At 36.2% G+C, this 144,179-nt stretch overlaps 1 long non-coding RNA gene across 1 annotated transcript; it reads left to right on the top strand.

Annotated features, from left to right (window-relative positions):
• The first annotated feature begins 26,085 nt into the window (after positions 1–26,085).
• Positions 26,086–123,697, top strand: LOC141580621 (uncharacterized). The gene is made up of 4 exons (XR_012512895.1): positions 26,086–26,172; positions 26,275–26,362; positions 108,958–109,047; positions 123,590–123,697. It is a non-coding gene; the product is annotated as an uncharacterized LOC141580621 (long non-coding RNA).
• The last annotated feature ends 20,482 nt before the right edge of the window (positions 123,698–144,179 follow it).

The following is a 144,179-nucleotide window of genomic DNA, read 5'->3' as shown; positions in this document are numbered from 1 at the left end:
ATGAGTTTTGCAGTTTGATACAGCCTCATTTGTCTTTTTTTGTTTTGTTTGCCTTTGCTTTTGAAATCAGATCTATAGAAAATTTTTTTCAAACCAATGTCTTTAAATGATTCCCCTATCTTTTCTTCCAGTAGTTTTATAGTTTTGAGCCTTACATGTAAGTCTTTCATGCATTGGGAGTTGATTTTTGTATATGGTAAGAGATAGGGGTTTAACTTTGCTCTTCTGCATTTGAAAATCCAGTTTTCCCAGCACCATTATTTAAAGAGCCTGTCCTTTCCACAATGTATGCTCTTGGCATCTTCGTTTAAAATTATTTTGCTATAAATATGTGGATTTATTTCTAGGTTCTCTATTCTGTTCCATTGGTCTCTGTCTGTTTTTATAATATTTCCATACTGTTTTACTTACTATAGGTTTGTAGAATGTTTTACTCCTTAAGTCACCTTCCAGACTTTGTCTGTATGTGATGTGAAAGTATGGATTGCAGATTTGGTGTGCAGTAAAGTATGTAATGATCAGAAGCTTAAATGGTAGCATTCTATAAAATGAATTGATAAAGTTTAGCTTCTATATAATTTTTTCAGCTGACAAGTCCCACATGTAAATTTACCCATTAAAATATTTATATTAGTCTGGAAGATATATCTACTATATGAGAACGTTTCATAGAATTTTTTTTGAGCAATACAAGTCACTAAAGTATGTGTTCTTTGGTGTGCTATAATTATAACTGCTCAGTGAAGTTACACTAGTCATTACCTATTGGTAGGACAACCCTAATATGGTTAATCATTGATCATTAATTATAGGTTGTTGCTGGCCAGGTGCAGTGGCTCATGCCTGTGATCCTAGCACTTTGGGAGGCTGCGTTGGGTGGATCACCTTAGGTCAGGAGTTCTAGAGCAGCCTGCACCAACATGGTGAAACCTTATCTCTACTAAAAATACAAAAATTAGCCAGGCATGGTGGTGGACGCCTGTAGTCCCAGGTACTCAGGAGGCTGATGCAGGAGAATCACTTGAACCCAGGAGGCAGAGGTTGTAGTAAGCTGAGGTCATGCCATTGCACTACATCCTGGGCAACAGAGCAAAAACTCTGTTTCAAAAAACAAAAAATCATGGATTGTATTTTTAATTAAATTACATATTTTTATATACCCAATCATTGTAGAATAAAATAAATGAGCCTAGATGGCAACACACATTGGCAACATGTGTACTAGATATTTTCTAGAACAAAGTCACCTCCATGTCTTTTAGGGTACTGTGTAATGGTAGGGGCCTGGACTGAGTTCCTTGGTAGCTTTTCAATTGCCTTAATCAGAATTTATTTAGTCCATTTTTAAAATATTTATTATATGCATGAAGATTGTACTGTACCAAGCTAATTTACCATCACCAGAGATAGAAATAAATCTTTCTCTTTTTCTGTCCTGGACTGTAAAAACAGGCTGGAGGGAGTAATTTTCTCAGTCTGATTAATTGGCTCTGTTCCATGGCCACAGTCATCCAGTCTAACCCGGCCAACTCATACGTATGCCAAAATGGGGAGCATAGGAGATAATGTAATTATACACAGCATGACTGTGCTAAAATACTATACATGTTTTTGGTAAATATTTCTGTGTTTGAACATTGAATCTGTAAAAGGGAAAGAACTTGAATTTTTTATTTTGCTAGCTTCCAATGAAATCACACGTTTAAAAGGTGCTTTCAAAAATAATACATTGTAATGGTAGAAAACATGAAAAATAAATTTCAAGGAAAAGATTACAATCCCCCATCAAGAAGATATGATCACCGTTAGACTGCTGGCATAATTCCCTCACGTCCTGTAACCCTGAGGGTATCATGTAAGTTAAAATGAGTATCTTTTATTCAACAAATATTTCTTGAGTGCAAATTCTTGATCAGGCACTGTTCTACATACTGAAGATACAATAAGCAAAACATTCTGCACATGCCCGGCTTACATTGCAATGAGGGAGACAGAAAAGCCACATGAAAACTAAAATTCCTAATGAGTTACAGATAAGGACTAAATAGAAAAATAAAGAGTTAAAAGAAAATTTCGGAGGGAGGGTACCATTTTAGATAATGTTGTTATCGAATCCTCAATGAGACTATGCACTTATAAAGTGTGTTTTAACAATTTATAACTAAATTTGATTTAAAGTAAGTCAAATAATTAATTTCAAGTCCTTCATGATGTTTCCCTGGTAAAAAATGAATTGACTTCAGCTTCCGTTATCTAGATAGTATAGGGACACATTGCCTCAATACATTCCACGACCTGATACGTAGATGGGCTTTAGTTTTTCCTAAGGTTTCTCAAGTCAGGTTTGCCCTACACCTCGTTGTCATTTGTTTTAGTATATTCAGGTTGCTGTGACAAATTACTTTAGACTAGATAATTTATAAACAATCACTCAAGGAATGTATTGCTCATGGTTCCGTAGGCTGGGAAGTCCAACATCAAGGCTCCCTAGTGAGGGCATTACAGGTAATGCCCTATTTCTGAGTCCTCACACGGTAGAAGAAGCAGACATATAGTCTTCAGTCTCTTTTATAATTCTATCTCTGCTATCTAACAGTTTTTATCTCTTTTATAATTCACTGGTCACATTAATGACAGCAGAGCCTTCATGCCTTAATCACTTCCTCAAAGGCCTCACCTCTTAATACACCCATAGTGAATGTTAGGTTTCAGTGTGAATTATGGAGGGACCCAATCAGACTATAGCATTGTCTTCAGAGATTCTTGGTGGATCCTGCTCTCTAAAGCTTGTGCCTTTAACCAATGAGCCTGTAAAACACCTGCTCATCCTCTCAGTCTGTCAATCATAGTATGTGTATCAGCCAATGTTCAAGAGAAAGAAAAGTGCTGAAGATTAGGCTCACTTTTCTTTACATCTCTTTTTTTTTAAGCTAGAAGTTGTTACTTTTATTTATTTATTTTCAAATTTTGTATCTCCATAGGTTTTTGAGGAACAGTGGCATTTCATTAAATGAGTAAGTTGTTTGGTGATGATATGTAAGATTTCTTTGCCTCTCTTTTTAGGATAACTCAGCCCCATATGTTCTAAGTGTCTTGGGAGCTTTTCAGTTCCTTCAATCAGATTTCATTTGGTCCATTTTTTTTTCTATTTATTATTTGCATGAATATTTTACTGTGCCAAACTAATCTATCATCACGGAGATAGAAATAAATTATTCTCTTTTCAGTCTGTAACTTTATCCAAGTCTGTGACTGTGCATGTTTTTCCTTCTTCTCAAGCCAGGCATGTCCAGTCTTCTCAAAAATTTAAATCTCTGTGAGGTTGCAAGACATAATAAGTCTTACTGAATGAGGTGGGAGTAACAATTTAGATTTCAATGTTTTGTATTCGACTCTACGCTTCATCTCACTGCTTGCAGCCCCTGATAGTCTCTAGCTAAGTCTTTGCAGACATATATGGCTTGAAAGGAAATACTTATTATCATTTTCTTCAGAAAAGTTTTGTTTTCTTTTCATCCTTCAGAGTTGTTATGTCAGGTTCTACTCTCCCTCACCTTTCAATCTTCATAATTTGTAATTCATTATATTTCCCAGTCTTATCCAAAGTAAAATATTTTTTCTGTTTTTCTGCTATGATTAGTTCTGTTTTTACATTTACTAAAAAAGGGATTTATTCTACTAGTTTAACAATTAGCCAGAAAATGTTTTGCTTATCCATATATGTAAATGAAAGAAGTAGACAGCTTTTCTTATTGTGTGAGAAGTCTTATTTTCTTTACTAAATCTCTTACCTGAATGGGAGACTTAACTGCGAACTTTGTCCTACATGGGTTGAGTCTACCAACTGTCAGGTTTCACATTAGGTTGTGTGAGTATAAAAAACATAGTTTTGGCCTCTTCATTTCTCCCGCTATTCTAAAGACAAAATAAAGAAAGCTTCCTTTTGGGACCAGATTTTCTCTAGGCAATTTTTCATTTTCTGCAATGAGTGTCTTTGCTGTAATATCCACCAATTTGGAGACAACCTTTTGAGACAGGCACTTCTTTAATTGTTCATTACATTTGCCATTATTTGTTCTTAATCTCTTAATTTGTGACTCTGCAACTGAAGTCACAGAACATGGCTCCTTGTGGCTTTGTTAGTTCTTACATGTATAGCAGCCTTCAGGATCTGGAATGGGCTGTGGAGCTCATTTTAATTTGTTTATCGTGTTCCAATGTACTTTCTATTTTCCAGAAACTTGTTAAATCTCTAATCTACTGATGTTGTCTCTTCCCATTCTTAGCACAATTATGAATGTATTATCTTTAATTTCTTTCACTTTACTTTCAGACGAACTTTCAGAGGACAAAATGGTAAAGATGTTATCTTGAACTAGAAGTTTTGCCAGAAAACACTGCACACAATACCTTAGGTTAATTAATTAATGACTTTATTAATACTTTTAAATTCCTTCTATATTGGTGGTTCAAGTATTTATGCTGTATTTTAGTTTCTTTTAATATTTATTAGCTACATATTTGAAATTTACGTTAGTGTACTCTAAGAGTAGTCTCAATTTTGATTTATAAATAGGTAATAAATCTGTCCAAGACCTACATAGAATAACTAAGACTTTCTCATATCAAGTGGATAATTATCTTTTAAATAGAATTCTGTTAATTTTAGGGGATCATACACCATATTTGTCTTATTTCACATTGTTTCAATTACTTTAGATTTACAACATATATAAATATTTGGTACAACTACAATTCAAACTTCTTGTCAATTCGCAAGTGTCTTTCTTCTAGGTGTTTCTTTCCTAAATTGCTCACATATTCTCTTCCATTGTTTGACATAGTGATTTGGGCACTTAAAAAATTGTTTAAAGAAGCAGACCAAAAGAAGGGATGTTAGTATTCAAATACAACTGAAGCCTTTCAGTGTGGAAAAGACTACATTTCAGAGGGAAATGTGACTTATTAAATATTCAAATCAGGTACCACAGGGTCCAGTGCTAAATCCACAAACTCCTGACACCACTTCAGGTACTCTGCTCATCACCCCTTGAATGTGACCCATTCACTGCTCTCCACTAAGCATGTAGTAAAACTTAGGGATTATCTGGCAAGTGTGTCCCGTTTTTTTTTTGTTTGTTTTTTTTTTTTTTTTTTTTTTTTCTGGCACTTCAGGAATATACACAGAAAATGAAAACCCATTATTTGAACAGATTTCATTAAACAAGAGCTCTACTTTAAGAAGAATAAAAAAATTATAGACTACCAGATGTTATTAGAGCCACAGGTTGGATTCTTTGTGTAATGATTAAGCAAAGATCATTAAAGATCATTAAACACATAACATATTTCACCCAGTGCTCTGAAGATAATTGACATATCTTATTAACAACATCATTTAGAAGCCCTTGGGCCTTTTCTCTTTTTGTACAAACAGCATTTTTATGAGTTAAAAACCTGGGAGTGAGTGGTGGGCAGGGGACAGTGTTCATTTAGAAGCAATGAGAATACAGTCTTAAAAGTGAAGCCACTTAATTATCATTTCCTATAAAACACAGCAATCTTGGCTGGACTGTGAAACTCATTTCCAAGTGTGGCCAAGCTCCAAGTGAATTCTTGCCATCACACAGAAGTTGTATGTTTTATTAACCCCAGGACATGGCATTGCTGATGACAAAAATTTGCACTACCTGACTCCTACTTTATTTCTAAACCAATCATGATTATATTTTATTTTATTAGATCGAAGACTCTATCAACTATTATTTATTGCTAAAAAAGAAAATGTCTCTAATAAAACTTTTGCATGTCATCAATTTCAACATACATCTCAATGTCTGATAAATTCTTTAAATTAACAACAACAAAAAATTGTAAGACAAGGAAATAAAGCACACAGGGCAGAGGCAAAATAATTTCTCTGTTATTGACCAAACTGTTATTAGAAGAAGTGTGTTATATTTGGGATGATGACATCTGAATACTGAGCCTCAGAAATAGCAGAATTGTACACAGCACAGCTTGACTGGTAGGATTCCACACATGGCAGTTGTTCATTATGATGGGTGCAAAAGAATATACACTTCTTGCAGACAGTTCACTTGCAAAAGTAAGGAGAAAGAAATGTTTTTTCACACCTAATATCTTCTCTTACACTCATATGGATAAGACATTCTACCTCAACCAGGACACAGTAGATAGAGGGACAGATGGTTTTCACTAAGTTTCTTTTTTTAATTATTATTATACTTTAAGTTCTGGGTACATGTGTAGATCTTGCAGGATTGTTACATAGGTACACAAACGTCATGGTGGTTTGCTGCCTGCATCCCCCCATCACCTACATTAGGTATTTCTCCTAATGTTATCCCTCCCCAATCTCCCCACTCCCTACTCTCCTTCCCCTACCCCTCCCACCCCTCAACAGACCCTCTGTGTGATGTTCCCCTCCCTGTGTCCAAGTGTTCTCATTGTTCAACACCCACTTATGAGTGAGAACATGAGGTGTTTGGTTTTCTGTTCTTGTATCAGTTTGCTGAGAATGATGGTTTCCAGCTTCATCCATGTCCCTGTAAATGATCTGAACTCATCCTTTTTTATGGCTGCATAGTATCCCATGGTATACATGTGCCACATTTTCTTTATCCAGTCTATCATTGATGGGCATTTGGGTTGGTTCCAAGACTTTGCTATTGTGAACAGTGCTGCAATGAACATATGTGTACATGTGTCTTTATAACAGAATGATTTATAATCCTTTGGATATATACCAAGTAATGGGATTGCTGGATCAAATGGTATTTTTATTTCTAGGTCTGTGAGGAATCGCCACACTGTCTTCCACAATGGTTGAACTAATTTACACTCCCACCACGGGGTTTTCACTAAGTTTCTCTTCAAGAAAGGTCTTACAAAACATGATGTGGCAGGAAGGAAACCTCCTCCTTTTAACAAATGTGTACATCAAGTAGTAGAAAGTTGTAGAAAACATGTTTTTCTTATTTTATCCCTGTCAAGTGATAACAGTCTTAATTCACTTCTAGAAATTTGCTTAGAAAGTCAGACATTTAAGACCTGAGATAGACACCCAGTGTCCTCTCCTACAAAACTTACAGCACTTATGGTCCCAGTAGTTTTAAAAACAACAAAAGTCAAAACAAACCTCCTCTCCTGCATATTTTACACTTTCCAGATATTGTTGATTACAGTTCATAAGAAAATGGGTGCTTCACAGGCACCATAAAGAACCCTGGCAATAGCAGAAAACTGATTCTGTTCACATGTCTCATTTGCATTATTTTGCATGATTCCTCTCCTGTTTGCACTGGTCCATCACCTTGTGCCTTAGATCCCAGGTTGTTCTTACATCCTATTGGAATTTCACGCTTCTTTGGGGCACCCAGTTGCTTATTTACTCTGTGTCTGGTTGCTATGTCACTTTGAGTCCTAAAAAGTAGTATAAATAAATAATACATTACATGGATTAGTAACTATTTTAGCTTAGGTGTCAATAGATGAGGATTTTGTCCCGCACCCCAGTCCTAACTGTAAAACAAAGATATCAGCTACTAGAGACTTCTGAGATTTCTTCTTACTCATTTCTTTATTTTGTTTTATTCTGTGTTGAAAATTATTTCAGAACTTCATGCCCAACACTATATAGGACACAAATAAACAATTATCCCAATTATTTTCATTAAGCTCATACTATAGGGACTTAAAATCAATTTGCAAAATTAAAGTCAAAAATGAAAGCTCATAAAAAATTTATTTAAAATGCTTATAAATAATATGAGATGTTACATAATAAGGTGTAATTGTTCATTAAATAAAAATCAACAGAATAATCATACTTCCAATGGGATTTTTGAAATGTGGTCTACTGTGGCTGGAAAGGGAAGGAAATTTTTTAGACAGGAGAAAATTTGAGGCAGCATTGAAATAAGAGTAAGAATTAGAAAGCCAGAGTAGATGAAGAAGGCTGCTGGAAAAATTTTGTAGACTGAAGACAAAGGGTTTTGTCCTTCTCTTTGTCTATGGTCAGCAACCACCTAATGATCTGCTTTTCTGTCCCATTTTTCCCATTTGGTATGTGAGAGAACAGGAGCAACTTACCTGGTTTCGGTGAACTTCAGTTTTCTCATCTGTAATAAGCAATAATTCTATAGTCTTTATAATTTTATTATAATGATTAATGAGTTCATTTAAGCCAAATGCTGAAAATGGTGCTTCTTAGCATGGCAACACTCAATAAGTGTATTATTAAACTTGCATTCTTTAGCTAGTTAATATCTACTTGTTTTCTATGTCTGAGGACAAATGATAATTCTTAAAATAAATAAGTCTAATCCATTTAATACGCTCCATTTAGTATGTTTGGTTTTGCATTTATTTTTACATTTACTTATATGATTACTTGATCAGCGTGTATCTCCTTCACTTCGCTTTAGGACAACCACAAGAATTGGGTCTGCTGTTTTCTTAAACAAATCTTCCCAACTGATTCACAGAGAAACACAAAATACCAACAATGCCAATGAAGCCATATAAATGTGTTTGCCTCCTCCTGCCCACCTGTAACACCTCTTTTATTTCCTTTCAACTGTGTGCTATCTAGCTTCCTTCACTCTAGCACAAAGGACCTTCTTGCCTGTCCTTGAACATACCAGACATACTTGAACACAGGACATTTCCACTGGATCCTCCCTTAGCCTACAAATCCTCTTTCCCTTGATCTCCAAATTGCTTACTCCTTCACCTCTCGGGAATTTATTCAAATGTCACCTTCTTAGTGAGGTCTACAACTAGCCAACTTAATTTAAAAATGCAACCTACAAAACTTCCTATCTTCATTCCATGCTTACTTTCTTTTTATATGTATATGATTTATTTCTAGTGAATTAAATATACATCTAATTAATTATTATATATCTGTTTAGTCTTCCTCATTAGATTGCATACTGCATGACAGCAGGAAATTTTGTCTGCTTACTGTATCCCCAGGTCCTAAACCTGTGCCTGACATATAGTAGGTGTTTAATGCATATTTAGATAACTATGTAAGATAACTGTGTAAAATACTGTTGCTTGAGTGAGATGGCTAAGAAGTTCTATATGTTTTGTGTGTGTGTGTGTGTGTGATCATCATGGATTTGCATTGAATCTTCAAAAAAACATGAAGAATTTGGATATGTGAAAATATGGGAAGTGGTTTTCTAGGGTGAAAGGAGATTGGAATTGGAGACAAAGGGCTATTTCTGATTGTAATGTATTTTTAGTGTGACACTAGGTTAACATCTCCAAGCTTAATATTCTCATTTTTAGAAATCAAGCAGCAAATATCTAAGGACTCTATGTTTTACTAATACTTATTATTTACCCTATCTGTCTCTTTTCCTTAGGGGTTTTAGCACAACATAGAACAAATATCGATGTGTAAAATTTTAAGTGATTTATTTTTTCAAGCCTTTCAACCTTGCAAGAACTAGCTTTGCAAGCAAGGCATGCCAGCTATCTAACTGAAGTGAAAGTTTTGATTGCTTTTTTTTTTTTTTTTTTTTTTTTTTTTTTTTTTTATTGTTCTAATCTTTTTATTTTATTTTATTTTATTTTATTGCATTTTAGGTTTCGGGGTACATGTGATGAACATGCAAGATTGTTGCATAGGTACACACATGGCAGTGTGGTTTGCTGCCTTCTGTCCCCTCACCTGTATCTGTCATTTCTCCCCATGCTATCTCTTCCCACTTCCCCACCCCCCGCCCCTCCCCCATTTCCCCCCAACGGACCCCAGTGTGTAGTGCTCCCCTCCCTGTGTCCATGTGTTCTCATTGTTCAACACCTGCCTATGAGTGAGAATATACGGTATTTGATTTTCTGCTCTTGTGTCAGTTTGCTGAGAATGATGGTTTCCAGGTTCATCCATGTTCCTACAAAGGACGTGAACTCATCGTTTTTGATGGCTGCGTAATATTCCATGGTGTATATGTACCACATTTTCCCTATCCAGTCTATCATCGTTGGGCATTTGGGTTGGTTCCAGGTCTTTGCTATTGTAAACAGTGCTGCAATGAACATTCGTGTGCACGTGTCCTTGTAGTAGAATGATTTATAATCCTTTGGATATATACCCAGTAATGGGATTGCTGGGTCAAATGGGATTTCTATTTTTAGGTCCTTGAGGAATCGCCACACTGTCTTCCACAATGGTTGAATTAATTTACATTCCCACCAACAGTGTAGAAGTGTTCCTATTTCTCCACATCCTCTCCAGCATCTGTTGTTTCCCGATTTTTTAATGATCGCCATTCTAACTGGTGTGAGATGGTATCTCAGTGTGGTTTTGATTTGCATTTCTCTGATGACCAGTGATGATGAGCATTTTTTCATATGTTTGTTGGCCTCCTGTATGTCTTCTTTTGTAAAGTATCTGTTCATGTCCTTTGCCCATTTTTGAATGGGCTTGTTTGTTTTTTTCTTGTAGATCTGCTTTAGTTCTTTGTAGATTCTGGATATCAGCCCCTTCTCAGATGGGTAGGCTGCAAAAATTTTTTCCCATTCTGTTGGTTGCCGATTCACTCTACTGACTGTTTCTTTTGCCGTGCAGAAGCTGTGGAGTTTGATTAGGTCCCATTTGTCTATTTTGGCTTTTGTTGCCATTGCTTTTGGCGTTTTGGTCATGAAGTCCTTGCCTACACCTATGTCCTGAATGGTTTTGCCTAGATTTTCCTCTAAGGTTTTTATGGTGTTAAGTCTGATGTTTAAGTCTTTAATCCATCTGGAGTTAATTTTGGTGTAAGGTGTCAGGAAGGGGTCCTGTTTCTGCTTTCTGCACATGGCTAGACAGTTTTGCCAACACCATTTATTAAACAGGGAGTCCTTTCCCCATTGCTTGTTTTTGTCAGGTTTGTCGAAGATCAGATGGTTGTGGGTATGTTGTATTTCCTGTGAGGCCTCTGTTCTGTTCCATTGGTCTATATCTCTGTTTTGGTACCAGTACCATGCTGTTTTGATTACTGTAGCCTTGTAGTATAGTTTGAAGTCCGGTAGTGTGATGCCTCCTGCTTTGTTCTTTTTGCTTAGAATTGACTTGGCTATGCGGGCTCTCTTTTGGTTCCATATGAAGTTTAAGGTGTTTTTTTCCAGTTCTGTGAAGAAGGTCATTGGTAGCTTGATGGGAATAGCGTTGAATCTGTAAATTACTTTGGGCAGTATGGCCATTTTCACAATGTTGATTCTTCCTAACCATGAACATGGAATGTTTCTCCATCTGTTTGTATCCTCTCTTATTTCATTGAGCAATGGCTTGTAGTTCTCCTTGAAGAGGTCCTTTGCGTTCCTTGTTAGTTGTATTCCTAGGTACTTTATTCTCTTTGTAGCAATTGTGAATGGCAGTTCGTTCTTGATTTGGCTCTCTTGAAGTCTATTACTGGTGTACAGGAATGCTTGTGATTTTTGCACGTTGATTTTGTATCCTGAGACTTTGCTGAAGTTGTTTATCAGTTTCAGGAGATTTTGGGCTGAGATGATGGGGTCTTCCAGATATACAATCATGTCATCTGCAAATAGAGACAATTTGATTTCCTCCTTTCCAATTTGAATACCCTTTATTTCTTTTTCTTGCCTGATTGCTCTGGCTAGAACTTCCAGTACTATATTGAATAGGAGTGGTGAGAGAGGGCATCCTTGTCTAGTGCCAGATTTCAAAGGGAATGCTTCCAGTTTTTGCCCATTCAGTAAAATATTGGCTGTTGGTTTGTCGTAAATAGCTTTTATTGTTTTGAGATACGTTCCATCAATACCTAGTTTATTGAGGGTTTTTAGCATAAAGGGTTGTTGAATTTTGTCACAAGCCTTCTCTGCATCAATTGAGATAATCATGTGGTTTTTGTCTTTGGTTCTGTTTATGCGGTGAATTACGTTTATGGACTTGCGTATGTTGAACCAGCCTTGCATCCCCGGGATGAATCCTACTTGATCATGGTGGATGAGCTTTTTGATATGCTGTTGCAATCGGTTTGCCAGTATTTTATTGAAGATTTTTGCATCTATGTTCATCATGGATATTGGCCTGAAATTTTCTTTTCTTGTTGAGTCTCTGCCGGGTTTTGGTATCAGGATGATGTTTGTCTCGTAAAATGATGTGGGAAGGATTCCCTCTTTTTGGATTGTCTGGAATAGTTTTAGAAGGAATGGTATCAGCTCCTCTTTGTATGTCTGGTAGAATTCAGCTGTGAACCCATCTGGACCTGGGCTTTTTTTGGGTGGTAGGCTCTTTATTGCTGCCTCGACTTCAGACCATGTTATTGGTCTATTCAGGGTTTCGGCTTCTTCCAGGTTTAGGCTTGGGAGGATGCAGGTGTCCAGGAATTTATCCATTTCTTCCAGGTTTACTAATTTATGTGCATAGAGTTGTTTGTAATAATCTCTGATGATGGTTTGGATTTCTGTGGAATCTGTGGTGATATCCCCTTTATCGTTTTTTATTGCATCAATTTGGTTATTCTCTCTTTTCTTTTTTATTAATCTGGCTAGTGGTCTGTCTATTTTGTTGATCTTTTCAAAAAACCAGCTTCTGGATTTATTGATTTTTTGAAGAGTTTTTTGTGTCTCTATTTCCTTCAGTTCTGCTCTGATCTTAGATATTTCCTGTCTTCTGCTAGGTTTTGAGTTTTTTTGATCTTGCTCCTCTAGCTCTTTCAATTTTGATGATAGGGTGTCAATTTTCGACCTCTCCTTTCTTCTCATGTGGGCACTCATTGCTATATATTTTCCTCTAGAGACTGCTTTAAATGTGTCCCACAGATTCTGGTATGTTGTGTCTTCATTCTCATTGGTTTCTAAGAACATCTTTATTTCTGCCTTCATTTCATTGTTTATCCAGTCAACATTCAAGAGCAAGTTGTTCAGTTTCCATGAAGCTGTGTGATTCTGAGTTAGTTTCTGCATTCTGAGTTCTAACTCGATTGCACTGTGGTCTGATAGACTGTTTGTTATGATTTCTGTTCTTTTGCATTTGCTGAGGAGTGATTTATTGCCAATTATGTGGTCAATTTTAGAGTAGGTGTGATGTGGTGCTGAGAAGAATGTATATTCTGTGGATTTGGGGTGGAGAGTTCTGTAAATGTCTATTAGGTTTGCTTGTTCCAGGTCTGTATTCAGGTCCTGGATATCCTTGTTGATTTTCTGTCTGGATGATCTGTCTAATATTGACAGTGGGGTGTTAAAGTCTCCCACTATTATTGTGTGGGAGTCTAAGTCTCTTTCTAGGTCATTAAGAACTTGCCTTATGTATCTGGGTGCTCCTGTATTGGGTGCGTATATATTTAGGATCGTTAGCTCTTCTTGTTGCAGTGATCCTTTTACCATTATGTAATGTCCTTCTTTGTCTCTCTTGATCTTTGTTGCTTTAAAGTCTATTTTATCAGCGATGAGAATTGCAACTCCTGCCTTTTTTTGCTCTCCATTTGCTTGGTAGATCTTCCTCCATCCCTTTATTTTGAGCCTTTGTGTATCCTTGCATGTAAGATGGGTTTCCTGTATACAGCACACTGATGGGTTTTGGCTTTTTATCCAGTTTGCCAGTCTGTGTCTTTTGATTGGGGCATTTAGTCCATTGACATTTAGGGATAGTATTGTTATGTGTGATTTTGATACTGTCATTTTGATGCTACCTGGCTGTTTTGTTGGTTAGTTGATGCAGATTCTTGATTGTGATGATGCTCTTTTACCATTTGGTGTGTTTTTGGAGTGGCTGGTACTGGTTGTTCCTTTATAAGTGTAGAGCCTCTTTCAGGAGTTCTTGTAGAGCAGGTTTGGTGGTGATGAAATCTCTGAGTGCTTGCTTGTTCACAAAGGATTTTATTTTTCCTTCGCTTATAAAGCTTAGTTTGGCTGGATAGGAGATTCTGGGTTGAAAGTTCTTTTCTTTAAGGATGTTGAATATTGGCCCCCAATCTCTTCTGGCTTGTAGGGTTTCTGCTGAGAGATCTGCTGTGAGTCTAATGGGCTTCCCTTTGTGGGTAACCCGACCTTTCTCTCTGGCTGCCCTTAGCATTTTCTCTTTCATTTCAACCTTGGTGAATCTGACGATTATGTGCCTTGGGGTTGCTCTTCTTGCGGAATATCTTTGCGGTGTTCTCTGTATTTCCTGGATTTGAATATTGGTCTGTCTTGCTAGGTTGGGGAAGTTTTCCTGGATAATATCCTGAAGAGTATTTTCCAGCTTGGGTTCATTCTCTTCATCACATTCAGGTACACCTATCAGACGTAGATTAGGTCTTTTCACATAGTCCCACATTTCTTGAAGATTTTGTTCATTCCTTTTCGTGCTTTTTTCTCTGTTCTTGCCTTCTCTTTTTATTTCATTGAGTTGATCTTCGACCTCTGATATCCTTTCTTCTGCTTGGTCTATTCGGCTGTTGAAGCTTGTGCATGCTTCACGAAGTTCTCGCGTTGCGTTTTTCAGCTCCATCAATTCACTTATACTCCTCTCTATGCTGTCCATTCTCGTCAGCAGTTCGTCCAATCTTTTTTCAAGGTTCCTATTTTCTTTGCGTGCGGTTAGAACATGTTCTTTTAGCTCGCTGTAGTTTCTTACTACCCACCTTCTGAAGTCTGATTCTGTCATTTCATCACTCTCCTTCTCCATCCAGTCTGGTTCCCTTGCTGGTGAGGAGTTGTGATCCCTTTTAGGAGGAGAGGTGTTCTGGTTTCGGGAGTTTTCATCCTTTTTACGCTGGTTTCTTCCCATTTTTGTGGGTTTATCCACCTGTTGTCTGTCTCTGTCCCAGGGAGTTGGAGCTTTATGAGTTTCCGTTGCACTACTGCCTTTTTTGAGTTTTCTTTCAGGTCTGACCCGCCCAGCTAGCAGCACGCCTAGCCACTGCCTGCCCGCAGGGGCTTTGCTGAGCTGCTGTGGGCTCCGCCCAGCTGCCCTGAGCTCTTCCCTGTAGTCCTTTTTATATGGGCGTAGTTAGAACTGTCTCGGCAATGGTGGCCCCACCTCTGTTATGGCGGACTCTCTCTGTTGTGGGAGGTTGCCTCGGCAACGGCGGGTTGCCTCGGCAACGGGGGCCTGCCTCTGTAGCGGTGGAGAGTTTCAGTAATGGCGGAAGCCCCTCCCCCACCGAGCTTGGCCGTCCAGGTTCAGCTGTGCTTGGTTTGAAGGGCTCAACCCAGAGGGTTTCCAATTACTGTTTTTGTTTTCGTTGTTGTTGGTGGTGGAAGGCTGGGACCAACCGAGCCTGATCACCTGGCTCACTGACTCAGAGTCTTTTCTTTTAAGTTGAATGACCCCGAGTTCCGGTCGCTTGTTGAAAAGGCGCCGGGATCTCCCGTACTGCGACTCACGGAGTTGGCTCGAACTGCGGTGCCAGCTCCTGGCGGATTTTTTGCCTAGGAATCTCCTGGCCTGACTCGCTATTTCAGATGAATGGCCCACTCTGCCGTCTCAGGGCTCTGCTCGCCAGCTAAGAGGGCTCCCAGACCAGTGGCTTTTGTACGGAGAACCGCAGCAACAGGGAGTGGTCACAGCAGCCACGCAGGCGGAATCAGCCCCACAGGGGCCAAAACAGCCACACCGGCTGGGACTGCGACACTGGCGACCCCTCTGCCTGGGTATCTCCTGGTCTGTGGGCAATAAGAGTTCGTCTGGAAATGCGGCGTCCACTCACCCTCTGCACTTTCACTGGGAGCTGAAGTCCTGAGCTGTTCTTAGGTGGCCATCTTCCCAGCATTCCTGCTTTTTTTTTTTTTTTTTTTTTGAGACGGAGTTTCGCTCTTGTTACCCAGGCTGGAGTGCAATGGCGCGATCTCGGCTCACCGCAACCTCCGCCTCCTGGGTTCAGGCAATTCTCCTGCCTCAGCCTCCTGAGTAGCTGGGATTACAGGCACGCGCCACCATGCCCAGCTAATTTTTTGTATTTGTAGTAGAGACGGGGTTTCACCATGTTGACCAGGTTGGTCTTGATCTCTCGACCTTGTGATCCACCCACCTCCGCCTCCCAAAGTGCTGGGATTACAGGCTTGAGCCACCGCGCCCGGCGCTTTTTTTTTTTTAACCAAAAGATAAGACTTCATTGACATTACAAAATACCTTCTTGTTTTATTATTCTCACTATCACTTATCACCATCATAAAAACCTACAATCTATGAGAAGCAGTTAGAGGAGTAAAGCTGTAAATGTACTATACATGCCAATGAGAAAATACTGGCCCTTAGAGGTTCATCTGGTCCTTAACTCTTATTCCACTTTTGTTATTTGTGACATGTAGTTCCCACCTATGCAATACTGAATGTAATAAACAAGCAATAATGTCCAAGATCTGTAGACATCTTAAATAATATTTTTGAGTGTATCCCCAGAGTAAACTTCAACTGAGAAGACAAAAAACCCTTCCACAAATAAATAAATAAATAAATAAAAATTAAAAATGCAACATAACATGCAGGTGTAATGGAAAACAAAATGCAATAAGAAAAGAAAGAATGCAGATTATTACTAGGTAAACAAGAACAAAAACCCATGCTGAATTGGTTCTAAGCAATGATCCGCTCAGATGAAAGAATAAAAAAGAAATATAAATAATTGGCAACATAATATATACTATTGTTATGAGTAGGAAGACTCGATACTGTTAAACATTAATTCCCACAAATTATACATAAATTAAACACATTCCCTGTCAAAATCCGAGAAGGATGTTTTCAAGATTTTGAGAAGCAGATTATAACATTTATATATAAAGGCAAAGAAGTTAAAATAGCTGTAACATTTTGAAATAAAAAGCATAAAGCTGTAGGACTCACACAATGCCTTTAGTATTCACCATAAAACTGCAATAATCAAGAAAGTATGGCAATATAGATGAAAAGGAAGACACATCAATCAGTTGAACAGAATAGAAAATTCTGAAATAAACACCCCCAAATATGGCTGGCTAGTTAATTTTTAAAGTTTAATTGCAAGTCAACGGAGAAAAAAAATTTTATTAAATAAATGATGATGAAATGATTGAACATCCACATGTAAAAAAAATGAACTTTGACCTATACATTATATCACATAAAATCAAAAAATATATAGTCAAGTATATACCTAGGTATAAAATGAAATAAATTTAGAAAATCATTCAGAAAAACTGGAGAAAATATTCATAATGTTGAGCAGTTAATGAGTTCTTAGAACATCAGTGGCACAATCAATTAAAAAAATGATACATCAAAATTCATCGGAAGTGAAAACATTTACTCTCTGAAAGATGCTATCAGGAAAAAGTAGCACTTTTAAAACTCAAAAATAAAACCAAAACAAGCAATTTAAAAATGTGCAAAAATATAGGACTGGGCAGGGGAGGGAGGAAGGGAGACAGTATAAATAACTGAAGGGTAAGTGAAGCACCGGAAACTTGGATACATTGCTAGTGAGAAAGCAAAATGGCACAGCCACTGTGACTATTTGGTCGTTTTCTATGAATTATAATATGATTGAACAATTAATCCTAATGATTGATCTGGAAGAAATAAACCTCATGTTTATATAAAAACCTTCTGTGAGTGTTTATAAGATCTCTGTACATAATTGATAAAAATTGGAACAATCCAAATGCCCTTCAAATGGTGATGGGTAAAGAAATCATGATATGGCATTACAAAGAAATACTGCTCAACAGTAAAAGGAAGAAAGTATTAACACACACAATCAACCTGGGTGAATCTTATGCATTATTCTAACTGTAATAAGACATACTCAGAGGCTGTATACTGTGGGGAGAAAGACTAGCCACAAAGGGGCAACACAAGATAATTTTAAGGAAGGGTGATGGAATAGTTCTGTATCTAGATTGTGCTGGCAGATGTACATTTCTGTGAATTGATCAAAACTTATAGGACTATATACCAAGAAGAGTGATATTTATATTACATAAATTAAAAACTATAAAACAAAGAGAAAAAACACTGGGGTTTGCCAGTCATACAAAGTTTCTATTCATGCTGCTTAAAAACAAGCACAATTTCAAAATAGAACGACCCTGGTGTGAATAAATCAACAAGGCTCTGAGCATCATATTTATTCTGCTATTCTTCTGTGAATGTATTATGAACCCATAGCGTGGCATATCTAATTAATTTTCCCCTATTTTTGTATACCTGGACTGTACCTGGACTTTTGAAAATTTATAGAATAGCCACATTTTATTACTATTTCTATTTTTAGGCAAATTCAAACAACTAAGTGAAAGAAATTCCATGAATGTTCTATTTATTTCCTGCCTTATAGAAGCATAAATACACTCTACGCTGACACTACTGGATCTTTGCCCCACTGAAATATATGTTAAAGTTAATGCTGCTTTGCACAAAATTTGCTCATTCTTATTTCTTCTATGGATATTTATCCCTAAGCTGATGTAGAAATATTTAAAGACTTTCCCTTTCAGAAAAAAATAGTATCTATTGGTTATCCCAACCCTACATAGTTCAGCATTGACATCTTCCCTGAATTTCAATCCCTTTCCATATGCAAAACCCTGAAAATCCAATTAGAACTAGAAATGATGCTACATTGATCTCAATTATGAGAGGTAAAGCTTTAATCAGACTTTTAAATTAACCAGAAAATGAGGCCTAGTGAACTCAGAAATCACTCAGTTTATCAAGGAAGACATAGATTTATTACTGATCTATCTATTTCTAATTGTTGTGAGATGATCAGAATGGGTAACAAGAGCCTTAATTTGTTCTTAGATTCTTTACTTTGTCTTGGAGAGCTTTTCCCTTCCACCTGCCTGCCCAGATTCTACAATTTTCAGGGAAACTGTGGATAAATCTAGGGGATATGCCAGTTCCTCTGGTGGATACTGTCTCTGTACCAGAGCTCTTGAATCCAATTTTTAGATGACTAACTAGCCACCTGGAATAAAGACTACATTTCCCTGAGTCTTTTGCGGCTAGTTATGGCTGTGGGACTAATTTAGGAGAATGGAAAGTGATTGAGATTCTACAGGGAAGTGTGTTTTTAAAGACAGTGGTATGATCTTCTTTTGCTCTTCTTTCTTGCTGATGGTTGGATTGAGAATATGATGATGAGAGTTTAAATAGCCATCTAGGACTATGAGTAGAAAGCCCAAGCTATGGATGACAGATCAGAAAAATAAATGTAGAATTTAACAAACATTTTCTCTAAAAGGCCAGACAGTAAATATTTTTGGCTTTGCAGGCCATATTGTCTTCATGCCAACTACTCAATGCTACCATGTTGTGCCTAACCTGTCTTAAAAAGTAAGTAAATGAAGGGAACGGGTCTATAAAACTTAATGTACACATACAGGCAGCTGTGCACAATAGTTTGTTGACCTTTGAAGTAGAAGAAGGTAGGCTTACTAAAACAGAGAAATGTCCTGTAATCCTCAATTTACATCTGTACTTTTTAATAAGAGAAAAAAATAATTTCTCTATGACACTTAAAAAGTTTCTTATTTGCTCACTATGAATCTTAACTGTAAGTGTAAATGATTCAGCTGCTGTGAAAAACAATTTAGTGTTTCCTGAAAAGTAAAACATAGAATGAGCTGGAAGTTTCACTCCTAGGTATATATCCAAAAGTATGGAAAACTGGTACTAAAACTCACACTTGTATACAATGTACACATTAATGTTCATCAGTGGATAAACAAATTGTGGTATAGCTGCACAATGGAATATTATTCAACCATAAAATATGAAGTACTGATACATGCTAAAATGTGGGTTAACCTTGAAAACTTTATGCTGAGTCAAAAGAATGAAACACACAAAAAAATCACATATTGTTTTATTCCATTTATATAAATGTCCAAAAAAGTTAATCCACAGAAATAGAAAGCAGATTGGTGGCTACCAGGGTCTAGGGAGAGCGTGGAATGTGGAATAACTGCTTATTGGGTTCAAGGTTTTCTTTTGGAGTGTGATGGACAGGTTTTAGAACTAGAGACAGGTGGTAGTTGCACAATAATGAGACTGCACTAAATGCCACTGATTTGTTCATCTTAAAATGGTTAATTTAGTGAGATTCTTAAAAAATAAAAATAATAAAATTAAAATCATTATGTTACATGAATCTTATCTCAACAAGAAATAAATAAATAACAGCAAAAACAATGAATTCAAACATATGTCTCTCTATTTACATGTCCTGTAAATGTTTTGGCATCAGAGTTGCTTCGTTTATGTTTGATTCATTATCACCAGGCTGTTTCATGTAACCATCCTTTGTTATATATTGTTTCCTTTCTCTGCAATCTCTTACTTACCAGGTATGCCTGGGACATATGTATCCTTTACTCTCCAGCTCAACAATGTCATATCCTCCTAAACATCCTTTTAATAACCATAACTTCATTTCATCAGGTAAAGTTATATTGTTCCTCCTTGTCACATTGTGCTATCATTGCTTTTTTACATGGTATTTCTCAAGTAACTGGGGACCCACAACATCAAGGATGATAAATTTATAAGTCCATATATTGCTGACATCTGTGGTTGCTAGATTATAGTAGAGGGTGGATAATATTTAGTTAACTGATGTATGAAGCCATGTACTCACCCATGCAGACTTTTTTTTTTTTTTTGTCATTGTTTTGCTAAAGACTAAACTAAATAGAAGGAAATCAGAGTGCTGTCACCAATGTTGATATTATCTTGTTTGATGATCTTGGAACCAGTTAAGTACAAACTTTAATGATATAATTCCTTAAAATGAACTGGGTAGGAAATTAGACATGTCAAATTTCAAAGCACAGAAGAATTTGAAATATGTATATTTTGCAAGCATAAATAACACTTTTCTTTCATCTGTATTACCTGTGGCTATATTTGAGGCTGAACCATTTAATTTGAAATATTAAGGAAAAATAAAACATATCAGGATTTATATATATTTTCTGGATGCCTGACTTCAGGAAAATTACTTAGCACATCTGTTCCTCAGAATTTTCACCTGCAAAATATGTAACTACATATTCAAGATATGAGAGTGATAAATAAAATAATTACTATCAGACCTTATGGTATTTTTTGCTTTTGTTGCCTGTTTTATGGGGTGTCGCTCAATAAAATTTGCCCAGACCAATATCCTGGAGATATTACCCTAATGTTTTCTTGTAGTATTTTGAGAGGTTGAGGTCTTAGATTTACTTTTTTTTAACACTTTTTGTTTGATTTTGTATATGGCAAGAGATAGGGGTCTAGTTTAATTCTTCTGCACATAGAAATCCAGTTTTCCCAGCACCATTTATTGAAGAGACTATCTTTTCCTCAGTGTATGTTCTGGGCATCTTTGTCAAAAATGAGTTCACTGCAGGTGTGTGGATTTGTTTCTCTTTTCTGTTCCATTGGTCTATGTGTCTGATTTATGTCACTATTATGCTGTTCCGATTATTATAGCTCTGTCATATAATTTGAAGACAGGTAATATAATCCTACAGCTTTGTTCTTCTTGCTTAGCATAGCTTTGGACATTCTGGGTCTGTTGTAGTTACCTATTAATTTTTGAATTTTTTTTCTATTTCTGTGAAGAATGTTATTGTTATTTTGATAGGGATTTTGTTGAATCTGTAGATTACTTTTGGTAGTATTGACACTTGAACAATATTCATTCTTACAATCCATGAACACAAAGTTTTTTCCATTTTTTAGTGTCCTTTTCAATTTCTTTTATCTGCATTTTATAGTTTTCATTGTAGATATCTCTTACTTCTTTGGTTAAAATAATTCCTAGGTATATCATTTTATGTGTGGCTACTGTAAATGAGATTACATTTTTATTTTTTCTTCACATTGTTCACCATTGGCATATAGAAATGCTATTGATTTTTGTATGTTTACTTTGTATCCTGTAGCTTTACCAGATTTTTTTAAATCAGTTTGAACAGTTTTCTGCTGGAGTCTTTAGTTTTTTCCAAATATAAGATCATATCACCTGAAAACAAGGATAATTTGACTTCTTCCTTTCCAGTTAGGATGTTGTTTTCATGTGCCTTGTCTCATTTTGGTATTGGTAATAATGCCCTCATAGAAGTAGTTTGGAAGTATTTCTTCCTCCTCTGTTTTTTGGAATAATTTGAATAGGCTTGGTATTAGTTTATTCTTTCAATGTTCAGTAGAACTCTGCAGTAAATCCATAAGGTCCCAGATTTTCTTTACTGAGAGACTTTTTATTACAACTTCAATCTCATTACTTTTTATTGTTCTGTTTAATTTTCAGATTTCTTTTTGGTTCAATTTTGGTAGGTTTTATATATTTAGGAATTTATTCATTTTTTCCATGTTTTCCAATTTATTGGCAAATAGTTGCTCATAGTAGTTACTAACGATCCTTCGTATTTCTGCAGGATCAGTTGTGATGTCTCCTTTTTATTTCTGATTTTATTTGTATTTTCTCTCTTTTTTCTTAATCTGGCAAAAGGTTTGTCAATTTTTTTTTCTTAACTTTCAAAACATCATTTTTTGTTTCATTGGTCTTTTGTATTTTTTTATTTCAATTCCATTTCTTTATGCTCAGATCTTTATTATTTATTTTCTTCTAATTTTAGATTTGGTTTCATCTTGCTTTTCTAGTTCTTTAAGGTTTATTATTGAATTGTTCACTTGAATATCTTTCTTGTTTTTGATGTAGGCACTTAGAACTATACACTTCCTCTGAGTACTACTTTTGCTGTATCCTATAGGTTTTGGGTATGTTGTGTTTCCATTATAACTTTTTTTCAAGAGATTTTTTGGTTTTCTTCTAAATTTCTTTATTGACTCACTGATTATTTATGAGCATATTGTTCAATTTTCATGTATTTGTAAAGTTTTCAAAATTCATTTTGTAATTAATTTCTACTAATATTTTGTTGTGGTGAGAAAAGGTGCTTTATATTATTTCAACTTTTTGAATATTTTAATACTTGCTTTGTAACCTAACATATTGTCTATTCTTGAGAATAATCCATGTGCTGAGGAAAAGAATGTGTATTCCACAGCTCTTGGATGAAATGTTCTGTAAATATCCATCAGAACCATTGGGTCTATAGAACAGATTAAGTCTGATTTTTCTGTATTTATTTTCCAACTGGAAGAATTATCCAATGCTGAAAGTAACATATTAAAGTCTCCAGTTATAATTGTATTATTATAATACTTTATGTGAGAAGAAAAGCTCATGGTGAAACAGCTTAAAAAAGAGCAGAGAAAACTCACCCTAGCCCTCAAAAGGAATCAACTCTTTTTATTCCTTCTTTTCTTTCTTTTTTTCTTTTCTTGAGATGGTGTCTCGCTCTGTCGCCCAGGCTGGAATGCATGCAATGGTGCAACCTTGGCTCACTGCAACCTCCACCTCCCGGGTTCAAGCTGATTCTTCTGCCTCAGCCTCTTGAGTAGCTGGGATTACAGGCATGTGCCACCACACCTGGCTGATTTTGTATTTTTAGTAGAAACAAGGTTTTACCATGTTGCCCAGGCTGGTCCTGAACTCCTGAGCTTAGGTGATCTGCCCCTCTAAGCCTCCCAAAGTGCTGGGATTACAGATGTGAGCCACTGCACCCAGCCTCATTTATTCCTTCTTTTATAAAATAGCCAATAAAGGATATCTTGATATGAGAGAGAAGCCAGCAGTAAGAAAAATAAAGCACCAAATAAAAAAAAAGAAAGAAAAGAAAGAAAGCTGATGAAAGAATAAAAATGAAGACACTTTAAGGAAAAAAAAGAAAAGAAAAAAAGAAAGTTGATAAAAGAACACAATGAAGATATTACAAAAAATAAGAAAAAAAAAGATAAAGGAAAAAGAAAGAGAAAAGAGGAAATAAAGCCAAACATTTAATTAACAGTAGGTCAAATTACCCTGAGAGGTAAAACAAAACAAGAGTCTAAGCTGGGGACTTTGGGGCAGGTGATTCTTTGATGAAAGCTTAAATTGGGTACTCTGGTGTGCCACCTAGATACATGTTCAGGACCCAGGCACTAATTTTCCAGTTGCCCAAAGCATTGCCTGTAGGCAGCTCAAAGCGAAATCCTTCTCCAAGAATTTTTCATGACCAAAGAATTTTGCCTTTTAAAAATATATACTCGCCAGGCACAGTGGCTCAAGCCTGTAATCCCAGCACTTTGGGAGGCCGAGGCGGGTGGATCACGAGATCAAGAGATCGAGACCATCCTGGTCAACATGGTGAAATCCCTTCTCTACTAAAAATACAAAAATTAGCTGGGCATGGTGGCACGTGCCTGTAATCCCAGCTACTCAGGAGGCTGAGACAGGAGAATTACCTGAACCCAGGAGGCAGAGGTTGTGGTGAGCCGAGATTGCACCATTGCACTCCAGCCTGGGTAACAAGAGCGAAACTCCGTTTCAAAAAAAAAAAAAAATATATATATATATATATATATATATTCTATCTTTGGGAACAGCCCTATCTATGCAGGGCCATAAATGCATGCCCCACTCTTGCCTAAATTCAGGCCATCTCTAAGCTTTGGCATTCTCTAGGAAGTAAGCTATGGCCTCTATTGCAATTGTACCATAGCTCAAATTGGGCATGTTTTCTCTCTGTCCAATACTTTTTCCTTCATTCCCCGACAAGTATTCCTAAGACCATTCCCTTATGGGGGTCTTGTATGTAAATCTCCATCACTGAGTCTACCCATTGGTGTTAGGAGAGGTCTGAGAAAACAGACCTAAAAGAGGACTTTAGAACTGGATTCCCAGCTGTTCAGTGGGAGAACCTTATCACTAAATGGTAAGTTCACCACATGTAGTCTATGGCTAGTGAGAGTTTGTGTAATTTCACAGGTGATTGGAAGGTTCAGGGGAAGTAGTCTATCGAAGCATGCAAAGAGTGCATTGGAGAAAGACAATTAAAAGCTGAAAGGGTGATTCATCACAGATAAGGCTAGGTGTGGAAGCCGGAAGAACTCTTAAGCAGCACACAAGGAACCTCATTTTCTGACAACATAAACCAGAAAAATCCCAAGTCCTTGAACTGAATTACAAGAGTTATAGAATACCACAGAGGATTGAATTATTTAACCTGCCAAGTCAGTTATGCCAAGATCAGGACCATTATGGGTTAGAACTAGAACACTGGGATGTATGGGTTGATGCCCTCAAGACCATGAGACTCTTCAGAACCCTCTGGGGTACGTCCCTTATATCTCATATTTCCCTGTCAAAAACTAATGTCACTTTTGCTTGAAAACAAAAAGTGTTACCTACCACTCTAGATAAAACCCTACCACTTCTTCTAGCCTCCAGGCTTGTAACGTAGGACTTAGGTACCAAGACTCAGAGAAGTCCTGGGCCTGTTAAGGGAGAAAAAAGACTGTATCCTGAAGGTGGAAGGTGCTGCAAGACCTAGTCAGCATTTTCTGATGGGGGACACAAAAGAACATATGGGACTGCATCCAGAAAGAGATAAACCAGGAGTAAAACATAAAGTTGGTTAAGTGGGAGATTGTTGATATGGGAGCATTTATCTCAGTACATAAATTTAGCATCCAGATAAGCTTCTGAGGGTTGGTACTCATAATCCTGGAATTACCACCTCATTGGGAGTGAGCTTTCAAGACCTGCTAGTACATTGACATGCCTGTGTTGCAACAGAGTATTGACATGCCTGTGTTGCAACACAATGCATGTCCGGAAAAATGCACCAACTCAGGAAGACATAGAGGACACTGCATTTACCAAGGTGGCAGGAACACACAGTTGAGTGGCACCAGCATCACTAAGAAGCTTAGTAGTAGCTGTGCTCCATAAGCCAGAGATGTCATTAGAAGATGCAGTTATAGAAACTGGCTTGTTAATGGCAGCGAATGAGAGATTTCTATGATAACAGAAGCCAGATGGCAGTCTTAATTATCACTACAAAATATCTGGCAATTAAGGTAATTGCATTTTGAGAGAAGTCCAAGCTTGGCTCAAAGCGGCTATTGATTTCTCAATCCCCAAGCTGCCAAATTGACACCAACAAATAGTGGACTACCAAATATTTCAGTCTTTTAAATAGCAATAGCAATTCCCCTTGATGCGCATGTCACATGTGATCAGGGAGAGCAGCAGATTTGGAGATCCCCCCTGCAAACTGACTTGGATGCTTACCATAGGTTTTGCTTCCCCACCAAGCAGATAATCTTTATTATAGCTTTTTGAGAATACGGTATATGTCATAGATTGTTAAACCAATCAACTCTTCACATCTTTTCTAGATGATTTTTTTTCCTTTTTAATTATGGGTTTTTTTGTTTCCCATCTGTTCTAGATGTAGGAAAATGAACAAGGCACATTGATTCAAAAGATCCTGGACTTATATCTGCACATAACTGATGTTTTCTCCTTGAGAAGATAAGGTAAGTACATTTTCAGTGGCATGTAAAGTAAGTTTATGACATTAAATGAGTTTATTTTTAATGTGTCAAGGACATATGATCTCTGAGCTACCAAGTCATGAAATATGATAGACCCCTCTTATCTTCTGCCTTGTATGCTTTCTACCTTCTTTAAAAGTACACTGATTTTCAACTGTGGAATGAACCATTGCTTCACTTTCATTTCTTGTATTTTGCTTGAGGCTGATTCTAACCCCACAAGCAGAGCTAGATGTGATAAAGACCTGACTATCTATTCCATGTATTATGTGTAGGTGACCCAAATGGAAATATAGGACCGCAGGCAAGGACTGTTTACTGGAATAATTAGGAAAATATTTTCTAACTGTGGTTGCAGAGGAGCATCATTTGGGGAACATCTGGATAAAAGAATAAAGACAGCAAGGCAAACCATAGAGAAGGAGAGATGAAGAAAGGTGCTCTATCCCTAGGGCATAATTTGAACTTCTAGGCTTAGCTAGGACTGAAGTTAGTTTTCTCGAGACTTAAAAGTAAGGCTAGTCAATACATTTTCTATTTGGCTTAAGCTGTTTTGTGATGAATTACAATAAATTGCAGACAAAGATTCTTGACTACGATGCTACCTATTGTTTCTTATATTATAGACTCCATATTTATTTTTAAATCATCCTGAATACACACAGACGGTTCTAATTGTACTTCTTCTTTCAGAAAATTTTTAAAAATAGATAAGCATTTTTATTCATTTTGAAAATCAAAACTCTGTTCCTTTTGCCTGCAGAAATGCAGGTTTGTTTTCTTGTGTGTATGTGCGTGTTTTCTGGTATACTGCTTCCCCTTACCTCTTGCCCTCCTGCTCTTCTACTCTCTCTTAACTGTCTCAAATTATCCTTAATTGGAGTAAACCTTTCTTCAGAAAATAAGGTGGCTTCATTCTCCTGGGATGTCCTCCCTTTCCATTTGGTTTTCAAACCAATGGTTCATTTGGAAACATTGTGGAAATAGTGGGCTGGCTGATAGAAATTTAAATAAGCAGTTCACAATCACCTAGTAGCCTAAGGGAAGTGAAGAAAGAGCCAAGTGTTTGACAATGCCAGAAATAACCTCTTTCCTTTATAGGGTTTTTTTTTTCTGTCTTTTGTTTTAAAAAGAAGAAAAAACTGCACCAGACGCCAACTAACTGTATCCAACTTTTAATTTGGCCGGTGTATCACATCAGGTACACGTTTTGGCAGTGTCATGAGATTCCCACCGTACTGGCCCACCTCCACCTATTCAGTGACTATTTCTAGGCACACTGGCTAATCTCTCCTTTCACATACCGTGGGAAGCCTCTGTTCTTCTATTGCTACCACTTTTTCTTTTCTTTTCTTTTTTGAGACAAAGTCTCACTCATTCAGCCAGGCTGGATTGCCGTGGCACTATCTCAGCTCACTGCAACTTCCACCTCCCAGGCTCAAGCAATTCTCATGCCTCGGCCTCCCAATTAGCTATGATTACAGGCACCTACCACCATGCCTAGCTTATTTTTGTATTTTTACTAGAGACGAGTTTTCACCATTTCACCATGTTTTCACCAGTTTGGCTAGGGTGATCTCAAACTCCTGACCTCAGGTCGTCCACCCACCTCGGCCTCCCAAAGTGCTGGGATTAGAGGCATGAGCCACTATGCCTGGCCTATTGCTACCTGTTTCTAATGTTGCTAAGCTGTTTTTGCTTAGATGCCTTCAAGTACTGTGATCTTACTTCACTATATCTAGCCTGTGTCTTCATTTCTCTCTTCCACTTTTAAAGAATGTACCAACGTGGGATCTCTAACTTCAGTTCTTTGTAATCTTGTGTTGTATGTCCATGTCAACACTAGGCATCTTCTTTCAATAGTGTTTCAGTAACATTATATTTATTAAGAAATGCTTTAAATATGTTATATGTGTAAGTAAGATAACTTTCCCTAATTTCCAAAACAGTTTTAGGACACCCCTTCCCCATGGATAAATTTTATTTTTCAATTTGGTAGGTGAGGCCACTGAAGAGATATATTTTAAAGTTTTATTCATGTTCACATCATACCTAGAAGTTCCAATTTACAAACAAAACATTATTAAGCACCAGGGAATAATGCCAGCATTCTAAACTGATTCATATTTAAAACCTCTGAATCATTAATGTATTTAATTGTTGCTCTGATCTGTTATTTAAATTGACTCTCTGATTTAGGCTTTGACATTTAAGTCTGTTGAAATTATGTTAGTCTTGGTTTTTCTCACCTTCAAATGATTATTACTTTCTCCAAATTGTTTCTGTTTTAAGATTTTATCCTAATATCTGCCAGAATAATTCCATTAAATACACCTTTCATCACTATAAGTGACTTTCTTAAATATCGCCAGTAATGCTTTTTATCTGCAAAACGAAAGCCAGTTACAGACATTGTATTGACTTCTCTAACCTTTTCTAAGTCTTTATATCAAATATTAAAAAGTTATTATTCTCCAATAATATTAAAAGAGAAGAAAAGTAATTGAAATACAAAGTAGAATTTTGGTGCTTAAAAATTCCACAAAATATATCCAACTTTCTTTGAGTGAGCTGTGTATTTTCTCTGTAATCTATCTCTTATAATCTTGACAATGTGCTTTTGAGAATGACACTGTTTTATTTACTCTTCAATTCCCCAAGCTGAAAAATGGCATAACATTCCCTAATCATCACTTTTCCATCAATACTCAACACTCAGCTAAAACATCTATTACTTTGTGAAGGCTTTCATTTTCCCACCTCCAGACAGATTCAAGGATCTGTTAATACTCTTCTGTTTCACTATAACTTTCTGTCTTTAATTCCATCATACCATATATCACATTGAAGAGTTATTGTTGATTTATTTGTCTGTCTCTGACTTAAGACTTGAATGCAGGAAATATGACTTTTATCTCTGTCCATCATAAATATCACATTTTTAATAATTGCTATATGTTGAATAAAGACCAAAAGGAAGGACTGAAGTGATTGCATAGTATTTGCAGTTTGATAGGTGAGACATGAAGCAAATGAAGAGAAAGTAAAGAGAGAATATCATACTGAAGTATCTTGGAAAAAATAAAACAGTTTACATCTTGACATATGTCTCTATTATATCCTTTACTATTGAACAGTACTGAACAACAGACTCAGGTGAACTAAAAGAAAGAACAGATGATCATGGCAAGGTTACTGAGTGTGCATGTGGCAGACATTCCTAGGGACAGAAATAAATATGGATCAATACTACAACAGGTAGCTGAGTCAGAAATGGAAATGTGTACAGTGAATTTTTTATGCTGAAACAATGTCCAATGAAGCAGCAACAGATGTAGAAATAATTTATAAGCACAGAGAATGGAGAAGTTTCAAAGACTGCATAATTAAGGGAGACCAATGTAAGGTAATCAATTATTATCTAATGTATGTTCTCACTTTTGACAAAAAAAAAAACAAAACAAAACAAACAACAAAAAAAAACTAGGCAGCATTATCTGCAAAATGAATCTAATCAGGTAGAGGTAGGGGTAAACACAGTGATCAAGCAAATGAACCCACAGGAAACTGAGGACTCAGATAAGGAAGAAACAGGGTTCAAGGGATTCACTAGGAACATGAACGCCATGAAAGGAGATGAGTTAATATGTGCTTTAAAATTTGGTGTTCAAAGAGCACTGGCCCAGGTATTGGTCAATTACACTTTTCATTTTAGTCCTCCCATTAAGTTCTCACGTGATTTTGACAAGTCAGGGGTCTTTGATCCTCCCTCTTTGGATGTGTAAAAGGAACATGTTGATCAGATGGCAGCTGAATCTTAACCATATGATAGTTTTCCTTTTTTGGCTGTTCTTCAAGAACATAATACCATGGTTTTCCTGATTTATATGGATGCCAGACCCTACTGCCAATTCCTGGTCCATAGTAAAAGTTGAATAGGGGTTTTCAAGTAGGGAATAAGACAATTACTTATTGTTCAATTTTTATGTTTTAAAGTTAATAGCCACAAGTTTACAAGTATGACTTGTCCTCTATTTAATATGATTTAAAGGAAAATGGGAAATTCCTTCCTTTTTCCTAGAATTCCTAGAATTTCACAAAATTCTAAATATTACCAACTACAGTATGCTGGTACTGTAAACATAATGAGAAACTTATGTTTACAGCACCAGCATACTGTAGTTGGTAAATAAATGTCACTCTGGTTTGTACCATGTTGGATTACAGGTTAAAATTCAAAGAAAATACTGACTCTTGTTGGGCGTGTCTATATAAGTTCAGGAAAGCATTGGAGAAGAGAAAAAAAAGTCCCTCTATGGGTTTTGAGCCTAAGGAGTTTCCTAATCTGCTTATTAAAGAGCACCAAATTAGTTTTGTACTAAGGACTCTAAAACTAGTTCTTTATCTTTTGTGCAACTATTAATAAAATGGCATTCTGAATCCTACTTTGCAATTGTTTTATAATTCCCTCAAGGCCATGTCAAAAAAGTTTTGTGGTAATATATCCAGATTTTAGCTTAACCTCATGTGAACCTTAAACTTTATTGCCATTTTGAAGTTTGAATGAAATAATAAATACTAGGTATCAGCATAATGCCTAGTGCTTAGTAGGCACACAATATAAGATAACTGTAATCATGAAGAAATATATGATTATATTTTATTTTACAAAAGGAAATGGAATCTCATAGAGACTTCGAGGTATATTTTGTATAGTTAATGTTCTTCTCAATTCCCTATACATTTTTCATATTTACATATATAATTTTCTTACAAAATATTATGCAAAATTAGAAATGTTCTTTAAGTGCTTTAATAAACTTGATCAGTGTTTTTTATTACACCAATATTTTGTGACAGGGAAAAGTAATATCAGCCACAAATCCTATATTAATACTCAACTCTTCACTAGCAGACCACATGTTAAGTTCCAGACTGGATTTCTCTGAAGTCCAAGTAAATGAACTCAAGCCCATCCTTCATCCCAGTTCTATGATGAAAGCCTGCTCTTCCTTGGGAAGGCAAGAGGAGGAATCTGAGTATCATCTTTGTTGGTGGAAGAGAGGCGATGATGAGAGTGCTTGTACATGATTTTTGCAAATGGTCTCCTTGCTACCCTTCTTTTTCTAAAACATCCTATATGAAATTACAAGGTTAATCTCTCCAAACACAGTTCAGAGCATATATTTTTTTTTTTTCTGTTCAAAATCTTCACCAGCAAGTCAGAGCTGGCAAAATAAACTAGCTCACAGAATTAAGACAGACTTTGAGTTGATTATCATTAGGAATCTATTCATCTCACCAATAATTTGGCATGGAAATCTGTATGTGTGTTTATCCCATTGTCTGGCATCCTCTGGAATACTTAGAGGGTCAGGAAACCTACTACCTATTCTGTTTATACCTTGGATATCATAGATCTTCTAAACCTCATCTTGCCTTTGAATTTTGACATGTCTCCAACCAATTTTTCTGCTGCAGTCCAAGCTTCAAGTCTCTCTCTAATAAGGTGCTTCTTGTAATCCTTGCCCCAGACTCTTCTCTTAGAGGGAAGTAATTTCTTCCCTGTCCTCACCTTGTGAGTGTAGTACTCCATTTTGCGGACCTTTTCCTATGTTTATTATTTTCTACCTTTATTTATAGACATTTTACAAAATGTTTCCATGCAACAATATTCTCACAAGTTGTCAATAGCAGTTAGTTGTGGGGAGTGGGGGTGAAAGATAGCACACAAAACAATTTTCATCTATTTCCTTACCATAAAATGGATATTGGTTACACAGAATCTTCAGAATACTGAGAGGATTTTCAATTTTTGAATTTGCTAGGGTGGATGAAGAGTGTGTTGTGTAATTTTTTCTAAAATAACTCGGTCATAGAATACTTTTTCATATGATTGAATTTCTTGTGGTAGTCTTCTTTTGGCTTTGTTGACTAATAGTTACGCTAACAATGTCTCATCTCTACTATTTAAATAGAACGTCATTAAAGGCCTCAGCGCATGTTTTATATAGCTTTGCAACTGCCACAGTGACTTCCTACTGCCAAGTACTTGGTAAATATTAAAAATGTTTGAATAATCAAGTGATTAATGAATTATTGGGCAACAGATAAGGTTTCCATCCTTGCTGAGTTTTCACAGAGGTGAGTTTTTTAATTGTTATAAATATATTTATGAATATAAAACGAATCCTTCTCTTTTAACCTTCTCTTGCTGTTTTCTTCTTGCTCATTCTCATTGTACTACCCTTTTAGACACAACAAATATCTTAGTACCTACTATATGCCAGAAGATGCAGTCAATATTTTGCATATATTGTGTCCCTTACTACTTTTGATTGTTCTATGACATAGGGATTATTATCCTAATTTACAGATGAGCAAAATTAGATTAAGAGAAGTGAAGTGAATTTTCTAAGGTACAACTACTAAATATGACCAGAATTCAAACCACAGGATATCTAAGTCCAAATCTCAGGCACCTGCTTGACAAATCATTCCACTAAAATATGTAACTGTTCTCTTTTTTTGTTTGTGAGAATTTAACATGCAGAAAACATGGTCCCTAATATAATGTGAGATGAACTCCTTCACCTACACAAATGATGGAATTCTTGGCTGTCAAACAGTGATACATGAAATCAAACATTCAACTAACATAATTCATTCCACTTCTTCCTAAATTTATTTTTCAATTCCAAGTTTCTCCAGGGAGTAGATTAAAGGTCATGTGGAATCATATGGATGAAGAAATTTTCCTGCCAAATTAACTCCTCAAGTTGTCAGATACTCTTGGGTAAATGGTAAGCTTATTAGGAAGTTGCATGACATTGGTCATTGTAGGGCTTTTCAATTAGTTGAAAATTTCTTTTTTTTTTTTAATTGCATTTTAGGTTTTGGGGTACATATGAAGAACATGCAAGATTGTTGCATAGGTACACACATGGCTTTGTACAAATCAAATCATGTGTGATTTGCTGTCTTCCTCCCCCTCACCTATATCTGGCATTTCTCCCCATGCCATTCCCCCCACAACTCCCCACCCCCTGCTGTCTCTCCCCTGTTTCCGTCCAACAGACCCCAGTGTGTAGTCTTCCCCTCCCTGTGTCCATGTGTTCTCATTGTTCAACACCTGCCTATGAGTGAGAACATGTGGTGTTTAATTTTCTGCTCCTGTGTCAGTTTGCTGAGAATGATGGTATCCAGGTTCATCCATGTCCCTACAAAGGACACGAACTCATCATTTTTGATGGCTGTGTAATATTCCATGGTGTATATGTGCCACATTTTCCCTGTCGAGTCTATCATCGATGGGCATTTGGGTTGGTTCCAGGTCTTTGCTATTGTAAACAGTGCTGCAATGAACATTTGTGTGCATGTGTCCTTATAGTAGAACGATTTATAATCCTTTGATATATACCCAGTAATGGGATTGCTGGGTCAAATGGAATTTATATTTCTAGGTCCTTGAGGAATCGCCACACTGTCTTCCACAATAGTTGAACTAATTTACACTCCCATCAACTGTGTAAAAGTGTTCCTATTTCTCCACATCCTCTCCAGCATCTGTTGTCTCCAGATTTTTTAATGATCGCCATTCTAACTGGCTTGAGATGGTATCTCAATGTAGTTTTGATTTGCATTTCTCTAATGACCAGTGATGATGAACATTTTTTCTTATGTTTGTTGGCCTCATGTATGTCTTCTTTTGTAAAGTATCTGTTCATATCCTTTGCCCACTTTTGAATGGGCTTGTTTGGTTTTTTTCTTGTAAATCTGTTTTAGTTCTTTGTAAATTCTGGATATCAGCCCTTTGTCAGATGGGTAAACTGCAAAATTTTTTTCCCATTCTGCTGGTTTCCGATTCACTCTCATGACTGTTTCTTTTGCTGTGCAGAAGCTGTGGAGTTTGATTAGGTCCCATTTGTCTATTTTGGCTTTTGTTGCCAACGCTTTTGGTGTTTTGGTCATGGAAGTCCTTGCCTACGGCTATGTCCTGAATGGTTTTGCCTAGATTTTCTTATTCTAGGATGAAGTCTCTGGTTTATGAAATTCTTAAAAAACATTAAACCTGTGAGTAACATACAAATAATAATTATGAATAGCTAAGGAGGCCAGGTGCAGTGACTCATGTCTGTAATCCCAGAACTTTGGGAGGCCAAGGAAGGAGGATCATTTGAGTTCAGGAGTTCAAGGTAAGCCTGGGCAACACAGTGAGACCTGGTCTACTAAAAATCAAAACATACGTTAACTGGGTATTGCATGCACCTGTAGCCCTAGCTACTTGGGAGACTGAGGCAAAAGGATTGATTGAGCCAGAGAATTTGAAGTTTTGAAGTTTCTGTGATCTTGCCACTGTACTCTAGCCTGGGTGACAGAATGAAACCCTGTCTTAAATTTATATATACATATAATTAGGTAATGGAACTATTAAAAATAAGTGAAACCCTTAAAATTTTTTATTAAATATTATGAATAACCTACTAACCCATATTTAGGAATATCAAACATATATATGTTGTTTTTACAAAGGCTTTTAATACCAATTGATATTAGCTCTGTTGGAAAACTGCAGCCCATAGTGTCATGTCAGCATGTCAACAATACCAGAACTAAGAATAGATGAAATATGGTCAGAGTTTTCAACTCTATAGACTTTCTCTACCTAACACCATGGAAAAAATAGGAGTTAGAGAGATGGAAAGAAAGTGATTGGTTTATGCCATTGGTTGAAGGAAATTTAATTATTATCATTTCTGCTTTTTGTGAATAAAATGTTCTATGATTATTTTAGACTTATTGATATTTGATTTATTAGAACATTACATCAATACCTCAAAATTCAAATCACATATGATAGAAATGGTGTTTGAGGTTTGAGAGAAGAAATGGGCATGAAAATGTTATTATACGAGCTATTTTTTCTGAGAAAAGTGGTTTTAGGCTATTTCTTCAGCATAAAAGACTATGTTTTTCTGTTAACACCTGGTGACACCATTCCTTTGTCCACACAGAATAGCTTCAGAAATAGCACTTGACCTGTATTGGCCCATTCTCATGCTGTTAATAAAAACATACCTGAGACTAGGTAATTTATAAAGGAATGAGGTTTAATTGCCTAACAGTTAGACATGGGTGGGGAGGCCTCAAGGAACTTAAAATCCTGGCAAAAGGGGAAGCAAACACATCCTTCTTCACATAGCAGCAGAAAAAAAGAAGGGCTGAGCAAAAGGGGGAAAAGACCCTTATAAAACCATCACATCTCACAAAAACTCACTCACCTTTATGAGAATAGCACTATGGGGTTACCTGTCTCCATGATTCAATTACCTCCCATTGGGTCATTCCCATGACATGTGGGGATTATGGAAACTAAAATTCAAGATGAGATTTGGGTGGGGATACAACCAAACTATATTATTCCACCTACTGTCCCTCCCAAATCTCATGACCTCACATTTTAAAACATAATCATGACTTTCAAACAGTTCTCCAACGTTTTATCTCATTCCAGTATTAACCCAAAAGTCCAAGTCAAATGTCTCATCTGAAACAAGGCAACTCCTTTCCACCTATGAGCTTGTGAAATCATAATCAAGTTAGTTACTTTCTAAATACAATGGGGTACAGGCATTGGGTAAATACACCCATTCCAAATGGGAGAAATTGGTCAAAATGAAGGGGTTACAGGCCCCAGGGAAATCCAAAATCCAATAGAGCAATCATTAAACCTTAAAGTTACAAAATGATCTCCTTTGCCTCCATAACTCACATGCAGGTTACACTGATGCAAGAACTGGGCTCCCATGACCTTGAACAGGTCCACCCCTGTGGGTTTGCAGGGAACAGCCCCCTTCCAGGCTGCTTTCATGAGCTGATGTTGAGTGTCTGCAGTTTTCCAGGTGCACAATGCAAGCTTTTTGTTGGTCTACCATTCTGGGGCCTGAAGGGTGGTGGTCTTCTTTTCACAGTTGCACTAGGCAGTGCCTCAGTGGGGACTCTATTTGGGGGCTCCAAACCCACGTTTCCCTTTCACGATGCTCTAGCAGAGATTTCTTATGAGGGCTCCTCTCCTGCAGCAAACTTCTGCCTGGACATACAGGTGTTTACATACATCTTTTGAAATCTAGGCAGAACTTCTCAAACCTCAATTCTTGTTTTCTGTGTACCTGAAGTCCTGCACCTGTAATTCACCAAGGGGTTTGCATCCTCTGAGGAAATGACCTGAGCTATACATTGGCTCCTTTTAGCTACAGCTGGAGCTGCAGCAGCTAGGATGCAAGGCACCATCTTCTGAGGCTGCATAGAACAGGAGGTCCCTGGGGCCAGCCCAGGAAACCATTTTTCTCTCCTAGGCCTTCAGGCCTGCAATGAGAGGAGCTGCTTTGAAGGTCTCTGACATGCTCTGGAGACATTTTTCTTATTGTCTTGGTGATTAATATTTGGCTCCTCATTACTTATGCAAATTTCTGCAGTGAGTTTGAATTTCTCCTCAGAAAGTACGATTTTCTTTTCTATCACATTGTCAGGCTGCAAATTTTCCAAACTTTTTTTTTTTTTTTTTTTTTTTTTTTTCCCAAGACGGAGTTTTGCTCGTTACCCAGGCTGAAGTGCAATGGCGTGATCTCGGCTCACCGCAAACTCCGCCTCCTGGGCTCAGGCAATTCTCCTGCCTCAGCCTCCTGAGTAGCTGGGATTACAGGCATGCGCCACCATGCCCAGCTAATTTTTTGTATTTTTAGTAGAGACGGGGTTTCACCATGTTGACCAGGATGGTCTTGATTTCTTGACCTTGTGATCCACCTGCCTCAGCCTCCCAAAGTGCTGGGATTACAGGCTTGAGCCACTGCGCCCGGCAAATTTTCCGAACTTTTATGTTCTGCTTCCTCTTGAACACTTTGCTGCTTAGAAATTTATTTCACCAGATATCCTAAATCATCTCCCTTAAGTTCAAAGTTCCACAGATCTCTAGGGAACAGGTAAAATGCTACCAATCCCTTTAAATAGCAAAAATGACCTTTACTTTAGTTCACAAAAAGTTTCTCATCTCAATCTGATACCACCTCAGTCTGGACCTTATTGTCCATATCACTAACCGCATTTTGGTAAAAGCCATTGAACAAGTCTCTATGAAGTACCAAGCTTTCCCACATGTTTCTAGCTTTAGAACCCTTGAAGTCATTGGGAAGTTCCAAACTTCCCCACATTTTCCTGTCTTCTTCTGAGCCTTTCCAAATTGTTCCAACCTCTGCCTGTTACTCAGTTCCAAAGTCACTACCCCATTTTCAGATATCTTTATAGCAGTTCTCCACTACTCAGTACCAATTTACTGTATTAGTTTGTTTTCATGCTGATGAAGACATACCCGAGACTAGGTAATTTATAAAAGAAAGAGATTTAATTGACTCAGTTCAGCATGGCTGGGTCGGCCTTATGACACTTACAATCATGGTGGAAGGGGAAGCAAACACGTCCTTCTTCACATGATGGCAGGAACGAGAAGTACTGAGGAAAAGGTGGAAAAGCCCCTATGAAACCATCATAGTTTGTGAAAACTCACTCAGTATCATGAGAACAGCATCATGAGGGTAACCACCCCCATAATTCAATTGCCTCCCACCAGGTCCATCCTAGGACACTTGGGGATTATGAGAGCTACAATTCAAGATGAGATTTGGGAGGGGACACAGTCAAATCATATCATGACTCAAAAATTACCAGCTGATAGGATGACCTTTAAAATATAAGGTTGTTTGAATTGAGAGTTTTCCCTAATAGGCATTTCTCTTCAAGTGTTTAAATGTGGGTTGTCATATCAGGTATATATCACCTCAATAATATTTCATAACACCAATTTGTAAGATTTAAGAATGTATTTGATGGTATGACACTGAACGCTGATACTCAGATGCAGTTAGCTAGGTTCTCAATCTCCTTGTAGGTTGTCTAATCTGAGTTATTTCTATGGACTCTGTTTGTTGCCTGCTGCCTGTCCCCAGGGTGACATGGTGGGTGCATGTGAGCATCAAATACTTAATTAGCTGTTCAAGATAGGAAACTAACCTTCCCCTTAGACAGGACCTTGCAACTGGGTCGACAGTTTCAGGTCAGCTAGACTTTTGTCATTTATTTCTGTACTTCCTGTCAGTCAACTCTGTTAGACTTCCTCAGTTTTACTTTCTGTCAATGACTTTTTCTTTCCTCTCATCCCTTGTCACTCCCTCTTATGTTTTCTATCTTTCTGCTCTTTCCAGGTTATTTTTACCTCTATTCCTATTTTTTTATACCTTTGTCCCTTCACGCACTCCATTGTAGCTTACTTGCTACCATTTCTCCAACTCCATTTATTTTATCTTACCTTTTTCACTTCTTTCTTCTAAAAGAGCCCCCTAAAACATTTAAGTTGATTAAATAAAATTATTAGAGTTACTTTTAACGTTGCCTTTTGTTATCATTATAAATGTTTTAAGGGTTTCTTGTGGTGGGGGGATAGTTCCTTGTTCCCCCAAAGTATAGATGGACTATTAGGTCTTTGCTTAACTCTGGCCACTTATCATTAAGAGAAACAAATGTCCCTGGAGTTGCTGCTTAACCAGATTGCAGTTCTGCTGGGCTGTAGCTACTAGAGGGAACATTTTAAATCACAGCAAACTTTGAAGTATGAGGTTGTGGAGACAGGGTCAAAACAATTCTAATTTCCCAGGTGAGTGTTGGCATCACACACACAAAAATCAAACAAAAGTGATTATGACCTGAATTGGTCTTCAGGGCTAGATTACAGAGAATCACCATAACTTCAGAAAAATTTTAACCCTCACCACCCCCGTGTATTTTCCAGGAGAAAGTGTCTTCCTGTTACTGGCTGTCCTTGCAGAAAAACAAGCTTTTATTATTCCCTTGGACCAGGGACCTTTCATATTCAATCTCACAGGCAAGATACAGCTCTTTCTGCTATAATAGAGCTCCGTAATGACAGTTATTAATCTTAAAATCATGGGCTCTAATTTCAAAGGTTTCTTATAACCTGAAAGTCTTTCAGAATATAATGGTGCAAAAAATAAATCACTCTCTGCAAGTGGTGTCTATGCTTGGTAAATGCCAGCAGTAAGAAGGATATAAACATATTCCCCAAACAGGTACCATAAACTGGGAAATGACACAGTGTCTACCATAAACACGTCTTTGCCATAGCCTTGCCTAAAAATCTTCTTACTCATGAACCTGAGAGAAGCCTTTCAAATGCTATTTCAAAAAGAAAATCGATAAACCTGCAGAAAGTCTCGCTGGCCTGAAAAGTTTCCGCCATATTGGCTGCATTTTCCAGCATCATTCCCTCTCCTCCTTTATCACTCCCTTTACAGTCACTGCTCCATCACTGGGATGAGACAAGCACCCCTCAGTACCAATCGATATAGTGCAGGTCTTCTCTGAAGAAAAGCAAACCCTTTTTCCTGAAGTATTTCACAAACTACCTGTCTGCCTACTGTACTCTATGTAATAAAGGTATTTAGTTATATATTTATATATGTGTATATATGTGTATATATATATGTATATGTAGCATATGTGTATGTGCCTATCTGTATGTGTTACAAATGCACTCCAGAGGGGAGAGCTGTTGAGTTAGTATCACTCACTAATGTCACTTAATAAATGAACTTATTTAATTAATAGTTTCAAAGAACAGGATTGCTAAAGGAATAGGATCAATGGCAAACAAATTTTCATGTAAGGAGAAGCAAGGAAAAAAGTCTGTGGCCCTAATACATACAGAAAGAGTAGAATGGGGACTCCATGGGGGACGAGTGCAAAGTGACTTGCTCTCATATGCTTTTCTGTCATCTTGGCTCCTTGACTAGTCATCCTGCTTGCCTAGTCAGTCCTGTAATTTTACTAAGTGCCGATCTGCTTTAGCTGAGTGTCTTGAATGTGATTCCTTGCTGGCATACATTCCATACCAAACTGGGCACATTATTTTTCAGAATCTTCTCCTTTCTATATTTTGGGTATGCTCATTCTTCAACTCTTATCCCGCAACAATATTCAGCCTTCTCCTATAGCTAATAGTTGTTCACACTGTGTTGTGACAGTATGCATTCGCATCTTGATTAGACAATTCATGATGAGGAGGCAGTGGAACATTGTCATTATAAATGACAGAGTAGAGCTTTCCGAATCTTCAAAGCCAACATGCTGTGCACATACTGACTTTGTTACACTGCCTACCTCCTAACACTTGATGAGGAATGATAAAATGTAGAAATACTGAATTCACTGTATGGATATTTGGAGGTGGCAGGGAGAAGAGGAAAATCAGTAAGATCAGCTGTTTTGGAATTGCGTGGCTATAAGATCTTAAAATCTTTGTCTAAAATAGCTGAGAAACGAGACTCATGAGTTTATATTTGTAATGAGTCAATATTCATGAAGACTTATATCACTGCCTGGCCTGTATGTGAGAGTTTGCTAAATAAATTAGTGTATCTTTTCCTGGAGCAGATAGAAACACAGGCACTAACATAAAGGAGAGACTGTGCCATGAATCAAGAAAGGAGTTTTAAATTTGATAATATGTAATAGCTAATATCAATGCTAAAGTTTAATTTTGGTGTATTTCAGTGGATAATAGATTGACAGTAAAAAACGGAATGATTATGGTGTTTCATTGGGGAGCATTTTTCTCATAGAATGAATAAAAACAAAATATGATAAACAGTTTTGCAGATGGAGAAAGTTTAATGATATTTTGGAGTCATTTTGTTTGTACCCTAGATAATAAGCATGAGATTTCGTATGGATTTGTTTGATTTCCTTTCCCATCTGCAACAAACCTTAGCTAACTAGATGTGTTGATTTTAGTCTTTTCATTTATATTGTAATTCAGGTTAATATTAAAGTTCTCACTTATAATTTCATGCATCGAATATATCTGCCTCATTTTAATTCATTTTTCTTTCGTCTCATTTTCTGCACTCAATTTTCTTTGAGACTCTTTTTTCAACCCCTTAGCTGAGAGTTACATTTTTTTGACATTTATTTGTTCTAATGAACAAAGCAATATTTCCTCAACACTAGCAATTTGACATCATATTTATTTCTCTTATAATTTAACCACCTTTCCTTTTTGATAAAGATTTCATCTAGATTTGTCAAGGACTTAAATAATAATATTTGTTCAAAATATATACGTATTTTTAGTTATTCCCTCAAAAGAGTAAGCATAGTGTCACAGACAAAGCACAAGGTTTAACTTCTCATTAACTCTGAATCTTAGTTCTGCTGCTTACCAAATGCATGGTCTTAGATATTTCAACATGATTTTTTTTTACTTATCTACCAAACTGAACAGATGTAATGGTTGTCCTTCTAATCTTACAAGATTTGTGACAAAGCAATAAATTGAAGATGTTAAAATTACATTCCAGTTACAAACTAGTATGTGCCTGTCCATTATAAACTTGTTATAGGACATAAACTTATTAAATACCAGCTCTTTCAATTAATATCTGTGTATACATCAGTGACTTTTTACTGACTCAGAAGGCATTCATGGATATCACTTTTTATTGCCATTATTATGATCATTAACTATCAACATGTTGAATATGTTCAAAATCCAAACTTTTCCAACAGTAGAGTTTTTTTTTCATACAATGGGATATATAGTCAATAAATTCATAGAACCTCAGGATACTGACAGAGGTAAGAACATGTGGACACTAATAACTCACCTTTTTAGGTGAGGAAAAAATAAACCCACTGAAGTCAAAAATTTACCAAAGGTCATTGTTACAGGCCTGAACTGTGCCTTCCTCAAATTTATATGTTGAAGTCCTAACCCTCAGTACCTTTTAATATGACTGTATTTGGAGGCTTGCTATTTATAAATTTATTTAGAGACAGAAGTCTCACTTGTTACTTAGGCTAATCTTGAACTCCTGGCCTCAAGCAATCTCCCTGCAGTTGCCTCCCAATGTACTGGGACTACAGGCGTGAGCCAGCACACCTTGCTGAGATAAGCTCTTTAAAGATGAAATAGAGTTAATATAAGAATATTAGGGTGGTGACTACCCAACTGTGACTGTTATCCTTACAGGAAGAAGAAATTAGGATAACATAATGACCATGTAAAATCAGATGAAGATGAAAGTCATCTACAAACCAAGGCAAAAGCCCTCAGAAGAAACTAAACCTGCTGACACCTTCAACTCAACAGCTAGCCTCTAGAATTTCAAGAGACATTTCTGTTGTTTAAACTACTCATTCTCTGTGGTACTTCATCATGGCAAACTTAGCAAACTGGTACACTAATTTGGAGCAGATGCAAACTAAATCTCAGGTATCTCCAATCCTTGCTCAAATATTATTTTTACCACATTATAATGTTCCCAAATTTTGTTTTTAAAAATATCCTCTAATTAAGGAGATAATAAGTAACAAAACAAATAGAAAAATAGTTAACAATTAGAGGGAAGAAAATACCCTGAAGGAAATATTTTAGAATAACATCAAGTCAGATGCTACAGTTCAGCTAATGTAGACATTGACTAATAACTGCAAATGTTCATAGTTGACTCAGGTCATGAAACTTTCCTAAAAAACAAAATATTATTTGAATTCTAGACTGTCTGAGTAGAACTACATGACAAACATGGAATAAATCTTCTAGAGTTATATAATAAAAAAATCATTAACAGAAATATAAGTATAGAAAGAAGTTTATAAATTATATAAGACCAACAGTAAAAGTATGAGCCTTACGTTAGTTATTCAGGATAGTTGTGAAGCCCTTAGCCCGGAGATGGCCTTCATAGTGATGATCACATTATCGACTCTCCTTGCTTAATCTCCTGCAATACTTTCCTGTTCCTGTATGCTACAGTGGCTTGTGCCTTAAGCTGTTCTGCATCATACTGATCATCTTGAATCCCAGAAAAGAGATGCTACATAAACACTTTTTCAGTGGAGAACAAATGGGTAAGAAAATACCATTAGTTTTCATCTATAATCAAGTTGATGAAGGGTACCACCATCAGAGCCTACCCCTCCACCACCACCAAAAAAAAGGAAAGAAAAATTGTATGCTGTCAATAGGGACAGAAGTGTGAAAGTGAAACCATGAAGTTATTAGAGAACCAATCATGACTCCTGCGGGGCAGCTAATCCTGAACAGTCAAATCAGAATCATGAGGTTAGTGTTCAGAGGGATTTTGATAAAATTGTAACGATAAAACTCAAGCCAATGTGTGCTTCTGCACAAAGCTACAAGTGGAGTTCTACTCTCTAAATGCATTTCTGCAAAAAACCTCTCATTCACATGCCTTCCATGACCTTTATCTTTGAAATTAAGTCTTTTTACAGCATTTTTCTTGCTTAAGGTGCCATTCAGCTTAAATGAAGTCAAACATTTATAGTCACTTATCAATTCACTTACTAATTCAATGAGCATTCTGTTCTTATAAAAATAATTTATTTTGATATTTCAATGTGTATAAAAACTGCAGCTGACTAATGCCTACTAAAAAACACAATTTCTGGGATACAAAAAATATATATCATTATTCTAGACCTTAAAATAAACAGCATATAAATGACACAAATAAATGGTTTTATTTAAATACATACATTGACATAGTTACAAAAGACAGTTTGAACTTTTGCATAACCTATGTAATTTATGCAGTATTAATTCCTAAAAGTCAGCTGTAGAACTTGGTACTATACTTAGATTTGCTTTCTGTATTGATAAATACTGAAATTGCAATTCTTAGCATTTGAAATAAAAATGATCCTAAAGGTTCTATAATGACTGTTTGAGCTCCTCCTTCTCAAATCTGTGTGCACTCTGCTGGAAATTCACACTTAGATATTATAGAGAATCAATTTGTAAGGGAGTAGTCTTTATTTCACTTGGATGAACTAATTTTGTTTTAAATGAATGTATTAGAAAATTTGCTTGGAAAGTACTCATATATATTATATTATAAAAGAGAATGTATTAAATCTTTCCATTTGGTAATACAGGAAAACAAAAATCTGCTGAATTTATGAACATATTTTAAGAATAATACTATTTGAAAAATAGTTTGATTATAATCAAATTATATAGCAGACTGGTGGTGGACCTTTCTGGACCCTATAGGGCTTTTCATTATCATGGCTACTTTTGCCTCAGTAATTCAACTAAAGCAATTATATTATAAAATACAAACATTTTTTCATTGTTTTGCTTGTTTGTTTTTTTAAAAACTAGTAACATAAAATGAATGAGATAAATGACACAGTCAAAATTATGTAATATTTATAAAAATAGCAGCCTGAAAAAATTTTAACAACCACGAAAACACAAATAAGCAACCAGAGAAATCAAGTAGTTGCTTGCTTAAAGTTCAGTGTTTTTAATTAGACTAACACATTTTATTGTAGGCATAAACATTACTTTCCTTCAAGCAAAATTACAACTTAAAAAAAATGCTTCCATCAGAGGAACACAAAGACCATTAGCTTGTGGATACGAGCTGAGTTTGCTTCCGTTAAATTTTGAAAATTCATTTTCTGTTTTTGAGCAAGAGACTATAAACTCCTAGAAAAACAGAAGCTTTTGAAAGTACTTTCTCATAGACTCCGCAGTACTTAATAAAGACTTGAATGGCCAGAGGACTAACTAGGCACAGTTTTTTTTTTTTTTTTTTAACATAATTTGTTTTATTTATTTATTTTTTTATTGCATTTTAGGTTTGGGGGTACATGTGAAGAACATGCAAGATTGTTGCATAGGTACACACATGGCAGTGTGGTTTGCTGCCTTCCTTCCCCTCACCTGTATCTGTCATTTCTCCCCATGCTATCTCTTCCCACCTCCCCACCCCCCCCATCCCTCCCCCATTTTCCCCCAACGGACCCCAGTGTGTAGTGCTCCCCTCCCTGTGTCCATGTGTTCTCATTGTTCAACACCCGCCTATGAGTGAGAACATGCGGCGTTTGATTTTCTGCTCTTGTGTCACAGTTTAATGTTGTTTCTTATGAGAAACACTATCTGTGAAGTATTTCCTGATATGTTTGTTTACATTTATTCACTGACCCTGGCACCTTTTGATAGCCCTGTGTTATCCTAGGAAATTACAGTAGCCCAAAACTCTGGTTTGGATTCATACAAAGTTAGGTTCAGATTGCAGCCTTTACTCCTTCTCTGACCACATGATTTTGAGTAAATTACTTACCTCCACAGTTCAAACTACATTGAGACTCCTCAGCAAACTCAGAGGAATACTGCAGGATATTTTTATTTTCCAAGAAAAGCACAGGGATACTCAACATCTGTCAGAATCAGGAAAGTTGCTAACTTATTTCACAGTTTCAACATTAGATCACACTTGTTCTTTTCCATGATGTATCTTTTCTGCGTCTGTGTATGATATAATTTAAAAGCAAAAGCAAACATAAAACCTATGTAATTCATGAAGACCAATAAAGAATAGAAAATGAGATTAATGAATCCAATGTGATTCCGAGCTTTGGGAAGTTGGGAAGTGCCCAATAGGCACACACATCCCATTAGTACCTAGCTGTTGTTATCTAAGAAACTGAAATTATTTTCCTTTGAATTTATGTGGATTTTTTAATCAGCTACTTTTTAATCAGCTACTAGTTTTTTAAAACATAAACACTTAAATTGTTTAGAATTATAACTACTTAATATACCAAACTATTAAGCATTTAGTTTGACTTCACAGCCATGAAAATGTTAATGAGTCACTAAGAATACTGTGATAAGAACATTTAAAAATCAGTGACTTCAAACGTATTTCTTCGTCTCCAAGATGTTGAGCTATTGTATCAGTACCAATATATTAAGAGTATGTGTTCACTTAATGTTTTTGTGTCACATCTTCATAATTCTTGGATCATTTCAAACTTTTTCATTTGTATTGTATCTGTTATAGTGATCTATGGTAATATGAGATCTTTGATGTTACTATTATGATTGTTTGGTGTTACCATGAATTATGCCTAAATAAGACAGCAAACTTAATTGATAAATATTGTGTGTGTTTTGACTGCTCCACCAATTGGCTGTTCCTACAACTCTCTCCTTCTCCATTACTTTTGATCAAAATCTATATGTGACTAATCATTTTTTATGAAGACATGTCTCCAGTTTTGATAGACTGAAAGCTAGACTTCTTGTACCAAATAACTAGCCAAGTTGTTAGTACAAAAGATGTTCTTGAAGAAAATTGAAAGTGCTACTCCAGTGAACATAAAAATGATAAGAAAGTAAACAGCCTTACTACCAATATGGAGAAGTTTTAGTGGTTTGTATAGACAATCAAGCCAGCTACAGCATTTCCTTAACCAAAGCTTAATTGAGAGTAAGGCCCTAAGTCTCTTCAATTCTGTGAAAACTGAGAAAGATGAAGAAGTTGCAGAGGAAAAGTCCAAAGCCAACAAAGGTTGGTTTGTGAGGTTTAAGGAAAGAAGTTATCTCTGTAGCATAAAAGTACAAGATGAAGCAGAAAGAGCTGATGCAGAAGCTACAGGAAATTATCCAGAAGATCTAGCTAAGATCATTGATGAAGGTAACTTCACTGAGCAGCATATTTTAGTGTAGATGAAACACTCTTATATTAGAAGAAGGTGCTATCTAGCATTTTTCCAGCTAGAGAAAAGTCAATGACTGTCTTCAAAAAGCAGGTTGCTTTCTTGTTTGGGGCTACCACAGCTGGTGACCTTAAGTTGAAGCCAATGCTTATTTACCATTCAGAAAATCCTAGGGCCCTTAACAGTTATGCTAAAACTACTCTGCCGGTGTTCTATAATTGGAAAAAAAAAAAAAAAAAAAAAGCTTAATTGACAGCACATGTATTTACTGCATGGTTTACTGAACATTTTAAGCTTACTGTTGAAATCTATTCTTCAGAAAAAAAATTCCTTTGAAAATGTTGCTGCTTATTGACAATGCACATTGTCACCCAAAAGTGATGATAGATATGTATAAGGAAATTAATGGTTATGTGTACGTATGTTGATGCCTGTTAACATAACATCCATTCTGCAGCCCAAGGATTGAGAAGGAATTTTGACTTTCAAGTCCTACTATTTAAGAAATAAATTTTATAAGGCTAATGCTGCCATAGTCATTCCTCTAATGGACCTGGGCAAAGTAAATTGAAAACTTTGTGGAAATGATTCACCATTCTAGATGTCATTACAGACATTTGTGATTTACTATAGGTTGTCAAAATATCAATATTCACAGGAAATTGGAAAAAGTTGATTCCAACATTCATGGATGACTTTAAAGGATTTAAGACTTCTGAGGAGGAAATAACAGCAGATTTGAAAGAAATGCCAAGAAATTAGAAGTGGAGCCTGAAGATGTAATTATATTATTGCTATCTTATGATAAAACTTACATAAATAACAATTTGCTTCTGACGGACAACAAATGAAAGTGGTTTCCTTTTTGTTTCTTTTTGAGAGAGAGTCTCGCTCTGTTGTCCAGGCTGGAGTGCAGTGGTGTGATCTCAGCTTACTGCAACCTCCACCTCTTGGGTTCAAGTAAGTCTCCTGCCTCAGCCTTCTGAATAGCTGGCATTACAGGCCCACACCACCATGCCTGGCTGCTTTTTGTATTTTTAGTAGAGGCAGGGTTTCATCACGTTGGGCAGGCTGGTCTCGAACTCCTGACTTGGTGATCCACCCGCCTTGGCCTCCCAAAGTGCTGGGATTACAGGTGTGAGCCACCACACCCAGCCAAAAGTGGTTTCTTGAGATGGATTCTACTCCTGGTAAAAATTCTGTGAACATTATGGAAATAACATCTGAAGATTTTGAATATTACTTAAACTTAGTTGATAAATGTGGCAGGGTTTGAGAAGAGTTCCTCCATATTTGAAAGAAGTTCTACTGCGGGTAAAATGCTATCAAACAGCACCACATTTTACAGAAAAATCTTTTGTGAAAAAAAGTACCAACCAATGCAGCAAACTTCATTGCTCTCTCATTTTAAAAAATTTCCACAGCCACCCTTACCCTGATCAGCAAACAGTGGCACCATGATCAGTCAGCAGTCATCAAAATAGAGGCAAAACCCTCCACTGGCACAAAGACTAGGACTAGTTGAAGGCTCAGATGATCACTAACAATAAAGTATTTTAAATTAAGATACATATATATTCTTTGTATACATAATGCTATTGTACACTTAACAGACTGCAGTATAGTGTAAACATAACTTTTATGTGTACTACGAAACCAAAAAATTCATGTAACTCACTCTTTTTATTGCAATATTCACTTTATTGTGATGGTCTGGAACTGAACTCAAAATATCTCTGAGGTATGCCTGTATTAAGAAATCAAGAACTAAAAGATCTTGTGTTTGTGTTTATTATTTTAGGTGCAAAGGACTTTTAGTTTAATTTAATTGATCTTTATTATTATATACATATTCATCCTAAATCCTCACTATCTTTTTTTCTTTTCAACCATTACATAAGCAAATTAGCAGCAGCACCAACGCTCACAGTGAGACCTCCACGTTCTTAATTCTTCCTGTCTAAAACTGCAGTAAGCAAATAAATCTAAATTGTTTTTAGTAAACATTTTTTCACCAGAACTTAGATTTCACTATGTAAAAGTAAATCCTAGGAAGCTAAAATAACTACATATACTTACTTTAAAAAATTCACACCTTATTTGTGATGTTTTGAGCACAATCACATTAAATGCAACTATAATACATATTCCACTAGTCCTGGCCATGAGAAATGAGTACATAGAATAGGAACCAAATATTTTCAGCTAAGAGAAATTCAACTATGACCAACAGGTCATACTAGAAGAAATATGGCATAAAGTGCTTGAGAATTTTTTTTTATAGTAGGCATTGGAACAAGTTGTGTTTTCTTTAATTTTTATTTAACTAAACATGCCCAGTTGTTCTGGAAACATTCCCAAGGTAGGTTTATCCTAATCAAGCCTCTTTCTCTCTCTCTCTTTCTCCCACCATCTTTCCTTTAAAAATGTGTTTGACCCTGGGAATACAGCAGTGAATGAGATACAGTGAATGAGATACAACATAACTTTTAACCTCAAGGGACTCACAGCATGGTGCACCTGGTTTTAAAACTGAACCAAATCAACATACAAAGATCTGAGACTAGCAAAAAGTAAATTTTGGAGGATATTTTTCCTTTTATTCAATTACTTTTATTACACTATTTTTAAGACTTTGAGATATCCCCTAAATGACAAATGGTTTAGACTATCTAGCATGTATGAAAGAGGAAGCCAGAAAGGAAGAACGGAGGTCAGGTATGGTGTCTCATGCCTCTAATCCCAGCACTTTGGGAAGCTGAGGTGGGTGGATCACAAGGTCAAGAGATGGAGATTGTCTTGGCCAACATGGGGAAACCCTGTCACTACTCAAAATACAAAAATTACCTGGGCATGGTGGTGTGCACCTGTAGTCCCAGATACTCAGGAAGCTGAAGCAGGAGAATTGCTTGACCCCGGGAGGTGGAGGTTGCGGTGAGCGGAGATTGTACTGCTGCACTCCAGCCTGATGACAGAGCAAGGCTGTCAAGAGAGAAAGAAAGAGAGAGAGAGAAAAGAAAGAAATAGGGAAAGAAAGGAAGAAAGGAAGGAAGAAAGAAAGAGAAAGAAGAAAGAGAAAGAAAGAAAAAAAAGAAAGAAAAAGAAAAAAAGTAAAAAAGAAAGAAAAAGAAAGGAAGGAGGGAGGGAGGGAAAGAGAGGGAGGGAAGGAAGGAAAGAAGGAAGGAAGGGAAGGAGGGAGGGAAGAAAGGAGGGAGGAAGGAAGAAAGAAAGGAAGGAAATAACAGACCAAGCAGGATATATATGTTTGCTGTGGTGTTTGGACAGCATTATGTGGGCTACTGAGAGATTTTGAAAAAGGAAAATGATGTGATCAAAATTCAGCATTAGAAATATCACTTGGGTGAAGCATAAAAAAGGGTTGAAGGAGAGTGTGGGTATCTTGAAGCAGTATTAGATACAAGATATTTCAGTGGTCTAGTTGACAGAAAAACAGGGATTAATAATGAGGATAGAAGGAAAGATGTTTGTGCTCTGGGCGCAATGTGTTGGCTCTCCAGGATCAGGCAGATCATTCCCCCGTGGTATGAGTGCTTGTGCATCACAGCATTTTACATTTCATAGACCCCAGGAAGGCATGTTTGGATAAGCCCACCTCCTGTCCCCAAGCCATGTATAATAAACCATATCTAGCATCATCAATTTGCTCTGAAAAGTAATAGGTGGATAACAGGAATGGACAGGGCTGTCTACAGATGTATTTATGGGGATATCCTATAATAACAATATTACTGTCTAAGCCACAAACACAATCTTCATCTGACAAATAGAAAGCCAAGCCCTGTGTAATAATTACATACAAACTTGTTTTAATGTTAAGTCATCTCCGTTCCTCCCACTGGGAGCAGGACTACAAACATGTGAAAAATGTGTTCTTTTCTGCTTATTTTTCCCACTCTTCCTTACCATCTCCACATGTTTAAGAAAGGTTCTGATCCTCCAGGTTAGACTCAAAACCCAACATTTCTGGGAAAGTATACTTTGTAATTGCTGAAAGTGTAGTGTAATCTATCCATGGAATCATCTACATTAAAAAGAAACAGTGTACTAGAGTAGTGTGAATTTTGATTTAAGGTGAATTAAGGAGTGGAATTGAGATTAAGAAATAAAACCAAGGAAAGACTCTCATCACTATTTCATGAAAAGACCAGGAATAACCAGATTTATAACCTATGGTTCTGGCCACTTCATCACTTATTATAAACACTTTATAGTATGGTCTAGCTCTAGCTTTAAGTAGGTGTAAAGATGGCAAAATAACTGCTGAGTAGCCAATCATGAAAAGTAGTTTATTGCTAGCCCCTGGACACATAAGATATACTTCTGTACCACTATAATGACATTCCCATGAGGGAATTAGTATGTTGTTTTTCTCATGTCTGTCATTCCTTCTCATATCACATCAGTTTCCTAAGCAAATAGGGTCTCAAAGTCAGTCTCACCACTGACCTGAACTTTCTGTGGTGTGGGTCCACTTCAAAAGTGTGAACTGTGTAATTTGATCTTTTCGAGCTCTACTCATTTCCCTCATTTTTCTGGCCTTGTAGTTTTCCTCTTAGAGGACAAGACCAGACCACAATTCCCTTTGTGCTTTCTTGTCAAAACTTATATAAGTTCCTTCATCTGGTTTTGTCTTGGTGTATCTGATACACCAATTCATGCAGCTGATATTGGTTTAATGTATTACTCATTACTCATATCCTAGATACCATATTAATACTTTCATAGGAGCCAGCTATGGCTGAACCTAAAGCTGAAATAAACTAGGAAATGTCAGGTATTCTAGAAGGCAGATTCCAGAAACATGTTGAGGCAGGGGGTTCACTGTCTCTGCTCCTACTTAGATCAAGTGTGTTCAAAATGCATTTCTCTAAACTGTTGCTGAGGGAAATATTTCATCCACCGTGACATATTCCTGTATTTCTTTAACATTTCATTTTTAAAAATGCTTTCTATAAGTCAGACATTCTGTAGCTTAAAGGCATGCAAAAACAATTTCTCTGAACCCTAGGAATTTACAGTTTAATATGAAAAATGGCAAACCTATCAGCCCAACACAGGTTGTTATAAGGATTTTGAGATTAAGAGCCTCATGTTCCCTGTCTGACCAAGATTTTCAAAACAAGGTTGTTCAGTTCTATAGATTTATGACATGGAATGAATAAGGAACAAATAGATTTTCTCAGTCCACAAGTTCTATTCATGTTGAAAGAAGGAAGCCTATTCAATTATTTCTTTTCTGTCAGATTGTCAATTTTTGTACTTTAGGGTTGATTAAATTCAATATTTGAAAACTATTTATATATATATATATATATATATATATATATATATATATATATATACATTTGAATAAAAGGGGCCAAATACACAGATTACTGTGATTTAAATTACAATGTATTTGCTTTGCTTTCTGTGTTGCTTTTTCACATAAGGTTAAATTAGAACCTCTGTGAATGTTGTTTGGAGTTCTCACACAAATATCTCCTTTTAACCTTGACTTTCTTATTAGTTTTCACGCGGACTTCGTCAGTACGTTTTTTCATGAACGCATCCTAAGAGACAAATATCTACCCTGTTATTTGCTCAGATAAGTTTTGAAATGTTCACCACAATCTCTAGACATGCAGCCTCTTAGAAAAAATAATAAGGCTATCTTCCCTAAGCTTTCTCTGTGATCAGCTCCAGACCAAGTGCTCTATCCATCAAAACCTTTGTCTCTTAACTGCCCTCCACTCTTCAGCATCTTCCCAATCAATGTCATCAAGTTGTTAATCATCACATTGAAGATGCTCAGCAGGCATAGACTCTGAAAATAAATGAGAAAAAAAGACTTCCAGAATCTCTTTAAAAAATATCTTATAAAAAAAAACCACAGGGCTGTGAAATATAATGTACTTTTATGAAAAGAATTAATGTAATCAAATGTTGACTGTGGGATTCTAACAGCAAATGTGTGAAAATATGGAACAAAGGAGAAATAACTGTCTTGGAGAGTTGGATTTAGAAGAATGTGCAGAAGTTACACAGGCTTACAAAAGACAAAGAGATAATCTGCCCAATTATCAGATAAAATAGCGTAGGAACAGGGTCCATAAGTTCAGAGAAAAATAATTTTCTTATTTGAAATAAGTGTATGAATTAGAAAACATCTAAGCCTTTCCTATGTGCCAGACACTTTGCAAAGCACTGAGCATAAGCCAAGTATGCAATATAAATGTGGAATTTCCAACACAGAACTTATGCTCTAGCTGATATTAAGTCAGAAGTCAGATATTAAATAAATAATCACTAGTAACTAACAATAAAACTAATAGTGTGCCAAGTATCATAAAGAAGTACAAGATGCTAGAAGACTTTATGTTTGACAGATTGAATAAAGACCAGTGGAAAAATGGAGAGCTGTGGGGAGGTACAGATCTGAGCTTAGGATATTTACCAGGGACCAGGGCATGCTAATCTTTCTTATGTATTTTGGAATCTATTCTAATTATAACAGATAAATCTTTTGAGGATTAAAAACAGCAAGAACCTGATTAGAGATGTGTAATATTGGAGAGAAAGTTAGAAAATTGAATTTTGATAAGCAGGCTTCAGTTCTATTCCCTACCTCCCTTGACATTAATAGTCTATTACTTGGGCTTTGGTCTCATAATGCTTAAAATGGGATAATGCTCTGTAGGTCATAAGAGATCATATAAGTGAAAGTTACATTCAGTGTGTACATGTATGTCAGGGACCTAAGCCACAAAAGGATCCATCACCTAGGCATCAAACCTAGACCTGTCTAATCCCATATTGCAGGGTTATTAACTATTATGCATATGTTGTTTTAAGAATGATTTAGCTTCTTTCTTGAAATTAATCTTAAACTTTAAACTTAACATTTAAATTCAACCATATAGACCTTCCTACTACTTTGATTTTATCTTTTGTCAAAATGTAATTTTGTACTTCCAGTATTCCCATAAGAGTAATTTTTTTTTTTAAGTTTATGAGGTCTTCAGATTCTTTTAGGGCTTTGTAAAGGCTGCAGCTCTAGGTATGATAAATGTTTGTTCAAATTGATAAAACGATTCTGGCAAGCAACTGTTTTCATGGTCTAGTTAGTACTATCTATTTTGAAACCTTAAGGGGCAAATGTAATTCCCCCCATCTAAGAATTGTCTTCTCAGCTATTTAGTGTCTCCATTTGTCCTATATCTAAATGACAGCTTCTTAGACATCGAAATCTATAAAATGCAATAGAGATTTCCTTTACTGAGGTATGACAAATCTGCCTTATGACATTCATTCCTCAGCTAGAAAAAGTAATGGCATTCTTTCATTTATTTCAAATGACTCCTGTTGTTGCACGGGTGAGAATGCACATAGCTGCTGGTGAGGGTACTGATTTTGTGACATAGCATCAGTGGTAAGGGATTAGCCTGTTTTACAATGTCAAAGTCTTAAGAGAGAGACTTTTGTACAAATTTCCCGGCATAGGCAATGAATTGTCCCTGTTGCTTTGCTATTGAAAAGGAGCAATTCTTACACTGTTCATTCTACCTTTAATGTTACTGGTTTATCTGGGTTAATGAGATGTTAATTAAGCAATAGGCAAAGTCCTCGAGGTTTGATTAATAATTTAAAAGACCAATAATAGGTAGTTATTCTTTATAATTAAGTTTTATTGAGATATAACTAATATATGAAAAATCACACATATTAAATACATATATTTTGATAAGTTCAGATACATGCATACACCCATGATACCATCACCACAACTAAGGTACAGAATATATTTATCACCTGCAAAAAATTTCCTTGTGTTCTTCTGTGTCTCTTTTTGTTTCTGTTTTTGTTTGTTTGTTTGTTTGTTTGTTTGTTTGTAATTGGTTCTTTGCAGTTAGAACATTTAACATGAGATCTATCTTATTTAAATATTTTAATATACATCTTCACAATACCTGTTATCTCCCATATTTTTGATAATAGCCATCCAAAAATGTGTAAGTGATATCTTATTGTAGTTTTGATTTATATTTTCCTGACGATTAGTGAACTTGAGACTTTTTCTTGTACCTGTTGGAAATTTGTATTTCTTCCTTGGAGAAATGTCTACTTAGGTCCTTGCTAATTTTTTAATGAGATTTTTTGTTTGTTTGTTTTGGTGGTTGTTGTTGCTTTTGCAATTGAATCCTATGAGTACTTATATATTTTGGGTATTAATACTTTATTAGGTATATGGTTTTAAAATACTTTCTTCTACTCCATGGGTTGTGTTTTTACTTTGTTGATTTTTTTTTTATTTTTTTTTTGTTACACAGAATCTTTTTACTTTGATGCTGCCCCTCATATTTATTTTGTTTTTGTTGGCTGCACTTTTTGTGTCATTCCCAAAAAGCAATTACCGATACCATGTCAGGGAGGTTTTTATTCTCTAATTTTTAATGAATTTTATGGTTCAGGTCTTACATTTACATCTTTGATACATTTTAAGGTAATTTTTGTGAATAGTGCAAGACAGGAGTTCAATTGTATTCTTTTGCATGTGGATATCCAGGTTTTCCACCATCATTTATTGAAGCACTTTTTCTTTCTCCTTTGTATATTCTTGGTACCCTTATCAAATACTAGTGTACTGCATATGCATGGGTTTATTTATAGACACTTCATTCTGTTTCCCTATGTATCTGTTTTTTGCTAGTATCATGCTGTTTTAATTAACATTACCTTAGTAATACTTTTTGAAATCAGGAAGTGCAATGCTTCCAACTTTGTTCTTTTTTCTCAAGACTGCTTTAACCATTTGAGAACTGTTGTGGATCCTCCTTATGAATATAAGATTTTTTTTGTCTCTATAAAAATACCACTTGAATTTTAATAAGGATTACATTGAATCTATCTATAGACTAGTTAAAATATGTAGACATTTTCACAGTATTAATTTTTCTAAGCAATAAACACATCATGTCATTACATTTGTGTATTATTTAGTTTTGTTAATCAATGTCTTATAGTTTTCAATATGCAGATCTTTTACTTCCTTAGATTTGTTGCTAACTATTTTATATGTTTTTGACACTATGGAAAATGAAATGATTTTATTTTATTTTTTGGATAGTTCATTGTTAGTGTAGAAAAACCCAGCTAATTGTTGTGTCTTAATTTTGTATCCTGAAATTTTACTGCATTTGTTTATTATTTCTAACAGCTTTTGATTAAGTCTTCAAAGTTTTCTATTTATATGGTCATGTCATCTACAAATAAAGAAAATTTCACTCTTCATTCACTATATGGATGTTTCTACTTTTTTCTATTGCATAATTGGTTTGGATAGGACTTCCGGAACTATGTTGAAGAGGAGTGGTGAGAGTGGACATCACTGTATTATTGCAGATAAAAGAGGAAAAACTTTAATATTTTTACCATTAAATATAATTTTAGCTGTGGGCTTGTCATGCATGGTTTCATTATACATGTTGAGGTACATTCCTTCTATATCCAATTTGTTAAGAATGTTTATCATGAAAAGATTTTGAATTCTGTCAAATACTTTTTCTTCATCTGTTGAAAAGATAATTTTTATCCTTCATTTTGTTAATGTGGTGTATCATATTTATTGACTTTCATATTTTGAAATAGCCTTCCATGCCAGAGACAAATCTTGTTTGATCTGGTTTATGATCATTTGAATGTGCTGTTAAGTTCAAATTGCTAGTACTTTGTTGAGAATTTTTGTAATTAAAGTTCATCAGGGATATTGGTCTGCAGTATTCTTTTTTCATGATGTCCTTATTTGGTTTTAGTTCAGGGTATTCCTGGCCTTGTATAATTAGTTTAGATATCTTCCCTTCTCTTCAATTTTTTGGGAGAGTTTGAGAATGACTGGCATGAGTTCTTCTTTAAATGTTTAGTAGAATTCACTAAAAAGGCTATTTGGTCCTGGGAGGTATTTGATTACTGATACAACATCATTTACTCAGAATAGGTCTGATCACATTTTATTTCTTCATGATTCAGTCCTCGTAGGTTGCATATTACTAGATATTTATCCTCTTCCCTAGATTATACAATTTCTTGGCATATAATTGTTAATAGTAGTCTTTTTATGATTCTTTGCATATCTGTGGTGTACATTGTAATGTTTACTCTTTCACTTATAATTTTATTAATTGGAGCCCTCTTTTTTTTTAGTTAGTATAGCTAAAGACTTGTCAACTGTATTTATCTTTTCACAAAACCAACTCTTTGTTTCATTGGGTTTTTGTTTTTTTTTATAATTTTCTCCTGCAGAAGCAAAGCATTTTTAAATAATGTCCCCTTAAATTTTTTCTATATCACATGAAAATAGAATATTAAAATATTTCAAAGTGATCATAAATTTGACTATTTGTCTAATAATTTCTGATAAGTTTTACTTTGCATATGCTATTGGGAATATGCACACTTAGAATGTTATATACTTCTGGCATATTGGCCCTTTTATCATTGTGAAGTATACTTCCTGCACAGTTTTATTATTATTACTTTTTGGACATTAGAATAGCTACAATTTGTTTATTTTTATTTGTGTTTGTATGATACAGGTAAAAAAAAAAGTAATAAAGTAATAACCACCCCAACCCCAGAACCATAGACACTTTATAATATTACCCTGAAGTTACTTTTGTAACACCATCCTTAGAATCAAGTCAGATAAGACAAATGTTAAAATTTAACTATGTGACATATCAACCCAATTTACTTGGCTATCAGATTTATTTATGGTAAGTAGTTTCATTGATTAGTTCCAGGTACACTGGAAGGTCTATGATTTAGCTCTAGCTCCTACTAGCTTCATTTGATAAACACATATAAAAGTTAAGTGAGAAATGGAAGAGGTACTTTCTCTGAGCTAATATGATGTTCACCTGTTTCACTCTCATCTCTTGTAATTGAAGGTATCTTGTCTGATGAATGGGCTGCGAATTGTGTCTGAGATGTTGCAAGTTTTCTCAGTGCAACTGCTGTTGGGCTGTGCTTATGTCCTGTTTTTGTGTATGTGTGTGTGTTTGCTTTGTTTTTCACTTAAAGTTCAGTAAACAGGTATTGAGAACATATTTTCACTTGTGAATGATTCTGTCAATTCTGTACATAGAATCCCAGCTGACTCTATCATTCTACATGGTATGTCAATTGTCACATAGTTTTGTCCTATCATTTTTCTTCCTTTCAAATTCTGAATACTTATATTTTTATTAGAGATGTGTTTCTTATAATCAACAAAAAGTAGTTTTAATCGAATCTAGTATTAACTGTCATTTAATTGGGGAATTTTGTTCACTTGTATTTGTTCATTTGTAAATTACTGTTACATTCGTAACCTACCATATCATTTGTGCTTTTTATCTAGAAATATTGTTCTATGTTCCTTTTTTTCTCTTTTTATCTATTTCAATTTTAAGGTGTTTTATTGTTTAGATTTTACTTATACAAACTTTTATCAAATGTTGTTATTTTTATGCTAGAAATTGTAACATGCACTCTTGGATTGTTGACACCTACTGTTAACAAATACTTTAACTGGGATCAAGACCAATGAAAGGATTTGATAAAAAATTTAACTCTTGTGCCCTTCTTCAACATTTTATCCTACTGTTATCTTTAATTCAATCATCTATTATCTTCTATCTATCAATCATCTATCTTTACTCTCTCTCCATCTTATATCATTTTTAATAGTCTCTGTACATATTTCCCATATTTGATCCTTTTTACTTATTGCTGCTTCTTTCTTCTTTCACCTAAGATTATATATTTCCTGCCTAAAGTTTATTATTATTTCACATATTTTATATATGTTGCTGCAAAATATTCTCAACTTTTTTTGTGCTGAGTATATCTTTATTTTGCTTTCAGAATGAATGATACTTTCATTTTATATAGAATTCTAGAGTGGATGATTTTAAGTTTTTTGTTTTTTGTTTTTTTTTAAATCAAACTCTATTCATTTTCCTCCACTTCAGACTGGACACTTTTTTTTTTTCCTGACCTGCCTTCTATCTCCCTAATTCTTTCTCTAGTCATGCCTAATAATCTATTAGGTATATTGCACCAATCTATATCTAATCAGAGACAGAAACCACACAGTAATTTAAATAAGTGATGTTTAATAAGGAACTATTGGGTGGATCTGGGAAGATAGCAGACTAGGAAGCACTAGAAATCTATCTTCTCACCTAGACAACAATTGAACTGGCAGAGTCTGTCTGATGTAACTCTTTTAGAACTCTGGACTTTATTAAAGGCTTGCAACTTCCAAGGGAAATCTAGAACAGTAAATTTGGTTATTTTATTTACTCAATGTCAGCCCAAAGCACAATAGTAGCTACCGTCTCTCATCACCAACCCCATAGCAGGCAGCTAAACGGCATTGTTGGAGCAACCTGCATATAGTTTGTGGGAGCCAGAGGGGACAAAAATAACCCTGTTCTCCAAATATCAGGGATCTGTGCTCTAATTGCTAATGCCTACTTTTGATTACAGAGATACAGAAAAATAGATGAATGGCCATTGTTGGTGTGCCTCCCCTCATCGTTGCAATATCACCCCACAAGTGATTTCCAGGAAATTTCAAGGACCAGCATCCTTTCCCCAGCATCATTTTTTCTCTTTTTTCTTTTTTGTGAGCCAGGCACTAAATATGAAGACACTCAAATTGCACATACAGAGAAAACCAGAAAGTGACTGTGCATGCCCAGGGACAGACACAGGCTCAGAACAGACCTGAGAAGACATTAATTTACATCTAAGATTGATCCCTGGCACAGAGACAGCTGACAACAATAAAAAATAATAATGATTTCTTAAAGTCCCTAGGGAAAGTAGATAATATGATTTTTAGAATTACTGCATTATTAGATTCAAATGCCCAATGTCAAAAACCACACACAAGCAATAAAAAATGCATAGAAACAGGAATGTGTGGTGCATTCAAAGGAAAAAAATAAATCAACAAAACTTCCCTTGAAAAAGACTTTATGGCTGATCAACTAGACAACAACTCTAAAACAACTATTTTTAAAATGCTCAAAGAACCAAAGGAAGATGTGGATAAAGTCAAGAAAACAATGTTTAAACAATATGGAAATATCAATAAAGAGACTTTAAAAATCTCAAAATTCTTGAACTGAAAAGTACAATAACTGAAATTAAAAATTAACAAGAGGAATTCAGGGCAGATTTGGGAAGGTAGAAGAAAGAAACAGCAAAATGGAAGATAGAACAATAGAAAATACTGTGTTTGAAATACAAGAAGAAAAAAATTGAAGAAAGTGAACAGAATCTAAGGAAGCTGTGGAACAACATATGCGTTGTGGGATTCTCAGAAAGAAATGGAAAAAAAAATGAGTTAGAGAAAATTTCTGAAGAAATTAAGGCTGAAAGTTTTTCAAAGTTGACAAAAACTATCAACATCCAAGAAGCTCAATGAACTCCAAGTAAGATGAACACAAAGGGATCCATATCAAGTCACTCTATAATCAGTTTCAAAACTGAAACTCTACATTTTGTTTTTATATACTTTGGAGATTAATAAATGCATTTTAAATAATCATTAGTTTATGTCTTGGGGCACACATTGTATAACACTGTAATTTTGTACTAACAAAATTATAGAACAATCACTGGTGAGGTAGCAACAGAATTATTAAAGGAGCAGAGCTTTTCTATGTTACTGAAGTTAAGCTAATATAAAATAAAATTAGAGTGTTATAACTTTAGGATATTAAATGCAATATCGATGATAACCACAAAGAAAGGAGCTATGGAATATAAACAGAAGGAAATGAGAATCGAATTTATTTTTAAAAATAATATTTTTAAAAATAATAAACACAAATATAGTAATGCATAAAAGGAGAGACACAAAAGCTATGAAGCATAAAGAGAACCAGCATCAGGCAGGGAGCGGTGGCTCACACCTGTAATCCAGCACTTTTGGAGGCCAAGGCGACAGATTACTTGAGGTCAATAGTTTGAGAGCACCCTGGCCAACGTAGCGAAGGGTGTCTCTACTAAAAATACAAAAATTAGCTGGGCATGGTGGCAGGTGCCTGCAATCCCAGCTATTCAAAAGGCTGAGGCATGAGAATCGCTTGAACTGGGGAGGCAGAGGTTTCAGTGAGCAGACATTACACCACTGCACTCCGGCCTGGGCAATAGAGTGAGACTCCATCTCAAAAAATGAAAAAGAAAACACATAGCAAAATGACAGAAATAAATACCTCTTTATCAATAATTATTTTGAAATTAAATGGATTAAAAAGGAAGATTAACAGAATGAATGACAACGATACAAGATATTTACTTTAGATCCAAAGATACAAATAGGTTGAAAGTAAAAGAATGAGAAAATATATTTCATTATTCCGTGTAAATAGTAACTGAAAGAGAACAGGAATGGCTATACTAATATTAGACAAAATAGACTTTAAATCAAAAAACTTTACAAGAGACAAAGAAAAGTAATATATATTAATAAAAATTTCAACACAGCAAGAAGATATAGAAATTATAAATATTTACACACCTAATAACAGAATATCAAAATGCATGAAACAAAAATCAACAGATTTACAAACAGAAATACACAGTTCTACAATTATAGTTGGCAACTTTAATACTGCACTCTCAATGGAGAGAACAACCAGACAGAACAGAAGTAAGGAAGTACAAAACACAAAAGGCAAAATAAGCCAGCTATCCCCAAAAACAGCCTGGATTTTGGAACCAGACTGCTCACAATCAAATCCTAGCTTTAACTAAGGCTCTCTATGTAACACTAAATGTGCATCAAAATGACGGGTAAAATGGTAACTTAATAAATTAAAATTTATAAGATGTTTGGATCCACTCTGGCACATAGTAAGCACTATATAATATTTTGCAATTTACTATTTTTCTAATATATAGAAAAGAAAAATGAAGTTATGCTCCCTGAGGCTCTTTCAAAAAGTCTCTTTTTTCAGCACAATAAACTTTAATTTATTATTAAACAAGTCTAAAAAATCTAAACAAGTCTAAAAATGTAATTAGAAAATTAAAATCTATCCAATTATATAATATTTCCTCATGTCCATATTTGGTACCAGGGCGCTAGTGAAATTCTAGAAATACCCAAAGGATATGATCAACGAAATAAAAAATCAGGTTCTCCTGAAAATGCTGGCCCAGTTGACTATTATCCTGCCTGTTCACTAACCATTTCTAGGAGAAATACTAGCTATTGTTTGGAACATTATCTAGGCTCTAGTGTTCAACTTCAAGTCCTTAATTTCAGCCAGAACTTACTTTCCAGGTATCTTCTTGATTTGTTCATTCATTTATATAACACCGAGATATATTATTCAATGAGCAAGCTGTTCCCTGCCTGAAGAAACTGTGGTAACCAAAAACCCCTAATTCATGACCTGACCGATGGATTATCCTAAACTTGACTTGGTAGGGAGTCCTCAAGCCAAACCCTCAAGATAAATAAATATAAAGTATTTATTATATTTATTTTACAACCAGGATAAAGATATGTATATTTATATATATTATTTATATATAATATGTATTTTATTTATATATATTATTTATGTATATATTATTTATATCTATTTTGTCTATAACTTTTGTGTACATATATTTATATATAAATTTTATTTATATATGTTACATATAATTTATCCTAAATAACAAAGATAAATACTTATGTACTTATATGTATATTTATAAATATATATATTTATCTTGGTTATTCTAAATTATATATATAATACAAAATATGTTTATTTATTTATCTTGGTTATTCTAAACTTCTCCTTCAGATATTTTGCTTAACTACAATTTTGCCTTAATCCTTTGTTTTGTAAAAATAATGTCCTGGGATGCATTCTTCCTATTCTACAGGAGAAAAGTTTGCGTGCCCATGGGCTTGTAGAGAGAGTGGGGCTATATGAAGCAAGGGGGGAGAGAATGTATTGCTAGAGGCAGCCAAAAAAAAAAAAAAAAAAAAAAGACAATTACCTGCTGTTAGAGCTCAGCTCATTCAAGGCAAAGCCAACTGACATGCGAAATAAGGAGCATTTCCTGGGGTTTTATAACATGTGTTGCTGACAGCTGTGGTGCACAGTTTATCTACAATCAGCTGAGAATTTCTGCTCAGAAACATAAGAAATAGATGTTTCTCTGTAAATTGGGGCTTAGCAAGGGGACTTGGGGAAATGAAGATGTCTGGGAGACCGGTGTTTACAGATTGCAGCATGAACAGTTTAAGCTAGTGACACCTCCTTGCCCTTACCGGTAAGCAACTGTATCACAGGGAGCTTTCTATATTGTCGTAGAATATTGATGCCTTTGACAGATATTACCATTATCATGAGTGGAGCTAGAATGTTTCACTCCCAATGGAAAAGAGATGATAATAAAAATGCAGACACAGGATTACAGAAGGAGCATTTTTCTAATAAACCCCCAGTTAAAACAGAAATGCTTTTATATAGGAAGTTGAGGTGCTACTCATTTAGTTTCACATATTTTGTTACTATTCAGAAAGGCTTTAATTGAAAATCCATGTGATAAAACACATTACCACTATCTGCAGCATAATAAGTTCTTCTGGATAAAAAATTAAAATCAAATAGTAAGATTCAGTATTTTTTTCATCGATCATTTATATTTATCTATATAAAATACATGTAAGAATGTTTAAATATTTTTATATTTTCATCAATCATTTACATTGTACAAGGTGCCATTAGGTACTAGAGACATAAATCTGTGGCTTGCCCATTTTCAAGATAATTTTCATACTCAATTGTGTTTAGATACTGAGAACTGAATCCAACATACATTTTTGTGCCTATCCTATGCTACTAATTCTCAAACAAAGGATGTTTCTCTGTTTTTGCTGAACAATGCTTGCATTGGGAAAAAATAACTTAGCCATTTGCTTCAGGAAGTTAACTGTTCTTGGAAAATAAAACACTGAACGAACCCAACAGATAACTTATCAAGAATAACAGCTTGTTTGTGAGTAATCATTTTAAATCCTCACTTTGTTGCACCTACAATTCCAAAGCTGTTTTCTTATAAATATTGCATTATTCCAGTTTCATGCCTTGCCAAACCTACTTTTTTGTGTTTTGAATAAAAATGACCCTACCCAAGCCTTTATACTATAAGTATTGTGTTCTGAATGCATCCTTTCTGAGACACGTTAAAACTCTGCCAAAGTGCTTGTCTCCTTTACTGTGGTATATTTAATAAATTTAATTGTGTTTTTATATCTTCAGCAAGTTTTCCTGGTGGCCAGTTTTGGGAGTTGAGCACAGTAGTTCATGGCATGTTTTTGCACAATCTAATAACTAAAAACTGTTTCTACTTTTTTTTTTCTTTTGAGACAGAGTTTTGCTCTTGTTGCAATGGCACTTTCTAAGCTCACAGCAACTTCCACCTCCCATGTTGAAGCGATTCTCCTGCCTCAGCCTCCTGAGAAGCTGGAATTACAGGCATGCACCCAGGCCTGGCTAATTTTGTATTTTTAGTAGAGACGGGGTTTCTCCATGTTGGTCAGGCTAGTCTCGAACTCCCTACCTCAGCATCCCAAAGTGCTGGGATTACAGGCGTGAGCCACCATGCCCCGCTTGTTTTTACATTTTGAAAGCTTATTTATGTACAAAATAATAATATGCAACAGAGACTATCTAGTCCTTTACAGAAAATATTTGTCGATCTCTGCACTAGACTGAGACTTGAGGAATGACATCAACTCTACCACTGACTAGATCTGCTACATGGGGCTATGGGAATTTGAATATTTTGCTGAATCTTCTTGCAATTTAGATTATCACCAGTCTTAAGTGTCCATGGTTCTTCCCAGGGCTGTTTGCAGTTTTACTGTGATCTATTTCCTAAAACTGCCTCCCTTTAGTTATTAGAAACAACATATTTCTTGTTCCATACAAATCACACGCAATGAAAAGAAAATTTAAACTGAATATGTTGAAAAGTTTACAGACTGTTTTGCCTTTGTTAAATATAGTACTAATATAATCACAGCAAATGTGTGGAAGATATAAAATGATAACATAAATTTAATATACAACTGGACAATGGTCAGGCCATAAATGACAATAGAAATCTGACCCATAATCCCTGTCACAACTAACCCAGGAAGCCCACTGTAACCTCTGTGAGCAACCAACCCAGAATGCTCAGCACCTGTCAGTGATTGTCCATCTTCCACAATATTTGCCCTTGATTCCAAGTCAGAATCAATCAGAGAAAGCCAAATATGCTTTGAAATCAGTCACACAGGATGTTCTACTTTTAGTTAGCTCCACGCCAAAAGCCTCCAATCAGGGTAAACTGAAGCCTTTCCTTTGTCCACTATAAAGCTTCCCACTCTCCTGCCTGCCTCTGAGTCTCTGCCAATTTCAAGTAATGGTGACTGACTCTCTTGCTGCAGTGAACTCTGAATAACTACTCTGTGCTTGATCTCATTTAGCGGTCTTTATTATTTATGCTTTGTTTTCAAAGGCCAAAACAAATATATCTGATTTTATACACTCCCCTTTGCTTTTGTTTTCTTGTGATGGGTTAATCAGGCTGGCATCTGCCACTCAGGAAACAGCCATTTCTCTTCTCCTCCCCAGGTGCTAGGTGTGAACTGTGTGAATGCTTTCGGACATCACTAAGTTACACTTCATAGGAGCTTTGAAACTGAGAGTAGAAGGGAAGATGCCTGAACCTGTGAAGGCAGGGACTGCTAGATATATGATTATTCAGATTTGGTCTGACTCCCAGGCCAAAGTTCTTTCTCCTATACACACTAGGTCATCATTCTTTCATCAAGCTGTCAGTGTAGTAGAATAATGATGGTGTCAATAGAGCTGGGTCAGAGCCTACCCTTAATACAATTTTGAAAATGGCAAACCTTATTTAGCAAAACACAGTCAATGTCATTTTCCACTATGATGTGTCAGATCTCAGCACCTTTCTGGAGCACACTGTTACATGGAGGAATTTTTTTCACCAGGAACCTGGTTGATCAGATGACCACAGGATACCACAACCATATAGCCTTACCATTATTGGTGGTAATACAGCATATACTCAGTTTTCAAAGTGGTGTTGTAAGTTTAAACCAGGTCCAAGTGAGAAAGAGTGTGGAGGAAGAGAAAAGAAGGAAAAGGAAGGGGAGGGAACCGGAGGGGAGGGGAGGGGATGGAACGGGAAGGGTGGGTGAGGGGAGGAGGGAAGGGCGTAGGAGAGGGAGAGGGAGAGGGGAAGGGAGTCGAGGGGAGGGAAAAGAAAGAAAGGGATGGGAGGGGAGGGGGGAGGGGAAAGTAAGTCAGAAGTCTCAGATATTCCAATTATAGGGTGTATTGCTTTGGGCAATATCTTCTCTGAGTTTCAATGTTGACCTCAGTAAAATCCGGATAAGAAAAATAAACTTGCTTGGCTCCCAAGGTTGCTATATAGTGTAAGCAAAATTAGACACAAACAATAGTAGCAACAATTGTGATGGACATTTCTATCAGATGATTAAAGGAGGGCTAGTTGAGTGTTCAGTGAGTTCAAAATAAAGGTCCAAATACATCATTCTTCCGATTCTAACTCCCTATGAAGATATGTAGTCAACTACGAAGCTCTGTATAAACAAATGAGCTTTTAGTTTTATAAACTAACAGATAACGTCTGATTACTTGATTTATTTTCTTTCTCTCAATAAAATCTTTTATGGTCATTAGCAGAAGCTAATTTCAAATTTAGAGTTGCCAATTTTAGTGCATGTTTCTTTGGCGGGCTTTTTACATTATAGAGGAAAAAAATGTGATACTGCCAGTGGAAGGACCAGTTGGTCGGTCACAGCCATGCATTTCTGCCACATCACTCTTCATAAAATTGAAAATAGCAGACAACTTTTTAAACTGAGGTAAATTTACATATTTACCATTTTAACAATTTTAAACTGTACAATACAGTGGTGTTTAGGACATTCACAGGGTGGTGCAGGCATCACTACAATCTAATTTCAGAAAATATTTCTCACCCCAAAAAGAAACTCCATACCATTAATCTGTCATTTACTGCCATCCTTCTTCCCCATTCAGCTACTGGAAATCACTAATCTATTGGTCTTTATGAATTTATCTATTCTGGGCATTTCATAGAATGGAATCATAATATGTGTTCTTTTGTGACTGGCTTCTTTTACTTTGCTTAATGTTCTTAAAATTAACTGATATTATAGCATGCATGAGGGCTACATTTTATATCTAAATAATATTTTACTTTATAGATATACCACATTTTGTTTATCCATTCATCAGCTGATGCATATACAGGGTGTTTCCACTTTGGGGTATTAAGAATAATACTGTTTTGAGTGCTCCTGTACAACTGCTTAAACATCTGTTTTTAATTCACTTGGGTACATACTTAGGAGGAGAACTACTGAGTCATATGGTAATTCCATGCTTAATTTATAAAGAAGCCACCAAACTGTTTTTCATAACAGCTGCACCATTTTATACTCCACTAAAAATATATGAAGTTTCCAACTTCTGAACATTCTCAGCAACACTTGTAATTTTCCCTGTTTTTAATTGTAACCATTCTAATGGATATAAAGCAGTATCTCATTTTGATTTTCATTTAAATATTCTTAACTACTAATAGTACTGAGCATCTTTTCTGTGCTTGTTAGCCATTTGTACATCTTTGAGAAAATGTCTATTCAAGTCTTTGCCATTATTTTTTCGTTGGACTTTTTGTACTTTTGTTAATTGAGTTGTAATACTTTTTATAGATTCTAAATACTACTCCCTTGTCAGATATATAATTTGCAAATATCCAATCTGTGGGATGTCTTTTCATTTTCTTGATAATGCCCTCTGATGCACAAAAGTTGTTGCAAACCTTGACTTCACTTCAGAATCTTATTGCATTTGTTTTATACACAATGTTCAGCATTTTCAGGTATACTCAGGGAAGAATGAGGAAAAAGCATGCCTACTTCATCATCTGAGAAATGAAAGTTCCCCTTACATTTTTAAATACCTGAAAGGTAGATATACTTTTCAAATTTTTGAGAAAATATGTATTTAATTGAAACAAATTCCTTGAGACATACCCAACAAATGTGATATCCCAATTAAAACCAGATAATAAGATTCTGCATGTCAATTACAGATTGACATATAAATACTACTTAAACTAATCTCTAAAAAGAGGGTATTTTCTAAATGAAGCCAAGGTTTGCAACAACTGAAGAGAGATTTGGAAAAATTGATAATATACCAGTATTCATAGTTTTCTTTTTAATATTCTAGCACCAAAATTCCAAAACATAATAAGGTAAATACTGTATGGATTTAAATACTGCTTTGAAAAGAGATAAAAATTGTGACATAAGTAATGAAAATGTATAGATGAAAATTTATCAGTTTTCAACTATTTTCTCTTATTAACATCATTTCAATGAATTTCTAGCTCACTTTAAAAATCAATTGTTTAAAAATTTTACTAAAAACTCCAGTTGCATCTGCTTTTATGGAACGGTTCTCCAAATTGAAATTTTAAGGACTCAAAAAAAGTGTAATTTGGAATTTCTGCCAGCAGTATTCAAAGTGGTGTGGAATTATTGATTATAACAACATAATGACTGATTGTGAGAATGAAATAAAAGGTAAATTTAATAGTTTCAATATAAATACATAGCAAGTCATGTATGTCTTCTCTGTGTAAAGTATCACTATATTAGCCAACTAGATACATGAAATAACATTTAGTTTTTATATTTTGATGACTTTCAGCCATAAAAATGTAATCCCTTGCACATTTAAAACAAATGTTAAACATTTTTCAAGACAGAAGGATGGCAATTGGGCATATATTATTTAACAGATGTTTAAGTTGACATAACTTAAATATTTAGACATACGAAATTAGGCCTCTATATTTGTACTCTTGTTACAGATCCACAGCTATTGGAGATGGGCCTGATCCCACAGACAGCTATAGATTTTTCTTGTGACTTGTATGAATTTTTATCACTGACAAACAAGATCAGCCTTTTGGGTACCAGTGTGCATTCTGGGTACACAAGTTATATGTGGAGAGTAAATTCTGACCCCCTTCCCTTGCTAGCCAAAGCTGTATAACTGAGCTTTTGTGCATTATGTTGCTTAGATGCCTACATTCCCTTAAAGAATAAAGTCCCAAATCACATATAAAGGGTGGAGTTCTGCCATCTTATTTCCCATAATCCACTACTTGCCTCCATAGCATGAAGTCAGATTTCCTGGTATGAAAGAACAACCCTCAACTCCCAAGAATTGTCTACTGTCTAGATATCCAGGTCAGAGACTTGGAGCCTGCCCTCCAAGGCAGAAGTCCTAGTCCTAAAGACTCGCCTCTGAGCTGAATATGCAAAGCCAAGCACATTCTTTGCAGTACTGTCCAATGTCCATATGGAGCCTTTTCAATCAAGCACAAATTTCTTTCTCCCCTCCACTGCCTTTATATGGGAAACCATGCCTGCCACCAAGTTAGGTTAATAATTGATCCTTCAGTCAACATTTGGAGTCCACTAGTCCCAGAACCACTGATAAAATGGCATCTCTGAATAGAACAGAAGAAAGATGAGGAATATCCAAAAATATACCTTCATCAGAACTAGCAAGCTATTTTGTGGAGGGTGTCGGACAAGTCAGGTGTGGTTAACTGTTACAGTGACTAATAGTAGGTATTTGATCAAGACGACAAAGAAATTGGCATGTCAGAAAGATACAACTAGCACTTCCTGATGCTCCTAATTACATCTGTGGAGGAACTTGGGACAAGGAGTGATACAAGCTCAGAATTAATTTCACATTGGAATTGTATCTTTATTCTGAAATGATCACCAGATATTTTACAAACCTGAAATTTCCCAGTGGGCAGTAATTCTTACAAAATGCTTTCTCCGCAGGTCAGCAGTGAAAATTATAGAACCAAAAATAATATTCTCCTTCCAATCAGAGGATATGTGTATGTGTATGTGTATGTGTATAAAGATAATAATCAAGAAAACCAATTTGCTTCCACTTACTGAGTTATGACATTTGCTTGCAGTGAATATCAGTCATCTATTCAATATATTATGCTTTGACACCTTCCAGGCACTGTTACTCTTTTGCTGTCATGTCTAACAGTTTCTATTTTTTGATCTGCATTTGTGTGTTCAGAGCTGGAACTGCTGAAGTTAATGTTGGTCTAGGTCATTTATTTACTAAACAAGTTCTGCGGACAGATTAATCAGTAGTTATCTGAGACCAGTGATCTCTCCACTCCTTTACAAATTTCAGTACTATACTGAGATTTTTTTCCCTCAGTGCCATTAATGTCTCCATTGCAGACACTAAATTCTTTTGTGATTTCTCACCCTAATAATTTGTCAAATGATATCGCCTTCCCTCTTCACATTCAGACACAGCAACCTTCACCCTGCCTCCAGGCATCTCCTTTCTGCCCTAGGACTTACAATAGAACAAAGATATCAAAAAGTAGCCTAATTTCAAATTCAAAGATTTAAGGGAATTTATATGTAATTTTAATATCATATTGGGATTTTGTAGAAATATGTGTGGGTTTAGGGAAGAAGCTTGGAGAAAAGTGGTCAGGGAAGGGCGATGCTTCTATTTTCTGGGTACCCACCATGAATCAGCCCTCTGCTATCAACTTTACTTAACATCACTTTGTTAATTTTTTTTTTTTTTGCAAAATTAGGTTAAAGATGAGGAAACTGAGGCCCAAATTCATTTTGTATCTCCCAGTCATACTGTTAGCAAAACTATGATGGGTATGGTTACAGGAATTAAATCAAAGCAATTAAGTTCCCAGCACCCTGATAAAATATGTAATATTGGTTAAACATTATTTCACTTATTTAGGCCTTATTTTCCTCAGGTGTAAAATCAGGGTAGAATAATGACATTCTCTCTCAGCAGAGTTTTAAGTATCATGGGACGCTAACCCTATTTTGTCCAGTTTCCCAAAATAATTAACAGAATATAAATGTAATAAGTAGCAAATAGACTTAAAACTATGGTCTAGACCTACTATGTAGGATTTGCACAGAAAAGACTGTTTTTAATAACCCACAGATCTATACTTACCTCATATCTCATAGTTACAGAATTGTTGAAGAAGCTTGGAGCAAACTTGTCTTTGGAAAGATACTCAGTACTGTGGCATTATATCCTCTCCTGTGGCTAACAAGAATGGGTGCTTTTCTTTCACATCCAGGCCAAGGTGAGAGGCTTCAGTGGGACCTTGAGCTGTGAACACTGAAGGTCCATGACTGAAAGAGCCTAAGAGAGAGACTGTAGCTGGCTCCCTTCTCTAGTGGCAGTACAAGAAAAAAGGGTGTAGGGCCAGGCACGATGGCTCACACCTGTAATTCTCATACCCGTAATTCCAGGACTTTGGGAGGCCAAGGCAGGCGGATCACTTGAGGTCAGCAGTTGGAGACCAGGCTGGACAACATGGCAAAATCCCATCTCTACTAGAAATACAAAAATTAGCCCGGCTTCGTGGTGCCTGCCTGTAACCCCAGCTACTGAAGCATAAGAATCACCTGAGCCTGGGAGGCGGAGGTTGCAGTGAGCCATATTTGCACTGTTGCACTCCAGCCTGAGCAACAGAACAAGACTGTGTCTCAAAATAATAATTTTTTTTTACATTCTTTTGTCTTTATTTATTTTAATTAAACATATAAAGGTTAATAAACAGACATAGTCCAGAGTTAGTAGGTTGGTATTATAACATTTATTAAAATAATGCTATGGGTTAATAGAAACAGCAAAGAACCAAAGAATTAAAATGCAAGCTATGTAAAATCCCAACTAAAACCCAAAGTGTCTAATGTATTCATTCATTAGCTAACTAAAAGCCCAAAAAAGACAAGACACCCAATATAATAAAGTACTACAAAACAATTGGCAATTTTCAGTTATCAAAATTGTGGATTTTGCATTTTGTATCCTTTTCTCAATCAAGAAAAAAATTCTTTTTGAATGTTATATAACATACATATAAAACAAGATAGAAAAATACATTATAAACTTGTAACAATGGCTGTAAATACATTATCTTACATGTTTCTCATAGGCAATAGGTTGGTTATGGTACATACATAGCATGAAACTACTAAGATAATAAAGAATAGACAAAAATACATGTCAGCTTGGTTGACAAAATTTTGGATCAACTGAAAAAAAAGCATGACTTTTGAAATCTCTGAATGCCTTGGTTCTCAGTATTATCATTCTTTATTGAATTTATTTCTTATTAAAATATGTAGTTTTTAAGACTTTTTTTCTGACAGTATTATGTAATTTTTTAGCGTGGGTAGATGGGAGTGTCGCTTGTATGTTATCGTACAGCTGACATGTATTTTTGTCTATTCTTTATTATCTTAGTAATTTTTTTTTTTTTTTTTTTTTTTTGAGACGGAGTTTCGCTCTTGTTACCCAGGCTGGAGTGCAGTGGCGCAATCTCGGCTCACCGCAACCTCCGCCTGCTGGGTTCAGGCAATTCTCCTGCCTCAGCCTCCTGAGTAGCTGGGATTACAGGCACGCGCCACCATGCCCAGATAATTCTTTGTATTTTTAGTAGAGACGGGGTTTCACCATGTTGACCTCGATCTCTTGACCTCGAGATCCACCCGTCTCGGCCTCCCAAAGTGCTGGGATTACAGGCGTGAGCCACCGTGCCCAGCAATAATAATAAATTTAAAAAGGAAGGAAGAAAGGAAGGAAGGGAGGGAGGGAGGGGAGGGAGGCAAGCCAGGAAGCCGGGAAGCCAGGAGGTCATGATGGGAACTAACCACATTCCCAGAGTTTATTGGAGAAAAGATGGAAGAGATGTGAGCCAAGCACAAAAGGAAAGGGAACACTCCTGAAATCTACCTGAGGATATTGGTAGCTTTAGGGAAAAACTCCCAATTTATGCTTTTCCTCTACTTCCACCCAACAACAATCAACACAGCGGACCACAGCTATTCATTGTCTAGTTAAATTCTGACACCTGGAGATAGCGTCAAATCCCACAGAATGAGGGCTCGATTTTCAAAACTACCCCCAACACGTGTTGCGAATCTGGTCCTCCTTACCGTCTGCCTGACCAGCATAAAATTGGGGTTCCCATGACCCATTCTTTGGGTTTGGTTAATTTGCTAGAGTGCCTCACAGAACTCAGAGCAACATTAACTTAATGTTACTGGTTTATTATAAAGGGTATTACAAAGGACGAAGAGATGCACAGGGCGATGTATGGGAAAGGGGACACGGAGCTGCCATGTTCTCCTTGGGGTGTACCACTCTCCAGAAACCTCCAAGTATTCAGCTGTCCACAAGTTCATCCAAACTCATTCCTCCTGGGTTTCTACGGAGGCTTCATTACATAGGCATGATTACAACCCTGTAGAAATGTGACTGGACAAAATGCGCATGATTTAAACTCAGCAAGGCCTGTCCAGACTTTTGTTGGCCTCTCTGTATAACATTTCTTCTAGGGTAGGGGCCAGAAACCTACCTGTAACGAAAGTCTTTTGACTCATCATCAGATTAGAGCCCTGACTTGGGCAGGTGAAAGGAGGAGAGGAGAAGGTCAGAACAGGAGATTCTGTACCTGAGGGCTAAAGCATCCCAACTAATTATAACAAAAGACTGAAACAAGAGCTATGGGAGTTATGAGCCAGGAACTAAAAGCTGCGTGAGTGTGTGTGTGTGTGTGTGTGTGTGTAATTGTACATATATATAAAATCATAATATCACCTTGCTCAGAAAAGAGTGGCTGGTATGAATCTAAAAGAGAGCCCAAGAGTCCAACTCCTGATTACAAACCTATGTGCGATTTTTCAGGCCTGACCGTAGGGAATTACAAGGGCTTTATTTGGTTGGCCTCAGGGGAAACTGCCCTCCCTGCATAAGATTTGGTGTATGCTAATTCACCATAGATGGCAACGTCTGAAGGGAGTTGGGGTCAAGGACTCAGACCTTTCTAGGCAACATGCTGTTTTGACTATTTGTGTTCCTAGCCCAGGTGCCTTCATAGCTGGGTCTCTTCCTGGGGTGCCTTTGCCAAGGCCTTCTTGTGGATGGGCGGAGCAGGGACCCTGAAGACACTTGCACACTCTGAGTCAGTATTCAGTACTTTTCCACACTACCCCTTTTCTCTTTACCTCCCTCTGGCCCCAGGGGCCTAGATCTTTAAATGAAATAGGATACTCTAGCCAATTAAAGAGAGCAATTGGGATAAATCAAGCCAACAAATACAGCTTGATAAAAACTTTTCAAAAGGTAAATGTGAAATTCTCAACCCTTGCAATTATACATTATAGTGATGACTTCTGTATTTCCCTCCCCCCTTACAAACTCATAGAAGGAGTTGTTAATAGTCGCTATTCTACAAAAAAAAAAAAAAATATGTCAATAATAATACTAAGTTTAAAAATATGACATCATTTGCTATTTTTTAAATAAAAAATTGTCAAAAATTAGCAATGTTCAACCTAATACAAGTCCTGACAATGAAATGATAAAAATGTAGGAGTGTAACAAAGAAGCAGCTCACCAATCTTTAAGTGGAGGAGAATAGGCAAATAATATTTTGAGGTTATAACAGAATGGGCTTTTAAATGACATTTAAATAATTAGTAGAAGTTAGCTAGGGATGAACAGAAGAGGGACATTCCAGGTAGAAGAACAGTATATGTAAATACTAAACTATAAAAAAGCTAAGCAGCAGTTAGGCATCATAATTCAATGGCTAATCACATTTGAACATGTGTACTAGAGAAGTGGAGACAAAATCTTCATCTAAGGATTTTACCCTGAAGCTCATTGATCAAGAAAGAGGCCAGAGAGCATTTGCCCATCAACCAACAAGTAGATAATGAAAATGTGGTTTATATGTACACCATGGAATACTACTCAGCCATAAAAAGAAATAAAATAATGCATTCGCAGCAACCTGGATGGAGTTGGAGACCATTATTTCAAATGAAGTAACTCAGGAATGGAAAACCAGAGTATGCTTTCACTTATAAGAAGGAACTAAGCTGTGAAGACACAAAGGCATAAGTATGGTATAATGGACTTTGGAGACTCAAAGGGGATAAAAGACTCCACATTGGGTACAATGTACACTGCTCATGTGATGGGTGCACCAAAATCTCAGAAATCACCACTAAAGACCTTTCCCATGCAACCAAACACCACATATTCCCGCATAACTATAGAAATTAAAAACAAAAACGTAAAAAGGGAAATAAATAGTGTTCTGGGCCAGGAGTGGTGTCTCACACATATAACTCCAGCACTTTGGGAGGCTGAGACAGGAAAATCACTTGAGCCCAAGAGTTGGAGAGCAACCTGAGCAATGTGGTGAGACCCCATCTCTACAAAAACTAAAAAATTAGCCAGGTGTTGGTGACTCATGCCTGTAGTCCCAACTACTTGGAAGGTTGAGGTGGGAGGATTGCTTGATTCCAGGAGATTGAGGCTACAGTGAGCAATAATTGTACCACTGCACTCCAGCCTGGTTGACAGAGTGAGACCCTATCCCAAAAATAGGCCAGGTGCCGTGGCTCACACCTACAGTCCTAGCACTTTGAGAAGCCAAGATGGGTGGATCACCTGAGGTCAGGAGTTCAAGACCAGCCTGGCCAACATGGTGAAACCTTATCTCTACTAAATATGCAAAACATTAGCTGGTCGCGGTGGCATGTGACTGTAATCACAGCTACGCAGGAGACTGAGGCAGGATAATCACTTGAACTCAGGAAGTGTAGGTTGCAGTGAGCTGGGATTGTGCCACTGTACCCTAGCCTGGACAATAGAGTGAGACTCAGTCTCAAAAATAATAGTAATAATAATAATAATAATAATAATTGGAAAACAGAGAAAAGAGCCTAGACAGGGATAAAATAGGAGGCAGTGAGAACAATGAGGAGGTTACTTCAATAATCTAGGCTTTGTAATTCCACTTTCTCATTCTATATGTATGCAAATTGAAGCAAAAAGCTTCTTGCATTTCTACGATCTAGTTATATAATTCTCTAGTCTAAAATTACCTCTTATGCTGTGGTCAGAGAAGTGGAAATTCATACCATTGCTTAAGTATTCTTTGATCAACACTTTTTCTTTTGTGCTGTAAAATTGACTTTTACCATACTGTAGAAAGGATAGAGAGACTTTAAGCTAGTCAGTCCTCAACATTAGAAATTTGCTGGTAGCTTGGAGGGAACTTCTGAAATATTCTAATGTATTAAAAGGGAAGCCATTCTGAGTTGTGTGAGATGGCATCTAATGGTGGTTTTGATTTGTATTTCTCTAATGATCGGTGGTATTGAGCTTTCTTTCATGTGCTTGTTGGAATAGTGTATGTATTCTTTTTGAAAGTGTCTGTTCATGTCCTTTGCTCACTTTTCAATGGGGTTTTCTCTTGTAAATTTGTTTAAGTTCCTTATAGACACTGGATGTTAGACCTTTGTCAGATGCATAGTTCGCAAATATTTTCTCCCACCCTATAGGTTGAACACAAAGAAGGGAACAACAGACACTGGGGTCTACTTGAGGGTGGAAGATAGGAGAAGGGAGAGGAGTAGAAAAGATAACTATTGATTACTGGGTTTAATACCTGGGTAATGGAATAATCTGTGCAACAAACCTCTATGACATGTGTTTACCTATGTAACAAACCTTCTTGTGTATCACAAAACCTAAAATAAAAGATTAAAAGGAAAATAGGAAACAAATTAAGTTGAAGAAAGCTGCAGAAGTTGCCCCAAGTGTAATAGCCACGGCCTTCCTGCTGGCAAAATCCAGTGGCTGCAGCATGATTTTTTTAAGACCACAGTAATGTCTTGGAGTAGACAGATAGGGGACACATTGCTACATACACATCAGTCACACCTGGACACTCACTCTAAGGTCAATGATTTGACAGGCTAGCCAGGGGATAATATGGTAGCTAAGACTTCCATATTTGGAAAAAAGAAAAGAATGGTTAAAAGGAAGTACTGTCTAAGCATCCCAAGGGACAATAGTAATATGAAATAAAAATTCAGTCATTCCAAAGCATTCACAGTTTTAATTAGCAAAGAATTCAAGGCTTCTTTCACAGAAACAGTAAACAATACAAGCATCAAATATAACAGATGATTAATCAAAAAGCAGGAGGTATAGCATTAGGAAAACAAACGTCACTTCTATAATAAGAGTCAAAATCCCAAATTCTGGCTTTTTAAAAAGTTACTAGGTAGACACGAAGTGATTTCTAACAGGTACCAATAGGTGCCCAGGAACAGCATTCTCTTTAAAATACTGGGAGAGTAAATGTATTCTTGACATCATCCTAGGCAACTTGTTATTGTGCAAGTGTAACACCAAGCAGCAATTTGTGAACCAAACCTATTATTCAGTGTGATTTAAGTGCTATGGTAGATCCATTCCTAGCTTTTAATCTGTATGTTTCACTAACAAGAAAGTAGTATGATTGGATTTTTCAATTCTAAACTACTATGGGTTTTTCTATTAGCACAGAAACTCTATTTTAGGCCATTGTCCTCAGTAATTTTCCACTAAAATATAGACCACAAATATTTCAAACAAATTGCAATTGATGGATCACACTCTAGCACCTTCCTTAAAACTAGACATAGTATGACTTTTTTTTTTTTTTACTATTATTAAAATTTAGTTTAATGGTTCGAAAATTTCTCAATGAAAGTTAGGTAATGGGTTAATAATTACTTTTGAGAATTTCTTCTCCAAGTGATCTTGACTTGCAAGAAATCAATCAGTTATTTTGACAGTTTGAATCTGTTTCTAAAATGACCAGGATAACATTAAAATGGCTAAGACTTTCTTATATTTTAGTGGCAAAATCAGCATAGCCTACAGCTGTCATATAAGTTTTCTGGCTTACAGATGTCAAAAACACATAAACAAACTTGAGACAGTGAAACACTGACCTAAGATCTTGAGTCTAGTCCTGGCTCTGCTATTAACCAGCTATGAAACCTTTAACAGTTTGTTCCGCCTCTCTGGGTTTCTTCCGTAAAATATAGTTGTCAAATTATATAAAATCCTTCAAGGAGAACAACCACTGTTTTTGATCCTACCCATGAGTACTGAGACCTTGAAGAGTTTCTAGTGTTCTTCCTACCCTGATATTTTTTGAGGGCTTATAAAAATTATCCCAATCAAATCAACTTGGATTCATGCAGCAGTTAGGAATGAGTTGTATTAATAATACCTTATGGCTATTCAATTTTAATTTTTTCTGGGAACCCACTCTGTAGATCTCTGACCTACAAGTCATCATTATTAGGATCCACACAAATGTAAATTATGGATCACTGTGATAACTGTGTGTATGTATTATTGAGACAGGCCAAAATGGGTTGAAGAAGTGACCTCAAATATAACAAAATTCAACAAAAGATTTTATATATATATACATATATATATATATGTATATATATATGTCATAATAGACTAATGGGATCTAAAAATATGAAGACTTTTCTATGAAAATGCCTCCCAGAGTAATATTCTTTAGATACTTGAGGTGCTAAACCTGGACACCTGATGACAAGATACTTGTTTCTCTCCCATCCATCTCTCTGGAACTCCTCACCAATCCTTGAACTGATTCTTCCTATTAGAAGTCCACAAATGGGAAGTTCTTAAATTCTTGGTAAATGTGAATGTGTTCTCTAAAATCTGAGAAATATTGGTGTCATCATGAAATTAAATAAGATGAGGAAAGCAGAATATCCTTGAAGAAGAAATGGTAATTCCTTGAGATGATGAAGACAGTGAGAACTGTGAACCTCCTTCCTCCTGCCATCCCTTCTCATTGGTAAATGATTAACCTTTAATTGTGATCAAGTGTCACATAATTTAACATATTAGGGGACTTCCACCAAGATGGCTGAATAGGAGCAACTCCAGAGTGCAGTTCCCAGCAAGAGCGACACAGAAAGCGAGTAAGCTCTGCATTTCCAACTGAGGTACTAGGTTCATCTCAATGAGACTGGTTGGACAGTGGTTGTAGCCCAAGGAGGGAAAAAACCAAGGCAGGGTGGGGTGCTTCCTTACCCGGGAAGTGCAGTGGGCAGGAGGACACCACCTCCTACCCAACGGAGGCCATCGGGGACTTTTCCAGCCACTCAGGCACTCCAGTTCAGATATTATGCTTCTCCCACAGTCTTTACGGCCCACAGACCAGGAGATTCCCACCGGGCCAACAAGTGCCATGGGTTTCCAGCACAAATCTGGGTGGACATTTTAACTGGCACCTGGAACACTTGTAAGACAAAGCCACCCATTCCCCTAAAAAACAGTGGGCTGAAGGCAGGGAGCCAAGTCAGCTGGCTCTGCAGGTCCCAAACCCATGAAGACCAGTGAACTGAAACCCACTGGTTTGAGAGTTTCACAGTCAGCATAGCTGGGACAGTAGAGCTCCTTGGGAGTAGGGCGTCCACCATTACCAAGGCATTCTGCCATTACCAAGGCAGTTCTAACCTTACCTGTGTAAACAAAACTGCAAGGAAGTATACACAGCAGCTGGGCAGAGCCCGCAGCAGCTCAGCAATGCCTCTGCAGGAAGACAGTGACTAGACTCCCTCCTTGCTGGGCAGTGCATCTCTGAAAAAAGGCAGCGGCATGTCAGGGACTTATAAATAAAGCCCCGTCTTCCCAGGACAGAGGACCTGGGAAAAGGGGCACTTGTGAGTTCCACTGCAGCAGATTTAAACATCCATGCCCAGTAGCTCTGAAGGGAGCAACAGAGTTCCCAGCATAGCACTTGAGCTCTGATAAGGGACAGACTGCCTCCTCAAGCATCTTCCCAATGTCCGTATACCCAAAGAAACACCTCATACAGGAGAACACTGGCTGACATCTGGTGGATACCCTTCTGGGATGAAGCTACCAGAGGAAGGAACAGGCAGCAATCCTTGCTGTTCAGCAGCCCCCACAGGTGATTCTCAGGCAAGCAGGGTCTGGAGTGGACCTCCAGCAGTCCTGCAGCAGAGGGGCATGACTGTTAGAAGGAAGACTAAAAAACAAAGAAATAGCCTCAACATCAACAGAAAGGACATCCACTCAGAGACCTCATCTGAAAGTCACCAACTTCAAAGACCACAGGTAGATAAATCCACGATGATGGTAAAAAACCAATGCAAAAAAGATGAAATCATCAAAAAACCAGAACACCATTCCCCCTTCAAGGGATCACAATTCCTCATCAGCAAGGGGACAAAACTGGATGGAGAATGACTTTGACCAATTGCCAGAAACAGGCTTCAGAAGGTGAGTAATAACAAACCTCTCTGAGCTAAAGAAACACGTTTTAACAAAATGCAAAGAAACTAAGAATGTTGAAAAGGGGTTAGATGGAATGCTAACTAGACTAACCAGCTTAGAGAAGAATATAAATGACTTGATGGAGCTGAAAAACACAGCATAAGAATTTCATGAAGCATACACAACTGTCAATAGCTGAATCGATCAAGTAGTAGAAAGAATATCAGAAACTGAAGATCAACTCAATGAAATAAAACAAGAAGGCAAGATTAGAGAAAAAAAGAGTGAAAATAAATGAACAAAGACTCTCAGAAATATGGGATTATATGAAAAGACTTAATCTACAATTGATCGGTGTACCTGAATGTGATGAGGAAAATGAATCCAAGCTGGAAAACACCCTTCAGGATATTATCCAGGAGAACTTTCCCAACCTAGCAAGGCAGACCAACATTCAAATCCAGGAAATACAGAGAACACCACAAAGGTATTCCTCAAGAAGAGCAACCCAAAGGCACATAATCATCAGATTCATCAGGGTTGAAATGAAGGAAAAAATGCTAAGGGCAGCCAGAAAGGAAGGTCAGGCTACTCCCAAGGGAGGCCCATCCAACTCACAGAAGATCTCTTGGCAGAAACCCTACAGGCCAGAAGAGAATGGGTTCCAATATTCAACATATTTAAAGAAAAGAACTTTCAACCCAGAATTTCATATCAAGCCAAACTAAGCTTCATAAGTGAAGGAGAAATAAAATCCTTGTTGACAAGCAATTGCTAAGAGATTTTGTCACCACCAGGCCTGCCTTACAAGAGCTCCTGAAAGAAGCACTAAATATGGAAAGGAACAACCTGTACCAGCCACTGCAAAAATGTACCAAATGATAAAGACCATCAAAACAATGAAGAAACTACATTAACTAACAGGCAAAACAACCAGCTAGTATCAAAATGGCAGGATCAAATCTACACATAATATTAACCTTAATGTAAATGGGCTAAATGCCCCAATCAAAAGACACAGACTGGCAAATTGGATAAAAAGTCAAGACCCTATGGTGTGCTGTGTTCAAGAGACCCAACTCACATGCAAAGAGACACATAGATTTAAAATAAAGGGATGGAAGAAGATTTACCAAGCAAATGCAGAGAAAAAAAAAAAACAGGGGTTGCAATCCTAGTGTCTGATAAAAAGGACTTTAAACCAACAAAGATCAAAAGAGACAAAGAAGGGCATTACATAATGCTAAAAGGATCAATGCAATGAAAAGAGCTAACGATCCTGTTGGTGGGAGTGTAAATTAGTTCAAACATTGTGGAAGACAGTGTGGTGATTCCTCAAGGACCTAGACAGAGAAATTCCATTTGACCCAGCAATCCCATTACTGGGTATATATCCAAAGGATTATAAATCATTCTACTATAAGGACACATGCACACAAATGTTCATTGCAGCACTGTTTACAATAGCAAAGACTTGGAACCCACCCAAATGTCCATCAATGATAGACTGGGCAGGGAAAATGTGGCACATATACACCATGGAATACTATGCAGCTATCAAAAACGATGAGTTCATGTCCTTTGTAGGGACATGGATAAACCTGGAAACCATCATTCTCAGCAAACTGACACAAGAACAGAAAATCAAACACCACATGTTCTCACTCATAAGTGGGTGTTGAAAAATGAGAACACATGGACACAGGGAAGGGGGCATCACACACTGGGGTCTGTTGGGGGGTAACAGGGGAGGGACAGCAGCGGACAGGGAGTTGGGGAGTGATAGCATGGGGAGAAATGCCAAATATAGGTGATGGGGAGGAAGGCAACACATCATTGCCACGTGTGTACCTATGCAACAATCTTGCATGTTCTTCACATGTACCCCAAAACCTAAAATGCAATTAAAAAAAAAAAAGAGCTAACTATCCTAAATATATACACACCCAATACAGGAGCACCCAGATACATAAAACAAGTCTTTAATGACCTACAAAGAGACTTAGATTCCCACAGAATAGTGGGAGACTTTCACACTCCACTGTGAATATTAGACTGATCAACAAGACGGAAAATCAACAAGGATATCCAGGACTTGAAAGCAGATCTGGACCAAGCAGACCTAATAGACATCTGCAGAACTCTCCACCCCAAATTCACAGAATACGCATTCTTCTCAGTACCACATTGCACTTACTCAAAAATTGATCACATAATTAAAAGTAAAACACTCCTTAGCAAATGCAAAAGAATGGAAATCATAACAACCACTCTCTCAGACCACAGAGCAATCAAATTAGAACTCAGGATTAAGAAACTCACTCAAAACTACACAACTACATGAAAACTGAACAACCTTCTCCTGAATGACTACTGGATAAATAATGAAATGAAGGCACATATAAAGATGTCCTTTAAAACTAATGAGAATGAAGACACCTCTGGGACCCATTTAAAACAGTGTCTAGATGGTAATTTATAGCACTAAATGCCCACATGAGAAGAGAGGAAAGATCTAAAATCGACACCCTATTGTCAAAATTAAAAGAGCTAGAGGAGCAAGATCAAACAAATTAAAAGGTTAGCAGAAGACAAGAAATAACTATGATCAGAGCAGAACTGAAGAAGGAGATAGAGACACAAAGCACCCTTCAAAGAATCAGTAAATCCAGAAGCTGATTTTTTGAAAAGATCAACCAAATAGATAGATCTCTAGCCAGACTAATAAAAAAGAAAAGAGAAAAGAATTGAACAGATGCAATAAAAAATGATAAAGGGGATATCACCACGGATTCCAGAGAAATACAAACTACCATCAGAGATTACAAAAAACGACTCTATACACATAAACCAGTAAATTTAGAAGAAATGGTTAAATTCCTGAACACTTACACCCTCCCAAGATTAAACCAGGAAGAAGTTGAATCCCTGAATAGACCAATAACAAGGTTTGACATAGAGGCAGCAACTAATAGCCAACCAACCATAAAACGTCCAGGTCCAGGCAGGTTCACAGCCGAATTCTACCAGATGTACAAATAATACAAAAGAGGAATTCCAAACAATACAAAAAGAGAGAATTCTCCCTAACTCATTTTATGAGACCAACATCATCCTGATACCAAAACCTGGCAGAAACACAGCTAAAAAGAAAATAGACCAATATTCATGATGAACATCGATGCAAAAACCTTCAGTAAAATACTGACAAACAAACTGCAACAACACATCAAAAAGCTAATCTGTCACAATCATGTAGGCTTCTTCCCAGGGATGCAAGGCTGATTCAACATATGCAAATCAACAAGTGTAATCCATCACGTAAACAGAACCAAAGACAAAAACCACATGATTATTTCAATAGATGCAGAGAAAGCCTTTGAAAAAATTCAACAGTCCTTTATGCTAAAAACTCTTAATTAACTAGGTGTCAATGGAACATATCTCAAAATAATAAAAGCTATTTATGACAAACCACAGCCAATATCATACTGAATGAGCAAAAACTGGAAGCATTCCCTTTGAAAACTGGCACTAGACAAGGGTGCTCTCTCTAACCATTCTCATTCAACATAGTTTGGAAGTTCTGACCAGGGCAATCAGGCAAGAAAAAGAAATAAAGGATATTCAATTAGGAAAGGAGGAAGTCAAATTGTCTCTATTTGCATGACATGATTGTGTATTTAGAAGACCCCATCATCTCAGCCCAAAATCTCAAGATAATAAGCAACTTCAGCAAAGTCTTAGGATACAAAATCAATGTGCAAAAATCTCAAGCATTCATATACACCAATAACAAACAGAGACCCAAATCATGGGTGAACTCTTGTTCACAGTTTCTACAAAGAGAATAAAATACCTAGGAATACAACTAACAAAGGACAAAGGAAGTGAAGGACCTCTTCAAGGAGAACTACAAACCAATGCTCAAGGAAAAAAGAGAACATGAACAGATGGAAAAACATTCCATGCTCATGCTTAGGAAGAATCAATATTATGAAAATGGCTATACTTACTAAAGTAATTTATAGAGTCAGTGCTATCCCCATCAAGCTACAATTGACCTTTTTCACAGGACTGGAAAAAAACACCTTAAACTTCATAAGGAACCAAGGAAGAGCCCACATAGCCAACACAATCCTAAGTTAAAAGAACAAACCTGGAGGCATCACACTACCTGACTTCAAATTATACCACAAGGCTACAGTAATCAAAACAGAATGGTACTGGTACCAAAACAGATATATAGACCAATGGAACAGAACAGAGGCTTTGGAAGTAATGCCACAGCCTACAGTCATCTGATCTTTGACAAACCTAACAAAAACAAGCAATGGGGAAAGGATTTTCTGTTTAATAAATGGTGATGGGAAAACTGGCTAGCATGTGCAGAAAGCTGAAACTTGGACCCTTCCATACACCTTATACAAAAATTAACTCCAGATGGATTGAAGATTTAAACATAAGACCTAACACCATAAAAACCCTAGAAGAAAATCTACCTAACATCATTTAGGACATAGGCTTAGGCAAGGACTTCATGACTAAAACACCAAAAGCAATGGCAACAAAAGCCAAAATAGACAAATGGAATCTAATTAAACTTAAGAATTTCTGCACAGCAAAAGAAACAATCATTAGAGTGAACCAGTAACCAACAGAATGGGATTTTTTTTTTTTTTTTTTTTTTTTTTTTGCTAGCTACCTATTTGACAAAGGGCTAATATGTATAATCTACAAAAAACTAAAACAATTATACAAGAAAAAAACAACCCCATCAAAAAATGGGCAAAGGATATGAACAGACACTTTACAAAAGAAGACATACATGCAGCCAATAAACATAAGAGAAAATGCTCATCATCAATGGTCGTTAGAGAAATGCAAGTCAAAACCACATTGAGATACCATCTCATGCCAGTTAAAATGGCTATCATTACAAAATCTGGAGACAACAGATGCTGAAGAGGATGTGGAGAAATAATACCCACTGTTGGTGGGAGTGTAAATTAGTTCAACCATTGTGGAAGACAGTGTGGCAATTCCTCAAGGATCTATAAGTAGAAATACCATTTGACCCAGCAATCCCATTACTGGGTATATACCCAAAGGATTATAAATCATTCTATTATAAAGACACATGCATACTTATGTTCATTGTGGCACTGTTTACAATAGCAAAGACTTGGAACCAACCCAAATTCCCATCAATGATAGAGTGGATAAAGAAAATATGGCACATATACACCATGTAATACTACGCAGCCATAAAAAAGAATGTGTTTATGTCCTTTACAGGGACATGGATGAATCTGGAAACCATCATTCTCAGCAAACTGACACAAAACAGAAAACCTGATACTGCATGTTCTCACTCATAAGTGAGTGTTGAACAATGAGAACACATGGACATAGGGAGGGGAACATCACACACTGGGGTCTGTTGGGGGGTGGGGGGCTAGGGGAGGCATAGCAGGGGGTGGGGAGATTGGAGAGAAATAACATTAGGAAAAATACCTAATGTAGGTGATGGGGGGAAGAAGGCAGCAAACCACCATCGCATGTGTTTACCTGTGTAACAATCCTGCAAGATCTGCACATATACCCCAGAACTTAAAGTATAATAATAAAAAAAAGAATACAAATACGATAAAGAAATATGTTCAATATTTACTGTTAAATAAAAGGTAAAAAAGGAGGTTGCAGAACAGTGTATATAAAATACTCCAATTTGTCTTATCAAAGAAGAGAAGTAGAATATTTCTGGAAAGGAAGATTATGTTTTTAAAAGAGTCCTATCTGGGAAGAAGGACATTGAGAGCACAACGGTGTGACAAAGGAGACTATTAGTTTTTATCTAATTCATTTCGGTGCAGTTGATGTTTACCATAAGCACAAATTACTTTCCTAATTAAAACAAAGTTATTTAAAATGAAGCATGGATCATTTGTTATGTTCAGGAAATGCTAAAATGATTTTTATGATGCCAGTTACATAATGTTGAAACATTTCAGAAATAAACATAAACAGTAAAATATTAGACAGATGAGAGTTCTCTTCCAACTTAAAGAAATCAATTATTTTTCTCTTGATTTAAAGAAGAATCTTTACTAATATAGCTAAAAAATCTTGAGTATCCCTCCCTTACTGCATTATTATATCCACCTTCCAGATGTAACCAATCATCTGAATTTAATGTTCATCATCTTATATTATTATTCTATATGCAGATGTCTAAGATGACATATAGTAGCACTCTACTCATTTTAAGACTTCATATAAAAGGTATGATATAGTTCATATATTCTTTAACTTGCATTATGAATGTATGAAGATCTGATATGCCTCTCAGCTTCCCCTTCAAGACTGAAGGACTTTTTGCCCAGCTACTGGGAGTTCTGGGACTAACAGCCCTGAGCTCTCATTCCCCTCTGGAAATTACCCTTTGCTAAAAAGAGCTCCTTTCTGTGAGGTCACACTCTTTCCCCAGGTAGCCTGCTCAATGGGTGTCTTGACCCTCCACAACCTAATTTAGTAAACTTTGAAAGGCCGTGCCAGCTTCAGAACTCTCTATGGAAAATCATAAGAGACATGTTTTTTAGAACAAATAATGCACAACCTGAGTCTATAAGAAAATGTCAGACTTTCCCAAATTAATGAATAATCTACAAATTAATTGACCTGTATTCTTCAGAAATATTAACAACATAAAAGATAAAGAAAACCAAATGATGTAGTCCAGATTAAACTAAAAAGACATGACAACCAAATGCAGCATGTAATAAGAAATGGTTCTAGCACTATAAGGAAATTATCGGGATAATTTGTAACTGCTGGGTTTTGCGTGGTGCTTACTATAGAGCAAGAACTGTTCTAAGTGTTTTATACTATTAACACATTTAATCCTCACAGGAGCCTTATGAATTAGGTATGATTATTATCCTAATTTTGCTGATGAAGAAACTGAGGCACGAGGGAGTGATGTAATCTGCTTAGATAACACAAAGCTGGCACTGAATGCAGAAAATAGCTTCTGGCATCACTCTTCAGAACAGCTTTTACTGCTAATGTTAATGAGATTACTACTTCTTACTCTTGGTTTTGGCAAATTCAACAAATTCCACCAACTGCTGGTGAAATTGCAGTAAAATAGGAAGTTCCATAGTTTACTGGTAAAACTAATATTTATATGGCACCAATTCAGAAAGCAATATGTAGCAAAGTTTGGAATACAAGTAATCTAAAACAACAATTAAAATGTGTAGCATAAACACGAGAGCTGGATAAAAAAATGTTCGCAGCGGCCCGGTGCGGTGATTCACTCCTGTAACCCCAGCGCTTTGGGAGGCTGGAGCAGGTGGATCACCTGAGGTCAGGATTTCAAAAACAGCCTGGCCAACATGGCGAAACCCCATCTCTATTGAAAATACAAAAATTAGCTGGGTATGGTGTTGGGTGGCTGTAATCCCAGCTACTCAGGGGGCTGAGATAGGAGAATCACTTGAACCTGGAAGGTAGAAGTTGCCCTGAGCTGAGATCACGCCATTGCACTACAGCCTAATCGAAAAGAGTGAAACTTCATCTCAAAAAAAAAAAAGTTAACATATTTGTCAGAAACACTTAAAGCAGCACTAGCAGAGGAATAAATAAGTTATTAGCTGATCATATGATAATGTACAGTAAAACCCCAACAGAATGGGATAAGTGGGATCCAAAACTTTAATCATGTAAAATAAAGGTTACATCATTTTAAAATGAAGTGAAAGCAGTATTTTCCAGTCTGTGATGTCCTTTGAGGTATGAAATTTAAAATAATGAAATTCAAAGTGATCGTAAACTTCACTGAGAAAAATCACAAATGATTCATGAGTATTTTAGAAATTGCATAATTATATTGATATTTCCCCATGGCCCAAGAGTTGTTTGATAAGACTTTTGTAAATTTCCAGGTGGAAGGGTCTTTTTCATTATTAATTTTGATATTAATTTCAGTTTTATTACATTATAGGTTAAAGTATTGTTTATAATATTTCTACTTCTTAAATTTATTTTAATTTTTAATTTCTGTGTGTGCATAGATGTATATATTTTGGGGTATATAAAATGTTTTGATACAGGCATGTAATGCATAAAAATCACATCACGAATAATGGGATATCTACCTTTGCAAGCATTTATCCTTTGTGTTGCAAACAATCCAATTCTATTATTTTAGTTATTTTTAAATATACAATTAAATTAAAATTGACTATAGTCACCCTGTTGTGATATCAAATAGGAGGTCTTATTTATTTTTTCTAATTTTTTTAAATGCTTTAGCCATCCCCATCTCCCCTCACCTCACACCATACCTGGCCCTCACTACTCTTCCCAGCCTCTGGTTAACATCATCTTATTATTTATGTCTGTGAGTTCAATTATTTTGTTTTTTTGGATCTCACAAATAAGTGAGAACATGCAATGTTTGTCTTTCTTTGCCTGGCTTATTTCGCTTAACATAATGATCTCTAGTTCCAACCATGTCGTTGCAAATAATCTCATTCTTTTTGTGTCTGAGTAATACTCCATTGTGTGTATTTACCACATTTTCTTTAATGTTTCTACTACAAAAAATTTCTTTCTTATCTAATATATGATAATTTTTTGTGAATGTCCAAGGCATGCTTGAAAAAAGGTTGCATTCTCTATTATCTGTGTATAAAATTTGTTATCTAAGTTTGTATATGAAGAATAATGGCTTATTCATTATGCTTTTCTCCTATATTTTCTTTTTTTAAGTTCAGAGGCACATGTGCAGGTTTTTTTTTAGACAGGTAAACTTGTGTCATGGAAGTTTGTTGCACAGATTATTTCATCACCCAGGTATTAAGCCCAATACCCATTACCAACTTTTTCTAATCCTCTCCCTTTTCCCACTCTTCAACCTCTAGAAAACCCATGTCTACTGTTCCCCTCTGTGTGTCCATGTGTTCTCATTATTTAGCCCCCATTGATAAGTGAGAACATGCAGTATTTGGTTTTCTGTTTCTGCATTGGTTTACTAAGGATAATGGCCTCCAACCATGTTCCTGCAAATAATATAATTTTGTTCTTTCTTATGGTTGCATAGTATTCCATGATAAATATGTACCACATTTTCTTCATACAGTCTACCATTGATGGACATTTAGGTTGATTCCATGTCTTTACTATCATGACTAGTGCTGCAATGAAAATATGTGTGCATGTGTCTTTATGATAGAAAGATTTATATTCATTCGAATATATACCCAGTAATGGGATTGCTGCATCAAATGGTACTTGTCTTTAGGTCTTTGAGGAATTGCCAAACTGTTTTCCACAATGGTTGAACTAATTTCCACTGCCACCAACAGTATATAAGCTTTCCTTTTCTCCACAAACTGGCCAGCATGTGTTTATTATTATTTTTTACTTTTTAATAATAGCCATTCAGACTGGTATGAGAAAGTATCTCATTGTGGTTTTGATTTGTATTTCTCTAATGATTAGTTACATTGAACTTTTTTTATATGCTTGTTGGCTGCATGTATGTCTTCTTTTGAATGTCTGTTCATGTCCTTTGCTCACTTTTAAGTGGGGTTGCTTTCTTCTCAGGGGAAAAAAAATGAGTTTTCATTTGTGTGTGTTACCTCTGACTTTGTTTAGCAGTGTTTTACAGTTCTCATTTCAGAGACCTTGCATCTCCCTGCTTAGTTGTATTTCTAGGTATTTTATGCTTTTTGTGGCAACTGTGGATGGGATTGCATTCCTGATTTGTCTCTCTGCTTGGCTGTTGTTGACTTTTATGAATGCTTGTGATTTTTGTATGTTGATTTTGTATCCTGAGACTTTACTGAAGATGCTTATCAGCTAAAGGAGCTTTGGGACCAAGACTATGGGCTTTTCTATATATAGGATTAAGTTGTCTGCAAAGAAAGACAGTGTGACTTTTTCTGTTTCTACTTAGAGGCTCTTTATTTGTTGTTCTTGCCTGATTGCCTTGGCAAGAACTTCCAATACTATGTTGAATAGGAGTGGTGAGAGAGGGTATCCTTGTCTTGTATCAGTTTTCAAGAAGGAATGCTTCCAGCTTTTGCCCATTCAGTATGATGTTGGCTGTGGGTTTGTTATATATGCCTCTTGTTTTTTGAGGTGTGTTCCTCTAGTTTTTTGAGAGTTTTTAATATGAACAGATGCTGAATTGTATCAAAAGCTTTTCTACATATATTGAGACAATCACATGTTTTTTTCTTTAGTTTTGTTTATGTGATGAATCACATTTATTGACTTGCGTATGTTGAGCAAACCTTGCATCCCAGGGTGAAAGCCTACTTGATCACGATGGATAAACTTTTTGATGTGCTGCTGAATTCTATTTGCCAGTATTTTGTTGAGGATTTTTGCATCCATGTTCTTTGAGGGTATTGACCTGAAGTTGTGTCTCTGCCAAGTTTTGGTATCAGGATGATGCTGGCCCCATAAAGTGAATTAAGGATTTGTTTTTCCTTTTCAATTTTTAAAAAATAGTTTCAATAGAAATTGTACCAGATCTTCTGAGTATATCTTGTAGAATTCAGCTGTGAATCCATCTGGTCCTGGGCTTTTTTTGGTTGGTAGGCTATTTGTTACAGATTCCATTTCAGAGCTCATTATTGTTCTGGTTAGAGATTCAATTTCTTCCTGACTCAGTCTTTGGAAGGTGTATGTGACAGGGGGGTTATCTATTTCTTCTGGATTTTCTAGTTTATATGCATAGAAATGTTTATACTATTCTCTGATGATTATTTGTATTTTTGTGGGGTCAGTGGTAATATCCCCTTTATTGTTTTTAATTGTGTTTATTTTTATCTTTTTTTCTTCTTTATTTGTGTAGCTATCTGTGATAATTAATACTGAGTGTCAACTTGACTGGATTGAAGAATGCAAAGTATTGATCTTGGGTGTGTCTGTGAGGGTGTTGCCAAAGGAGATTAACATTTGAGTCAGTGGGCTGGGGAAGATAGACCTACCCTTAATCGGTGGGCACAATCTAATCAGCTGCCAGGAAATGTAAAGCAGGCAGAAAAATGTGAAAATAGAGACTGGCCTAGCCTCCCAGCCTACACCTTTCTCCTGTGCTAGATGCTTCCTGCCCTCAAATATCAAACTTCAGATTCTTAGTTTTGAGACTCCGACTGGCTATCCTTGCTCCTCAAGCTTGCAGACAGCCTACTGTGGGACCCTGTGACCATGTAAGTTATTACTTAATAAACTCCTCTTTATATATACATGATAAATATTTCTTCAAAAAAGAACAACTCCTGAATTCAATAATCATTTAACTGTTTTTTGTGTATTGTGTCTCAATCTCCCTCAGTTCAGCTATGATTTTGGTTGTTTCATGTTATCTGCTACCTATGGGGTGGGTTTTCTCTTGCTACTCTAATTCTGTTAGTTATGATGTTAAGTTGAGGTATTTCTAAACTTTTGATGGGGGCATTTAGTGCTATAAATTTTCCTCTTAACACTGCCTTAGCTGTGTCCCAGAGATTCTGGTTTGTTTTATCTTGGTTCTCATTAGTTTCAAAGAACTGCTTGTTTTCTGCCTTGTTTTCATTATTTACTCAAAAGTTGTTCAGGAGTATGTTATTCAGTGTTCACGTAATTTTATGGTTTAGAGTGAATTTTTTACTCTTGAATTCTAATTTGTGCTGTGTTCTGAGAGAGTGGTGTTATGTTTTCAGCACTTTTGCATTTGCTGAGAAATGTGTTATGTCCATATGTTCTGTGTCGTAATAAAAGGAGTATGTTAGATTCTAATGTGTTTCTATCGATGTTTTTTCACAGTGCCTGTAGTTTTTGCTTTCTATAGGAGTAACTATGTTATTTGGTGCATACATATCTATAGCAGTATGAATTGTGGCTTTTAACATTAAAATGTATTCTGTGTATGCGAACAAGTTTCTTTTATATTATGCTACATAATTTTGACTGCTCTGGACCAGAGCCCAGCAACCCTACAATTTCTGATCTTTGTACTGCTGATCAATTCACATTTTGGTATAGAATGATATACAATTTAATTTTGAGCCTAGTTATGTTTTATTAAATTGATTCTTTATATCATTTCTTGAAGTGTACACAGAGGAAATTTGGATACTCATAGTATATTTAATAGCTATTTTTATAGAAATCCCTCATTAGCTTTTTCCTTTGTTTTGGACTCAATACATATTTACTATCTCAGAGTCATAGAAAATATATTATGAATGTATTACAATTCTATTCACCCATTTATAATTCATCAGTAAAAGTTTTCACAATAATTCTACTCATACTTTTACTCTTCTTTCATAGACTTATTGTCTGTTGCATTATTGATATGTCATTGGTGTAATATCTCATGTAAATTTATCTTATCTCCCCAATTTGTACCCTATCTTTTCAATGACAGAATCCACTTGGAGGCACCTTTCTTAGAGATTAAACTTAGAGACCCTCCCAGGAACTAACAATCAAGTTGATTGTTTTCTATAATATAGGAATGAATAAACTATTATGGATTCACAGTAGGGAGGGTGAATGGAAAAGAGTTGCAGGTGATTCTGGAGTTGTACCTTGAATTTGTAAGAAATTCAGTCAGTAATCAGTTAAGAAGGCAAAGACATTCTAATGAACAAAGAATTTGATCAAATGCACAAAGATAACAAAACATGTGGCTTATCTGGAAAATGATGGTGAGTCCAAGGTGAATGAAGTGCAATGGGTAAGAGTGTTCAGAAGACATTGTTCTCCTCTAGGGTGGTGTCCTTTATGCCCTGGGAAGGGGTCAGCGTTCTCTTCTTCTAGTACTAGAAGTAATCATTAGGGTGTCTAAAGGGGAAAATAATATGAACATTATTAGCTTGGAGAAAATAACTGTGTCAACAGCTTGGGAAATATATCAGGAGGTATTTCAAAGAAAAGGCCATTGGTATAAAGCTACCCAATGTGGCTAGGGGAGACATGCTGAATAACTGAACTAAAGCAGTGGTGGTAGGAATTGGTAAAAGAGGTCAAATTTAATAGCTGTTTTGTGGGTAGAATTCCTAAAACTTTATGTCAAATTAGTTGTCACAGATAAGAAAAATTAGAAGACAACTTCAGTATTTCTAGCAATAACAATTTTGTAAGTGGCCTAAGAACATAAGAGACAGAGAAAGTTTAAGAGACACAGAGTCAATTTAAAATTCACATTTGTGGCAAAATGAGGAAAAAGAAGTACTCTCTCTTTCTGCTCCCCCCAACCCCCACCTCTGGCAACCACTGGGCTTCAGCCTTAATGTGAAAAAATGATGTGAAGAAAAACAGTTAAATTCAAGAAAGGTCAGGGCATTATAAGCTATAATATTGTAAGTTGAGAAAAATAAAGTTGTCTTAAGGTTGAACAGAGGCAGATGAAACTTTCAAAGAGTCTTCTCTTTCACCATCACTGTTAGGATGTTTCCACAAAGGCAGTTAATTCTCTCAGCCAGAGAGTCTAAGGAAATGAAATAACTCAGTAGGACCAGAGTCCCAGAGGGGCTATAGGACAGACCAGGTAATTAATAGTTTGCATAAATGAATGGCTAGTATCCAGAAGCAGATTTCACACAGTGCCTATCTCCCAAAATGAAGATTCTGGAAGAAAATATGGTTAAGATACTCTTAAGCCATTAAATTACATTGTCATTGGAAGCCTGATGCCCTGGGCACTCCCAGAACATATGGCAGAAAGATATCATGTTGAGAATTTCATTGCCAACATCAATCGGCAACTTTGAGAGTCACAGCTGCCATGCTGGATGGGGTCCAAGGGTGTCTCGGGACTGCCTGTACTTCTAAGAGATAGATGAGAAAGTTGAGGTCCCAAGACTTTATTTTCATCTTGCTACCAGGATCATGGATCACACCCCATAGCTGGTGCCCTATTTTCCCAGACCTTCTGCTCCGTCTTCCTAGTAGAAATGATAGGAAAATATCCTGACCAGGGTTATGAATCTGTAAGTGGAGTGATGCATGTGGCTTTCACAGGGAGGCTAAGTTTCTTGGTTCTGGCCTTGTTTAGAAGAAAACAATTAGAAAAAAAACAGGCAATGAATGGGTTGAGTGTGGGATTACTGATTTGCTTTAGCAACCGTGGTATTGCATTGAATCTGATAGCCAACTTTAGAAATTCATTGAGAGACTAGGCTGCTAAGTGAAACTTGAAGGAGTTTTAACAAAAGATGAAATACAGTTACCTAAAAACATGGAACACTGTATCTACTCCTTCTGATGAGTATTCTACATTTAACCAACAGGGTTGCCTGAATTCTAGCCATTATATTAAGTCTTGGTTTGAAATTAAGAAGTTATTTAAGTTCTCTCTTAAGATGAAAATACTCCCTAGTCAGAAATGTTGTTTTAGGACTTGCTTATCTTTGCTTTGTGGTTGTTTGTTTGTTTATGTTCTCATAGGAAAAACTTTTTCTGACTTTGTTCCCTCCACCCCAACTTTTTATTTATTTTTTTTTTTTGAGAAGGAATTTTGCTCTTGTTGCTCAGGCTGGAGGGCAATGGTGGGATCTCGGCTGACCACAACCTCCGCCTCCCGAATTCAAGCGATTCTCCTGCCTCAGCCTCATGAGTAGCTGGGATTACAGGCATGAGCCACCCATGCCTGGCTAATTTTGTATTTTAAGTAGAGACGGGGTTTCTCCATGTTGGTCAGGCTGGTCTCAAACTCCTGACCTCAGGTGATCCGCCTGATCCCAAAGTGCTGGGATTACAGGCGTGAGCCACCACCTTTGCCCCTTTTATGACCTTAAACTCCTATCCACTGACTACAAAGGGTGGCATATTAGCAATAAAATGTAAACTAGTTATGGTATTTGAATTCGTCAGTATAACATAACAATAAAATAACTCTGACAGAATGACATATGGACCTGCATATTTTATTAGGGGGATCAGGGTGCAGAGGGCAAGTTGAAGAATTCACAAACCGGGAACCTTAGCCTGGGAAGGGACAGTGACTAGAATGAAGTTGTGGCCAGACTAGGGATACTGTGGAAATACAGACCTAGGGAAAAAACACTGTTTTCATCTTCCCATAATGTCTAGCATACAGTAATTGCTTAGAGTCAATCTAATTTAACACTCAAAAGCTGACTGTTGTCTTCCAGATAAAGTGTGTCATATATATTACACTGCTAATAACTAACATTTAAAAACCTCCTTCCTACTTTCGGAAATGCAAGCTTCCCTATTTGCTTAGGCTATATAATTGTCTGAATTTCTTTCCACTATTATGCTTTTTGCATGAATTTGAATTTTACAAAATGAAGAAACAGTATGATTATCACTTTTGTATCCTTCCTTTAGGGAGTTACATTTGTATCCAGAAAGGATTATAACTTGGTATGCATCAGCTGAGAATTTAACCTTAATAACGTAAGACATTTTATGATAATAGGTAGAATCTTTCTGGATTAGTTCTTTGTGCATTGAGCTTAGCTGATATATTATTTTATTCTCATATTTTACTTGTTCAGAGCACACAAGCAGAAATTTAAGAGCAGTGAATGTATGATTGATAAGCTGAGTGAATAATTAGACATATCATAAACAGAGCAAAAACAAGGAAATCAAATAATTTCCTCCTATGTTAATACCACAGGTATGAAATGCTGGAACAATGCTTTTGAAGTGAAAAGCAATTAATCTTCTTCACAAATTCTCTATGGTATTTAAGTTACTTATAATTTGGAAAAAAAAACACATCGGACTTAAATGTATATAAGAAGATTAATCACACTCATGTGCTGTAATGTGGAAAGAATAAAGAACCTGAGAATAACATGTAAACAAAGAAAATCTGTGGTTACTCATAAAGAGTTTTATTTCCATTAATTTTGTCAAATATCTTATTCATGAAATCAGTCAATGACAAAGAATTAGAAAAGTTATAAATTAAAAATGAGAGTATCTTTCAAGCAGAATATTTTGTGTCTGGTGCCATATAAAGAAATCAATCCTGCATTATATAGAATCATCTGTCCCTCCATTGTTTTGTTTTGTTTTTCCTTTATTTCAAGAGAATAAACATTTCAGCCCCTCTAAAATATAATGTAAATAAGGAGAGAGTTTTTTTTGAGACGGAGTTTCGCTCTTGTTACCCAGGCTGGAGTGTAATGGCGTGATCTCGGCTGACCGCAACCTCTGCCTCCTGGGTTCAGGCAAGTCTCCTGCCTCAGCCTCCTGAGTAGCTGGGATTACAGGCACGCGCCACCATGCCCAGCTAATTTTTTGTATTTTTAGTAGAGACGGGGTTTCACCATGTTGACCAGGATGGTCTCGATCTCTTGACCTCGTGATTCATCCGCCTCGGCCTCCCAAAGTGCTGGGATTACAGGAGTGAGCCACTGCGCCCGGCCGAGAGTACATCTTTTGGTTTCTTGTTGTTTGGAGCTTGATTGACCGAGGTGGATTCAAATGCACCATTGAGAACCACGTGAAGAAAAGAGAGAGGACAGAGTTCTGGACCAAGGACCATCAGAATGATGGCCAGCATGCTGGTGCTGGGTCTAGCACACTGTTTACATGTATTTGGAGTTCAACGAATCTGAGTTAAGTAAATGAACATATTCATCAATGAAAATATGAGCAAAAAACTCAATTTTGGAAACACTACAGATGATATGACTTCCAAAGTTCATTTTCAGTGTTTTTCAATAATTTCATCTATCAGATTCTAAGCAGTCAATGATTTTGACTTCAATATATCACAGGTATTACAAAACTACGTGGAAAAGATGCTATTTCTGTAATCCTTGTCCTGAAAAGCCAAAATTCAAATCTGTTATAACTTAGAAGAATTTCATCATTAGTACCAATCATGTCATAGATTTAATGATTTATGAAATAAAGAGTCACAGCTCAAGCCTTCAGTTGCCATGAATCAAGTTCATCCAAGAGTATCTACCTATTATATTTTTCTTGAGACAAACAGATTTTTATTTTGTTCCCTAAACTTATGGCTTCATGGACGATGCCCCCTCAAAGATAGATTGTGACCTTGGGAAGCATTTTCTAAGACTTAAATCTTAAACTATCTTAAAAGACTACAAATTCAGGGAGAAAAAAAAAACAAAATCCAAACTTTAAACTCCAAAATAGCCTTCTACTCAGAATCAAAATCATCCCTCAAAGGTGAATGTCCTAAAGTTTACTTTATGGTAGTTGTTTGTTTTTTTCTTTCCCTTCATTTTCACAGGTATTTATGGCCACTTGAAATTTTGCTGAAGAAGAACATCTAGCTTGTTTATGCCTATATTTTTAATGAACTTTTGCAATGCCACTTCTGAGAATTTAGAATGTCTGTATCACCATGAGTCAGAATTATTAGATTACGTGATGCTGCTATGGGCTACAAGTTTGACTATGCGCCAATGTTCGGTGCAGGTATGACCTATTTATTTCTATCATATTGATTTGACCTGTCCAGTTAGATCCCTAATCTCCATGGGAAAATGGCAGGAGAAAAAACTAAGTTCAAGTAAAGACTTAATGTCTTTGACACGAAGTCTTTACTTGAATGAATCAGGTGAAATGTTCAGTCTTCAGTGTTTTGGACCCTCCCATTGCTTCTATGCAAGTATGTCCTTAGTAGTCCAGTCTGAAAAAGTCTCAGAGAAGAACTCTGCTTGGCCAACCTCAATTCATATGCCCCTTTTACATAAATAAAGTTGAGCTAAGGAAGTAGAATTGTGTAGGTATATGAAATGGCACACTAGAATCTCATAAATTAAATAAGAGAAGAACCATTTCCCAGAAGTCAAGAAGAGAAAAAATGGAAGTCATTTGAGGATTTTGAACCACTATATGCACATTATAGTTGGGATGTGGAAAGAGGATTTGAAGTGGAAATCAGTAGAGCAGAAAGCACGTAGAGGGACACACTTGCACCCTTAGAAACTCGGAGCAGGGGAGTTAGAGGGCCTGTTTCTGGCCTTCTGCTCTGGGAAATGTGTTATTGTGCAGATAGGATTTAACTAATTAACAGACGGGAAGAGAGGAAGAAAGGAAGGAAGAAAAAGACGAAAAAAGACTGGGCAGTCGTATGAGCTCTGGAAGCATTCATGTATTCATAAAGCTGGTGTGCTTCTCTTTGAGTGGTTTTCATAATCCATTCTGTGAAACTCAACTGCCTCAACTTTGTTCTTGAGGCAGTTATGATCCCCCATAGACTGTCTCCTGGCTGTATAATGCCTTCTGCTCCCCAAAATGTTCACCCAAGGTTAATCCAGTCTCTTTTTTGAAGCAGTAAAAAAAAAAAAAATGAATAGAGGACCCTTTTTTCTTTTCTGCACCTCCCCATTCTCCCCTACCCACCCCCACAAACACATAATGGAACTTCCTTTTTCTATTTGTCAAAATTTGTTAGGAGACAAAGTGGTCAACTGACGTGCTCTACAATATAAATCACTGATAGTTTTTCCTTTTTAGAAAATACTTGCCTTGCAAAACAGGGGAAAGTATTAGACCAAGGAAGGGAGTTACTGGGAGATGAATGTAGTAGAGCCTTAAACCCTGTGGATCAAAGATCCAGATGACTCTGTTTGTACAATTTTGGCTCTATTTAATAACTTCCTATACCACCTAAAATCCCAAAATTAGCAAAAACATCGTGTTAAAATAATTTTCTCCTGAAATATAAGTATACTGGGAAGGTTACGTAGAACTGACCAGAATTCATTTAAGCTGCAATGCAAATTAGTTAATTTTCACTTTGTTACATGAGAATCAGCAGCCCTGCCTAATCAGTCTGTTCTCCTGTGCCCTGCTTTCCTGTCACTTTCAACATCTTTGCTGAATGCTTGCTGGTTTCCTAATGCCTGCCTGAAAATGTGATGATAAAAAGAATTGGCATTCTTATATATTTTTGTTGGTATATAAATGAGTGTAACATTTTAAGAGTACCATATGTAGATGTCTGATTAATTTTTTTGCATCAGGTTTTGTTTTGTAATCAATTTTCAATCTACTTTCATTATTTTTAATAAACCAATAAAACTTGTATATATTTACCGTGTAGAACATGAGGTTTTAATATATGTGTACATTGTGCAATGGCTCAATGAAGCTAATTATAATATGTATTACCTCACATCATTATCATTTATTGTGGTGAGAACATTTAAAATAATCTACTTTCTTACTGATTTCCAAATATAGTATACAATACAGTTGTTAACTGTTATCACCATGCTCTACAATAGATCTTTGGAATTATTCTTTCTACCTAACTGAAATTTTGCTTCCCTTGACCAACATTTGTCCACCTCTCAAGCCCCGACCAGCCCTTGGTAACATTCTACTATTCTCTGCTTCTGTTAAGCATGCTCTGAATGAAGAGACCAAGTGTGAGCAACAAGGCTGTTTATTCACCTAGCGTGAGTGGGCTGAGGCTGAAAAGAAAGTCAGCAGGAGTGCTGGGATAGGAGCTGATTTTATTGGTTGAGGTAGGCAGTAGAAAGTTACAGTTCAGGGCGTTTTTTTCAAATAGGGGTGGTTGTTACAGGTTCCAATGCCACAAGGTTGGCTTATCAGTTGAAGCAGGAACAATGGCAGAATGTCGCAAGGTCAGTTAATCAAGCACTGCAGGAGAGCTAGCTATTCTTCTTTTGCAGTTTTCTTGTTATCCCAGACATTCTGGCTCTGGGAGGCCATCTGGAGGTGTACATGTGGGGGTCACAGGGTCACCATAGCTTGACTATGGTATAGTCCATGATGCAGTCAGTTCAGAGAACCTTGCAGCTTCTATGACTTTTTTTAGATTCTACCCCACATAAGACAGATTATGCAGTGTTTGTCTTTCTGTGTCTGGTTTACTTCACTTAGCGTCATGTCCTCTGGGTTCATCCACATCATCTCATCACAAATGACAGAATTTCTTTATTTCTTCACACTTAATACTATTCCATTGTGTATAAATACCATATTTCATTATCCATTCATCCATTGACAGACACTTAGGTTGATTCTGTATTTTGCTTTTTGTAAATAATGCTGTAATAGACATGGTAGTCCAGATACTATATGTTGTTCACATTCAGATTTCATTTTCTTTGGATATATACCTAGAAGTTAAATTAAAATTTTTAAAAATCATTTTATTTTTAATTTTTTGATGAAACTCCATAATGTTTTTCATAGTTTCTATTCTAATTTACATTCTTGCCAACTTTGTTCTAAGGGTTTCCTTTTCTCCACATCCTCAGAAACACTTGTTATCTCTTATCTTTTTGATAATAGCTATTCTAACAGCTGTGAGGTGACATCTCATTGTGATCTTAATTTGCATTTGCCTGGTGATTATATTGAATTTTTTTTTTCATATACCTGTGGGCCATGTGTATGTTTTCTTTTGGGAAGTTTATTTTCAGGTTCTTTGTCCATTTTTAAATCAGTTTGTTTTCTTGCTTTTGAGTGGTTTGAATTCCCTATGTATTTTGGATACTAACTGCTTATTAACCATACATATTAAATGTATGGTTCCTAAATATCTTCTCCCATTTTGTAGATTGTCTTTTCACTTTACTGATTGTTCCTTTTGCTATGCATAAATTTTCTAGTTTGATGCAATCCCATTTGTCTATTTTTTCTTTTGCTGCCTATGCACATATCTGATCATACTTTCTGACATAGGAAATCTATTGCTGGGAATTTATCTTATAAATATACTCATCAAAATATGCCAATTTTTTAAGAAAAATGTGGTTAAGTCTGTTTTTTCACCCCAATATCATCATATGTAACTATTAAAAACAAGAAGGTAGCCATCTTTTACATAGAAAAGTCACCGAGATGTATTTTAAGATGGATGCTGATACAAGTTAGAGATTGAACATAGCTTTCTTATTATTTCTAATGTATTAAATTATTTATCCAATGTTATAAGTTTGTGTGTTTATTCTGGAATAGGACTTTTTTTCTTGTCAAGCAACTACTAACTGGTTTCCTTTAGAAAGAATATTTGTAACTTTATATCTCTCTATTATTTTTTTAATTGCATTTTAGGTTTTGGGGTACATGTGAAGAACATGCAAGATTGTTGCATAGGTACACACATGGCAGTGTGATTTGCTGCCTTCCTCCCCTTCACCTATATCTGGCATTTCTCCCCATGCTATCTCTCCCCAACACCCCACACCCCCATCCCTCCCCCATTTCCCCCCAACAGACCCCAGTGTGTAGTGCTCCCCTCCCTGTGTTCATGTGTTCTCATTGTTCAACACCTGCCTATGAGTGAGAACATGCAGTGTTTGATTTTCTGCTCTTGTGTCAGTTTGCTGAGAATAATGGTTTCCAGGTTCATCCATGTCCCTACAAAGGACACAAACTCATCGTTTTTGACGGTTGCATAATATTCCATGGTGTATATGTGCCACATTTTCCCTGTCCAGTGTATCATCAATGGGCATTTGGGTTGGTTCCAGGTCTTTGCTATTGTAAACAGTGCTGCAATGAACATTCATGTGCATGTGTCCTTATAGTAGAACGATTTATATAAAGTTTCAGTTTTCTTTCTATGAGAACCTGACCTAAAAGAGATTTTTTTGTTTGTTTGTTTTACTGTGTTTATTCGCTTTTGGTTTTTGGGTTTTGTTGTTATTGTATAAATTTCAGCTGGTGTTTTCTAGGCAATCAGTCTTCAACCTATAAGTCATTTGTTTTTCCTCATTTACATAATTGTATTAAAAAAATAAAACTGGAAAAGTACTACTTACAAAGCACTGAGGGGGAAAAAAAAGTGCTGCTGAAAAGAAAGTATACTGCTTTTTGGATATGAACAAACCTATTAGGATCAAGTGGTGAAACCTCTGTCAAGCTAGATACCAGCTGGTGTCCTTGCCCTTCCTCAAGTGACATAGGTTTCAAAGGAAGTTTAAGAAAACCTGTAAAATGCAAGAAAAAATAAATTACTTCAGGTAGAATTTTTCAAGCTGGTATTTCACTGAGTACTGTTGTGCAACATGTTTTGCAGTAACAAAATATGTATGAGAGATGCTTGCTTTAAAAATAAATTATTTATCACCCCAGAACACTCTAGATAATGTACCATATTAAGGTAATTTGTGACTGTCAAAGAAGGGGCGTATAATATGTGACCTTTCATTACCTAGCTATTCCCAGCACTGAGTTCTTCCGAATAACCATTTTGTGAAATGGTATAATAAGAAAGCTGGTCAAAGTAAAACTAAGAATAAAATATCTGTCTATAGAAATGTATACCATATGATACCTTGTAGTTGTTAGTAGTAAAACACAAAATTGACTGACTCGGAAATGCCTGGTGAGAAAAGTTTCAATATAAGCCATTTTGTATACAGATATATGTATTTATATGTATTCATTTTATTAAAATATATATGTATTCATTATATATGTATATAAAACAGCTCATATATGTATAAATGTATACATATATGTGTATATAAAATGTACATATATATGTATATTTTAGGACAAGAACCTTTTCCCAATACTGCTGAGACTAGTAAATTCCATTGAAGAGAATACTGAGAGATGTTATTGATAAAGAGTTCAAGAATTTTGGATCAATATGATAACATTCCCTCTCTGCTCCTGCTTTATGGTTGATGAAGGAGGCCGAGGAAATCACAATGGCACAGACTTCCACCACCTCAAATCATGATCTTTAGTGTCAACTGAATATTAAACACCATTTAATTCAAATGAGCTCCTTTAACCTGCCTCAAACCTGTAGAGATTATTATCTCCTCTCAGTAGGTGACCTTGACTCAGAGCAAATTCTCCACTGCTGTTCTTAAGCCTCCTCCATAGATGTAACCCCCTTACCTCTTAATACCAGTCTTTCTTTTTTTTTTTTTTTTTTTTTTTTTTTTTTTTTTTTTGAGATGGAGTTTCGCCCTTGTTACCCAGGCTGGAGTGCAATGGCGCGATCTCGGCTCACCGCAACCTCTGCCTCCTGGGCTCAGGCAATTCTCCTGCCTCAGCCTCCTGAGTAGCTGGGATTACAGGCACGTGCCACCATGCCCAGCTAATTTTTTGCACTTTTAGTAGAGATGGGGTTTCACCATGTTGACCAGGATGGTCTCGATCTCTCGACCTCATGATCCACCCGCCTCGGCCTCCCAAAGTGCTGGGATTACAGGCTTGAGCCACCGCGCCCGGCAATACCAGTCTTTCTTTAAAAAAGAAAATATTGGCCAGGTGCCATGTGCCTATAATCCCAGCACTTTTGAAGGCCTAAGGCGGTGGATCACAAGGTCAGAAGATGGAGACCATCCTGGCTAGACCCTGTCTCTATTAAAATACAAAAATTAGCTGGGCATGGTGGCGTGCACCTGTCATCCTAGCTACTCGGGAGGCTGAAGCAGGAAAATTGCTTGAACCCAGGAGGTGGAAGCTGCAGTGAGCTGAGATCACACCACTGCCCTCCAGCCTCGGTGACAGGAGACTCCATCACAAAAAAGAAAAAAGAAGTCTTTATTCCCCCATATATCCCTTTTCTTAACATCTTTCTTTCCAGACTTTTGAGGCTATTTTTTTTCTAGACAGTTTTCCCTTGCCTGAGACTGCTGCAGTTAATACTATAACCTTTAGATACTTTCAGCAAATGCCACCCAGGAAGCTCAACCCCTGTATGCTCTGAGTTACACTAAATAAAGGCAACCCCTTTTGCCAGTCTTTCAGGAAGTCACCAAACAGACTAAAATTATTACTTGCGAATAAGGACTGTATTGTTCCTTTGGGCACTAGCAAACTGCCCCAAGAGTATGAGCTTCCATATTTATTGCACTGCCCATCTGGGGCATGAAGGATGGCAAGCAAAGAATTTAAAATGGCACAGGACTCTCTTATTGGGTGTAGCAGTTTTTTCCTTCATTAAGCATTTGTGTGGTGGTTGTAAGATTTTGACTATATTCTAGAGTTCTGTGACAGTTGATTCAGACAATTTTTTAAAAGCTTAGTAATTAACTTTGTGAAGGAATCAAACCTTGTAGTTCCCTATCCTGACATTTTCAATGATGTTATTCTCTGTGCTTTTGATCTGAAGCTTTAAATAAAGCAATACTCCATCAGGTATTTCTCTTTTCAATGGCTTCTTTCTAACATGTTTCAGGCCTATTCAAATATTACCTGTTACAAACAAAGCAGAACAAACAGATGGAAGACTTGACCCCTCCCTCAGTATAGCACCACCTGTAGCTAATATTCTGCTTCTCCTTCCCCTCTGTATCCAATTCCTTCAAATTTTTTTTTTATTTTTTATTTTTTTACCATCTCTATGCCTGATCCCTTGCCATAAAGACCTTCCTGACCATTCAGATAGAACTGAACCTTTGATTAATTTTACCTTGCTTTTGCCAGTATACAATGTTGTCATGCCAGATATAACAGCTTTTTTGCACTCATTTGTTTACTCTGTGCTTTTAAGTCTGAGTCCTTCAGAGATGAGACCATCCTGTTTTTGCATATTTCGATTTTAGTATAATGTCTAGCATATGTCTAATATTTCATACATGTGTTGAATCAAATCCTCAGAATAGATATAAGACTAAATTTATGAAACTATCATTTATATATACATCAATGTAATTTGCACAGTTTCACAATGGAATATATTTTAAATGATTTCATAAGAAAACATAAGAATGTAAACCAGATGCATAGCCCTCTAATGATCTGATGTCATTTAATAAGACATTTTAAACATGTATAGGAGTAAATGGATTGAGTGCTTCTCAGGAACCCTCTGTTAACATAAAGCTTTCAATAAAGGATAAAGAGCAAGGATTTTAGTTGACATTATATGTATATAAACCTGAAATGCAGATATTATATATAGTAAGTTAGTTAAAGGCAGATTGACACAATAATAGTCACCTGTGTGATAGGTGCAATTAAAAAAATGACAGCCTGGCCACGATCTGTAAATGAATAGGTGGCTATTTTACCTCAACACAAGTTAACTTGCCAAAGGATGGGCAGGGTCAAAAGATTCCCCAGAAGACAATTTGGAGATCAGTCTAACACGGAAACAAATGATGGTAACTTCTCCAAAATTCTATGCCATTTAATCAGAAATTCTTTTCACATGGGAAACTTTTAAGGCAGGCATCACCAATTAAGCATTAAACAATAGAATATGATAATGTAAATAAATATCATGGTAGGCAAAAATCATAACTGTCACAAGCCTGAGCACAGAACTCATTTACTATGTCAAATATATCAATTTCCTGTCTAATTACCTGGAGCAAATAATCTAATTTTATGAATTCAAGTCTATCTTTGAAACAATTAAAACATTTATATAGCTCTTTAAGCCAAGTACAGTTTTTGGTGTATGATATATACTAACTTATAAAATCTCACATCAGATCCTATCAGATCCTATGAAGTAGGTGCTATTTTAAAAATGAGGGAACCAAAACACAGGGAAGGTAAGTGTACCTGTCCATGGCTACAAAGGTGATAGTAAAATCAGAGTTTAAGTTTAGATGGTATGACCTCAAAGTAAATGCTATGATTCATTATACTCGCTGTCTCTTAGCAAAAGCAATCACATGAAAATATCTATCTTTTGGGGTTACTGTGAAAATCAAATAAAATAATGAAGGCATAACAAGAGAAGCACTAATGTCTCAGAAAACAAAAGCTCTTATCTAATGATAAGAAATGTGATTTTTCCAAGGAACCCTGTAAGTTATATTGAATTCAGACTATAAAGACCAATAACTAAATAATTTCTTCCGTCTCTTAGATCAAGCATTAGCAAACTTTTTTACTTTATAATAGGCCAGGCATGGTGGCTCACAGGTGTAATCCTAGCACTCTGGGAGGCCGAGGTGGGTGGATTGCCTGAGCTCAGAAGTTCAAGACCAGCCCGGGCAACATGGTGAAATCCCATCTCTACCAAAATACAAAAATTAGCTTGGAGTGGCATTGTGTGCCTGTAGTCCCAGCTACTCAGGAGGCTGAGGCAGGAGAATTGCTTAAACCTGGGAGGCAGAGGTTGCAGTGAGCTGAGATCACACCATTGTACTCCAGCCTGGGTGACAGAGTTAGACTCCAATTCCAAAAAAAGAATAGATAGTAAATATTTTAGGTTTTGCTAGTCATATGGTCTCTGTTTTGACTACTCAATTCTGCCTTGTATAAATCTATTGGCAAATAATATACTACTAAACAAATAACATGTAGAAATTTAATATATTTGCTAACAATATCACACAGGTTATTTATGCTATTTGAGCTAGGATATAGGAAAAGTGCATTGAGCTAAGGAAGGGACTCCAGATTGCAATTTGAATCCATAGGAACATATGAAGAAAAATGATAAGTAAAATGGTTACTATAACAAAAGCTATTGATATATAGTTATACTCCTTTTTAAGTTAATTTTAAAAGCATAAAATTATATAAAATATAAATTATGACCAAATATTAGTGTATTAGTAACATTTATGGATGTAATACGTACACCAATAATACCACAATGAGGGGAGGAAGGGAATGGAGGCATAAGCAATTAAGTTGGTAAGAATCTGAAACATTCTGATAAGATATATATGGCAAGCCTCAGAACAACAAGTAAGGAAATAATAAAAGCTAAAATGAAAAAGTCAGTAATAAACATTCCAAATGAATGTTTATCCAATGATATCATTCCAAAAGGAATGATAAAAAATACTTGAGACACAGAAAACAAGATGCAAAATGAAGACATAAAGCTAATTATATAAAAATGTCAGTAAATTGAATGGATTAAGAAATTTAAGTGAAGAGCATAGATTGCAAAACTGGACCAAAGAGCATAACCCAACTATGTGTCTATATGTTATCTACAGAAAAGGAACATTATCCCTTTTTTTTTTTTTTTTTTTTTAAGAGAAAGAGTCTCTCCTCTGTCTGTCACTAGGCTGGAGTGCAGTGATGCTATCATAGCTCACTGTAGCCTTCAACTCCTGGGCTAAATTGTTACTGCTGCCTCAGCTTCCAAAAATGCTGGGATTACAGGCAAGAACCACTGCACCTGGAAACAAACTTTAGATTCAAAGATAAAGCTAAATTAAGAGTGAAATGATAGAAATATTATCATGCAAATAGGATTCACAAGAAAGCTGGACTATCTGTACTAATATTGGGCTAGACCTTAAACAAAACATGTTATGAGAGATTGAGAGGACATTTTATAGTAATACAAAAATCAACCCATTAGGAAGATACAACAATAATAAATATCTATTCATCGAATAACAGGAAGGAAAAATACATGAAGCAAAAACTCAGTGAAAGAGAAAATTAGACCATTTAAAAATAATAGCTGGAAACTTTAATGTCCCAATTTTAATAATGTACAGAAACAATTAGGCAAAAGTTCAAAAAGGAAACATAAGACTTGACCAACACTATAAACCAACGGGAACCAACAGACATACCTAGAAAACTATACCCCAAAACAGCAGAGTACATATTCTAAAGGGCATTTGGAACATTTTTGAAGATAGACCACATACTAAGCCATAAAACAAACCTCCATACATTTTAAAGGCTATAAAAACATACTAAAAAGTATGATCTCTGACCACAAGGAAGTAAAATTACAAATCAAGAAGAGAAGCAAACCTGAAGAACTCAAAAATAAGTGGAAATTAAACAAGTCACTCCTAAATAACAAGTAGGTCAAAGAAGAAATCAAAGGGAAATAGGATAATACCTTGAGATGAATGAAAATAAAAGGACAAGTAGAGAGTAGAAAAATTATTAATAAAAACTAAAAGCTCTTTATTTGAAAATTTCAACAGAATTCAAACTTTACCTAGGTTTACCAAAAACAGAGAATAATCAAATTTCTAGAAACACAAATGAAAGAAGGATCATTAATACTGACCTCACAGAAATAGAAAGGATTATTTAAAAATCATAAATAATTGTATGCCAAAATTAGTGCCCACTAAGAAAAGCCTGGGCCCAGATGGCTTCTCTGATGAATTTCACCAAGCATTTAAAGAAGAATTAATCACTCATTATTTCAAAAGATAGAAGAGATACATTTCCTCAGTCATTCTGATATCAGGATTTCTCTGACACTAAAACAATACAAAGACATCATAAGAAAGAAAACTATAGACCAAAATCTCTAATAAATAAGGATGTAAAAATTCCAAGTAAAACACTAGCAAACTTAATCCAACAACGTGATAGTTTTATTTGTCAACCTGACTGGGGCAGGGGATGTTCAAATGTCTGGTTAAATATTTCTGCGCAGGTCTGTGAGAGTTTTTTGTTTTGTTTTGTTTTGTTTTGTTTTTCAGGATGAAATTGGCATTTGGATTACTGTACTCATTTAGAAAAGTAAACTGCCCTCCCTAGTGTGTGGGGATGGGTATCATCCAATTTGCTCAGGGCCTGCATAGAATAAAAGACATAGGAAGAGGAGTATCCCCTTTCTTCCCCTACCTCACCACTGGAAGTGGGACATTTCATCTTATCTTCTTCTGCCCTTGGACTGGCATACACATCATCAGGTCCTCTTGTTCTCAGGTCTTTGGACTTGGACTTGGACTGAATTATAACATCACCTTTCCTGGTTCTTCATCTTGCAGACAGAAGATCATAGGATTTCTCCACATGGTAATTGCATGAGCCAATTCTTCATAATCTCTGTCTCTCTCTATCATATTGGTGTGCTTCTCTGAAAAACCCTGACTAATTTAACAGCATAATAAAAGAATTACATACCATAACCAAGTGGGATTCGTTTCAGCAATGCAATGTTGGTTTAATATCTGAGTCTTAATTACTGTGATACAGCTTATCGATCGAATTTAAAAATCACTTCAAAGATGCAGAAAAAGCATTTGACAACATTCTTTCATGATTTAAAAACTAGTCAACAAATTAGGAATAAAAGATAATTTCCAAACTGATTAAGAGCATCTATTAAAAACCCATACTTAACAATATACCTTAACAATAAACAAGTAGATCCCTTCTTAATTTCAAGAACAAGACAAGAGTGTCTTCTCTCACCACTTTTATTCAACATTGTACTGGAGGTTCTAGCAGGACAATTAGGAAAGAAAAAGTAATACAAGATATCTAGAGTGGAAAGGAAGTTGCAAAAATAGCTTTATTCACAGATGACATGATCTTATATGCAGAAAATTCTGAGAAATACACTAAAAACTATGAAAATGAATAATATGCTTAGCAAGGAGTTTACAGGATACAGAGAGTACAAAAACCAACTATCTTTGCACACACTTGTTATGAACCATTGAGAATGAAATTAAGAAAACAATTGTATTTACCATAGTATCCAAAATAATAAAATACTTTAGGAATAAATTTAACCAAAGTAGTATATTTAGTTAAATTTATTTATTCCAAACTTGTACATTAAAAATAGAAAAAAATATTGTTGAAAGATATTAAAGGTACACATGCAGATATTCCTTGGCTCTATTAATTAAAAGATCTAAGGCCAAAACACCCAAATAGTACAGAGCAATCCTCATGCCCATATCTTGGCTTATAAATACCATTCCTCACCATAAGGAGCCAGTACTCCTTGGAGAATTGGCTGATTCCTAGATTGTGACAGGGAAAGTCCGAGATAATACCATAATGTCTTCTAACTGGAAGTAAGAAGGTGCTCTAAAAATGATAGATCATGACCAAAAAAAAAAAAAAAAAAAAAACCAAGAGCCAGCTCAAAGGGTTCTACCAATGCGACGAGATCTGGGATTATTAGATCATCAAAACATAAAATAAAAGTAATGAAATATAACCTATTTAATAATGTAGTGAATTATGAGTCCAATCTAATATAAATAAAGAAATAGAGAGGAGATAGTTTTTATAGTGGAATGCTGACAAATGAATGTGAAGGAATGATGGAATTAGAGAATTTCCATTTGACATTTGTAAGAGCAATAATTAATTCAGTTAAGTGAATACTAAAATTAGTAAATGGAAATATGTGGAAAATAAAATATTTGCATAGTATCAAAGTATTTCCTCACGAAACGTTTATTGATTACCGGAGGGGAAACTATACTGGAGAAGCCGGCAGACATTGCTTTGCACATTGGTAAGGTCACCAGTACTAGCATTACAGAAATCAAAATCTTATGCCAGTCAGGCATGGTGGCTCACGCCTGTGATCCCAGCACTTTGGGAGGCTGAGGCGGGCAGATCATGTGAGGGCAGGAGTTTAAGACCAGACTGGCCAACATGGTGAAACCCTGTCTCTACTAAAAATAAAATACAAAAATTAGCTGGGTGTGGTGGTGGGCACCTGTAGTCCTAGCTACTCGGGAGGCTGAGGCAGGAGAATCCCTTATACCCAGGAGGCAGAAGTTGCTGTGAACCAAGATAATGCCACTGCCTCCAGACTGGGCGACAGAGCAAGACTGTGACACAGACTAACAAAGAAACAAACAAACAAATCTTCTGCCATGCAATCAATAAATGCAGTGAGAACAGAACATCACTGCTTTCATTTTCCTGCCAAAACACAATATTAATCCAGTTAGTCTTACTTACAAGTCTCACCAAAACGTTAATAGGTATGTACTTGGATGGCTTTCTATAGATATTTTACAATTTCTTTTATCATAATTTTCTTTTTCTTGTCCAGTTTTCTTTTGGAATAAAGAGTTTTTAAAAACTTATTTATTTGATTTTTTTTAAATTTTGCCGTTATCCTAATTATGGCTTAGAAATCATATTATCTGTTGCTATTTGATTAATAGAATTACCTTTAAATCTCCACAATATACTTGACATACAAATTCTTAATACTTTAAGCTCTTTTTCAAGGCATAAATGAAATGTGGAATGCTGTTTTGTATTCTAGCTTTACCGCATCTCCACCCACCTACCTTCACCCACCACCCTTACCCCCTACACACCCGTCCTCTTGCTACTCTGGTTTATAGGTTTATTTATTTCTTTATTTTGCAATTTGTTTTCTCCAGTAATGGAAGGTGTTACTTTGTTCTTTTCTAATTTCTGATGTTTTGACTGAGAATCTACTGTCAAAAACAATACATGTCCTTGCTAAGTTTTGTTTAAAAATTTATATTCTCTATGTATTAAGATTTGATACACACACACACTGCTTCAGGCTTGAACACTAAAGTTTACATTTTCTATACCCTTTGTAGTTACTTTGGTTTGACACGTTAATTCCCAGAGAGGTGTATTTAAATACTACTTCACTCTGGGTATATATTTATCTGTTCTTTCTTACAATTTGTATCAAGTTGCTTTACAGACTTTGATTTTACTATGTGATGAATTTAAGTGAATGAAAGATATATATAGATATATATACACACACACATAATATTATATATCAGATATATTGTATATATTTTTCCCTCCTCTTCTTTTACTTATGTACCCTTTCTCTTTTCTCCCTGTTCTGAGTAGCACTGTGGGTATTACAGCACATTTTAAAGGCAGAGGTAGGTCAGGGGGAAAGAAGTGGAGATTAGGGAAAGTTATAAGTGAACTGCTTAATATGCATCTTGCTTCTCTAAGCCCCATTGCTTTTTAATTAATCTCTCTTGATTAGACTAGTTCATTAAGTGACAGCAGGTACATGACAAAAACAAGAAAAAAGAACAGGAAAAAGGCCTTCTTAGAAAAATGAGATACATAGATGAATCACTGGGTCTACTGTTTTCTTGGTTTCTATCTTCTTTCTTTTTATTGCAGTGTGGCGGGATGGGGTAAAGGTTAAGAGACACAGGTAAAAGAAGACTGTGCATCTCCTAGTACCACCTGCTCCACACCAGAGGGAAGGACAGAGCCAGGCTAACTGCCCACCGCAGGGTCACATTTACTAAACCCTTTGATTTAGGATAAAATATGTACAGCTACTATGAGTTTCAGCATATAAATTCAGATATTCTCCTGCCCAGGTGTTCAACAACCTCTGACACTCAAATACCTACTGATATCTCAGGATTTATGACCAAAATGTTCATACAAATGTCCCTAGAAAATGTCCACATGCTGCTTAGCCAAAAAGGAGAAGTGGTAATTATTCACAGCTCAGGCTTTAGAATCAGACTTACCAGCATGTACTCTTGAGCAAGCTACTTAATCATTGTGACACAAAATGTCCCTATTCATAAAAGAGTGTAATAACATGTATCTTAATTTGCTCTTGTGAAAATTAAGTTAGATAATTTATATGGGGCTCTTTCTATAATACACAGCATGTGGTAAGGAATCAATGAATATTTGGCAATATTAGCTACATTGTTTAGTTAGTCACAAAATAGAGACTGAATTCTAGGTGGGGAACCAAACAGCAACATGACATAATTTCAACAAACCTAAGATTGCCTGCAAGACAAATTCCTAAATAATCTTGAGCTACTGAGTTTCTTAATCTCAGCAGCCCATGGGTTATGCTCTATATCATGATGGTTTCCATTGTTCTAACTCAGATTTTAGTGTCAGCAATAACACCTCATGCTTTCTACTCAGTTTCATCATCATGCTATAGTATGACAACGTATATTCATTTCTACCATAGAATCAGAGGGAAAACTTCTCCTTCACCCTCTGAAGGTTTACTGAAAATAAACTGAGAGAAGGTAAATTCATAGAAGAAAACACATGCACAATGTATTTAACGTTCATAAACATGGGAGAATTGCAGGGGAATGATTACTGAGTAACCCTATGAGGTCAAGCTGCATATATATATATTTCCTTCTTTATAGGGGAAAGGGAGATGGGGATTGTAGGACTAAATGATTTGCAGGAGAAAAGAATGAGCCCACACAAGGATTACCTAGAACAGTGTTTCTTTGAGCTCTGGGGAAGATGAGGGGTGAAACTTCGCCGTGAATAAGGGTTATATTATTGTGCAAATAGAGCCTCCCAGGTCATCTCTCAGAGCTGCCTTCAGAAGAATACATAAAAAGTCTGGTTGCGGTGAGAACTCCCAGTATCTTCTCTTTCTCAGATTAATCCTGGTTATCTAATGATATTCCTAGGAAGGGATTTTAAGACAATTGTAATTTTTTATGAAGGAATTTTTCTTTATCAGAGAAGCAAATGAAAATGCATCCTGAAAGAAAGAGGATTAAAGAGACAGTGGAAGATTAGATGAGAGAACTTGCTTCTTTCTGAGGACCTTCAGTTTTCTTTAACTTGAAGCATGCAGCATGCCAAAGTGCTATGTTTTGGGATATATATATACATATATACATATTTAATTTTACTTTAATTTCCAGGATATATGTGGAGAAGTACAGGTTTGTTACATAGGTATAAATGTGTCATGGTGATTTGCTGCACCTATCAATCCATCATCTAGATTTTAAGCCCCACATATATTAGGTATTTGTCTTAATGCTTTCCCTCCCCTTGTCCCCCACTCTGAAACAGGCTCTGGTGTGTGATGTTCCCTCCCTGTGCCCATGTGTTCTCATTGTTCAACTCACACTTATGAGTGAGAACATGTGGTGTTTGCTTTTCTGTTCCTGTGTTAGTTTCATCCATGTCCCTGCAAAGGAAAGGATATGAACTCATTCTGATGGTTGCATAGTATCCCATGGTGTGTGTGTGTGTGTGTGTGTGTATATATATATATACACACACACATACATACATATATGTCATGTTTTCTTTATCCAGTCTATCATTGATGGGCATTTGGGTTATTTCCAAGTCTTTGCTATTGTAAATAGTGCTGTAACAAACATTTGTGTGCATGTGTCTTCATAGCAGAATGATTTCTAATCCTTTGGGCATATACCCAGTAATGAGATTGCTGGGACAAATGGTATTTCTGGTTCTAGATCCTTGAGGAATCACCACACTGTCCTCCACAATGGTTGAACTAATTTACACTACCACCAACAATGTAAAAGCATTCCTATTTCCCCACATCCTCTCCAGCATCTGTCGTTTCCAGACTTTTTAATGATCACCATTCTAACTGGCATGAGATGGTATCCCATTGTGGTTTTGATTTGCATATCTCTAATGACAGTGATGATGAGGTTTTTTCTATATGTTTGTTGGCCGCATAAATGTGTTCTTTTGAGAAGTGTCTGTTCATAGCCTTCACCTACTTTTTCATGGGGTTATATTTTTCTCGTAAATTTGTTTAGGTTACTTGTGGATTCTGGATATTAGACTTTGTCAGATGCATAGATTGGAAAAATGTTCTCCCATTCTGTAGGTTGCCTGTTCATTTTGGTGATACTTTCTTTTGCTGTGCAGATCTCTTTAATTAGATCCTATTTGTCAATTCTGGCTTTTGTTGCCATTGCTTATGGTGTTTTCATCATGAAGTCTTTGCCCATGTCTGTGTCCTGAATGGTCTTGCCTAGGTTTTCTTCTAGGGCTTTTATGGTTTTAGGTTTTACATTTAAGTCTTTAATCCATCTTGAGTTAATTTTTATATAAGGTGTAAGGAAGGGGTCCAATTTCTGTTTTCTGTATACGTCTAGATTGTTTTCTCAGCACCATTTATTAAATAGGGAATCCTCTCCCCATTGCTTGTTTTTGTCAGGTTTTTTGAAAATCAGGTGGTTGGAGGTATTTGGTGTTATTTCTGAGGCCTCTGTTCTGATGATTCAGAAATAACTTCACACATGTACAACCATCTGGGATATAATTTTCTGTGCCCAAACACTATCAAGACATGTTTGCAAATTTGTTTAAAAATCTAGTATTTTTTAAAATTCAGGCTAATTTCATCATGTATTAGTCCATTTTTGTACTGCAGATAAAGACATACCTGAGACTGGGCAATTTACAAAAGAAAGAGTTTTATTGGACTTATAGTTCTACATAGATGGGAATCCTCATAATCATGGCAGAAGGCAAGGAGAAACAAGTCACATCTTAGATGGATGGCTGCATATAAAGAGGGAGAGCTTGTGCAGGGGAAGTCCTCTTTTTAAAACTATCAGCTCTCGTGAGACTTATTACCATGAGAACATCTTGGGAAAGACTTGCCCCCATGATTCAGTTACCTCCCACTCAGTCCCCCCAACATGTGTCAATTCACAATGTGACTTGGGTGGGGACACAGCCAAACCATATCACATTAGAAATAGTTAAATAATTTAAAATGTATATTATATAAATTTTTCAAGATATTTGGGTGAAAAATGTAATATAAATAGGTCTATAAAACAACATTTCTATTTACCTGTCAATGTAAGCAAATAGTAACAATCTTTATACAATTAAAAAAAATCATAAGTGGGGAATGAAATGTTTTAATGGGATACCATTGCTTCTACTCACATTTGCCTGTTTATGTAATACTAAACCTAGCAACAAAAGGAAAAATAAAATGCTGATATAAATAGAGAAAATTCAATAATGCCAATTATTCAATCCCTAACTTTGCTGCTAAAATAAATTTAAGAAAAAGGCCTTGCTCGGGCATGCTACCTGCCTCAGAAGGCAGCCAACCCACTCACCCAACCTGAGCCATGCCTGGCCTGTGCACTCCCTCAGCTCGTGGCTGGGCCAGGCATGCCCCAGCCTACCTGTGTTGTAGCTCATACCTATGTTTGGCAGTTCCCTAGTCCTTGTCCAACATCCAAGAAGAATAAAGATACACTGATAATTGAAGGGTGAGGACAGAAGAATTTTCTTGAGCAATGGAACAGCTCTTAATGGAGAGGCGATACGGGCTGTTACCCCACCCAAAGTTGGGTGGTTTCTCTCCCAATGTGGATGAATCTGGGGCTTTTATGGGCTCAGCATATGAGAGTGCATGCTAATTGGTTAGTGAGTATTCAATAAATGTTAAAACAAAGGCACCACTTAAAGGTGAGCAGTCACGACTAGATAAAAAAACAATTAAAAAGGGGTAGGTATATGTAAAATAGGTGAAGGGTAGAAATCAATTAGAGAAAAGTGGAGCAAACAGGAAGAGAAGTTCTCAGTCCAGTCAGCGGATTTACCTGGAACTTGTAGTTAGGCTTTAACCTGTCTTGGGCTTGAGTGTGGTGTCTCACCAAGGACCTCCCCTGTCTGCTTAGGCATTTGTCTGCCTCCTGCCACTCTTACTCCCTTTGGCTCATATTTTATTGTATTTAAAAATGTTGGACAAATCAATGATAGGCTAAAGAAAATGTGGGACATATACACCATTTAATTAATAGTATGCAGCCATAAAAAAGAATGAGATCATGTCCTTTGCAGGGACCTGGATGAAGCTGGAAGTCATCAATCTCGTCAAACTAACACAGGAATAGGAAACCAAACACCACATGTTCTCACCCATAAGTGGGAGTTGAACAGTGAGAACACATGGATGCAGGGAAGGGAATAACTGTGGTATTGGGCTGTTGCCAGCCAGAGGTCCCTAGCTGGCACAGTGACCGAGAAAAGTCCTGCATCAGGAACACGCTAAATTTGACTGGTAACTGTCAGGGTGTGGAGGGCAAGAGAAACAAAAGCATCAGGGCAAACACTTAATGCATGCAAGGCTTAAAACCTAGATGATGGATTGATAGGTGCAGCAAACCACCGTGGCCCATGTATACCTATGTAACAAATCTACATATTCTGCATGTTTCCTAGAACTTAAAGTTAAAAAAAAAAGTTGGACAAGATTTTCATCCAGTTGCACCTGAGTTCTGAAACTAATCTTAAATGTGCTCTCAATATATTATTGAAAGACTGTTTTCTTTTCATTTTCTTTTTTGTTCCCTAGCACATCCAGCATGCAGAAACAGAAGATTGTTTTCATTACCATTTACTTTTTTATGCGACACAAGTAGACTGCTCCAGACCTTGCAAAGTCTGATTTGAATTTTTCAGAGCTGCTAATAGAATACCCACTTTGTATGCCCAACATTTTTTTTTTGTTTCTCTTGAGCATGGATGCTATATAGAATCAACAGTATTGTATTGATCCAATAGAAAAAGACTTTTGAGCAACATTAAAAATAGAAATGAAAATTGCAAGATTTTCTCTGGTTTCAATCCATTTCTTTATTTACATGGCATAAACATTACTAATTTTCTTTACCAATGTCATAGAAGCCTAGCTCTGAAGGTCATTTAGTATTTCCTTTAGGTTCAGGCCACTGCTACTTATATTTTGTTAACAAGGATAGAGATTTTTTTTTTTAATTCTACTAAAACAATCCAATAGTAGTTGAACTAACTTCAAGTTTGTACAACTTTTATGACCAGAACGAGTTCCAATTTAGCTTAAAAGTTCATCTAAATTCCAGGAGAATTAAGACCTTGTATGGGAGGGGTGATTGATTACTAGTAGGACAGACCAAGAAGCTTGCTACAAATGAAAGAAAGAAACTTTACTTCTTTATTATTTATTTATTTATTTATTTATTTATTTATTTATTTATTTTGAAGATGGAGTCTTGCTCTGTTGCCCAGGCTACAGAGTGCATGGTGCGATCTTGGCTCACTGCAACCTTTGCCTCCTGGGTTCAAGCAATTCTCCTGCCTCCTGAGTAGCTAGGATTACAGGTGCCTGCCACCATGCCAGGATAATTTTTGTATTTTTAGTAGAGACAGGGTTTCACCATATTGGCCAGGCTGGTCTCGAACTCCTGACCTTGTGGTCTACTCCCTTAGGCCTCTCAAAGTTCTAGGATTACAGACATGAGCCACTATGCCCCACCAAAACTTGATATTTTAAAAAACTAAATCCTCTAGAAATAATCATAAGGACATACTATAAATGGAAAAACCTGTATTCAGAACAATCTAAAAATTCAAAACTCTAACTTGAATAAATTAGTTTGAACTTAAAAGCTACACGCAAAAAAAGAAAAATGCATGACTTGGTTACTTTCTGAAAATGATAGAGAAATCAGCTGACAATTCCTGAAGTTTAACAGTCAGATGTGATGAGGGAGAGAAAACGAGAGTCCTGCTCAAAACAAGGGTCATCACAAGGTGACTGGGTGACTGAATATACACAAACCTGCGTATGCCTAACATACAACATCAGAGGTTTAACAATATTCATATTATGTTGGAGAGTTTGCTTCTGCTAAAACTCATACACTCAGCTATTGTAATAAGAAAATAATAGTAATATGGTCTTAGAGGGAAGAAAGTACCCAGTGTGTATATATGAGATGCAGAGAAGCAGGAATACATGATTCATACACTAGGAAAAAAGCAGGCAAAATAAACGCTTATGAAAAGAATTGGATGCCACATTAAACAGAAAAAGACTTCAAAATAGCTATTATAAATATATTCAAAAATGTAAAGGAGACCATAATTAAAGAGGTAAAGAAATGTAAGATGACAACGTCACATCAGATAATGAATATAAATAGAGATAAAATTTTCTAAAAAATAGACATTCTGGAGTCTAAAATGCAATAACTGCAATGAAGAATTCACTGAAGGAATTCAAAAGATTTGAACTGGCAAAAAAATTAGTAAATTTGAAGATATATCCATAGAAGTATGTGTGCCAAATCATAGAAAAAAGAATAAGGAAAAATAGAGCCCCATGTAATGATAGGACATCATTACATACATGAACACATATGTAATAGAAATATCAGGAAGAACAGAAATAAATAAAGGAGAATTAATATTTGAAAAAATAGTATATTTAAAATGTTCTAAATTTGTTGAGAAATAACAATCTATGCATCTAGGAAGCTCAATGAACTTTCAGTAGCATAAATGCAAAGAGACCCACAAACAGACACATTATAGTAAAAATGCTGAAAGCCAAGGACAAAAAAAAGTCCTGAAAGCAGAAAGAAACATGAATCACTACTTACAAGGAAACCTCAATAAGATTAATAACTGACTTCTCAGCAGAAATGGTATAGTCCAGTTGGTTGTGTGACAGCATATTCATAATGCTCAAAAACAAGTAAACAAACCTGTCAACTATGAATTCTATAACCACCAAAGCTATCTTTCAAAAATGAAAAGGTATTAAAGACATTCCCTAAAATTAAAAAAAATAGAACTAAGAAAATATGATGACAACAAACTTAGTAACAAGATATAGTAAAGGATAGCTTCAGGCAGAAAGATACTAACTATACATAGCAATCCAAATCTACATGAAAAAATAGGGGTTAAATAAAGGTAATTGTTTATCAAAAATGACATATTTAGGAATAAATTTAACAATATGAGTATAAACAAATACTGGAAAACTATGAAATATTATTTTAAAAACTAGGAAAAAAGCAGGCAAAATAAACGTCATTCTAAGTCAATGGAAAATATTTCATGTTCATGGAGCAGAAAACAATGTTGTTAAAAGAAATAGACAGCTTGAATTGAGCTACAGATTCAATACAGTCCCCTGCAGAACTGGAGATGACTTCCTTATAGAAATTGACAAATTTACTCTAAAATCCGTATGTAATTGCAAGCTTTCCATAATAGTCAATACAATCTTGTGAAGAAAGAACAAAGTAGGAGAATTAACACTTTATTATTTCAAAATGTATCACAAAGCTGTATTAATGAAAACAATACGCTATTGAAGTAAGTATAGACTCATAGACCAATGAAACAGCAGTGAGAGTTCAGAAATAAACTCGTGTATTGATGATCAATTTTTTGTGACAAGAGTATCAAGGCTATTCAAGAGTGAGGAATACGCTCTTCAACAAATGGTGCTGGGGTAGCTGAATAACCACATGCAAAGGACAGAAAAAGTGGACTCCTACCTCATACCATACACAAAAACTAACTCAAAATGGATCAGCTACCTAAATATAAGAGCCAGAACTATAAAACTCTTAGAAGAAAATAGAAGAATAAATCTTTGTGACTTTGGATTTGACAATGGTTTCTTAGAAATGACACCAAAAGTGTAAGTAACAGTGATAAAAATAGATAAGTTGTACTTCATCAGAATCAAAAATATTTTTGTGTTGAGAACACTACCCAGAAACTGAAAGGACAGATCACAAGATGGGAATATGTTTTCAAATAATATATCTGATTTGGGTCTTGTTTCCAGAATATATAAAAAACTGCAATAACTCAATGAGCAAATAATAATAATAATAGAATTTTAAAATGGGCAAAGAATTCTTTATTCAAAGATATACAAATGAATATAAATAGACAACAAGCACAAAGAAAGATGCATGATGTCACTGGTCATTTTGAAAATGCAAATCAAAACCACTATGTGATACCAATTCATACCCACAAGGAGGCCATAATGACAAAAAATTTTTCAAGGGCAAAGAGTGAGTCTTGTTGAGGATAGGTAAAATGATTAAGCCACTGTAGAATCTGTCTGCTATTCAAAACGTTAAAAACAGAATTACCAAATGAACCAGTAATTCCACTGCTAGGTATATGTCCAAAAGAAATTGAAACATATGTCCCTAAAAAACTTGTACATGAGTCTTTCTAGAAGCATTATTTATCAAAGCAAAAAAGAGAAATAGCTCAAATGTCCATTGGTAGATAAATGAATAAACCAATTGTGATATATACATATGATGAATCATTATTTAGACATGAAAGAAATTGCTGACACATGCCACAACATGGATAAAACATCAAGAATATTGCTAAGAGAAAGAGACCAGACAGAAAAGTTCATGTATTATCATATTCTATTTTTCTGAAACATTCAGAATAGATAGTATATTAAAAAAAAAAAAAAAAAAAAAAAAAAAAAAAAAAAAAAAAAACAATGATGTTTGCCTTGGCAGGGAGAAGAGGAGTACTCCTCAAAGGTACAGAGTTTTGTTTTGGAGTGAAGGAAATGCTTTTTAACTATAAAGCAATGGGAGCTACACAACATTCTGAATATACCAAATGCCACTGAATTTCTCACTTTAAAATGGTTACTTTTATATAACTTTCACTTTAATAAATTTTAGCAAATAGAGACATGAAGCAGATTAGTGATTGTGTAAAACTGAGGGATGAGGGAGATAGCTAAAACATATGTGATTTCTTTTTTACATGATAAAAGTCTCAAACACTACCACTCAACTGTGGTAGTGTTTGTACATACAGGTAAATATAGTAAGATACATTGACTTGTTCACTTTTAAAAGAGTCAATTGTATGATACTTGAATTACATCTCAAAAAATCTGTTAAAAAGTGATCCCATACTTAGTATGAGTTTTCCCTTGGTGTTACAACAAATTATGACAAACTAGGTTTAAATCACCATAAAATTATCTGATAGGTCTGAAGGTCAAAAGTCTGACATGGGTATCCCCGGAGTAAAAACAAGGTGTCCACAGGGATATATATTCACCTCTGAAGGCTCTAGACACAGATCCATTCCCTCCCTTTTTAGTTTGTTGACAGAATTCAGTTTCTTGCACATAGCCTCCTATATCTCAGAGTCACAATAATATGGTGAATTTTTACTATGTAGTCACTTTCTCTGACTACAGAGTATCTGCTTATAAGAGCTCATATGATTAGTTTAGGCCTGCCAGGATAATCCCAGATAATCTTCCCTCTTCAAGGTCTGTAACCTTATTCACATCTACAGAATCCCTTTTGCTATGTAAAATAACATATTTGCAGGTTCCAGTTCTGCCTATCATGTATGCCAAAACAAAAAGTTGAATATTCTTGTTATAAAATATAAGGAAATAGTGTTCTGACCCTAAGGAATGAAAAACATTTTTAAACAAAACTCAAGAAGGGTTAATCTAAAAGAAAATATTGATCTATTTCCCTATGCTGAAATTAAGGAGATCATAATGAACTAAGGACTAAGTCCTAAGAAATTTATGCAGAAATGTTTAATATTGTTACTGATATTATAATATTTAATTAAGACCACAATATGACCCAGTTGATACTCATTTTATTGACAAAAATTTAAAAGTGTGATAATGACAAGTATTAGAGAAGATGTGAATGACCAGAATCTATTATAAATTGCTAGTGAAAAATTATAGCAACCATTTTTTTAAAAGAGCTTAATGTTATCTCCTACTATGCTTTGAATATAAAAATCTCCTCCAAAATTCAGGTGTTGGGACTTAATGACCAATGTAATGATATTGAGACATGGGACCTTTAAGAGGTGATTAGATCATGAGGGCTCCTCCTCTCATAATTGGGATTAAGGCCCTTATAAAAGAGGCTTCAAGCACCATTTGCTAATCTTTCTCTTCTGCCTTTTGCCATTTGAGGACACACTTTTCTTCCCTCTGGAGGATGCAGCAACAAGGTATCATCTTAGAAGCATAAAATGACCCTCTCCCCACAACAGAACCTACCAGCACCTTGATGTTGGATTTCCCATTCTCCGGAACTGTGGGAAAATAACGTTCTCCTCTGCATAAATTACTCAGTCTTAGGTATTTTGTTATAACAGCACAAATAAACTAAGATATCTCCTAAAGCTGACTGTTTATGTACCATAAAATCCATTGATTCTATTCCCACTCTTGTACCTACACACCAAAAAATGCATACAAGAATGTTCATAGAAACCCTGTTTATAACAGCAAAAGGAAACAATCCAAACATCTATAAAGCAGATGACCATCTGCATTATATTCATATAGTAGGATATTATGCAGTGCCCAAGCTGTCTAAAACAATGACACACAACAATGTGGATCCATCTTACCAGTGTAATGCTGAGTGGAACTGTTTCCACTCTTGTACATACACACCAAAACATGCATACAAGAATGTTCATAGAAGCCCTGTTTATAACAGCAAAAGGAAACAAATATCTATAAAGCAGATGATCATCTGTATTATATTCATGTAGTAGAATATTATACAGTGCCCAAGCTGTCTAAAACAAAACACATAACAATATGGATCCATCTTAACAGTGTAATGCTGAGTGGAAAAACTAAGTCCCCAAAAAAGTGTGTGTGTGGCAGGGGTGGGGGGCTGTGAATGGGATTATATAGCTGCAATGAAACTAAAGAGAAAAAAAATGTTTTAGGTTACTTGTGGAAAGGTGGCGGGTGGCTGCTATAGTTTGAATGTTTGTCCACTCCCAAATTCATTTTGAAATTTAATGACTATTGTCACAGAATTAAAAGATGGAGGCTTTAAGAGGTAATTAGGCCATGAGGGCTCTGCTTGCAGAAGTGGATTCATGCCTTTATTGCAGGAGTAAGTTCATTACAAAAGGACAAGTTTGATCTCTTTTTTTTCTATTTCTCTTGCCCTTTCTACTCTTGTGCCACAAGTTGATGCAGCAAGAAGACTCTTGCCAGATGTCAGCCCCTTGATCTTGGACTTTCTGGACTCCAGAACTGTGAGCCAAATAACTTTCTGTGCATTATAAATTATCCAGTCTGTGGTATTTAGCACAAAATAGACTAAGACAGTGGGTCTCTAAGTCTCATTATTAAATTTTATTACATTGAATTATAAAATATAAATGTAAAAAGGGGTATTAATGTACAAATGATGAGATTGTGTTATAAACCAGAGATTATAGTTATTCCAATTATGTGCATTTAAGATCCACTTAAAATTTATTCTTCATTGCTCATTTTTTAAAATATTGGGACATCCTTCTTTCTCTATCTTCTTTTCATTACTCTGATTATACATGTTAGTTGTGTCAAGCCCCAAAGTTGACTTGATGTTTCATCTAGTGTTAAGGCTATTTAAATAGTCCATAGTAAATAAAGCCTCAAAGAAAACTTTTATTATCAAAGATTTTTCTTATGAAACAGTTTAAATGCTTATTACAGTATCCAATTATATCAAATAGACATGGCCTTTGTGCAGCCTATACTACTTTCTTGGTGCCTATTTTTAGTCAATAATTTTTTAGTTATTTTTTAAGGTTAATATTGTCAAAAAATGCAGTCCATAGCAATCTTTCAGAAGTCATCACATTTCAGAACAACTAATACCGGAGTCTACCCAAAGGTATGTATTTGTCATCTGAGAACGTAAACAAGCAGCAATAATACATGAAAATTTCTTACCTGAGTAGCCCAAATGATCTCACATACCTCGCCTTATCTCTTAGACAAACACATTTTCTCCAAGAAATAATCATTTCTTGTTGTTGTTTCTAGATGGATTCTCACTCTGTCACCCAGGCTGCAATGCAGTGGCACCATCTCAGCTCACTGCAACCTCTGCCTCTGGGGATCAAGTGATTCTTCTGCCTCAGCCTCCTGAGTAGCTGGGACTACAGGCATGCGGCACCACACCCAGCTAACTTTTGTATTTTTAGTAGAGACAGGTTGCACCATATTGGTCAGGCTGGTCTTGAACTCCTGACCTTGTGATTCGCCAGCCTCAACCTCCCAAAGTGCTGGGATTACAGGTGTGAGCTACCGTACCTGGCCAGAAAGAATCTTTTAAAACTTATCTCCTCCAAGAAGTTTACGCTTGGTTAATATACAAATTTATGAGCCTGTGTGTGTGTGTGTGTGTGTGTGTGTGTGTGTGTGTGTGTATTTGCATATATACACACATATATTTGTGCGCTGCTTACATTCTCCCTTTCAGCAAGCCTTTTGGGGTCTAAATATTTTAGTTTAAAGAAACATAAAGTGATATTAGAGCACAAGAAAAGGACAATGCAATAAGAAATCTTACGTTATACTTTTTGCCTCCTAGTTGCTTTCCACTGGTTAAAAGTGGATGAAGCTAGAAACCATCGTTCTCAACAAACTAACACAAGAACAGAAAACCAAACACCGCATGTTCTCACTCATAAGTGGAAGTTAACAATGAGAACACATGGACACAGGGAGGGGAACAGCACACACCAGGGCCTGTCGTGGGGTGGGGGGCTATGGGAGGGATAGCATTAGGAGAAAAACCTAATGTAGATAACGGGTTGATGAGTGTAGCAAACCACCATGGCAAATGCATACCTACGTTAACAAACCTGCACGTTCTGCACATGTACCCCAGAACTAAAAGTATAATAAAAAATAAGTCCTTACAACAAAAGTTATAACTGTGCCTTTTGTTATGTGATTGTATGTGGTTGCTTAATTGCCCGCAATTCAAACAAATCTCTTGACCTCTGCTGACTCTTGTCAAAGTAGATAAATTTTTCTCAAAGAGAAATTTTATTTTGAGTTAGTCATTATATGTTTCTGAACAAAGAAGTGGGAACAGGGAACAAGGACAAAAGATAAAAGGATTTTTAAAGAGGAGTCATATCATAGGACAGAATCTTAAGTTTTAAATGACTGAAAAACATATTAGATTTTTCTCAAGAGTGTAAAAAACCATATTAAACTTGAGAGGTTTCTGTGTGTAGGAAAGATGCTTTTCTTCCACCTTTAAGTGGAATTGCAGCTTCCATCCTATATTTGAATGTCCATCAAGTGAGCCAGGAAGACCTCTACATTGCATGATTGTATTCTACCTGCAGAGTCCTGGGAAAAACAGGCATTGTTTTTAACACAATTTTACCAGGGGCTAGCCAGTACGAACTACCAAGATTTGGATACTGATTTGCTGCTAAGTGGAGCTTTGCCAGAATTCAAAGTTGGGGATCCCCATCATCAGAAAGCACTAAATGCCACAACCATAGGGGTGTACTCGTAGGGGCAGTCTATGACAGCAGTCAAGGCTGCCTCATAACTATGCAGCTTAGCTTTCAGTGATGAGGATAGTTCAGCAAAACCTGAGATCTGTCAAAAGGGTAGGGTATTACAATAATATAACCCTTTCTGTATCACAGTCTGGCAAGAGCTGTGAATATACATGTTAAATAAGTCAAATAACCACTTTGCACAACTGCAAAAACTTGAAATGCCTTTTTTGTCATGAACTCTGAAATTGCTTCTATGTAAGCAAAAAAAAAAAAAAAATCATAACAATAACAGCAAGAAAAACCCCCACAGCACAGCACCCAGCACTTCTGGTTTATTTATCCCATTCAACCCTTGACAACAAGTATCCAAATTATTTACCGGACAAACTGCATATTCATCACCGGGGTTTGTGTTTCTCCATCTTTGATTATTTAAATCATTGGAGGCAAAAAGTAAAACTTCAGTTCTTATCCCATTCTCTGCCTGACATACATTCTGCACTTCCATTTCCTTTCTCCATATTATCTTTTCTAAACCAGTTGAGTCTCTGCTTCACCATGGACACATCTCCCAACCACAAGGTTCCATCACATCTCTGAACAACGCCATCAGTTCTTTCCTCTAACATACACTTGAGGAATTTATAACATTCTATTTTTCATACACACTAATTAGAGTAATTTCTGTCCACCCAGCATTTTAAAAGACTTCTCAATGCCTGAAACTCATGTTCCTCATCATCATATCTGGCAAAGACACATAGCAGTTGACCAATAAATATAGACTGACTTCATGATCAGAAAAATATCTTTGCCCTTTTTTATGCATTCAAATTAGCAATTGTAGTTTTAGCTGAATAGTGCAATCCACGTAGGAAAAATCTATACTTTAAGAATATTCACTACCTAATTAGAATGCCTCCTCACTCCAACCAGTTGCATAAATGTCATATCTTCATATTTAATATCCCTATTTATTTTCTATGTGTGCACATACATAATTTTTCAAATAAATTTGATCTATCTCATGGTGCAAAGTGTAACTATTTCTAATTAGTTTGATCAAAGATACCATAGTCAGTGCTGAGTAATGGAAATTATGCCAATAAAAATTCTATTGCTTCTGACAAGGGGAAAAATGACCATACATTGATTCAGCCCTCCCAGCCTTCCAGAAAAACATTTACATGTGATGTATTTATAAGGGCACATAAATGTCTATATAGTCACAGTCTGTAACATTCCTAAAGGCCTGCAGCAGAAGCAGCAGGAGAGGAAGTGATTTCTGCTAAGTCTTTTATTATCTGTGGTATTTTCCACTCTGAACTATTGCAACTTTAACTCTTGCACTCTCTGTAAGGTTGGATGAGGCAAACAAAGACATGGACTGACCATAAGGAGATACAGTATTGCTCTCTTATATTATGCAGCATTCTGGAGATTTTGATGTCTGAAAAAAAAAGGAATATCTTTACCAAATAATGACTCATATTTGCTGAGGGAAAGAAGTAAACTAACATGATTATTAAGTATATAGCATTTATGGGAAGTCAGTGGAAATGAGCTGAAGTCAAGTATCTGGGTTCAGATCTAAAAATGACTGACATTTCCAAAGTATGAGAGACTGGGAACAAAAGAAATTTTAAAAGGGACTACAGCAACTAGTGATCAGAAATATATATAGTTACTGCAGAAGATGCCTTTTGGGGAACCATAATAGGAGGCAGTCTAAATAAACAGGTTTTGGGAGGGACTGAGATTTCATCAGCCTTGGTGGTTACCTTTGCATCCAGAACAGAGTTCAAATCCTTCTATTAGGTATCATCCAATTTTAATCAGGTGTGTCAGGTGTGCTGAATCTTAGTTTCTTCATCTAGAAAATATGTCAACCAAAGTACCAGGCATATGAGAGATGATCCATAAATGAAAGATTTTTTTTCTTCTTTCCCCTCACATTTATTTACTAATTTTTCATTCAATAAATAATTAATGAGGACAAACTGATTCCAAGGAGATGGGAAGACAAACATCTACACTTTCAGTGTAATCACTTCTTATATAAAGTTTGCAGTCTGATGAGTAAGTTAGAAACTGATAATATAATTATCAAGTAAATCTTAAGTTACAATCCTTATATGTGTATTAAAGGAAAATACAGAGTGTTGTACAAGAGACCTAAGTCTGAGTTTTCACAGAAGACTTTTTGTAGCATTGGCATTTGTGGCAAGATAAGAAGCATAAATAAGATTAAGCCAGGGGAAAACCTTCCAAAGTAGAAACCAGAGCCTTGTGAAAACCTAGAATCCTAAAGCATTTTGGCAGGTCTTAGAAACAGATAAAAGGTCAGGATGGATGTAGCATACAAAGTGAAAGTGAGATAAGGAAAAAATGACAGCAGATTATGGGAGTATTAATTGCATGACTTTTAATAATTACATGTAAAACTATGAGATTTTATTCTTAGTGTAGTCTGAAGACTCTAAAAGTAACTAAGTGAGAGAGTAATGCAATCAACTTTTATTTAAAAAGTTGATTATTCTAGCTATCTGGTAGATAATCATAAATGCACAAATTAATATGTGGGGAAAATTTTTAGAAATCTTGTATTTGAGGTGAAAGTTGATGGCAATTTGGAATAAAAGACATAAAAATCTCAGTCATAGTTTGGATATATAAGAGACTCAAAAAAATTGTATTTGATTGAATATTGGGGCTACAATGGGGAGAAGGTGAAAATAATATCCATAGATAATTTTCAAAAAGTTATTACTGTGAAGAAAGCCAAGAAGTAGATCATAGCTTAAAGGAAATGCTGGGTCTATGGATTCATATTGTTATTGTTTTAACTGAGGTTTCTAACATGAAAGCCTTAAGGCTTGCCTACGGGCTGATAGATACAGAGTTGTATATTCAATATGCAGAAGAGAAAAAGAAATAATTGAAAAAAAAGTATTTTAAAAAGTGGGATGGGAATCCAGACACAAGAAGGTGTTCCAGCTTAATCACAATTGAACAGGAGGGGAACCAGATAGGAAGAGTGAAGATGAACATCAGGTGGACATCCAGCACTGTGAAGATGATACAACTCCTGAATTAGCTGAGAGTAGAGGACAAAGGATGGGCTTTAAGAAGTTGGAAGAATGAGACTAAACATGAATGGTTTAAGATTATAGGAAAACAAACCTCCCAGAGAAGTGAAATAATATTTCCAAGCAATATTGTTGCCACATTCAATTTTCAGTGATGAGTTGAAGTTGGGACCAGTTGTTATGGGTTTAACCAGGGCTAAAATTTGTCAGGAGATTCTTTTTGTTTGTTTCCCATGGACTTAATATTTACCATGAGGTGATAAATATGGTGGACTGGGGAACCTAAGCTAGGTAAAGAAGGTGGCAAAGACATGAGAGGGATACTAGAATAAAAAGTTTTTTATGAGTAAAGTTTGTGATTCTCAGTAAGTTCAAGAAAATGTGATAGTGGGAGATATGCAGGAATAGGCTGTGAGATTGGGTGGTAATAACCAGATTTCAAAAACTGTGTATTTCCTGCTGATGACATAGTCAATAATGTGACAGACTAGGGCAGATAAAATATTATTGGACGAGAAGGTCATGTAATTGGAAGGCCATGGATTAAAATGTATAAAGAAAATCAGCACATACAGAACACACAAAGTCTAAAGGGTTTTCACAGTAGGTAAGTAATGGAAGACATCAGTTACAAATAAATTTATAAGAAATAACATGGGATGGCCCTTTAATTTGGCCTGTAAAAGAAATAGTTCCCCAATATACTACCCAGGTCAGTTGACATACCTCTATTCCTCAGTTACTTAAATCGATCAATCTATGAAAAACCACGAATTATTCATGGGCTAATTGCTTCTTAGAAACCATGCACCCTAATCTATTTCATGTTACAATGGAAAGACTAATACAAAAAAATAAAGGGTTTCCCAAGGTTACATCTTAAGTTTTCAGGAAACTTAGATCTAAAATTCAGTCAAGCTTTCTTTCTATTCCATCAAATTAAAGCATTATTTTCCAATCTCATAGTGCAAACATTTGGGGTTTACAAACTGGGCCAATAAAAATTACTTCTCTTTCTTTCTCTAGTACTGAATAAGTTGGGAAAAAGAACAAAGAGTGATGCAGATATGAAAAAATCATTTCACTGTTCATAAAATCTAAATTATAGCAGCTTAGTCCCCAAAATTGAGAATGCTCAGTATATTTATCCCAGATTTACAAACTGTTAAGTGATAAGTCATTTACCTGAAATGGAGGAGTTGATGGAACAAAGAGAAGCCAAAAATGTTAAGCTAATTAACATCCTTTGACATGTAAGTAGCTATCAGGAGTAGAAAAGAAATATTTCCAAACACCAAAGAAATCACTATCAGTAATGGGGAAATAAACAGAGAAAGCTCCTCAAATTTGTAAATAAAGTAAATAATATTGGCAATTCTTACAGAATATACCAAAAAATATATAATAAAAAGGTACTTTAAAGAGGTATAAATGACTTTCAGAATCATAATGTCAGAAGAGTATGCAACTCTGAAGGTGAGTGAGCAGTTTTGGAAGACTAGAAGGCAGGGGGAAAATCTCAGAGAAGGCGAAAATCCCAGTGCCCATTCCTCTGCTGTACAAGAAATTGAATACATTAGGCAAAATTCTTTTCTGAGCATTGCAGCTGTAATTTGGAGAATACCCCTTTTGACAAGTTGGATGCCACCCGCAATTTTAGCCATTGAATAACTAATTCATCTTTTAATTTTATGCTCATAATATGTGATATTACATCTTAGGTAGGTATGATTATAGAGCGAGACTGTGCAGGATATGTTGGCTCAAGAATTTCCCACTCCTTTTATTTCCCATATAAGGTCAATAAATGAGCACTTTATATAAGCACATTCATTTATGGGCTTGGTTGATGTGGGTCAACTCTAATAAGAAGTAAAACTTGCACTAAACTCACAAAAAATATATTAAGGCCCAAGCCAGCCTTTCTGGCCATACCTGAATGCCATATACAATTTTTGTATTTTAAATTTCATCCTGAAAAAGAATATTTACCTTCACACCATCTTACACTGAAAGGACAGACCAACTTTTTTTTTTAATTGTACTTTAGATTCTGGGGTACATGGGCAGATCATGCAAGATTGTTGCATAGGTACATTCATGACAATCTGGTTTGTTGCCACCATCCCCCCATCACCTATACCTGATATTTCTCCTCATGTTATCCCTCCCCACCCTCCCTTCCTCTATCCCTCCCATAGCCTCCTCCAACAGACCCCAGTGTGTGATGCTCCCCTCTTTGTGTCCAAGTGTTCACATTGTTCAACACCCACCTATGAGTGAGAACATGTGGTGCTTGATTTTCTGTTCTTGTGTCAGTTTGCTGAGAATGATGGCTTCCAGGTTCATCCACGTTCCTACAAAGGACACAAACTCATCGTTTTTTATGGCTACATAGTATCCCATGCTGTATATGTGCCACATTTTCTTTATCCAGTCTATCGGTGATTGGCATGTGGATTGGTTCTAGGTCTTTGCTATTATAAACAGGGTCGCGATGAACATGTGTGTGCATGTGTCTTTATAACAGAACGATTTATACTCCTTCAGGTATATACCCAGTAATAGGATTGCTGTGTCAAATGGAATTTCTATTTCCAGATCCTTGAGGAATCACCACACTGTCTTCCACAATGGTTAAACTAATTTACACTCCCACCAACAGTGTAAAAGTGATCTGATTTCTCTGCATCCTCTCCATATCTGTTGTCTCCAGATTTTTTAATGATCGCCATTCTAACTGGTGTAAACCATTGACATTCTAACGCTATCTCAATGTGGTTTTGATTTTCATTTCTCTAACGATGAGTGACTATAAGCATTTTTTCATATATTTGTTGGCTTCATATATGTCTTCTTTTGAAAAGTATCTGTTCATATCCTTCACCCACTTTTGGACAGGTTTGTTTGTTTTTTTCTTGTAAGTCTGTTTTAGATCTTTGTAGATTCTGGATATTAGCCCTCTGTCAGATGGGTAGCTAGCAAAAACTTTTTCCCATTCTGTTGGTTGCTGGTTGGCTCTAATGATTGTTTCTTTTGCTGTACAGAAGCTCTGAAGTTTAATTCGATCCCACTTGTCTATTTTGGCTTTTGTTGCTATTGCTTTTGGTGTTTTAGTCATGAAGTCCTTGTCTATGCCTATGTCCTGAATGGTTTTGCCTAGGTTTTTTTCTAGGGTTTTTATGGTGTTAGGTCTTATGTTTAAGTCCTTAATCCATCTGGAGTTAATTTTAGTGTAAGATGTCAGGAAGGGGTCCAGTTTCTGCTTTCTGTACATTGCTAGCCAATTTTCCCAACACCATTTATTAAACAGGGGATCCTTTCCCCATTGCTTGTTTTTGCTGAGTTTGTCGAAGATCAGATGGTTGTAGATGTTTGGTGTTTCTTCTGGGGTCTCTGTTCTGTTCCATTGGTCTATGTCTCTGTTTTGGTACCAGTACTGTGCTGTTTTGATTATTGTCAACTTGTAGTATAGCTTGAAGTCCAGCAGCATGATGCCATCAGCTTTGTTCTTTTTGGTTAGGATTGTCTTGGCTATGTGGGCTCTTTTTTGGTTCCATATGAAGTTTAAAGTGGTTTTTTTCTAGTTCTGTGAAGAATGTCATTGGTAGTTTGATGGGGATAGCATTAAATCTATAAATTACTTTGGGCAGTATGGCCATTTTCACAATATTGATTCTTCCTAACCATGAACATGGGATGTTTTTCAATTCATTTGTGTCTTCTCTTATTTCTGTGAGCAGTGGTTTGTAGTTCTCCCTGAAGAGGTCCTTTACCTCCTTTGTTAGTTGATACCTAGGTATTTTATTCTTCTTGTGGCAATTGTGAATGGGAGTTTGCTCTTGATTTGGCTCTCTGTTTGTCTGTTATTGGTGTATAGTAAAGCTTATAATTTCTGAACATTGATTTTGTGTCCTGAGATTTTGTTGAAGTTGTTTATCAGCTTAAGGAGAGCTGGGCTGAGATGATGGGGTCTTCTAAATATACAAACATGTCATCTGCAAATAGAGACAATTTGACTTCCTCCTTTCCTAATTGAATACCCTTTATTTCTTTTTCTCGCCTGATTGCTCTGGCTAAAACTTCCAATACTATATTGAATAAGAGTGGAGATAGAGGTCATCCTTGTCTAGTGCCATATTTCAAAGGGAATACTTCCTGTTTTTGCCCATTCAGTATGATATTGGCAGTGAATTTGTCATAAATAGCTTTTATTATTTTGAGATATGGTCCATCGATACCTAGTTTATTGAGAGTTTTTAGAATAAAGGGCTGCTGAATTTTGTTGAAGGACTTCTCTGCCTCTATTGAGATAATCATGTGGTTTTTGTTTTTGGTTCTATTTATGTGGTGGATTACGTTTATGGACTTGTGTATGTTGAACCAGCCTTGTATCCCTGGGATGAAGCCTACTTGATCATGATGGATAAGCTTTTTGATGCACTGTTGCAATCAGTTTGCCAGTATTTTATTGATTTTTGCATCAATGGTCATCATGGAGAAGATTTCTTTTTTTGTTGAGTCTCTGCCAGGTTATGGTAGCAGGATGATGTTTGTCGCATAAAATGAGTTGGAGGATTCCCTCTTTTTGTATTGTTTGGAATAGGTACTAGCTCCTCTTTGTACATCTGGTAGAATTCGACTGTGAACTCAAGAACAGACCAACTTTTTGCAGCATTAATCAATTCAAGCAAAGTATGAAGATTCAAGAACTCTAGGATCTTACCATAGTAATTTTAATCCCATCTCTTTACTTCTTAATGGGAATGATCCACCTTGTAATCCCTTTTGCTCCTTTTTTTTCCCCTATTGTCAGAATGTATCTTTTTTCTCTCAATATATTTTTCTTTTTTCACTTCCAAAACCAAAATATAGTAGGTAACTTGAGTGAGAGAGGAATTTTCACAGAGTGTGAGGCATACTGTCAATTTTATTTTTATATACCCCCAGACAAAAGAAATCAGGAGCCCATCTTACTCTGAAATTTCTCAGGCTGATATTGATATACAGCAGTTGCATTTTTTTGCTAGGAATAATTTGTATTTCCCTATGAAATCCAGTTTAAACTAAAACAATGTGCTCCTTATAGAGAAAAATCAATCAGAAACAAGATGATTTCAAAGTAGTAAGGAAAGCAGAATGGGAGATTGCATCTATATTGCTTTGCTTGATGGTAAAATGTTTATGAATGGGCCAAACTTTCACAAGCTTCTGGTCATTCTTTGTACTTATCTCCCACTGGACACATCTGGGAATTTAAAAGAAGTAATAACATGATCAGAAGCTCCAATTTGCTCTGGGGTAGAAAATCAAAGCCTTATATACTATTGAAAAATCCCATTTGATTAATAATTGGGGAAGCATCCAAGATTTGTGTACAGGCTGCATAGCAGAGTCAGAGTAGCATGAAGAGACTAAAGGTCTGAAAGTGCTCAGGATCAAAGAAATAAGGTCACCCCACTTACCTTTGCTATATAATAGAGTGTGTCTTCCTGAAACACACCATGGCTATCTCAGATGCCCTGTAGCCACACGGAAAGCAGTAGTGAGGATTTGTGGTTTAAGTAAATTACTTTCAGAAGTCATGTTTCCAAGCGATTAGCGTGGAACAAATATTCTGAAAAATCTGGGTACAGAATACTTATTTCTGTAAGCAAGTCAATGGGATAAGTGACAATGTAGCAACTTCACCTCTTAAAATCACTAGTTTACATTTGAGCAATGGTACTGTATTACAAATATCATGCTCAACACTATTAGAAATTAGATGAGTAAACATGCCCAAGCAAAACACAACACCCTATTTTTTTCTTCTTACCAGAGAAGATACTTATTTTATAAGTAAAAGTTTGGTTGATTATAATAGAGAGCAACAAAAACAGCCTTTTCCCTAAGGCAAATTAAAACCGTTTTGGAGTTTTCATTAAAATAATAAAAAAACTCTAACCTGAGTCATCATGGCAGAATGGAATTATATCAGTCAGGAGAGGCTAGGTAACAACCTCAATAAGTTACTAAACTAACAACCCCAAATTCTCAGTGGCTGAAAAACAAAGTTTGTTTTTTTTTCTTGTACTGTATGTTCACTGAGTTAGGCCAGAAACAGATACTCATTATAGCCGTTCTAGGAAACAGGATAACAGAAGATCAACCAAACTGTGACATCACTATCTCACCATGTGCTTTCTTGGTTGCAATCTACGTGGCTGAAGATGGAAGAGCACTGGCCTAGTGAATGTCCTGGTTTGAAAAATATACTCACCACTTGCACTCACATTTGCTTGGCCAGAACTATTCACCTGAGCTTGCCAAACTTCAAATGGGTGGGAAATAGATATTCTTATTCAGACATTAGTGAATAATAACAGTAACTATTTGTAATACCTTGCACAATTCAGTATTCAAACTATATATTTGGTTGTCTTTCAACACATCCCCAGGGGAGGTGTCCCAAAAGTCCAGCATATGCATGTGATGAACGGTGGTATTTACAACTAGTTCAGATGCGTGTCCTCTTCCTTAGGTAATTAAGAACTAAAAAACAAGCTGTCTGTGTTTAATAACTGTATCACTGGTGAAGCCAGAACAGAATAAAAACAAAAAAATTTTATATCACTTCAGAAAGAAGAATGGGAAGCAGAGTACAGGTATTGATTGACTTACGACCTATACAACTTACGACCATTCGACTTTACGACCACAATCGCTAGCCACGACTGCTCCACGTCTGGCAGCGCAAACGATGCCCAGCTGGGCGTACAACAGTGTGGACCAGCTACCGGCAGCACTACCATCTCCGCGTGCACCATTTCCACTGTACATATAGCCTACTCAACTTACGACCAGATCGTGTTATGACGTTCTGCAGTCCTGACCGTGGTCGTAAGTCGAGCACTAGCTGTAGTCACTGGTTCATAGTAACACTGAAGTTTCACTGAGCAGGCATTGGTAGGGATCCTCTATTAGGAAAATATCCTTCTGTGCCTTTCAATATTTCCTCAAATGCTTTCTTTTATTTCTCTCTGGTAGTGACTCCTCTGCTGAGTAGCTTTTCTGTTTTTAGAAAGTAGTGAAATATTACACTGCAGAACATGGAATATGATTTTATACGAGGCATCCTAGGTATCAGATGAAGAGAATATAAACCACAAGCATGGGGAAGTTAGCCCCTAATGGAATGATCTTCGACCAAAACACAACAGAAAAAATGAAGGAATCCTCCTTTCTCTCACCCATGTACTATTTCAAAGCATGGTTATAACCCTTGCTACACTTTCCAAGAACTACTTTTGGAGTAGTACATGGAAGAGAGGAAAGATAGATCATTTATATTTGGTTGTCTTCCTTCTTCCTATTTACAAACATATCTATGTAGCAACTTAATGAAAACAAGCAAATCAAACACTGGCCATTAAATGTTTCAGACAACATGTGAAAATTTTCTCTCCTCTCTTTTCATTGCCTAGAAAAAGTAACATGGGTATGTACAACTTCAAGGATTAAATAATTATAATTCTTCATATGCCTGGAAGAAAAGGAGAGGAAAACAAGATGTCAGGGTATATGAGTAACATCTACCATATGCCCTCCGTGTTCAGACTCTCCAGCTCTTCTACATGTGGCTGTATGTGTAAGTGAAGCCAAGGTCTCCACCACCCTAGAAATTTCTTTAAGCCACTTTCCAGCATTCAGAAAGCTAAGCCTCGCTTCATCTTCAGGGGTGGTATGCTCCTATATCCACTAGTATTTGGGTTAGGAACCCTTGGGACATTAAGATTCATTCTTGAAAATATTAAGAGATTTTTTAAAAGCCATAGTCATTCTTAGTTTAACATTGTTTACTCTTTGAGAGAAGTGGCTCCAAGTACTGAAAAGTCAAAAAGAAACAACAACAACAAAAAAAAAACCCTCACATTTCTCAAAGTACAGTAAAACAGAATGCAAATTACTATATTAGTATAATATGCTGTAATGCTAGCTCTTATCCTATTTTCTGGCATACTACATTTCGAAGTACAAACTTTTTTAGGTCTCTACTTTTCGATATTGTCACATTTTCTAAAAGTAGAAAATTCTTCAAATGTTCTGTGTAAACTAACCAAAAATATACAGCTAAAGAACTAGTATCATCATAATAAATGGTTTATAATTTTAGTTTCCTTTATTTCTTACTAAGAAAGATACTAAGAAATAATAATTTTAGTATTTAAAAATGTTCATTTTAGGTTAATTCTATTTTGTATGAAACATGTAACTTATTTGTACAAAAGTTGCTAAAACTTGGTTAAAATCATATTGTTATTCATGTTTTTATTTTCTTCTATTTTTGTTTCTTTTTGGATAAAAGTTTTCGGCTATGCCTACAACATTCCCTAGAATTTTTATTTTCTGGCCACTACTGTACAGCTGGATGAAAAAGGAAACAAACATTTGCATACATACATATTTGTAATTACTTATCATAATGTTGCTTTACATTTGTATAATTTCTTAGCTTATGAAACACATAAATATACATGATCTATCTAATTTTCACAGTCTTTGAATACCAATAGAGAAATGAGAAAACTGCAGATCACTTGAGTTAAGTGGTGCGTCCAATGTCCTGATGACATGGGTCAGATTCAGGACAAACTCAGGTTTTTAGCCTTCAAATGTAAAACTATTTTTTTCTTTCTTTAAATTGTCTTGTTGTATTATCTGTTTTTGACCATGAAAAGTTCACAGTACAAAGCCCTAATGGGGAGGAAAAAAATTAGAGAAAATTCATAATTTTTTTTTCCATAGGAAATTTAATGTCTATCTGGATAGATAAGATAACAATCTCTAGGGCTGGGCATGGTGACCTGTCCTTTCAGCACTTTGACAGGCCAAGGCAGGTGGATCACCTAAAGTCAGGAGTTTAATAGCAGCCTGAGCAACATGGTAAAACCCCATCTCTACTAAAAATTCAAAATCAGCTGAATGCCACGGCATGTGCCTGTAATCCCAGCTACTCAGGAGGTTGAGGCAGGAGAATCACTTGAACCCAGGAGGTGGAGGTTGCAGTGAACCTAAATCACACCACTGCCCTCCAGCCTGGGCTATAGAGCAAGACCCCATTTCCAAAATAATCAAATAAATAAAATCTCTTATTTTTTAAAATTTATTTATTTTACTTTAGGTGCATTCTATATATGGCATTTCTCCCCATGTTATCCCTCCCCCCTCCCCCCATTGTCTCTCCCCTACCCCCCCTCAACTGTTCCCTGTGTGTTATGCTCCTCTCCCTGAGTCCACGTGTTCTCGTTGTTCAACACCCACCTGTGAGTGAGAACATACGGTGCTTGGCTTTCTGTTCTTGGGTCAGTTTGCTGAGAATCATGGTTTCCAGATTCACCCAAGTCCCTACAAAGTACACGAACTCATCATTTTTTATGGCTGTGTAGTATTCCATGGTATATATGTACCACATTTTCTTTGTCCAGTCTATCATTGATGGGCATTTGGATCAGTTCCAGGTCTTTGCTATTGTATACATGGCTGTAATGAACATACGTGTGCATGTGTCTTTATAGTAGAACAATTTCTAGTTCTTTGGGTATATACCCAGTAATGGGATTGCTGGGTCAAATGGAATTTCTATTTCTAGATCCTTGAGAAATCGCCACACTGTCTTCCACAATGGTTGAACTAATTTACATTCCCACCAACTGTGTAGAAGTGTTCCGATTTCTCCACATCCTCTCCAGGAACTGTTGTCTCCTGATTTTTTAATGATCACCATTCTAACTGGAGTGAGATGATATCTCAATGTGGTTTTGATTTGCATTTCTCTAATGACCAGTGATGATGAACATTTTTTCATATGTTTGTTGGCCTCATATATGTCCTCTTTTGAAAAGTGTCTGTTCATATCCTTCACCCACTTTTGAATGGGGTTGTTTTTTTTCTTGTATATCTGTTTTAGTTTTTTGTAGATTCTGGATATTAGCCCTTTGTCAAATGGGTAGATTGCAAATTTTTTTTCCCATTCTGTTGGTTGCCAATTCACTCTAATTATGGCTTCTTTTGCTGTACAGAAGCTCTGAAGTTTAATTAGATCACATTTGTCTATCCTGGCTTTTACTGCCATTGCTTTTGGTGTTTTAGTCATGAAGTCCTTGCCTATGCCTATGTCCTGGATGGTTTTGCCTGTGTTTTCTTCTAGTGTTTTTATGGTGCTAGGTTTTACGTTTAAATCTTTGATTCATCTGGAGTTAATTTTAGTGTAAAGTGACAGGTAGGGGTCCAGCTTCTGCTTTCTGCACATTGCTAGCCAGTTTTCCCAACACCATTTATTAAACATGGAGTCCTTTCCCCATTGCTTGTTTTTGCTGGGTTTGTCAAAGATCAGATGGTTGTAGATGTGTGGTGTTTCTTCTGGGGTCTGTTCTGTTCCATTGGACTATGTCTCTGTTTTGGTACCAGTACCATGCTGTTTTGATTACTGTAGCCTTGTAGTAGAGTTTGAAGTCTGGCAGTGTGATGCCTCTGGCTTTGTTCTTTTTGCTTAGGATTGTCTTGGCTATGCCGGGTCTCTTGTGATTCCATATGAAGTTTAAAGTGTTTATTTCCAGTCCTGTGAAGAAGGTTATTGGTAGCTTGATGGGGATAGCACTGAATCTGTAGATTACTTTGGGCAGTATGGCCATTTTCACGATATTGATTCTTCCTAACCATGAGCATGGAATGTTTCTCCATGTGTTTGTGTCCTCTCTTATTTCATTGAGCAGTGATTTGTAGTTCTCCTTGAAGAGGTCCTTCACATCCTTTGTTAGTTGTATTCCTAGGTATTGTATTCTCTTTGTAGCCATTGTGAATGGGTGTTCACTCTTGATTTGGCTGTTTGTCTGTTATTGGTATATAGGAATGCTTGTGATTTTTGCACATTGATTTTGTATCCTGAGACTTTGCTGAAGTTGCTTATTGGTTTGAGAAGATTTTGGGCTGAGACGTTCGGGTCTTCTAGATATACAATCAGGTATCATCTGCAAATAGAGACAATTGACTGCCTCCTTTCCTAATTGAATACCCTTTATTTCTTTTTCTTGCCTGATTACTCTGGATAGAACTAATTTTTTTTAAGTATCATTTTACATGGTCTGTGAGTAAATGCAGAAACACAGTAGTATTTGAAAGATTCAAAAAGATCTGTGAGATGGAATGTGGTAGGAGATGATAAAACCAAGATAAGATATTAAGTCCTCATAGTTCCATTGGTTCAGAAATTGGAAAAATAGACATCCAGGACCATATAGACAAAGGAAGCAGTTGATGATTATATTCAAACCATTCAAAAAATTACATTTTTGGTGGACACAACGTAAAGACAAGATGCTGCTCACTTTAACTCTTCCTCAAGTAAAAGAAATTGATGAAATTAATGCACAATGGCTATGACCACAGATGTCATTTTATAATTAGTATTTCATGTACTAAAACTTAAAAAAAAAAAAAAACTAAAGAAAAAAACAACTTTTCTTTATTGCAGTCCTCAATATACCCAAACCGTGTTCCTAAGAGGAACAGGGACAATTTTTGCTTCTGTTTTGCTTCTTCCCTTATTGATTTCCAAATTTTATGTCTAAATAATATAATGATACTATTGTGGGTTTTTTTTTATTTCTCAATTTTAAACATTGTTTGTTGACTTCTGGTTGTGTTCATGGGGATTTAATTCATTCTGTGTGCTTCTATTCTATGGTTATGTCAGCACTTAAGGTTAAATCAGTTATCAGTTTATATTATTATGACTACCTATCATTTACTGCAGAGACAAAGGGTACTAAGCTTATGAGTCCTTTTTTGTTTTTCCCAGTTATTACTTTTTCATTTCTATTACTTAGTTTTATATGTACTTTCCGCTTTTCCACAAATGTTTCAATATATCAATCAATCATATAGCAATACATTTCCAAAGGTTCAAACATGTTTAACAATGTATCAGACTTTTTATTTCCACCTTCTTCCATCTACTACTCCTCAGCAAGAATCTTCTTGCAGTTCTCTTCCCTGACTGGTATTGTTTGCTTTACATGAGTGAGACCTTGATCACCACCTGCAGGGGTCTGTCCTGCAAACCCTGTCTCCACAATGGATGAATAAATGCACTCACACACACAGTACAGTGAACGAGTGGGCTCGGGAGGTCGTCAGCTGCTCTCAGAGGGTGAGTACAGCTACTCAATTCCCTCTAGTTCTCCTTCCTCACATTTATTCAGTATAGATTTAATAAGAGAGGTTCTAAGTCAATATACTTGTGGATAATTAACATGATTAAAAGAATGGTTATACAAATGATGAAAGTTTGGTTTCAGGGACCCAGAGTAAATACCATTAACAGGGAATTTCCCTGGTTAACCACCTCCCCCCCCCACCCCCCACCCCCGCTCAGAGAGGGCCATCCAGTTGGTTTTAAGACCAAATGAGTAAAGGAGTTAGAGACAAAAGAATGTGGGGTAAACAGATTTAACTGGGGAAGTTTCTATAATTCCTAATCTTTACCCTATGACCTAAGGCGTTAAGGTAAGAACCAGCTGCCTTCATTCTGTTCCATTATTACAAGTTACGAAAACCTTTCGAACTTCCAAAAGGTTTCAGACTGTATCTTATAATTTTCCCTGATATTTCCCTTAATATTTTTCCAACCACCATTAGTGAATCCCAACACATGAGTCTAGTTGTTCTGTCTGCCCATCGAACACCTGCTGCCTGGGGACCACCCACCATTCTTCTGTGTTGGGTCCACTGATTCTGCATTCTTTCTATTTTTTTGGTCTTGAATTGACTTCCTTTTGATTTTTCATGGAAGTGAAAAAAAAAAGAATTTAGATATCTTTTTCTCTTGGAATTTTGAAAGCATTATTCTATCTGTCCTTCAGCATCTTGGAATGCATTTATTTTTTAAATATAAGCTAACATGTTCATTTTTGAAAGCAATGTCTGTCTGATTATTTCTGTATTCTAGCATCCTTTTCTAACAGATGTGATGTTTTCTTCATCTCTTTGAGATATATGATTAGCTCTCTGAAATTATAGAATATTTTAAGTTTTCCTTTTTGCCTCTTGTTTTTTCCTTTCCAATCTTTTATATTGAACGTTTTCTTAAAATGCCAATCATTCTGATACCCCAGGTATACTTCAAGGGCTGACTGGAAGTTGTATGTGCATGAAACTCCTTATTGGAAGGACTTTCAATAAGCGCAAAGGACTGAATGTTGGTGACTTTACCCACAAATGCCTGTTTCTCCAAAAAGAAAGCCTACAACATTTTCACTGTCCATCAGAATCGCAAGAACAGGATGGAGAAAGTGGCTTCAATCCCCAACACTCAGCATGTGGTATTTGGTTTTATATCTCACTCCCAGCTTCTATTGTACATAATGGACCAAAGACTGTAGCTTTTAGCATTTGACTTCTCCACAGAATATACCACTGATCTCCCATGGGTTGAGAGGAGCAATTATTGACTGTGTTTGGGTAGACCTGCCTAACAACTCCATTTTAGCTATTTTTTCACGCACATCTTCTGTAGTACTTGAAGATTTGTGAATCTTTACTGGATCCCAGAATGTAATAGTCTTGCTTTATATTACTTTCTTCTGCTGTTCCCTTTTTCTAAGCCCTTATTTTATCTTCTTCCAATACTACTTTGATATCTCCTGTTCATTTGTATATGCATGTCCATTCTTTTTAATCTTGTGAATTTATGAATTTTAAATTAATTTGTCATTCACTGTTGTATAGTAAACGCAATAATGTAAGCATATCCTGAGAATGACACTGGACGGCAGACACCTGAATGTGGTTCAGAGTTCCCTGCTAGGGGATCTTGGAGTGGCCAACCCAGGCAAACATTCCTTATCTATGAGAAACATCTGAGTCCCAGCCCATTCCATGGAACATGGGTCATACAGGGAATGGAGGCCTTTTGTTATGTGGTGAATGAAGGCTCACAGATAAAGGTTGTTAGGGGGAGCGTGCTAAGTGAAAAATGCTAGATAAACTGCATGATTTTGCAAGAAGTTCTGGTTCTCCTGTTCAGTCCACTGCCAGTGGACTCTTTCATGTATGTAAGCCTTCAGCAAAACCCATGTCTCATTCACTGACTCTGGGTCTCTTCTTCATCCTCTTGAACCTGGTACGATCCCTGTTGGAGTTGATAGGGGTTCAGTACCACAGCTTTGTTCACTCAGAAATCTAGATTAGTGATTTCATCTTTTTTTCTAACACAACACACTAAAAAACATAATTCTATCCATAATAGTGTTATACTCATGGAGAGATTTTCCAAATATGAAAAAAAATAAGTCATATCAGAATCACTGAGAAATGGGGCAAGAACAGGTGTGGTTGATGTTCTATCTAGATTAGGTTTGCATACTGAGGAATCCAGCCCCACACTAAAAACCTCCATGTGATTTTTCAAGCCCCACCATAGGCAATTACAAAGGCTTACCTGAGAGGCCTCACAGAGGAAAGCTGCCCCACATCAGACTTAGTTCATAGCCAACACAGTGGATTATCCAAGGACAGTAGCAGTCAAGGACGCAGGCCTCTCTGGCAAGCCATACTGTTATGCATGCCGGCAGTCCTAGCCCACGAGCCTGTATTCCTAAACTTGTTCATCTGAAGCCTTAGGCAAAGGCCGTCTTCAAGCATTCTGCCGAAACCTCTTTACAGAGAGTTGAAGCTGGAAACCTTGAAATCACTTTTCCCTCATTCTGACTCAGTATTTTTCCATTCCTAGCTTCTCCCAACCTGTCTTCCCCTGCCTTGTCCTGCACCAGCCCCAGGGACTACAAAACTGTACTTTTGTTCGGAACTTTTCAGACAAAACGTGAGACAACCTCCACGTAAGTTGATCTACCTGACTCTCAACAATTGTGCTGTGCAACGGGGAAAAATGGAACAGCAGGAAATTGATACTTCTGCTTTTTGGCCTCTTGCTTTTATTATTGCAGTAAGTGATTAAGGACTTGAGTAATACTGTTCTGACTTGTTGCTTTGATTGACTGCTCCAACACCTGGCAGCTCAGTTCTCTTCAGCTCAGCTGAGCTCCCAACATGTATCCCTCCTTGCCCAACTGGCCTAGGTTTAAATCCTGACCCAATGAGCACCCACATCATCATAAAGCACAAAGCTTTGTG

Source organism: Saimiri boliviensis, chromosome 1, assembly GCF_048565385.1.
Source record: "Saimiri boliviensis isolate mSaiBol1 chromosome 1, mSaiBol1.pri, whole genome shotgun sequence".
Taxonomy (NCBI): Eukaryota; Metazoa; Chordata; class Mammalia; order Primates; family Cebidae; genus Saimiri; species Saimiri boliviensis.
This window is presented reverse-complemented; position numbering and strand designations above follow the sequence as displayed.